This window comes from Tauraco erythrolophus, chromosome 4 (assembly GCF_009769465.1).
Source record: "Tauraco erythrolophus isolate bTauEry1 chromosome 4, bTauEry1.pri, whole genome shotgun sequence".
NCBI classification, from domain to species: domain Eukaryota; kingdom Metazoa; phylum Chordata; class Aves; order Musophagiformes; family Musophagidae; genus Tauraco; species Tauraco erythrolophus.
In genome coordinates this window covers 44195477-44337067 of record NC_141468.1, presented here as the reverse complement: position 1 = coordinate 44337067, position 141591 = coordinate 44195477, and the positions used below count along the sequence as shown (strand labels likewise).

Below are 141591 nucleotides of genomic sequence, written 5' to 3'. Positions count from 1 at the left end.
GAGAACAAAGAAGGGGTGCAGAAAATTCCTCCTCCTCAGTCTTCACTGGAACTGACCAAAACCACAAGGAAGTCATCCCTTTTAAAAGAGCTCTGAATGTTTTTAGTTTCAATACTGTGAAAAAAAACCAACCCATATTATTTTCTAACTTTTTACTTTATATATCGCTGCAATTCAAAAGCTTATAAGAGAGAACATCTCACAGAAGTGAGGGAAATGTCTGTTTGACTACTTTACACTTCATAGGAGTAAATGGGTGGGTTTTGCTGTTGCCCACGGAAACCGCTTTTCACTACTAGTACATAAATGTGAGCATGTATTTTTCTAAGGCATCTCAGTTTTTTTCATGTTGCCTCTGGTTTCTTTTAAGTAATCTGTAATTTTCCATCTGTCTCTGACCCACCCTGGTTTTGGCTAAAATCCTGGCTGGCCTGTTCAGCTCTGCCTAAGGTGGAAATGAAGCTTCAAGCTATTTCTGGAAGACATCGTGTATTAGAAGCTATCAACACTTGGTGGTATCTTTTCACATGTAAACCCATTTTTGTCTTAATTTGGAGCTAACTCCGGGTAAACAGCTCTCAAAAGCAGGTGAGAAAATGAAAAGGTTTGCTCAGCTGACTTTCAGCTCCTTAATAAGAATGAGGCTGAACAACACTTGTGTCACTCAAGCGTACTGTAGGCTAGGACAATTGTCACCATTAACATCTGAAAAACACATATTTTTATATTGCTTATATTAGCTTAGAGTCTGCGGGTTTCCAGACTTGGAAGACCCCCTGGTTCTTGGCATTGCACATAGTGTCAGAGACTGTCTTCACAATAAAGATTATAAACTTTTGGGGACTTGGACAAGCAAAGGCATTAGTATTGTCTCCTTTTCACAGATGAGAAAATGACACTTAATGATACAAGACTGTTTTAAACAGTAAGCCTGTATCACATCTGGAGGAAATCCAGTTCTCTTGAATCTCACTGTCCTAAACATTCCTCATCTCCACATGTCTACTAGACTTTACCTTGCTTGTATATGGAAATTATCATATATGTGAAATTCTATAAAATTTTCTTTTGCTTTAACAATGCTTTTGTTGTTATATGTTTTTTGTTGTTGTTGTTCTTGGGCGCTTGAGAAAAGAATATGCTGATTGTAAAATACCGCTGTTGAGACACTGGATCAGCTTTAGTTTCACAGGATGTAGAATTAGGTTGTTCTAGCCAGTAGAAGGGAATTTAGTGCCAGCTGCAGAAAAGTGATTTTAAAGATTATCTTTGTGGTTACTTCAAACTGTGAGGCAAGAAGGTCTGGTACTGAAGTAAAGTTCAAAGGGACTAGACTCAAAAGGGAAATAATTGGGCTCTACAAAAGCAAAAGCTGCAACAATTGTGTTGATTTCTCTGCAGAACAGAATTTATCTAGTCTTCCCAGTCAGTTCCCTTTAAAAGGATAACTTCAAAGATGTTCTCTGTGATGACAATGCTTCAGTGCCAAACTACAGCAGCAGAGATACAAGCAGCTCTCTATATGCAGGAGCAGCATTTGTACGAAAGCATCCCCCACTCAATGTCTAAGTTAAGTCCTTAAAAATACCCCCACCACCTTAATTGTGCTCAAATGTTAGCATCCTAATGGTGCTCTTTGTCCCTTAAAAGTTAGTAGAAGGCATAAAAGCAACAAAACTTTAAATAAGCCCATCAGTGGGAGAGAGAAATGCAGAGATGGACATTCAATGGCTCTTTGAAGTGTTCCATGAGCAAACAAACCTGGCAGCCAGCGCTAGTTAAAATTGTTGTGGTTCTCCTTCCTTTCTCTCATCCAGTTTCTTTTACTGACTTGACTGTGATTTCTTTTTCTAGGACAGACAACTGAGTGGATCCACAACTACTTGCCATATAATTCATGTTTGTGATTCTTAGCCAAGACCAACGTTACGACTTCATCCAAAATACTCCTGGGTTTCTTTAGAGCATATTAGGTTAGATTCTTTTTAACTTTCTGTTTCCGTCCAAGGAAAGCGTTTCAGGTCCGAAAATTACAAATCAACCCAAAGTTCTTCGGGACTATTCCTGCATGATTTTGAGCGATGAGTACTTTAAGTTCATTTCTCTTGGGGGTGGAGGGGGCGAAGGGGATAACTGCTGGTTCAAAGGCACAGACACTTGCCATAGTTGCATGTTTACAGCAAAAGTAGGGTTTTCCTGCCCAGGGCATGTTTCTGCCTGGAGAAGCTACCCTTGGACATACGTGCACACGGCATTTTACTGTTTCAGCAGAACAGCCGCTTTTGAAGGATCTTGTGTTTTCAGAGGGGTGACTGAGTGTAACTAATAACAGTTTCTCAATCAAAACAGGCCCGATGACCTGAACACAAACACCTCAAACTCTATTTGTTACCAGTTTTTCCTCTGGTAGCAATTCCAAGTCAGCAGTCTGCAAGGAGAGCGCTTAATTTTCCTGAGCCTGATTGATGGCCCACCATCAGTGGGATCAGAGTGTTTATATTTTGTTTGATGTTTAAGTCTTTTGAGTCACAAAGAAAAGCACGGGCTAGCTCCAAAGCCCATCATCTTATGCTTTGCTTAAGCCTATGCATATGATACTTGTGCTATCTTTCTTCTCTCTGCTGAAAGGAGGGTAGGACCGGTGTACAAGCCCATTACTATCTTAATAAAATATTTAAATTACTTTGAAGGGGATCAAGCACAATGTGTGTGATTGATCTGGTGTAGTGGAGGGTTTCCCCGCCCATGGCGGGGCATTTGGAACTAGATGATCTTTGAGGTCCCTTTCAACCCTAATCATTCTATGATTCTATGATTCTATGATCCTCTGCACTCTGAAAGGAAGAAATCACCCCACTGGATGGGCGGAAGAGACATCCCTAGCATAAGGCTGGCAGAGGATATGCCAGGATATTAGGGTGTGGGCGTGGGTCAGCTCTGCCGTGTGCACAGGTGCTTTTCTCCCTCTCTTTGGACTCCATCGTCATACAAATGGCATCAGTAAAGGGATTAAATACTCTGAAATCATGTCAGCAGTGCCTGACATCACTTCCCAACCCACAGCATCACAGTGTTCTCAGAGCACGGGACAAGGGAGAAAACATCCATGACCAGAGTATTAAAATCTCTGTTACATACTGTTGGGCTGGGTTGGTGAATGTACTGTGAAAATGGTGAGGAGAAAAGGTTCAGAAAGGAAAAGGAGGAGAGGAGAGAGAAGAAATTATGCTACAATTATTCCGTGGATTTTTTTTAGGACCCAACAGAAGAGCTGAGATGTGCTGTAGCAACTGGATCACCGCAGAAATAAATAGGATGCTGTGGAAATATATGATGAGTACGGAGAAGAGGGGAATTGGTCTCATATGTTGTAGATAAACTTGAATAATGGGGTCGCATACTGCAAGCTTTGTAGTCCAATTTCATTTCCTTCACACATCATTCGGTTGTGTAAAATCTATTCATCTCGTTATCTCCTTCTAAATTTCCTTCCACTCTGCTGCAGCCATTGATGGCTCTTATCTCATTACCATGTGCTTCTCCTGGTCAGGAACCATTCTTTGTGGGCAAGATTGCCCTGGTAACAAAACAAAAACAAATGAGAAGAAAGGAGAAAATATGTATTACTCAACATGGCTGCATCAAAGATAATACTTGATTTTTTTAATTTATTTTTTTCCCCAAGAACAATTTCCATACTCTACAGTAAAGAAGAAGGGGGCTTGCAGTTGGAATTTGTTACACGGTACGATTTCCAAACAAACGTTCCCAGAAATAAGTGGGCTTGTTTAAGTAAACGCAAGAAACAAAAGCTCGACTTTGCTGATGATTTTTCTGTTCTCTCTATGCATCTTGTTATCAAAGGAATAATCAAAAAAAAAGAGACTTTAGCACTAATTCCTGTAACTACATAAACCAGCAAGTTAAAGCCACAATCCTTTTTTTAAATTATTTTTAGGTTTTTTCTGCATCACATGTGAGTTTATTATGTTACAGTGTGAGGAATGTTTATATTGGGAGCAATTCTTCCATGAAGGAAGAATATTAATTTAATTATATCTCAGGTAATAAGTGAAATCTGAATCTGACCTATGCTTGACTAAACATCAATCACATCAAAATAAAATATCTTCAAATTTTAAAGTAGCAAGCTTTTAAAATAAAAACAGAGGAAATGTCTTTTTTTTTAAAAAAAAACACTTTTAAAAAATGTTCTTTTAAACAACCTTCAGAACTGAGAATGCCATTTCTGATAATCTGTTGAAATTCTTGTAAGCATCTGAGTGACTGGGGTGATAGTAGGCAGAGGGACAGATAACAAAAATCAATACAAGTTTTTTGTAAAGGACAATAGCAAAGGAGAAAGAATGTAAAAAACTGTAAGAACAGAGAATTTCTGAAGGTCTAGTAGTATTTCAGTTGCTTTAATCTAGCTCAACCTGCCGTTCAACTTCCCTCAATTAAGATATGGGGTGTTGAACCTCTTTCCAGCCAAGAAAAGGAGCTCAGTAGAGATAGAAGGGGAGAACGGAAGCAAGCAGCCTGCTTTCTTCTCTGTGCTTTTTTTTTTAAAGCTGAGAATAACGACTTCAAAACGCTTCCTGGCCTTTTCAGATTTTGAACGGAGGCTTATCAGGAGTGTCCGTGACCCTTTAGCACATGCAGGCCAGCAGCTAAAACCACCATACGTGTAGAGCGAAGCATTCACCTTGTGAGGGCGAAAAATAACTAGTGGCTCCCTGGCATCCTTCACACTGTCATTAACCAGGGCAGCCTGGACATTGATCTCCGAGCTTATGTCCAAGGAGGCTTGTAGCATTGCAACAGTATCACTTGAACAAGAACGAATCTGCTTTACAACGTGGTTTGGCAGCTACTTAAGAATAGGCGTTGCTTTAAGTATTCATGATTCGGCTGTCGGATTCACAGGGATGGCAGCAAAAATGATTAAAGGCAGAACTGTAGGTGCATTAAATAGAGCTGGCAAAAAGATTGGGAGAGCTTATGTACGGATTAGCTCAGCTATGTGAGGAGTATGAAGCATAAGGGATCATGCTTGAAAGTTACAAAGGGGCTCAGCTGATGGCACTGGTCTCCTCTGTCTCACCAGGCTTGTTCCTGGTAGCATGTGCTCAAGTACTCTGTTCAGTCCAGTTGTACAAAAGGGACTTCGTGCCTGCTGCACGCTGTTGCGTTCATATTTTCCTTTTTTTATTTCTTTTTTCATAAGGTGTGACACAGGCAGCTGTGAATCCTGGCTTAAACGTTGCTGCCCTTCTGTGTCACTGTATGGACACAGACCAAGCAGGACCAGAAACGTGAGGAAGATGCAGACGTCTTGGCTTCTGAAAGCCCTCATAGATCATAGAATCAGAATGGTTTGGGTTGGAAGCGACCTTAAAGATCATCTAGTTCCAAGCCCCCTGCCATGGGCAGGGACACCTTCCACTACACCAGGTTGCTCAAAGCCTCATCCGACCTGGCTTTGAACACTTCCAGGGATGGCACAGCCACAGCTTCTCTGGGCAACCTGTTCCAGTGCTTCACCACTCTCAGAGTGAAGAATTTCTTTCTTAGATCTAATAGAAATATACCCTCTTTTCAGTTTAAATCCATTGCCCCTTGTCCTATCACTACATTCCCTTGTAAAAGGTCCTTCTCCAACATGAACCTCAGCACCATCAGCTGCTGTAGCTGCAGGCTGCTGAAGCCCAGTCAAGCCCTGCTTGGGTTCAGGTGTTCATGGAGAAGATCTTAAGTTGCATTTATACCACTTCAGCCTCCTCCTCATCCTAGGATCAGCTGAAGATGACCTTAATCTCAGTGCTGCCAGTGAAACAGACCACTGGGCTGCCCGCAGTCAGCCACTGCTGCGGAGGTGCTGTGCCATGCAGTTCCCCACAGAGCAGCCCTCCGTGCTGGGATGGGACAAGACCACGGGCAGACTGTGCGTGTTGAACCCACTGCCTGGCTCCAGATAGATTTCTGTTCCTTCTTCTCTTGCCAGGTTGGAAGGATAGCCCGTCAACTGCCTCCTGCTCTACTTCCCTAGGCTGCACAGGGGCATGGCTGCTTCACTGTCACGGCTGCAGAGCTTTGGGTCCACCCCTGGAGCTTGCTCCTGTACCATGCTCAGCACGGTGCCCCAGCAGACCAGGGTTCCCTATGAGCATTGCCTCCAGGGGCTGCGCTGGGCTGGTTTCCACTGAAGCTTGAAACCAGACGTGTTTTTTTTCCCTAAGAACCAGTAGTTTAAAATCCAGTATAAAATGACATGTGAGGGTCGGGGCAGGAAGGGCGGTCTCCATGGATGTGGATTTTTTCTGCATGTGCAAAGAAGAAAAGCTTTTTGCTCCATGAGTCATCCCGTAATGAAACGTCTGGCCTCCAGAGGCATCGAGGATGTCATGATCTCATCGGAGTTGCAAGGTGGGTTTCTCCAAAGACAGTTAATAGGATCAGTTAAAGCTTTTAAACCAGCACCAGCTGGAAAAATCTTGCTGTACAGCAGCTCATCCAAGTGATGTCAGGTGCCGTGCATGTGTGCGTCCAGGGGGTAGGAAGGGTAAACCAAAGGCACCGCAGCGGCTCATGGGGATGCAATGCACCACTGCTGCCTAAATATAGGATATAAACAGCTCCTAACACTGAACAGCCCTTCTGCTGGCTGCTGGTCAGCCAAATAGCAAAGGAAATAATTGAATCTGGGCGCAGCTGCTCGGTGGGCTGGTGGAGCTGCCCTCCATATGGCTTGCAGCCAGTCTCCCCATGCAATTCCAGGTCCTGCCAGCTCACCCCTCCTACCCACACTGCTGTGGGTGTTATATCCTACCTGTGAGCACCAGGCAAGCTTTAACAGGGAACCCCTTTTGGCATGCCACACTTTTCTCATCGCTGTTACTGAGTTATTTTCCCTAACTGTACTGAGAGCTACCACCCACTGGGTTCATCCTGCTCCATGAGACTTCTTTTGTCTCCAGCTGATGGGGCAGCAAGCCATCAATCTCCAGGCATCCCAGCCTTTGGGAATCCAGCACAGGGCTCGAGTGACAGTGGCACGGCTGCTTGGTGGCATAGGGCGAGCCAGCTCTAGGTCCCAGCTGGAAGAGGTGACAGTCCCCCATGACTTCTGGCCATGCCTGCTGCACAAGCTCTGCAACAGGAGGGCTGGGCAGTGCCATGGCGGGCAATATGTCAGGTGCAGGCTGATAACCAGGTGACCGGGGGATGTCTGGTGGGATTTGGCATGTTATTGCAGTTTGGTGCCAACGTGGAGATGCTTGGCAGGTCTGCAGTGAGCTGAGCACATACAGGCATACCCAAGTGTAATTACAGCATCTAGAGGCAAATTACAGGTTTTAAACTGCTCTTTAGAGTTTGGAAAGCCAAAATTTTAAAGCTCAGAGAAGAGTGCCAGAAGGATAAGGAGTAGCTAGAAGAAAGCAATTATTAATAAGGATATACAGTCTCATTTGCTGCACTCACGCAGGGGAAACTATAAACGTACTTTTCCATGAAATGTCAGTAAATGGTCAATATCCCTTGAGGAGCAAAGCAATGCTTTAACTTCCCAGTCAGTGGTTGCTAAACATTTCTATGTGATTAAGCATGCTCATTAACCAGAGTCAATCCTTTGCAGAACTGAACATATTCTGTACATAACTTGGTGTGTTTGCTTATTACCGATGGTGATAGTATATAGTTGAGTGGCTGGTGATGGACCTGCAGTTAGACATAAGAGAAATTGAGAGAGAAAAGATCCCTGAACAAAAAGCCTGTGCTTGTGTCTGGGACAGAAATATGATCCTTTGCTTCGGAAGAATACAAAATAGGTCTCAAAGCTTTTTCATCTTCCTGAAGGTTGCAAGTAATGTACAGGTAGGAGAAATCACAAAACAGATAGGGCAGTGGCACAGAGTAGTCTGCATCACCTGATGGTCTGGTTGCTGTTAAAAAACATGCACTTAATGTAGCCAAACTCAAATCCAGACACCCAAGGAGACAGGGTGCAGAGCATCCTTCTGGGGGGAAGGGTGGTGCTTCCTCCCAGGAAACTGCCGCAGACTGGAAAAGAGCTGGAGACTGCTCTGAACATGAGCTGCAAACCCAGCACTTCTGCCAAGTGAGTAAAGGCAGGGGAATACTGAGTGGGAGTAAGTAGGATATATTACCTCCATGTTTGGCAGCAGCACACTGGCCAAATGAGTCCAATTCTGGTGTCAGCAATTCAAAAAGGATATTGAAAAATTGGAGATGGTTCAAGTAAGAACGACCAGGATGACAAAAAAAAAAAAAGGAAAACATGAGGAAGACTCAAGGAGAGGAGTCTGTTTATCTTATCAAAAACAAGGCTAGTGCAGCCCGTGAATATCTACAGAGGAAACAAAAATTTATTAGCAGCTAATTCTTCAGCATAACAGGCAAATACATAACATCATCTATCAAGAAAAGCTGAAGATTGAAACACTTCAGATCAAAAATAAGGTGCAAGTGTCTAACAGAAAGAGTAATTAACAATTAACCTCATTAATAACTACCGTAGTGTCGTGGGTTTAGGCTGATCCAGCAACTAAAACTCACACAGTCTCTCCTTCTCCAGTAAAGTAGAGAGGAGAGAAAAAAAAAAAACAAAGGGACTGAGGGTTGAGACAAGAACAGAGGGAGCACCCACCAACCATGGTCCTGGGCAAAACAGGCAGAGCTTTTCTCAAAGCAAAACAGTTTATTAATGATTACTTAGAAGGACAAAGGGAAACAAAAACCGATTACTTGAGAGGACAGAAAGAAACAAAACCAGATCTTAAAACCGACACCTTCCCCCCCCCCTTTCCTTTTCCTCCCGGCTCTACCTCCTCCCCCCAGCAGCACAGGGGACAGGGACTGGGGGAGTGCAGGTCAGTTCATTCCGTGCTGTTACTGCTGCTTCTTTCTTAAAGGAGAAGGAGTCCTTACACCCTTTTCCCCTGCTCCAATGGATCCCCTACCCACAAGGAAAAATCCACAAACTTCTCCAACGTGAGTCCAGCCCACTGGAAACAATCCTCCCCACAGATTGCTCCGGTGTGGGCTTTACCACAGTCTCGGGTACTTAGGGAGCTGTAGCCACTCGCTCCGGCGTGGGTCGTCACGCAGACTCCAGATGCCTCTCTACCTTGTCGTGCACCCCAACATGACCATCCTCAGGCTCAGGCATCTTCTCCCCACGGGCTGCGAGTGGGTCTCTGCTCCACCGAGGCCGTCCTGGTTGCAGGGGGGCCGCCTGCTATCTCACCATCAGCCGCAGGGGAAACTCGGCTCCGGCACACCTCCTCCCGCTCCATCCTCACTGACCTGCTGTCGATGCGGCTGTTTCAGATCTCAGTCCTCTCCAGGTGAACTCAGCCCAGTGGGCACCCCGGGAGTGGGGTGCCCCCGAGTTCCCCAGCTGGCTCCGCCGCCGCCATTCTCCGTGGGCGGCACCGGCCCGACGCAGGCAGCTGCCCGGCCGGGAGCCAGGGAGCGGGGGCAGTGCCCTCCTCCCTTCTCTGCTCGATCCTGGGCGAAGCACCTTTTCCGGTTCCTTTGTCCTGACTTAAATAGGGCAATTCGCAGAGGCGCCCCATTGGCTCAACCCCGAGGGGGATGGCAGTCTGATCTGGTGGCCAGAACTAAGCCTAACCCGGTTCCAAAACCGGGGAGGTCACAGGGACCAAAACCCCTCTCCTGCCACCAGAAGCACCCCCCCCTCCACATCAAACCATGACACGTAGATTGCATTTTTTTCCTATGGAAAGAGATGCCCTGGTTCCAACAGGGGTTAGCATGGAAGTCTGAGCTCCATGTTCTGCAAAATGTCAGACCAAATGATTTTGGTCATCTTCTCTAGCTCTGTCTTTGAATCTTGTAACATATTATGTACCTAATTTAATATGCGAAAATGGTTTCTTTTCAGTATCTTTAATTTCTACCAAATGCTTTTTGCATTCATTTTCCAGTGTATCTGATTTCCTGTAATGAAATTTTGGCTGATCTTTAGCTCTGTGTAGATAAACATTGCTGGCAGATAATGGTTAATGACTTGTTTCACAATGGGACTACAGTACACAAAGCTTCCTAGGAGCACTCCACAACATAGCAGGCAATTACGAAAATAAATTATTAGATTATGAATCTGCTTCTGTGTCCTGAGGGAATTTCAGCTGAAATCCTAAACTTTTTCAAAAAGAATAGTCAGGACTTTTACCAAGGGCTTGCAAAAAACAACTGATTGAGCCCTGTATAGCACCTATAACCGTATTTTATTGCAGTTGTACATTGTAGATGTGTCTTCAGGAGTTCATAATTAAAAAAAAAGCCAACAAAATCTTTCATTGCTAGTTTGTGTGAAATTTTAGTTTTTCAAAGCCTTTAACTCCCTTTCTTCCAGTAGCCACATCTTTATGGTGCTGGAATTTCAACGTAACTTTAGAAAGCTGCAGGATGAAGACCGGTACCTGGTACTGCAATGAGCCAAAAGTGAGGTGCCATCATCAGGAGAGGGAGGAGTGCAAAAGAGCAAGTGGTGATGGCAGTGACAGCAGTGTTGGATACTGGTGGGGTCACTGGAACAGCGGTCCTGCGGGCGCTGCAGGGGGTGCCCAGGGCTGTGGGAGGGCAGCAGCTCACGGAGGAGCACAATGGCACCTGGCAAAGCCTTGTGAAGTCCACGCCAGGTGGATGCTAAAAGCTGCTGAGCTACAAGATGAATATTTTACACTCATTTTCTGGAGGAGGGAAAGCAAGGTGAGTATCTGAGCCTTAAATCAGGGCTCGCTAGCTACAGTGACTCAGTTATTCTACTGCTTGCCACACCTCGACTGTGCCTTGTGTTTAAGAGAGCTAAAATTTCCTTTTTTGAGGGATTTCTGGATTACACCATTCATTGGTTTCAGTACCTCACTGTTGCTATTTTATTACAATGATATTTTAATAATTATTATTGTTGGTATTACCCAGAAAGTTTACAGGTCATGGCATGTGGACACATAATACATGGCATTTATATCATCGTTAATCTAAGAATTGACTATATGCATGTACTAAAACAATAATAAAAAAGCAGCTGTGTTTATGGAAATAATGCTGCCAAATGCTGCATGTAAAAGAATATTTTTATTAAGGTTAGTTCAAGGTGTTAGGTTGGTTTAAATGTCTGTTCAAACGATTTGTACAACTCACTTTTCCGCTCCTGACGCGGAGCAGTCAGAAGCTCTCCTAGTTTGCATTTTTAAACAGCCTGGTATGTGCAGACACAGGTTGATAACCCAGATCAGGCTGATGAACTGGGACACTGAACTCAAATGAACGTATTTTCTCCATGAATTTGGATAGGGCAGGCATACTTGTTTGATGAGCTAACTTTTTATTTTTTTCAACAAAAGTGGAGGAAGTAGAGGGGAAAATCCAATGCAAACAGCACGGATTACGGTCTGGACTTTGAGGGCACTCGCAAAAGGATTTGATATTTACAGGGGTTTAGATTCAGCATTTCAGTGTTATCAACTCCATTATTAAAGTCAAACTTTGTTTTTGGATTTACCATGCACAAACACACAGTTAATACATACCCTCTGTGTTTAAATAACAATAATTTGAGGCACCAGTAAGCACAGACAAATTCTACCGAAAAGCCTTCAGACTCTTTTTCCACGCTTGCTTTAGAAACAACCTCAAAGCCTTGCCTCCAACTTGCATTTCTGTTCCTCTGAGAATTCTAAAACCTCACATGTTTAAAACACACACACCCTAAAATCAGAATTGGAGGCAAATTTGGTCTACAGACATGTGGGAGCTGAGATTGAGTCTTCTGCCAAAAAAAAGAGAAATCAGTTTGGTTTTGTTAGGTAAGTAACCAGTCCAGTCTGGGTTTCTCAGTCAGTGGTTGGGTTGTTGCTTCTGTTTCCTTATTTTTGTTTCTTTTTTTTTTCTTCCCTCTTTGTAAAAGGTTCCTCATGTCCATAGCTGTATTTCAAAGCAACACTCCCCACTACAGGTCAGCAGTGAGAAAGAGGAAGAGCCACAGCCATCCCATGAGGAAGGCAGATAATGACTTGGAGTTTTTCATCACATGCTCTTCCTCCTGAGATGATTGACTCATTTGGAACATAAAATGAAATTACTAGAACAGGTAATTTTGTGCCCTTATGAATTCATAAGCAAGCCATTTTACTAGTAAACTTTTTCTAGGTCTAATCACTTCAATGTTTTTGAATTTTTCAGACTAAATTAATGCTAAGCTTTGGATGAGCAAGGGTACATCATAGAATTAACAAGGATAAGGGATAAAGTCAATAACTACCTGTGTTCATTCTGTAATTTACCAACTTTTAAATGCTGAGCTCCACACAAGAAGCTGCTTATATTTCTGAATATTAATCTTAGGGAGGTGTAATTTTGTTCTCAGCCTGCCTTCCAGCTGGCCTCCCTGCTTCTGGTCCTGGGCAGTCAGCAGCCCTTTCAGTGTCCCTGTTACAGCAGGCAGCTCTACTCTGACCGCTTTTATAATCCTCACAGTGCAATGATAAGACCTGCTTCTAATGTGAACGTGTATTACTCCAAACATGTATTTGGCCCCTTGCATTTGGGGGAAGAAGAAAATGTCAGGACGGCCATGCCCGTACCTGGTTTTTGTATGTTCCAGCCACTGAAATGTGGAAGCAGGAAGAATGGCAGGAGCAAACAAAAATGCCATCCCAAGAAAATCTATTCTGAGAATCCCCTACAGATAAAAAATAGGAGTATTAACGAATGTATTTTTGAGGTACGACTTTGCACAGGACTTTGTTCCACACACGTGCAAGCCACTGAAGTTGCTCTTATCGAACCTTCCTCTGGAGACGCTGTCATTTACTGCGAGGGTGCCCACGGGAGGTAGGTATTTCAGGCCCTCCCATTCAGCTGTGTCTTCCTAAGACTTGTTAATGTTTCGTTTGGAGTTAGATATAGTAGATATTGAAAGTGGGATTATTTCCTCAGGACTACCACTCACGAAAATGTCCTCTGTGAATCATGCAAAGTGCATTGAATGCTCCTTGGTGCTTCACAAATCAGTATAGGAGTACGAGAACCAAAGTAAAGACATGGTAAAGCATCTGTGTCAATAAAGACATGGCTAAGCTCTTACTAAGCTGTGAATACTTTTTTCTGTTAAAAGAATTCAGAAACATGGCTTCGCTCTGTGCTGATGTTTGTGTTGAAGGAGGCTGAGGTAATTCATAAGGTGGCTTTATTTATCCAGGAATGACTCAAGACAAAAAAATGATCTTTTAACTACACCTCAGTGACAGAAAAGTATGAAAGCACTATTCATGATACCCTGGAGACCACATGATATCCTGGTGGTAGTTGTTCTGTCCAAACAAAATCATATAAAGGAAACGACTTACATTTTGTCTAAATATGTTCCTCCAAGGATTCATATTTACAGATTTGGGAAAAATTGGTTTCATACCAGTGGAGATTATTTAAAGCAGAAACTGGACATGACAGTAATGATAAAGGATCCCAGAAAAAAGTAGGACCAGTGATCCTGTGTGCTAGGACAGAGCAATGCAGGTGCTGGGAGTCAGCCTGGGACCCTGGCTCTCAGGGGCTGGGTTTTAGCCAGTGCTGGCCCCGCTGAGGATGCATGTGGCGTAAGCAAAGGTGGCTGGATCCCAGGGAGACAAGGAGCCATGGCTACTGTCTTCGAAGGAGGACGATGCTCTTTTTTTTTGCAGTTGTTGGTTCAGTGGTGTCGCCTTACTCCTTTGTTTGAGAGAAATGAAGCCATTTTGAATGCATATACCTGAAATCCTGCTGCTCAGAATTACTGGCCTGGCTGGCAGGGAGCTGCAGCAGCCCACAGAGATGGGCATTTGTTTTGTCACGGGCAGTTTTGGTCATACACAAAGCTGGTTATCATAAGAAAGAGAGGAAAAAAATATAGGTGTTATCTTTTATGTTCCTTATTAGGTTTGCATCTTGCTCTCTGGGGGTTTTGCACCTTTTTTTGCAGGGGAGCTAGGACGGATCCCTGCTGCAGGAAGGACACTGCTCTGCAAGGAACACAGGGGTGAGCTATTTTGGTCACTTCCTATGTTCAAAATGTATAGCTTTGTCAATGTGATTTTGTTCTAAAGCCAGGGGGAGGGGGGAGAGAGAGACAACTGCAGCCTTTCAAGGAAGGAAAGCCAATGGGAATTTTTGGTGTGCTCCCAAGTCATTAATTAACATCAGCTGATGAGTCAGAGAAACGTGGCTGTCTGCTGCCTTGTAACATGTCTTAGTAACAAAACAGGTTCCTGTAGCGGCAGCTCACCATTACTAATGCATAGCCAAGCCCTCTGTCAGCCCCACATCCAAATAAAGGGCTGCCTTTTGCTTCCCGTTTGCTTGTCTGATCTCTTGGTGTGCGTCCCCACCGACCTCTGCGGGCAGCCTTATGGAAACAGTGTTTCTACAAACATGCAGCAGGCCTTAAATACATATACATTCAAACTGAATCCAAAAGGACTAGACTGTGCCACATTCGATGTATTCAATAAAATAGCATTCTGCATTTTTAAGACAGTATGACCGCCAGCATTGAAAACTGCGGGGGTTTTGCAAAGCAGTTTCAGGATGTGCTGGCGGCAAAGCCCTCGAGACTCTTGCCGAAGGCACCCCTTGCCCCCTCCCCACACGACATGCCCCCCAGCAGCCCAGCACTGGTTCTCACTGCCTGGAGAAGAAAGCAGCGGCACCGGCTGGGATGCGCCGCTGCAGGGACCCGGTTGCGTCTGCTGTGAGACAATCTGCTCCTCGGGGCGAGCTGTGAAGGAGCAGAACTAGGAAAAGGCAAAGGCAGATGGCAAACAGGCTGTTTCCACTCCAAGCGGGAGGCTGGGCTACAGCGACGACCTGCTGAGGTCTCTTCCTAACCAAATTACCCCGTCATCCTCTAACCCACACCAGGACCTCTCAGGTCACAAGCCCTCACACCCGCTTGCCTGAGTCAAGTATTTGGCTGGTTTTCAGCTGTGGCTTTGGCCACACGTTTGCATCTATAGCATCATTTTGTGACTTAAAAATCGGGCCCCCCCTCCTCTACATCTTCTGGATGCACACAAAAAGAAAAAGACAAAGAATTACAGCTTAGGGAAATTACCCAAGCCTGTGTTTTCTGGTGGATTTTGACAGCTTGAGATCCACACTTGCTATCTGCTACCAAAGATGAGCGACAGGATTGTCCTAAGAAACCTTAAGAACCAGGACAAGAGGCATTCAGGGAGCTGAGCTGGCAGTCGCTAGGGTGTTTGTCCTCTGTGCTCCTGCGTGGCACACTTTGTTGCCCAAGACACAAACCACTGTGGCTACCCTCTCCTGACCAGAATAACACTGCGGCAACGTCACTGTAAGAGGTCAGGCATGTAGGTCCTCAGGAACGCAGCAAAGCTCCTGGCCAGCCTGAGGTCCAGCATCGCACCCTTCCCTCCGCAGTGGCCGGGAAGCTGCATTGCCTGCTTTGGTAGGATCCACCGTCTGTCTGATCCAAGCTCTTACCCCCTGTCCCACAGGGTCATTCACTTGTCTTCATTCCTCTCTACGTGCTAAAAGTAACACATGCAACCAGGCAGGCAAAACTAGGAAACACTCCACACAGATGGTGCTGAAGGATCTCAGCATCGACAAAAAGGAGAGGAAAGGGGAGGTCGGCTCCTTCCCTCTCAGGGGCTGGGATCGGGGGAGCACCCATCAGGGCATCCACCTCATGTATGACTCAAATCCATCACTCGTTCTCCCATGTTCAGGTAAAACAAAGTGACAACCTCTGCTTTGGTATTGCTCCCAGGAGTCACAGTTTAAAAACACGCTAGGGTTTGTTTTTTCTAGCGAACGGGGGACCGAAAGGGGCCTGGGAGGGCGCATACAGACACATGGTTTCCTTGTAGCTTCTGGTTCACCTTCTCTGCAAGTATCAGGATAGACCTTGTTGCGTAGATGGGCTGGTGCACCTTGTGAGCCATTTCCCCAACCCCAAAGCTTGCCAGTGGCCATGCAGTGTGGAAGTCAAAAGCTCTGACCACCCTCTCCTCCTCCCTGTGGTCTCCTCGTGCCTCTCGGCTGCTGGCATGCCTGGTCCCTGGTGTGGTGCCTGCTGTAGAGAAGCAGCAGCAGAGGCTCACCAGGAACGGCCACCACGGAGCCAGGCATCCCTGCTCTCATGGCAGGACCCAGTGCTGGTGGGATCCCTGCTGTAGGAAGGGTTGGCGTCCACATCCAATGGCTACTGCACTGGGACAGGGGGTGAAAAATCTAATTTTCCCTTGCAGATGACTTTTAGACATATCAGCATCAGGCAGCGATGCTGACCTTTAAAGCCTCTTTTTGGGACAATCTCTAGAGGGCTCCTCACAGCTCCGGAAGGCAGCGGCTCTGTGGTGATCACTGGCTGCTGCAGGAAGGGCAAGGGGAAGGGGAACCACCACCTGCCACCGCCGCCTGTGCCATGGGTGGGGAGGGCTTCGGCTAGCAGCTCATCTCTCTTAATCCGACCCATTTCCTCATGGAACCGTGTTGCAAAAGGAAACCACCTCTGCCACAGTTTGCTGGGGAAAAAAAAGGCATTTCTAAATGTTTGCGCACATGGTATGACCAGTGGTCTACAACATTCATATTTCACGATGGGATTTTGAACTGCAGTGTCCCCAGACAAACCAAGGTGCTATAAATCCATTCACTCCTTCGTATAGGGTAACGACTACACGTGAATTATCTAAATTAGTTAATAGCTCTGATCAAGCACATTTATCTGTTAATGTAGTAAATAATTGCTGAGCCACAGCACCGTATAAATGATTGCTTAGCGCAGGTAGCTGGGTTCCAGGCACCCACCAGTCATTGCTAATGGTGTTTCAAGGCCTAATTGGCAAATGAATTGGTTTTTTTTATGTGAACTGCTTTTTTTTTTGCTTGTCCGATTAGTCTTATTTTCCTCCCGGTGAAGCTCTTGCTAGATAAAAAACAGTTAAGCTAAAAATCAGCTTATGAGGCTGCTCTGTTTAGCTTCACAGGTTTCTATCTTGCTTTTTTCCAGCTAGCTGCATATTTTTAATCACTCTTGTTTGACAAGCTCAAAGGTAAGGACCTAACTGCCTTTTATTCATGTTCAGCAGAAACTCAGGCATATCTCAGTTTAACCATAATCACCATAACTGGTTTTGAGGAAAAAGGCTGTTTAGAATACATACAGCATCATGATGCATGCACTGTTTCCCATAAATATAAAGTGAACTATGGGAGAGGGTAAGAGGAACACAAATATTTTGACACAAATAGACAGAAAAAGCATTTTTCCTAGCAGTTAATTTTTGAAATAGAAATCCTGTGGGATTTCAAAATAGAAATCACTTCTACGTAATTAAATCTTTTGAGAAGTTCATCTGCATGCTTGTCCCTGCTTTGGGACTAGTGTTTTGCTGTCCATAATTAGGCTCAGTTGGTCCCTCCTGCAGCTTCCCAGTGAATTGGTGGTATGGTCAGCAGCTCCCAATGTGTTCGTGGGGGACGTGGTTGCAGCTCCAAGCCACCACGTGCCTGGGAGGGGAAGGGCATTCAAGAGGACGAGCTAAAACAATGAGAGAAATTATTACATCCCTCGTCAGCCAGATTTTCTAAGATAAGCATGCAAGTCCTCTTTCCAACAGTGCTGCACGTGTTGCCAGTATTGTCCACCCAGTCTTTCAACCTGGAAATACATTATCTGAATGTAAAGAAAATGGAAACAATGAGCTATGACAGAAATTTATTCCCCTCTCTGCATGGACTCAGGGTGGGGAAGAAAAAAACGCCTGCAAACATGGGTAGTACTCTGCACTAAAAATAACAGGGTCATTTTTGAGCAGACTGTTTTCGTATGTGGGTGTCTCCTCTTCCTTTCTCTTTCTGTCTTTAGGCTCCATGGATTTCTCTGCACAGCAGAGAACAACAACCTGTTATCTTTAGGAGTGCCTCCGTGTTTAGGACCTCAGCTGCAGGTATTTTGGATATAAACTATCCCAAACACACCGTTCCTGAGCCTGCAGAAGCAATGCGAACGCCCCTGAGACGAGCAGCCAGTGTCAGGGTGACATGGGAAACCGTTTGCTCCCACAGCCAAGGTGACCGCTGGCAGGCAGCCCTCACCCCCTGCGCAGGGACGGGCAGTGGGAGCGAGACGCTTCCGGGGGGGGCTGGGTGGCAGGACCCAACACAGACAGCTTACTGAGCACCCCAGGAAACATGTGCCATGTTTGGGAGCTGGGTCAGTGCTTGCAGGGAGGCTGGGGGTAGGGGAAGCAGCCACCTTGCCCGTCACGCTCTCCTGATTGAGCCGCAGACCTGGGGTGAGCTGCTGCAGGGGAGGAGGTGGCTTTTTTATACAAAAGCACACAAAATGCTTCCTAGTGTGCCGGGCATTGGATGTATCTGGGTGGAGAAGGAGGGCCCAGATGCCACCAAAGCATCGACCTGCACAGGGCTGTGCCAGTGCTGTGGGGTGGGTGAACATCAGACAACCACGGTGTTGGAAAGCTCATGGAGGCTTTCCACTGAGGGATGCCCCGCAGCAGTCCCGGTGTCCTTCCGGGAATGCCCCCTTAGGTGCTTTTCCTCAGGGTGGCTCCGCCGAGGTGAAGCCCCGTCAGCAGCACCACGCACTGGCCTTGCCCACTGCCCTCGTGGGCAGGAAGGAGCTGCCAGGGCATCTTGCGTCGGGGCAGGGCTGATTCTCATTGGTGCCCTTTACATGCTCCGGGAGCTTAGGAGTAACAGATGGCAGCATTTATTGCCTTGCGGTGGTGTCCCCTGCCAGCTTCGCATTGATTCGAGCCCGGCAGCGCAGGACAATCCCCCTCATTCATAAAACACTGGGATTCTTATTGTTTCCTTTGCTGCCCTGAGACGCTTGGTTTTTGAATGATACTGATTTATGCTCATGAACGCCTTGTGAAAAACAACATGACGGCATGGGGTCAGGGGCAGGGAGGGTAAACCATTTTTCTTTTTTGCTCTGATTGTCTCCTAAGCTGGGTGTGAACGATGTCCTGCAGTTAATGATGAAGTGCTGAGGCTGCCCGGACATTCTGCTTACCCAACAAAAGGAACAAAGCACATCATTTAGCAAAAAGCAATATTTTTTTGTATCTGAAAGACTGATGGTGCCTGCAGAGCACTGAGGCTTTGAAGTCGGTATTTGGGGAAAGGTTAAGTGCATGCGGCAGTAAAGCTAACTGACAGCTTTAGAAGTAGGGACACCTAAAAAACCTCAAATAAAACAGCGATGCATATAAACTGTCCTGGATGAGGCTTTCATCTCTTTATGTGCTATTATTTTACTCTTGTATTTGGATTTCAAGCTTACAAGGAACAAAATGACTTTTGCTGCCATTGCTTTTTAAGCAGGAATTAAAGATTATATTAACCATGTGTACAGTGTGCAGGCTCATTTTGAGTGTTTTCTCAGAGATTCCTCGAAAGAAAAACATCCTCTTCCACAGTGCTTAGGTCCAACTCCTGCTCGTATCTGTGGTTACAGATGAGAGTAAATGACTGTCAGAATAAAATGCTGTTATAGCACGGTGTTTACACGATCCCCTATGCAGCTACAGCACAGTCACAACCTAAAGTCCTGGTGAAAGGGGACTGTAAATGTCAATACCAAAAGAGTCTTGACAGTAAAATATGACAATATAATACAATTTCTCAGTATTAAAGCTGGGAGTCCATCCTGGATTTCATAAGCATATGAATTGGTATCTTCTGGCATGGTAATTCAGAGAAACCCTAGGCCATCAGGCTTCTCAGTGGGTAGTAGTAGCCTTGGAAGCAGCTAGTACCCCCTGAAGTGCCGCGGCACCTCGCAGGGAGGGGTGCTCGCTGCCCCGAGACACCTCACATCCCCTCCAGAAGTGCCCAGCTCCCAGAGGTGGGACAACTGGGAAAGATGCTGCCTCCCACAATATGAGAAATACCCACATCCTACTCATTCCGCATCTGGCACGTGGTCCCTGCCATTACTGTAACTGCGGATCCAACCCTCTGCTAGCCAAGCCCTGTCCTCCTCCATTCCCCCAGCACGCTGAGTCACGAATTTCACTGCATGGCCTCAGGCAGATGCAGTGGAGGTACACAGCACTGTAACGCCTACCACAGAGGGATAATAAGTAAAATTAAATACCATTTATGATTTAAACAAACATGGCATATTACTTACCAAGTTTTATTAAATATAATTGTCAATTTACATATTGACAAACTCACATATTATTTTTAACTTTATTTTTTCTTTTTTTAAAATAAGTATAGATTTGAAATTTAATTCACAATCATGATGGCCTATTTTAAGGTTACCATAGGGTATTAAAATAGAATGAACTGAATAAACACTGATAGATAATATTCAAACAATATTTGTTTGCTCTCCAAGTCCTTAAGACAGTGGGAGCTCTAGAAGGAGAGTCACAGGTGACCACTTTGAACCAGAATTCTACCAAGGAGACATACTCACTTTGAGCAGCAGCAGCTTCTTCTCCAGGTACAGAAGGAATATTCACTTTGCCTTCCTTTCATTATTTAAAATCCTTGACTATGGATAAGGCTTTCAGTAATGAAAAGGTTCGTTTCCAGTGCAAAATGTAATTTGAGAAGAGCAAATGGTACATATGAAACAAATTTATCATAATCTTACATTTCTGCACTTTTATTAAATCCCACTTTCCATCCAGAAAGAGCAGGATGCAAAAACAAGCTGGCTTTTTCCATTTTCATTTTCTGTACTCTGTCATACAAAATGAAGAATGTAAGCAGGGTATGTTAAGGTGTGCAATGGCCTAAATATGTTTGCCATGTGTCCTCCCAGACAGCAAAAACAAATGCCAAATTCTGTGCAAAGTCCATATACAACTCCAAATCAACACATCTTCATGGCTAGTAATCAGTGAGGTCTACTTCTCCCTTGCTAAAGAATCAAAGAGAAGCAATGCAGAACAAGATTCAAATAAATTATTTAAAGGAAAGTGTTTTGCTGCTTTTGAATTGCAATTAAAGCCACTAGTTATAATAATTTTCGTTGAAATGAGTCTATTCATATGCCCTGACTTCTGAAGATGCCTCCTCATTGTCTCCCACAGCTAGAAGTCACAGACCTAAGTGGACAGAAACTTTGTGGAAAAACCTATTGCCCTTGAGCCCTGTGATGCAAGGGGAATGAATCTGAAGACCAAATCTGAAGCAGGACCTGCTGGCTAGGCAGGGAGGCCAAACTGGGCTTCAGGAGAGGAAATGTTCTTGTTGTAGGATTGGGCAGGCATAGCCTAGCTTTCTTCTCCTAGCCTGAAGACCAGGTTTAAAAATGTTCCCGCATCAAAATGCTGTCCCATTGCATTGTATGCCCTGACTTGACCTCTCTGAAGCAGAGATAAGAGCTATGGTCTCTCTGGAAGGGATGATTGAAAGGGTACGTTAAATGTCCTTGCTGCTCCTTCTCATGTGCTACACGAATTAATCATGAGGTGGTATTTGCTCTAAGGTTCCTCATTCCCCGTAGAGATGTCACAGCCTGTTTGTTACCAGACACAGTCTCATAAATTGTACAGAAAGAAGTTTCCTCCTGGATGGGAAGGAATAAATGATGCATCGCAGTATTCAAAACATCATAGGAGTCTTTCTAACACATCCGTGCAGAGGTTTGTCGCATCGCCCAGTGTCTGCCCTGAAACACGACACTCTCCCAGAGTTTCATCTGGTACACTGAGAGCTTTGCAAACCCATCCCAACTGTTGAATTCTTCACAAACTGAAACCCGGAGAATTTTGCCTTGGTTTGGGAAGCAGCAGGTGCTTGTGAATATTTTGGATAAGGCTGTCTGCAGAAAGCTGTGTTTCAGCCAAGCTACTGGAAGAGAACTTTTAAAATTTAATTTTCCCTTTAAAAATGACAAGATGAAATAACCGTCACTTACAATTCTTGCTGAACTGCTCCTTCCGATACTGAGGAAGCAGTAAGTGAGAAACTGCTGGGTTTTGTGAGTTTATGGGAAGTGTTGCTTGTTCGCTAATAGTGAATAAGGAGATCTTTAAGATAAGGCAAGAGCATCAGCCCTGAAGCAATACGGTACTTTTCCCTGCACTGCAATTATTTTGCTCATCCTTCATCCAGTTCTAAAGAGTATCAGATCTAAATAAACAGTTCAAACTCTTTTGCGTCTTTATCTCATTCCCACTTACTCTTTGGTATGACACATTTTACATGTTTTAAGTATTTTTTGTCAGTGACGTAGAGTTACTATTTAGCCATTCAGCTCCAGTTGTCTTTTGACCATCATCCAATCGTAGTTTGATTATTAGATTCCTGCTAGGTAGATTTTGCCAAGCATGTTTGACTCTTCTCATTTGAAAAACAATCCTCTTGGCAACATTATCTTCCTTTTTTTTCTTTTTTCTTGCTTTTTTTTTTTTTCGTGATGAAGCAGCCTGTAGTGTCAGTACAAATGCTGTGACATTTATAGCAGTTCAGCCGGGAACATGCTATCTGCCTGCTCCTTTTATACCTAATTTGCTGATGATTTCCAACAGTGTAAGTGCACAAGCGAACGCTCTGTTTGATAGTAGTGTCTGCTGGTGCTCTTTTCTTTTTTTTTTAACTCTTATCTAATTTTGGCAGGACCACAGTTCCTGCTCTTAAACCTGATAACAGGATCAGCACACAGCTCAAACCCACAGTAAAAGGCTTTGAGACCACTTAGGCAGGATGTCTCAGTCCACTACATGCTGAAAAGGGGTCATCTGACCCACGAGATTGGCAGTGTCCTTCAGACCCAACGAGCTTTCTGGGTGCCCACAGCCCTAATAATCCCAGCACTTACCACTGCTGTTGGCATGTCTTGTCTTTCTTGCTGACTCCCTTTGTTTCCACTCTCTTAGTTTGAAAATTGTCTCAAATCCTAAATAAGAAATGCTGCTTAACCACACTGATCTACAAGGATATTTTCTTCTCCATCTGTGGTTTCTACAGTGCAAGCCTTAAGGTGCAGAGCAATGTGGGGAGAGAGCTGGGAGGGTCTGAAGGCAAGAAAGGACTATTAAATGCACGATCACCTGTAAGGAACCGATCATTGAGTTTTGTTTGACTGTCCATATATTGAACTAAATAATTTGCGTTAGACTAAGGTATTCCATACAGAAAGGTATCAAATCTTCAGCTGATGCCATCAAGAAATGAAAAAAACATTTCTATCCCAACCTTTTGATAATAATCCTTCTTTTTGAAAAATACATTTGTGTAAAAACCGCATTTTTTATTACTGCTACCTAAACCTGATAATTATTATCATTGACAATTTGAGTATTATCACTGAACCCTTTATCTGAATTAATACCTTCTTAATATTTGGTATTTTGAAACCTTACAGAAGCATTCTCTACAGATTTTGACAAGCAAACGACCTTTTTCTCAGAGCTTTTTGCAATTTTGCTGTCTTCCGATTACTTGGTGGGTCTCTTCTGCAAGTTAATTTTAGACGGTAAAAAAATGTAGTCTCTAACTTGGCACAGGTTTCAAGCACCATCTCACCAATGTTGTATACAAGTATTTTTGTCACTGTATTGCTCACTATTTTCTTGTCCATAAATCCATACATCTTTTTTTTTTCCCTCCCACAGCATTGTTCTGAGCACCTCAGCTGTATTGCTTGTCCTCTTTTAATTCTCAAATGCTACATCGAGTCATTTCTGTTCAGGGTCCTGTTTCCCACTGTGTGGGTCCAGCCAGCACTATTCCTTCCTAGATGTGGGGTTTTGCATTGTCTTGTGTTAAAATTCTTCTTGTTTGGGTTACTTGAGCTGAGCATATGTCCCAGCTCACTCCACATGACTGCCATATCATACCATATTTCCTTCTCAACCCGGGCATCTTCCACACATTGGCTTTGCAGTGTTCTTGTTATTGCTTTCAGGTGCTTGACAAAAATACTGCCTTGGTCCTACACTGATTGAATCTGAGATCTGACAGTTTATTTCACGACTGTTCCTCATTGTTAATCAGCAAGGTCTTAATCCACTGGCTTTATCCCGTATTATGTAGTGGGGATTTTTTATTGATGTTCGTGTTTTGTTTTGTTTTTAAGATAACACCCAGCTAGGCTGTTACAATGAGTATGAGTTAGAAGTCTGTCATGTGTCCACAGTTGCCTTTTATCAGCCAAACTTGTAAACTGAAAAGTGAAAGATATGTTAAATAATGCCAGTTTGTTCTTATAAAACATTAGTGTCAGTGATTAAACGTACATCTTGAGCACTGAATTGCACATCAAGCTTCTCTATAGCTTCACCCAGGATGGAAACCAGTCAGCCAGACTTTAGCTTTCAACCAGTGACCTCCTACTTGTCCTGTCCAATTAGGACATCACCATCTTGCTTTAAATTCTCTCTAATTCCTCTGGTACTTCAGAAGCTACTGAAAAATCATTCCCTTCTCAGCCAGCTCTTTCGGGACACTTGGGATGCACAAGATGCACTCTGCTCCTGTAACAGAAGCCAGCATCCTGCACCTTCCAAATGCAAAGAAAAAGCTCTTAACAGAATGTTTCTGTCCTTTTTTCATCTCATTTGAAACATCCTTCTATCTCCAGCTATTGGATGTCCTCACTCACTTCCAGTTTCTGTTTTGAATATATTTACATTTAATAATTGTCCTTGACCAAACAGTAGATTCCCACAGTAAGAAGACTCTATTTATCCTGCATCTATCCTGCATTGGTCATGAGACGTACAAGAGCTGCCAGGACAGCCTGTCCTTCACTGAGTTTCTGGAAAATCCCAGCCCATCACTTCACGCAGCTATGAAGTGATGGGACTGACATTGTATTATTTTGGGGTGGGTGCAGCTGTGATGCTCTGCATGGAAAGTGGTGTAAGGTCCCCCCTTCCCTATAACCTAGCGGTTGTGCTAAAGGAAGGCTGGAGCCCAGCACCTGCTGCCTGCCCCGTGCCTGCCCACTCATTCTACTTCTCACTTTTCTCTGGAAGCTGCAACAGCAACTTTGTGCTTTACAAGTGTGAATTCATTTGAGAGATTCCCAAAGCGCCCTGCAGCTCTTCCAACCTGCTCAGACTTGGAGTCTCCTTGTATGACAGCCTTTTGAAATGGCCACAAATATGTTTTCTCACTACCCATTCATGTATTAAATACTCATCTCAATGATGAAATGCTTGCCCGGGTCTCTCTTAATGAACAAGTGTCAGATGTTTAGCACCAGTAGACTTCACTGCTCAAAGGCGCAGGCTTCTTGGAGCTCCGCTCAGCCACTTCCAGCTCTGTCTGACTGAAAGTAATGGGGAGGGGGGCGATGGAAAGGAAGAGGCTTTTCTTGTCAATGGGATTCCAGCTGGTTTGTATATAAAGTCTTTCCAGGACACCCAAAATGCCTCATTCACCATTTGGACATCATATTCTAAATAAAACCAATTATTTTGTTGACATCTACAACCCTGCTGAGGTATGTGATAATGGTGCCCCTTGTCTGCTAAGACAAACACACGCATTCTCCCCGCAGCAAGCAGCCAAGCGGCCCTCGCCAGTCTCGGCGGCGGAAGAATGCACCCCTATTCCTGCTGCTTTCTCCCTCTGCCTGCCCGCCCGGGCGAGCCAAGCCCATGAGAATACCCTGGCATGACTTCCTGGCAAGAACCATCATTTTTATGTTGCTTTTGGGCAAACTTCAATGACTCATCTTGTATTCATGCTCATCTATGGTTGGCTTTTTTTTTTCCTCTTCTAATGTTCTGATCTGCCAAGCTGCAAGCGGTTTGCTTAACAATGTGCAATGCTTGGAGAACAGATGGGCTCTTTTCTTCCTCCCAGTGGCATGCAAAAATGAAATTTTATCAATCAAACTTCAATCTGCGACATTTTCTTCAAAACAGTTGTTTTAACAGCTACTCTGCCACCCACCAACTCTGTTGTATTTCCTTCCGCATCGGTTACGGCTGTACGATAAACCCAAGGTTCAGCAGCCAGCAGTCCGCGTTGCAGTTGTATCTTGCACAAGACCATCTCAAATTGCCCTCCTGTACAAACACATACTTAAAGAAATCTCCTGCCCTTGAAAACGTACAGCTTAGGCAAGGAAAGTGGCTTGTCAAGGTTAGCAGCAGATCGAGTAATGGATACCCTTGTCCTTGAGCTCACTGTAGAGCTGACTCCACTGTCCGACTCTCTTTTGCCAGGGCTGGTGCAAACTCACTATTATTCAACCTACAAACTCTACTTAAAACCAGACAAAACCGTTGGGGGAAATAACAGTTTGCTTTTCCATATGCCATTTCATAAACAGCTGATCAAAAAGATGAGTAGCTGGAGAAGGAATGCTTCATGCTTTGCTGCTCCACTCGTTTGGAGACTGCCTTTCTAGAAGGTTGACTGCTATCATTTTTTTCAATGAAACTTTGCTTGCTACCATTAGGAAATAAACAACACATCACTCAAATGCACACTGCTCACCTCCACGAAATACTGAGGGGAACAGCTGAAATCAGACATCACAACTACTCAGAAGGTCAGATCTAGGACTGCTGCAGCGACTATGTTCCATACGCTCAGTCCAAAGTGCTCTGGAAGCCTTTACTACCATCTGTGCAAGCAGAAAGGGTCCGCTCCTTTGTCGACTGAAAGATTTATTTTCCTGTAGGTGAAAGAAAATGGATGTCACAGCTTGGACATTCCTATAGGGAGCTGGGGATCTTGGCTTCTTGAAGCTGTTGACGACTGGCACAATGCTTGCCTAGAGCAAGATCAGCTCGCGGACACGCTAGGCTTTCGCAAGCTTTAAAGATGGATTAAAGCAGAATATTCACAAAGGCTAATTAAGCGATAGCAGCTGCTCTTCCAGGTCGGTCTGCAGGCAGTGGAGGGAGGCAAGCTGTAATACACCTCCCTGTATTAAACTCTTGTTCTGAATCACCTCCTGGGACAGTCTCTGCTGCCTTCCCAGGTGCCCCTCTCCACCACTTCACATCTCCTGCCTTTCTAGCTGTGTCCCCTGGGCTCCTCTGCTGCCACTGGGGATCCCGGCCAGGGGAAATTGCGGTAAAATCTATTGTGGGTGGAAGGATAAGTATGTTGTAAATGACTTCGCAGATTCAAATCAAGTTTGATCTTTCCAATTATGAAACGCAGCTTGCTAAATTCAAGATTTTGAAACTCGCTAGTATTTTAAAGTGAAAAACAATAACCATATGGGATTTAGCAAGTCACAAGCCAGGTTATGATGAGCTGCTTGGTTTGCCAGTTCCCAGCTGCTACTTTGACAAATCACCAGGGGACTTCCTCACTGGCTGGGCTGCTGGCTATCCTGGGGTGAATACAGAGGACAAGATGTTTCATCTTAGACTTTATGGGATGAAGCCTTCAGCATGCTGAGTCCTCTCTGAGCCGCATGAATGTGAACCAAGGACAAACTGACTTCGCTGAATCCCTGCATTTACGGGGAGAGAGCACCCCGTGGGCACGAAACTGGTGGAGACACTGTTCCAGCTCTGCATTTCAGACACCAGTCCTCTGGCACAGAGAGGTAGGAGGAAGATATGTGAGAATAAAGCTCCTCTGTGCCCCATTCTCTGCCTGCTAGTTTCCTCTCAGCCTGAGTTACAGCTACAGCAGAAGCTACAGCCTTATTAAAGCTGCTCATACCGCTCCTAGGGCCAGCTGGCTGTCACCTACAGCTACACATAGGGACAAGTACTGATATATACATTTAACCAGGGCAAGAACATGGTCCCTGGCACAGAAAAGCGTGACAGTGTTTCGGGGTGAGCCAGCCGATTGCTATCGTGCCCTTCACCCAAGAGAGCCACATCAGACTTTGCCCCTCGGAGCGCCCAGTGCCATGGGCAGCAGCGAGCGAGCACAGCCCGGCCGGACTCAGCGCAAGGAGCAGCTGCGCAGTCGGCTGTACGAAGATCTGCATCTCGAAATTAATTTGTCTGTGGTTCTGCTGACACCTTCTGATTATGCTGCAATCCCAGTAAAATAAAGGGCGTGCTGAAATCAATTTCCCACCCCCTATTCCACTGCAGATAGAAGACAAAAAATATATTGCTAATTAAAATGTTCTTATCTGCTGGAAAGCAGTTTGTAGGATTGATTTGAATAAAACTGATGATGCAGCCCACTCAGATCACTGGGAAATGACCTCTCTATTATAAAGTCCCAGAATAACATAGCAAAGCAATCTTGATTTCCTCAAATCTATCAAAGGAAGAACTTCTCAGTTAGTTACAGCATATAATATGGATACTCCTGAAATGTCCTCTGCTTAATGAACAGCTGATATTGGCTAACCTCGTGGAAATAAGAGAGAATTAGTACCAGCTGCAAAATGCATTCACTGGATAGTCAAACTGGCAGTTGGTATTATGCCTGCTATAAATATTTTTAATTAAAAATTGTTTTCTGTCTCTTCAATTGGTATAATAGCGATGATGCTCACTGAGAGTTACTGAAGATGTAATAGGATTCCCCTTCGTGTACAGCAGAGCTATTTATTCTGCCATAATTTTGCTATAGTGGAAATCTGCATAATAATGCCTGATTCTAGTACAAGAGAAAAATAGACTAAAGGAGTGTTTTATCTGTGTTTCAACATAACACACATGAGCATTGTTGTGAATTTCTAAAGAAAAGTGCTTAAACTCTCAGTGCTCAGGTAAGACTTTAAAATTATTTTAACAATCTTTTTTTGGCAGTTCCAGCTTCAATCCACAGCCTGCGACACTATACGCCTTCAAGAAAGGGTCTGCTCGTTGCAGGTTTACAGGGGACAGCACAGCAGATCCCCTTCTGCTGCTTTGGCAGGGTCCTGATACCAGGACGTATCAGGGAGGATGGAGGCCTGGGGGCATTTCTCCTGCCCTGATCCACAGAGGAGCCGCCCCTTTCCCCGTGGCTCCCCAGGCACCCACTGCGGAGGAGCTGGGGGTGGTGCTCGTGGAGGGGACCCTGGGTGCTACCCCAGCACCAGGGCAGAACCCTGCCTCAGGCTGGCGAGGGACACCTCCTCCTTTGGGGAGTCGGGAGCCATTAGACCAGCTCTGCCCTGGCAGGCACAGCCCGTGTTAGGCATTACCTAAATAGGATGGATACTGAGACAGCTGGAGAAATCTCTGTTAGCCGTCCCTGCGGGACCTTTGGGAACGTGTGATTGCTCTCTGCACTATGTGGGAGACTTTCTAAAGCAGACGGGAGCGATTGCTTTCTAATCCCTGCTTGACTCTCTTCCCCTCTGAGGCTTTGGACCAATATTCCGATTTAGGCATTTCCTCCCACCACCTTCCTCAGGCTCCTGCCTTCCTCTTCCCCGGCTTCCGATACACCTACCCCTGACCGGCAATCACCTTCACCCTCCCATTTTTATTCTCCTGTGTATATCTCAGAGGTCCTGGCGCGGCTTGCCATGGAGTGGTGTTTGCTTTCTGACAACTCCCAGAGGCTCAAGTCAAGACAAAAGCCTCGTTCTGTCAGTCACTGTATGAATACATGATTAGGCACATCTCCTGCTCCAAAGACCTTTTGATCTAAACCTGCTGCTTTGATTTCATAATGATACTAAATTCCTTTCCTTGTTTGTCTCTTGTCCCTTACTTATCCCCAAATTGACAGTAATTTTATTGCAAGCAAGTCTTTCTTCTTTTATCGTCTATTTTACCCATTGGTTCTTCCTTTTTATCCTGAGTTCTTCCTTCTGCCACAAATTATCTTTGCTTTGCTTTTCCAGCTAGCCCTTTCAGATGCTTCTATGGTTTGCAGCCCTCTCATTTTCCAGCTCCATGTTCCTCTTATGGTTCAGCACGTGCTCTCCTCTGCTCTCTTTCAGAGCGAAGCCCTTTCTCTCACAAACTCAGCTACCCCTTAGCTGAGCTGAATTTATGATGGCCACTGCCCCCTTTTCTTTATCTCTTCATGCCTAACTTCACAAGTGTCTTCATGGTAGCTACATCCGAAAGCTTTGCTGTTGGATCAATGATATTCCTCTATTTCTTGCAAAATCTTCCTCTCGTCTTTCCAGCCTCAAAATATGAATACATAACTGAGGGGCTGCTCCCCTCCGAATCAGTGCTTGCTTTTTTTCCAGGTTTTAACCACACTGAGAGTGATGGTGAGTTGTTATTCATCCATCATGTCCTTGTGGTAAGGTGCAGATTTGTTATCTGGTGAAAAGATAGCTCAAAAGGATGGGGATTAGCATATGGTCCTGTGGCGATACAGTAAGTCTCTTTCTTTTGAAATTCGTGTTTTCGATTCCTGCTTAACCTGTTCTCACCCATGATGATCTCTGCCTGCCGGGGCATTTCTTCAGCTCTCCATGGAGAAGGCAGCAGCACCACTGGGGTTCTTGCCTGACTGGGTTTGCGATGGGCACCGTAACCTTCATCTGTCAGCACCTCTGCAGATCACTGAATTCGGCAGCAAAGACAAGAACAAAACAAAACCAGAAAAGTGATTTACACCACTGCCTCGGGGAGAGAAAGGGAGAGGGAGGGAGGAAAGAGAAATGAAGACCACAACCCCATCCACCTGAGGGCACAGAGGTCATGTTAGCCAGATGGGGAGTGAATCAAAAGGGACTTTTCTGGAGGTGGCTGGGCAGAGGGAGTTTCTGTTTGATTATTTCAATCTTGCTAGGCTACCTCCCAGTGTTGGGTCACTCAAAGACATAATTTTGTTCCATTAATGAAAGAACTCCATATTAACAGAAAAAGGACAACACATTTGTGATTCTTTTTTCTCCATCCAGTCCAATTAATAAGTTTTGGTGGCCAGTTTGAACTATATTTTGATCACTTTAGATGTTTTGTATGAAAAAGTTGATAATTTAAGAGCCAGTCACAGCAACAGAAGCTCCCACTTGCCCATGTGCCTGCTTCCTGCCCTGTTGTAAACTAAAAGAATTAAGACTACCCTAAGCCAAGATAAATTTGAAATACAATTCTCCAGTTATTTGAATCAAAAGGCAGTATCGATTATTTAATTACGTAGAAATGATACAGATGCTGAGCATTTACTACAGATTAATGACTGTCCCAGAGCAGTTAATGGCCCTTCTCACTGCCATCAACACAAGCTGCTTATTAATCCCTGGAAAATGGCTTGCATAACAATCATAACCTGCTGTTAAAAGTTTATAAATAGATAAAAGTGTCACATGGATTTACGAGTGCTGAGGCTGAATGGGATCTGCATGGCATTTCTAGTGCATGAATGCCATGTGCATGAGCTCATCTGATTGCTTGAATTATCACAAAATCCCAAGTTGCTCTTTTGGATTGGAAAACGGCATGCAAGAAAGTGCCAAGTGGCTGGAGTCCTATCTGCTGGCTGGGAAATAATTACTTTGCTGCATAATAAAGAGGCACCTTCATTCTAACTGCGGTGCTCTGCCCTTTTTATCACACAGCCTGAAATGCACGTAGGGGAGGCTGTGAGCTTGTGCTGTTTCGCTCCTTCACTTTGTTTTTAACAGGAAAAAATGTCTGCATGTGTACGCATGCAGACCTGGGTCCCCCCAAAGCCCAGTGAGGGGTTCAGGAGGAGGAGGGGTCTTGCTAGGCTGGGATCTGTGTTATTCAGACAAAGGTCTTCACAGGAGCCCTTTGCATCTGGGTCTCTGTCTCATACTGGGCTGTTGTAACAATTAACATGGTACATAGTGCCAGCGGAAGCTGCTTTCAGAAGATGCGTTGCCTCTTGGTGCTGGCAGAGCCGGGAGGGTGCGCAGACCCCAGGAGCTGAGGCAGTGGAGGGTAGGGAGTCGCAGTGGCGCTGTGTCCCACCGGCCGTGGGGTAGCTGTGCCCCACCACCGTGCTGGCACTTGCGCTGTCCCTTCTGCCTGGGAGCTCAGCTGCCACGCCAGCATGCAGGGGACCCTGCTCCCGCGGGGATGCAGCATCCCTGCCATGGCACAGCCCAGACGGAGTCGCCTGGGCACACCAGCCTTCAGTCCCCCGCCCCCTCGGCAGCCTCTGTCCCCCCAGCTAGCTGTTCTTACCCTCTTAACCCTGCCAGACGAGTGGTGGCTGGTTATTGCATTTGAGTGGTGACTAATAAAAATGATATAAACATGCTGTTGTCTGGAGCCTGAGAAGGCTGCCCAGAGCATCCTGTCCCTACCAGAAATTAGGGAAGTGGCTTTCCCATATCCGACCAGACCACAGATCCCGAGGTAATAGGAAAGATGAGAAATTACTGTCTCCTTCAAAGAATCAGACAGGAGGGGACATGAGAGACCTTCCTGAATCACAGCTTCCAAGACTGTTAGCACAACTGCTTCTGTTTTCTAGTATTTTTAGCAGACCTGTCTCAAATGGGGAAAGAGATGCTTCTGCGCGGCGCTGCACCAGAGAGGGTAGCCCATCCTTTGAATGAGAGAAGTTGGGAAGTTGGGTGCCACGAGGCCCCAGTCCCTTGGCCCCTTACACCATGCACCTCTCTCCTTCTCCAGCAGAGGCTTGAGATGCTTTGTGACCCCGATGCAGGAGCAGCTGGTGCAGAGGCTGGGGTGCAGGAGAGGAGCAGGCACACAAGTGGGCTGTTGCTGCCACCGCAGAGACGTGAGATGTATACCAAGAGCAGGCGTGCTGCCCAAGAGGCCTGCAGGCTGGAGAGAAGATGTATCTCACCGGAGACCTTTCCTCTGAACTTCAAGATTGCTCATAGCCAGAGAGTGCTGCCACAAAGATCATCTGCCTCCCCCACCACCTTGGCCATGCCACCTCCCCTGCACCTCTCCCTTAGGCTCCCTGTTCTCCCTTACCGCAGCCGGTAACTTGTCTTCACGCTCTTGACGCTCCATGGCCTGCACCATCTCTACCCCTCCCCTCTCATCCCGGTCAGGAAGCTGATTCCCACCGTTGAGCGCTGCCAGCACGCCCCTTCCACCGCCCGCTCCTGTGATTTTTTGGTGGATTGCATCCTACGTGTAGGATATAAACAAGTGCTGACCCTATCTACCTGTACTCTTCTGCATCCAAGGGCTGAGAGAAGCAAATTTGCCTCCCTGTGCTCGCTCCGGCGCACTGCACCTTTCTGTCACTCACATACAGCATCCAGAGCCCGGTGCCAGGTGAGGCAGGAGCAGGACCCCAGCCTCTCCACACAAGGCAGGGCTGCGCGGGCAGAGAGGGCATGTTGCCCATGGTCTCCATCTCTCCCCATCTCCCCTCTCAAGCCGAAACCACCGGGCAGATATCAGCTCCGCGTGGGGTGCTCTGCTTAGGGCAGCGGTCACTGCCATCTAGTGGGGTTGGGGGTGGGTAACCAACCACCTCAAATGGCTGGAGGCACCCTGCCTGCCTGCCCGCACCGGCTCTATTTTCACCTTTGTGCTCCCAGGGAAGGACAACCCAGTAGGAGAAGGCGTACTGTTCTGAATACAATCGGTAAAGTCACTCTCAAAGCCTTAGCAGCTCACGCTAAACAGCCTCAAGGCCCCCAGGCAGCTCAGCGCGGCCTCCGCCCGCCCCCTCTCCTCAGGGTCTCCGCCCGCCGGAACTACCGCTCCCGGCATGCACCGCGTGTCCCCTTCCGGCGGGCGGCGCTTCCGGCGCCGGGTGAGCCGTAGCGGCGCGCGGGCAGACATGGCGGATGCTCCTGAGGCGGCCGAGGCCGGGGAGAAGCAAAAAGAAAAACAAAAAAATAAAAACAAAAAGAAAGCGTTGACAGGTAGGGGCGGGGTGAGGGTTCGGGCTCTCCGGGAAGCCCTCCGTCTGAGGGCCCCCCCCGTGGCCGAGGGCCTGCTGCACCGTCCCGGCGCCGAGGGCTCCTCCGGTTTCCTAAAATAACTGGGAGCTGTGGAGCTTGGCCGCGGCTTCGTGTCGGCGGAGAGGCAGCGTGAGGGAGGCAAGCTGCTCCCGGGGCCTGCGGCGCTGGGGTGGGATGGGGCGAGGGCTGCGCCCGTCCTCACAGTGCTCTGGTTGCTCGCCTCAGCCTGGTATAGCTTATTCTAGTGTAATATCCTACCCACAACGGATATCTCAGTGGTGGAATTTTAGGGTTTTTTTAATAAATAGCTTAAGGTAGTAACTTCTTTAGGGTCAGAAGAGATGCTAAATGCATGCACCAGCGTATTAAAGAGAGTACTAAACTTTGTGTCCCAGCTTTCAGTTATTATATCTTTTGTAGTTAAACGGGGAGCAGAAGTAATAGTCGCTGATGAAAGAGGACGGAAAAATGACTTTTTTTTTTATACCTACAACAGTTGATGAATCTGAACTTCTCACGGTGCCAGATGGATGGAAAGAGCCAGCCTTTACAAGAGAAGATAATCCCAAAGGACTGCTGGAGGAAAGCAGTTTTGCAACGTTGTTCCCAAAGTATAGAGAAGCGTACGTGAAAGAGTGCTGGCCACTTGTTCAGAAAGCCTTGGGTGAACATGTATGCATACCTAATAATTGTAATACTATGTTTTATCTTTTGGGAGATACAGATGTTACTTAAGCTTCTGAATAGAGTGCAAGTTGTTTTTCTAATACTGTGTTAGTGTATACTTCTGTTGTCCTTGCTTTTGGAATTGGCAGTGTCATTTTTTTATTGTCATCAAAATCGGTGAAGGTCTGTGTAGCCACAGACTTGCAGTTCTTTACAGATGCTGTTAGCAAAGCTCTCTGCAGCAGCAAGCATCTTCTAGTCCAGACGCTGTCAGCTTTGTTGCTCCTGAACTCAAGATGAGGGAGGTGGTGGTTCGGGCCTTGTGACGCGCACGTTCAGTCTTTTTTGTGTGTATGTGCGTCAGTTTCCTCAAGCTGAAAGTCAGTTTAGGAAATTTGGAAAATGGATCTATGTTAAGTATGTAGCCTTCTGCTTGTTAACTTTTTACTGCCAAAGATGAATTCTGAGGTTCTTATTTAGAGATTGATTCACTGTTTCTTTTCAAATATTGCAGTATGTGAATGCAACGCTGGATCTCATTGAAGGAAGCATGACTGTCACTACCACTAAGAAGACTTTTGATCCATATGCAATCATCAGAGCTAGAGATTTAATAAAACTTTTGGCAAGAAGCGTTCCATTTGAACAGGTCAGTATTAAATCCTGGAAGTTTGTATTAAATTCTACTACAATATTTAGAAAATTGTGTGTTTTCAAAATGTGGGATTTTAAAGTGAGTAAAGCAAAATAAAATATGTATTTAAAGTAATTATATCTGAAAGTGAAGTGAGAAGAATAAACTGCAGTATTCTCTTGACTCTTCTGAGTAATCCATTTGTCTTCAGATGATATTGTCTGCTTCTTGTCTCTTTAGGCAGTTCGTATCCTTCAGGATGATGTGGCATGTGACATCATTAAAATAGGCTCTCTGGTGAGGAAGAGAGATACTTTTATAAAAAGAAGAGGACGACTTCTTGGGCCAAAAGGATCTACTCTGAAGGTATTTCCGAGAGGTGTAGTAACCAGAAAATTCTTAGACACAAACTTGTGTCAGGTCTTCAGTTTACACTTACTTCATTTCTTTTTTTGATGTAGGCCCTGGAACTGTTAACTAACTGCTATATTATGGTGCAAGGCAACACTGTTTCAGCTCTTGGACCCTTTAGTGGGCTAAAAGAGGTAAGAGCAGGCAGAGAAGCTGTTTGTATAGCCTACTTCTGTGTCCAGCTCGAGTGCAGATGAGAGGCAAAATCTGGCAATCTCAAGAGTATCTCACTGGCTTTTCGGCTATGTGTTAGTAAGCTACATTTACATGACTGTCCATAGTCTTAGCATCTTAGCTGCTGAATTTTGTTTAGACTCTGAAATCTTTCTGTCTTGGAAGTAAAAAAGTATTTGTGAATTACTTTTTAGCAAGAATTTTTGTACTTTTGGATTTGAGCTGTAAAGAGTGAAAATACTGCAGAGTTAGTGATACATAACCTTAAGGAACATCTAATGTCCTTAGTAACTATGTAGGAGAAGAATGCTTGTCAAAAGCAAGAGTTTCTCATGACACCATAAAATCCACGGTAAGACGAAAGTAATGTTTGTGGGATGTGGTGGAGCGTATTAGAAGTATGACAATGTTATTGATGTTTCTGAAATGCTGTGTCTTCTAGTTAGCCACTTGTGTTAGCTTTTTAAATCTACCTACTTTGGGGGGCAGTGGGGAGAGGAAGCATGATCGTATACCTGGTATTTTAATTGATTGGAATATGAAATACTTGCTGAGTTCTCTGTTGGTTTTTATTATTAAATACAGGTTAGAAAAGTTGTTCTGGACACGATGAAGAATATACATCCCATATATAACATTAAGGTTGGTGTGGTCCACTCTGCATCTTTATTTACAAGAAAATACTATTTCTTCTCAGAGAGTTGTATGCTAGTAGTTTACATGTTTCTGTGGTAATCTGTTTTTGAGAATTTCTGTAGTGTGCTGCTTCAGAAAAGAAACCTCACTTTGACATCCTCCATGTTACCAGGATATTTTGCCATAATATCATTAACAGTATCTGAGAAAACATCAAAGGAAAAATGTGTATAAACTTTCCTCTCTTCTGTTGCTTCCTTGGTACTTGCTGCTTTAAATTGAGGCACCTTGTCCAGCATGTTCTACTCCCGTTTTGAGACATGTGTCTTTCTGGTTCCACTGTTCGTAATTAAACCCCTCTGCTCTTACTGAAGTGAGAGACAGAAGGTTCGGGTGTAGCATATTCACTGTAAGAAAGTCTGGTAGAACTTGTAGTTTGGAGCTCTTGGCTACTACCATAATACTAATTTTTTAATAACTCTTTGTGACATTCTAAAACTACTGAAGACTTTGATGATCAAAAGGGAATTATCAAAAGATCCTGAACTGAGGTCACAAAGTTGGGAAAGATTTTTGCCTAAGTTCAAGCGGAAGAACTTGAAAAAACGCAAGGAGCCAAAGAAGAAAAATACTAAGAAGGAGTACACACCGTTCCCACCTCCGCAGCCAGAAAGCCAGGTCAGCTGAAACTTTACTTGGTTATGCAGGAATATAGCATGACTTGGAATCTTGCTCTTGCTAACAAGAGGCCTTTTCTGTCAAGTTCTGATTTCCTGATACTATACATCTGGGTTATAATGCATAATTATCTGAAGCTTCTCTGTACTTGTCTTACACAGATTGATAAAGAATTGGCAAGTGGTGAATATTTCTTGAAAGAAAGGCAGAAGAAGCGAAAACAAGTGCAAGAGATAAAGGTAAAGTTGTTCTAACCCACTCTTCAGTTAAGAAGCATTTGACTGCTGACTTGGATTTTTTTTTCTTGTCTCTTTTGATCTGCTTTACTGATACTTGAGCTTTTTGTTGGTAACTTTAGGCAAAGCAAGCAGAAGCAACCAAGAAAAGACAAGAAGAAAGAAATAAAGCTTTCATCCCACCAAAGGAAAAGCCAGTTGTGAAAACAAAGAAAGGTAACCATTTCTCTTTTCCTATTCTAAAACTTTTTGCTGTTGATTCCTAGACTGAGTGATTTTGCAGAGGTACAGCTGTAGGAAATAAGAACGGTCATGCAAAAAAATCCTAGTGGCTAGATCCATGCCTGGAGTTGCCAGGAACAGTAGAAAGATCATGGAGCCTGTAATTCTTTACTTACGAAATGACAGTTCTTTGTAGAATGCTTTCCTGATGGAGATACTGGGATGGCCATCTCGATGGGTTGTTTTGGCTACATCAGTTTTTTGCTTTCAGTCTTGTAGTGAAGCTGCCGTAACTTTTGCGCTCAAATGGCTTTCCTGTTAAGAAAAACAAGCCCAAAAGGAATACTTACTTGGGAACTTAGGCCACAAGTAAGTTTTAGTAAAAGTTAAAGTGAAACCACGCTATATGCAGAGTAAGAGCTTGTGTTCCCAGATGATTTGATTTTTACGCACTAGAGAAACAAGTCTTCTGTTTACTTGGATTCGTTGATTGCACTATGAATTCATTCATTGCGTTAGATGTACTGTGTATGTTTTGTATTAGCTATACTACCTACATATGATTACACTATATGTTGCACAGTTTCTTACAAAGTGAAAAGTTCATGTTTCTTGAAAAGCGTGTGTGTTCTGTGGCATTGATATAGTACTTTTTTGTGATGGCAGTAAACTTTCAATAATCCTGCTATTGACTGCACTGTATCTCCAATACTGTGCTTTCCTAGCTGCTGTGTGTTTTGACCTGAAATCCTTCAGTCTTCCAAGAATAATGACAACAGTAGTTTGTATATATAGAAGATCTGAGCTCCAAGGACAGCTGGTACCCACTGTGAGATGTCAGAATTAACTGTGTGAGATGGAAGAGTTAGATCCAAATTCATGACTCATGCCCAAAAGAGAAAGTGCCATCACGCAGATGAAACTAAAGAGTAGGTTATTCATGTTGCTCAGCATTAAGTGTTACTTAAGTCCTCTGGTGCTCCCTGTAGAAGTCTCTTATAAAGGTTTTCATACAGGAATCTGTTCAAAAATCTGTATCATATTCCCTCAGCCCACCCCATCCTGTTTCCAACAGCAGCCATTAATGGGTGGCCAGAGAAAGAGTGTAATGGTGGGACAGGTGTGTTTGAGATCTTACCACCTTAGTTACGAGCAGAAAGACAAAGTACCATGAGAGCTTCTCTGGGTGTAAGAACTCAGTAATTAATTTCTTCTCTACTTACGTAAGACCAATCAAGCCAATAGGCCTATGTCCAAGAGAGCGTGTATGTATTAATTTCGGAGGAATTTACGTCTGTAGTCTGAGGAGTGAGTGATGATAGTTTGTATGTGCACGGTGTGTGGCATCTGTATTTAAATGCAATTGCACAGAATTTTTTTATATGACTGTTCTCCTTTGAATTCTGCTGAAAGACATTTGTGGATAATACTAGTTTCAACAAAAATGATTGTTAGAATAGTTTATAAAATCATTATCAAACATAAAATGAGTCCTAACCAATGCCACAGGATGCAGTTTGCTGTGTTTACATATGAAGTCGTCTTGTAGACCGTTAAAATTGAGAAAAAATAAAATTCATGTCTGTTGTCTTTGTGGTTTTTACTGTGTAGCCTCCACTGAGAAAAAAATTGATATTGAAGCTATCAAGGAAAAGGTGAAGAACGCAAAGAAGAAGAAATTAGGAGCACTTCCTGTGGAAGAAGTCAAGTTAAAAATTGCAGCAGATGAAAAGAAAAAAAAGAAAAAGAAGTAATACACCACCCGGGATCCTCACTTTTCTCCTATGTTAATGAACATTTTCACACTTGGAAGATTTGAGGCTTCTTGCTGTCAGTATCATGTGGACAAGAAAAGACTAGGTAGAAAGAGATTCTTGTCATAAATACACTTGAATTAGTGGACCTAAAGCAGCTGTGTGGAAATGCCAAGACTGGTGAAGAAAATCTGCGCTGCTGTGTTTGAGAAAGTTGAAGAGTGTATTTGGATAATCTCCATCTGCCTAAAGGGAAGGTTTCATAATAGAAACACTTAAAAATTTGGTGCAGGATGTTAAACATTAGGGTCAGAGAACTCAGTGGGAGTTGAAGGTGATTCTTCTGTGAAAGACTGCCAGACCATACGCAGCCTCAGTTATGGTGATAACTTTTGGAAAATGGGCAAGGTTTATTACTATATTATGCTTTTGTTTCTGTAAAAGCTGATTATTTTTGCGTGTCTTGTCTTGGTGTTAATAAACTCTTTTAATACATTGTTCTTAAATCCTTTAGTTAATCTTCTGCTGCACAGGCTGCATGTTGTTTTCCAAGAAACTTGCAGCTTCTTGTGAGAATTAGACAAACTGTAATCATAACTGAATGTCATTAATAAACTGTCATTTATTAGTGTTATCCTGGAGGCTGTGAGGCAGAACATGATACAAAGCGAGAGTTTTTGCACATGGAATATGCTGCAGGGAAAGCATAAAGTCTTGTCTTTAAACATATTCTTAATTTATTTCCAGCTTGCAAGAAAGCATAAGAAATCGTGTTTCCCCCTTTTTTTTTTTGAGGCCCTTCCCCTTTTTTGAAGGAAGTTTAAAGGTTTTTAGTTTCCTGAAAATGCAAATTGTGATGAAATAAAGTTCACCGGAAGAGCCGATGTTGCTTATTTCATACATCCGAGATTAAAGAAACAAACATAATGATTAGAAGGTGGTAGAGCCACCCCAGTTTCATGACTGCTGGAGTGCTTTTGCCAGGTTTGGGAATTTTGATCCCCTGCACATGCATTGTAAATGATTTATTCTAGAACTTTGCAGCTCACTGCTCCTAGGTTAGTGACCTTTTATTTGAAACTAGTAAGTGAAAACACAGCCATTTCCTTTTTTATATATATAAAAAAGAATTTAGGATGTATGTGGTTAAAAAGCCAGTATGTTTGCATTGAGAAATAGCTAAGATGCTTGCCCTTTAGGGTAGGGAACAACATTAGCTTTAGCTTGCCTTTCAGTTATGTGATCGTTGCTTGGCACGGAATTGTTAACGGAAAAAAGCTCTCACTACTTTTAGGGACTGTGTTGCTCCTAAATGGCTGTTTGATTACTTGTGGAATCAGTCAGAAAAATACCTCTTCAGCAGGTATTTCACTGACAATATGATCAGTAAGTCACAAACGCCTGTCTCAGAAACTGCAGCGAGCTGATGGGTTTAGTGATGCCAGCACCATGAGAAGCTCTTTAGAAACACCAATTGGTGTTCAGCAGTTGACAGCGTAAAGGGGAGACCAAAGTTCCGTACCAGTTGGGTGTTCAGACCTCGCGCAGTAAAAGGACTAATTTCAACAGGAGGCACTGCAACTCTTGAGTTTAAATGGCTGGTTTTGCAATATGATCCCAGGAAAGAGTGCTTCAACGGAAGAGTTTGCCGAGCTAGAAGCCAGTAAGGAGGAGTCTGACTGCAGCCAGAAAAGGAGCGTGAGTGTTTTAGAAGAGAGAGAATCTGTGGTTTTAACCTGTGCTGGACGAGGCACCTTTCACTGCAGAGGACTGGCAAAGACGTTCCTCTGTAGTTTAAAAAGGTAAAATTAAAACCAAGTGTAGGGCTGGTTGCCCTGCACTGGACTTGCAGGCTGACGTTTCATGTCAGGAACCTGATGTAGCTGAAAGTGCTCTACAAAAAAGTGTTTTCCAGCTGCATCAGCTAACTGCCTAGTTGCCTGAGTTGCAGTGCAGGAAAACAGCTTAGCCTGGTGGCAGCGTGGCCTTAAATGATATATGCTTCTGTGGAAGTATGCTTTTTTAATTTAGGACCCACAACTAAGGCATCTATATGGCTTTTGCATCAAATCCCTACCCATAGTAAAACTCTTGGCAGGCTTCAGGGAATCTTGTCCTTCTGTTGTTACAGGGTGAAAAGACTTCACATTGTGTTTAATCTTGTTCGGTTGCTATGGTTGGCAGGTCTCGAGGATTGTTGGTTGGACATTTGTTTACTTAAACTGGAAAATCAAGAAAGCTTACTCATATTCCTGTAGGCAAGTTAAAACAAAGGATTTGTCTGGTTAGAGTCCGTATCTGAGGGGTGACTGGCTGCATGGGCACACTGTTGGTGATTTTGCACCTGTTTTCTGAGACAGTATGTCTCTAGGTTCTAACACTTGTATGAAAAGCAAAGAACAGAAAAACAAAGTGGATTTGGAAGGGTGAAAAAGTGGTTTTGGTATTTTCAGAACAGCTTGAACTATAGCAAATTATCTCCTTTAACTGATTTTAAAGCTTACATACTTGCAAAAAAGTACAGGAAGGCTGTATTTCTGTATCAGTGTTTTGCTTTTTTTATATAGAATTCATGGGCATATGCCATAAAATAAATGTGGACAACTCAAAGTGGCTTGATCATCAGGAGTTAAACATCTGGATTCTTGGATGTTCTTAAAAGGAGATGCAGTACTTGTTTAGCTTTGAGTTCTTGACTTTCAGGCTTTTTTGTTTGAAAGATACCATCTTGTAAAGTTTGGGTTATTTTTTCCCTGAGCCCCAGTGATTTAGAGGTTTTTTAATGAAGCTTTTTCCATGGTATTTCCTTAGACCTGCTGAAGCATATAGTTAAATAACAGTGCTGTGAACGTTTTGAACTTTAAGGGCTCTGTGTTCATTCCGTTTACTCTCCTGGAAGCCAAGCATAGATTAAACTAAGCAGGGGAGAATTCCTCCTGAGCTTATTTTTGCTCCCTGGGCACAGCAACGGATGCTCTTCTCTCTCCTGCATTTCTCTTTGCAGCAGTAGGATCCAACTGCACATGGCTTTGGCGGGGCGGGCTCTGTGCCGGGCTCCGTGCTGGGGTGGGAGCCCCGTGCCAGAGAGCGTACCCAGAGCACTGGATCCTGCTGCCCACGTGCCGCTCACCGTCCCGTTTTCGGATGGGACTTTGCAGTACCTGGAGCTTGAGGCTTGGGTCATGCACAAGAGTGGCAAAATGACAAGTGCGGAGGAAAATAGCTGCTCTTTTTAACAGATCAACCCACGGTCTTGATTTTGCAGTGGGATTTTTTTTCTTTTTTAAACACCCTAATCTGCCCAGTTTGGAAGACAGAACTGAGCTTGGCTCTCTCACAAGTAGGCCAGCATGGGTACTGGACCCTGGTCACTGGAGCATGGGGAAGCAACTGCTCATCTGCTGCCTGCGAGTGTGATGTCTTGGCTATGGAGGCTCTGGCGGCCAACAAACTAAATATAAAGATATATAAAGGGCAAAGTTTGGAATTTTGTCCCCAGCCATATTTGCATTTTGAAAGATGAATTAATTAGGAAATGCCATGATGGTGAGACAATTCAAGTGTAAGCAGTTAACTACCTGGAAGAATAACATGAGAAAATTTGGGTCCCAGTTCCAGTGTTTTCAGTTAAGATCCACCCCAGCAGCAGGGTCAGGAGCGGGTATGCAGGGGCAGTACCCCAGAAACGAAGCATTGAGGGGAACTTCCTGGCTTCCTTTACAGAAGTGCGTGTCTGTCCTCTGCAGAGGGGTGTGGTGCAGAGGCATCTCAACCTGTCTCTGAGTAGATACGGATCGCTGTGGTCCAGCCGTGAGCTTGTGCAGCTCTGCTCCTTCCAGCTTCTGCTCAAGCTGAGCGACTGTGGTCTGTAGAGGACGTGCCCAGCTGAATACAGCAGCTATCTCTGCTGCTTTTTGCCTGCTCCAGATGTGCAGGGTCCAGGAAACTCATCCCTTGCCAGCTACTGAACCAAAGGCACAGCAGGATTTTATCTGGAGGTTCATGCTCTTTCCCAGCATTGTGTTTCTCAGCATTGTGCAGGTTGGAGCTGAACATGGAGGTTTTTTGTGCACCAGCAGCTAAGCTTTAGATCGTGTTGCAAATACACCATTATCATACATAGGAACTAGGAAGTTATTAATGATTTATTGTTTGAAACAGCAGTCAAAAACTCTATGCTCAGAAAAAAAGAAACAGGAAAGACTGCAGCAATACATAAACATGTAAACACAGGCGAAACTCTGTCTTGGCACAAATGACGTGTGTGTAAAACCAAATTCTAAGCAAAGAAAAGTACCAATGGCCCCAGTGCACTGCAAGACTGGGAAACTCGCTGCCTGCCACAGGATCCAAATGCCAGAGCTCACATGGGTCCAAAAATTATCAGAAAAAAAATATTTAAATTAAAAACCTCTCCAGGCAACACTGCGTCTTGCTGGAGGAAAGTTCAAGGAAAGAGCACAATAGGAAGGAGAGAGGTGTGTGCTCTGTCTGCAGCCTTGGCTGGGGCCGTGGCCAGGCTCCTGGGCTGGGCACCCTCCAGCCCTTCCTAAGCAAGCATGGCAGGCAGCCTCAGTGCCTGCCCATGCCTGGGCAGCGTGCTCCCTTACCCACCGGATCCTGCTCGCACCACTCCGCTTTGAAATAATACCTAGGTAATTTAAAACCAGTCACTGGTTTCTAAGTGATGAGAAAGCTGCTTATCAGCTCTCCTAGCTGCTGCCTGCAACGAAGATGGTATTTCTGTACTTCTAGATCACCTGTGGATGCAAACAATGTCTCTACCGATCGTTGTGCTGCCGGTAACTTATGTGCAGGGAAGGGACGAGTTGACCTAAGTGCTCTTGTGGTCTTCTGCATGTGTGTCACTCGCTGGCGGGTGCTATAGACGAGTATTTTGGTAGGAGCCAGGTGGCCAGAGTTGTCAGTATAAGGAGTAACGGCCTTAAAGCAATCACGGTGATGCAGTACTCGTCACACGCAGGTTTGTCCCACTCTGGACGCCATGTGGAATCGCCTACGAACAAAACAAGTTACTTGTTTTCAAGTGTAACTGCACCAAGGGCAACAAATGCAAGCAGTGATTCTGGTGGTACTTACTAATGACTTTGTCACGCTCTGCATTTTCTGGAGAGAGAAAAGACATGACCGTAAGCAGACTTACACATTATAAACAATTTAAGTCTAAGCAAAAGGGAATGAAGTGTGAGCCTCACAATGGGCTCACAAATGCAGCTATGGGACCTGCATTTCTTTCCAGGAAGAAGCTAAGACCCGCTGACTTCAGGAGACCCCTGCAGTGACTCTCGGGGCTTTGTTGAGGGGCGCTTGATCACACCATGTTGACTTCTTCTCCCACCAGTGGCTGGCATAGAGAGGACTTGCTCCCCTAGGAGTGCTTCCCAAGATCATTTTGGCTTTTGACCAGTGCCTTACATTTAAGGTCCTCAGCCTGTAGCTAACATTAAACAGTCCCATGCATCAGGGACTCCCTCTTGTTCTTGCAGTGCTGGTGTTTTAACACCACCTTCCCACTCCTTTACTTTGCCCAGGGTCGAGTGCTAGGGAAAAGTGTGACCATATCCTCAGCTCCGCCCCGGGCAGATGTCAATGGCACAATGCCTTGTCCTTCTTATAGAAATCACAAAAGGTCTCCCCCTCTCCTGACTCCATCCAGCCATTGCAAAGCCAAGTGCAGGAGAATCAGGTGGACTGCCAGGGGCTCAGGCTGAGCACCGCGTCCCTGTGAAGGGCTCTCTTGTGTCAGCCTGGCTCTCTCCCAGTGCTTAGGAGAAAGCAGATGGCCTGGCTGATGTTCACTGGAGCGAGCAGCTTTGGCAGTGCCATGGCAGCTCTGCCCTCCCGCAGTGGCGTGGTGTGGACAAGGCAGGCTTGGACCTGCACTAGCTCAAGTGGCAGCTCATGCACCAGGTAATAACTTGGAGGACCCGGGAAAGGACATGTATCCCCTTCTGTGCCTCCCATTTCTGCAAGCAGTAACTCCTGGCAGGGATAATAACATCTTAAACTGCAGCCACCCTATCTTCTGTATCATACCCTCCACCACTCAAAGAGCAGACCCCATCCCGTCACTCCCTGGGGTAGAAAACAGGCTCCTTCTGCCCTCCTCCGCTCTCTATGTATCACTGCTCACTTGGCTTCTGACTGCAGTTTTTCAGACTATATTTAGGAACAGGAGAGCGCTGTGCCTGACTCCTGCTAGTATCTTTTGCATGGTCTTTCCCTTTCTACATGCACTTGGGTAGGAGGGCTGGTCGTCTTCTACTTACGACACAGTTGGCTGGCACACTGCTCGCCATTGCAGTCGCTGCATGCTGCTCCAGTCTTGTATGGGCGTCCTGGGTAATTCCCACTGCAAAAGAAAGTCACGCTGCTCTCAAACCACCCTTGGGAGGAGAATGTTAGTACCTACTGCTAATTAGTGTTTAACGTGGGTTTTGCTTCACTGGTGTTGACAGGGAGATGGTTTTTGGACGGTTCCTGCCTGAGTGCCCTGTGCCCGAGACACACAGCGAAGCAGAAGAGGTTGAGTGTAGTGGGGCACCCTGTTTAGTCTTAACGCTGGATAATTTGTGTGTGTGGAGACTGGGCTCTCAAAGCTGGGTCTAGGCTATGGGAGCAAAAGCAGATCAGTTTCTATGTATACACGTGTGCATTTAACCTTGAAGAGCAATCTCTGGTGCTGGAGGATCTCTCATAGGTAGTGATTTCATCCATTTGTTGGTAAATATTCTAGGAGCGATGTGTGTCTCCCCCTGCTCTCTCCCTCTGCCAGCAGCATGAGTGGCACCAGTTCCCTCTGCCCTGGCTCTTGGCTCCGTATTACCTGTCCACCTCTGAAACTGCACCGAATGCAGCTCAGTGCTTGGCTTGCCTTGGAGCATGGCCAAAGCCAGATTTACAGCGTGCCTCAAACTGCCTGTAAACACACCAAGAGGGATTTTGTATGCTTGCTAAAATTCATGGTAAAACCTCATTACTTTCAGCAAGGTGAGGCTTTCGTTGCTCGATCTAAGCCGAAGAAAATCCTTTGGAGTATATTCACTTTAGAAATTGAAATTGTGCCTGCATCTTGCTTTGACCCTTGGCAGAGGGCTGCTCTGCTGGGTGCTGTTGAGGGTGAGGGCACCCCTCTCCTTCCCCAAGCGATCCCTGCTGATGCAGGGCAAGCAATCCTGCATGATTTTGGTCCTCTGCACGATACAGATATTGGCTAAGAGGCAAAAGGAGGAAGGCTTGACTCATGTCTTTGGGAGATCCAGGCATGAAGCTCGAGGGACAGAGCGCATGTCCCAGCAGCGCTGGGGTTGTTCCCTGCGCCCAGGGTTTCTGCACCATCTAGCATGGTGGGGTGCAGAGCAAATGCTGAGAAGAGAAAGGAGAGGCTGCCCTGGGTGATAAGAGGCTTTTGTCTCAAGAATCAGCAGAGGCAATGGCCCTTTGGGTGTGGGTCTTCTGGGGAGAGCAGTTTTGTTGCTTTGGCACAGCAGCAGCCGTGTCATTTCAAGGTATCTGGTTAGGGGTATGTATTCTTCCAAGGATGAAGCACGGGCAACAGGAACGCCAAACTTGCTCGAGTTCGTGGCCTGGCCTGGCCTTGGCCCAACACAGTATGCGTGTAAAGCTTTGAGGGCTGTATTTGACTGTGGTGGCATTAAGTAACTGGAGAAGGGTGAAAACCATCCATGCTAGCTGGATATCCTACTGGCTATGTGTACGAAGCACCTCTGGATAAAATTCTGCCTTGAGCAGCCCCAGCCTCACGAGCAGCCCTCAGCTGCTAGGACTGCAGCTGCAAGCATTGCACGCTTCAATATTTATCTAAATCTAGAGGCTTCATTCTGCAGGAACACGTGGAAATATTTTCAGACTTTGGGCTTGCACCCTGGGAATTGTCTGGGGCCATCTTGGCACTTAGGAGCAAGGGATTAATTTTCAAATGATCTTTTCAGTATATTCATGTCAGCATCTTATATTTTACCCTTCCTACCAGTGCCACTGCTTTTTTGGTTACAATGCATAGCCCTTATTTAGAAAAAAAAAAAAGCCAGTTGGACAAAGGTGTACATCTTTCTCCAATTTGGGCACTGTCTCCTCCCACAAAACACATGAATAGATGGACTGATCTAATAAAGTTGCACATTGTGGGAGGGAAGGAGTAGGACCCAAACCCTGTGAAATATTTGTAATAAAAAACCTTACGCCGGCCCATAGTTGCAGATGAAGTGTGCTGCGTTGGTTACGGCGGAGTATGCCACCCGGGGACAGAAGTGGACAGCACAGCCAACCTTGTAGCTTGTAGCCCAAACAATCTGCAAAGACAGACGGGTACACCGGTAACAAAAGCTTTGCTTCAGCATCTGAAGCATTACAGAGAAGACCTGCCCTCCTCTGTTTCATGACAACAAATTGGCTGAGGAACACTCCCGGGCAGGCTTCATGGAAGCAAGCAGCCGTAACAGGTCTCAAGATCATAGTTTGTTCCGAAAAACACCTGATTGTTCTGCCCAGTTTGACAGATATTTGTTAAAATGACTCTGAAAGAAAGAATAACTGGGTGTAACCGACAGTTTTTCTTTCTTGCAAAGGAAAAGAGGAAGTTTGTCTCCTTTGCTTCAAGGTAACCAATTAGCTTTCTGTCTTCCCTGCTGTTGGAGATCAGATGAAATCTGTGCAGAAAAGGCCCTGTGATCTGCTACAGCTCCTACGAGGGCTGATTGCCCCTGTACTAAATCCAGCAGAGACGTATCAGCAAATTGCCGGAAGGCACTGGTGTTACAGGAGGAGCAGGGAGAAGGAGTGTGTCTGGGCTGTGGTCCTGCCTTTTAGCATCACAGCCATGATTAAGACAATCTAGAGGCGAGGGCATTACATCATCTAGTGATCCTCTGTCTACCAGAAGCTGTTTAGTTCAATCCAGCTTCCCATATCCAGCTCGAAGATGAGAGTGCTGCCAAATGCTGCAGTCCTGGAAAAATAAACCCTGTGAGGGAAGCAGAGGGGAGACGAGAGCACAGCAGTACCTGAGGGCGACACAGCAGCAGTGATGGCTGACAATGTGGAGATGTGGAGAGATCCTGGCTCAGTGCAGCGGCAGAGCAGAGGCTGCTCCTGATGCCAGCCATAGACAACTGCATCCCCAGGGATGGAGAAGGACCGAATCACAGGACCCTCTCCATCCCAGGTGGCCATTGCCTGAGGTGTGTGTTTGTGGTTGTGGTAACTGCATTAATTGTACCGGGGGTAAAATTCTCTTCTCCACAGCTGAGAAGGAGGGAGAGGAACCAGGGATTCCCCGAGAGTGCAGACCCAAGGATGCCTCCCAAAGCTGGCAGACATGGAGCTTCTAGCTACAGTCACTATTGCCACTGACTCCAAGTGAGAATAATCTTATTTTCTTTTTCTCCCCCATGCAACCACTTGGGCTGCTCCTCCGCACCCAACATGATACTCAGCACTGTGCCTTGGTGCCAGGTACGGTGTGTTTCACCGCAGTTTCCAGATGCTGACTCTTATCATGTCCTTGTGAACAAGGTCAAAAAGCAACACGTTGTCACTTCTCACGGCTCCTGCGTCCAAATCACACAAGTACCTGCACATATTGTTCAGACACCCACCAACTTCAGCTCATCTCTTCCAGTCCTAAACACATATGTGTGTCTCCACAGAAAATATTAAATAGCCTCAGGTCAAATCTAATCCCTAGAGCCACTGTTGCAAGCCATCCTGCTCTCCTGTAGCCGTGGCTAAGTGATTGTGGAGTTGCATGGCAGTGGCACTTCTTTCCCTCACTTTGCCCTCTTTCTTTGGGAATTGTGGTTGGGAAAAATGCACACATGATGCTTGCAGAGCTGCAGACATCTCTTGATGTGCTGGTATTTCCCCAGCCTGTGGCATGTGGAGGCTGCCTGCCAGAGCCAGGACCTCATCTCACCATGCGCTGTGGCCCACAGCCGTTGCCCTTGCCTGGTTTTTTGCTGCTGCTTGGCTAAATCTGACCGCTTGATGGCTGTCCTGTTTTCTTCCTGAAATCAGAACACAACTATATTTAAAATAATCATGCAGTGACTCTTTTCCTCCCTAACATGGGGACACGAGAACATCTTGTGCACACAGATATAAAATAAGACTACAGCACTTGGGAAACAGTTCACCGAATCTTCAACAGAAACCCAGAGTTTGGGTTTCTGCTGAAGAAAATGGCAATGCTGATTCGTGGTTTAGATGGAGAAATGCAATGCCTACCTGCGTGTAGTGGCCACAGACTCCTCTGCAGTTATTGTTGGCATAATTGTAGGCACTGACCTCGTCGTACCAAGAGGTGATGGCTCCTTGCACAGTAAAAATAGAAAGTGACCCAGTCCAGAGGTTCTCTCCAACGGGGGTAAATTTGGGGTGAGCCTGCCCCGGATCTTTGAGGTATGTATTATGTTTAAACAGGCATTTCTTTGCCCAAGCTTTTGCAGTCTTTGCCAAATCTGGATCCCAGCTCTGCAAAATAAAGACAACTAAAAATCACTCTGGTATCTTAGCAATGCAGAAATTCAGAGCAACTTTCAGGAGAAGCTAGGTCTCAGTAGCGTGTATGCTTCAGGTTCATCTGTTTTTTGCTTCTGCTGAGACTTACAGAGCTACATGGTAAATTGGCTTGTAGGTTCATTTCTGATTTCAACTGAGTTATTCATTAAACTTGAGAAAGTTTCTCGGGTGGCAGGTGATCTTGGCTGACTGGTTTGTGGGGCACCAAGAGCTGTATGTCAGTCAAATACATGTTTTTTTGGTGCAATGTGCATTTCCAGACTGTGCCAGCCATGAGAGAACGTTAATGTAATTTAAACAGTGAATTTACAGGAAATCTGGAGACTGGGGGGTATGCTTGCCATATCAATCAGACCAGAGTCTCATGCAGCCCCATGCATTAACACCACCGCCTACAGATCAGTTCATGACACTCTGGGATTTTGGGGGCAGTTTAAACTCAACCCCTCGGTTTGCATCTTTGTGTTTGGTGGCTTCAAATATGAGTTCTGAATTCATATTTGTGGAATCACTCATTCACTTACTATTCAATCCTACAGAAAGTGGTTATTTAAGCAACTGAGTTATATAGATATCTTTTGTTTGGACTGGAGGTGGTGTCTGGTTTTGCTGAGCTTTCTCATGCACACGACTCGATTGTACCTCCTGGAAAATGCAGTGCCAGGAGTGTATGCCTGTAGTTCCAGTTACACTTTGTGTCATGTAAATGAAGTTGTTCAGTGCTGCTGAACTATTTTGGATTGGACTTTTAAAAAAAAATTGAAAACTTTTTTATTTGTCATTTTCTATACAGATTAAAATATCTCAGTTGCTTCTGCAAACAATAGAATTCCTAGAGAAATTGTTTTGAACAGATCGGTAACAGTGACTAGGAAAAAGCTGGTGGTTAGATTTTATGGCTATATTTTACATAATATAACTTTTCGGTATCATAGTAAGTCTGAAACAGTGTGTATTTTTTATGCTACCAATAAATAATTAAAAATGGCAAGATCATACCAAAATATGTCTACAGAGACTTGATAATATTTTGTAAGCTATGTCTTCCATTTCTTCCTATGTCTAACATTTCAGCAGAGGCAGGTGTATTTTCCCACAAAACTAACACATAAATAATTTGCCTGGGAACTCAGTGTGTCGAATATTAAACTTGAGGCAGACAGGCCTATTTCAAGCAAGCAGCTGATATTTCCTTAGATTGTAACTTTTAAGGACAATGAACAAGATCTGGCATTGTACAGAAGTTATCTTCCAGTCCAAGCATTGCTGCAAGTTAAGACAGAGGCTGCAGTTTCAATCCGGCAATGCCCTGAGGTTGCAAGGAGAAGACCATGATGAAAGATGTATGACAGTGGTGGATGCACCTTCATGCTCCATGGTCTTGTTTTTCACATTCTGCTTTTTAAAAGTCCACACATCTCTCTTGTCCTTCATCCTATACTAGTATTACTAATAAGGTTAAAGCTCCATAAAGGTATACATAATAATAAGTTTAAAGGTAAATTAAGAAGTTTAAATATGCTTTCCCTTTTTTGTGTGAAGGCTTAAACTGGCTGACAGTTGAAAAAGCAATGTGCAGAAACTCACAGTTCAAAATGATCCTTAGTTTAACTATAGTTATACGCCTTATTTGCTTATGAAACTGCATTTATGCTAAAAGATTGGACTAAACCGCATGGGGAAAAAGATGTCCTTGCTTGCGTATCGCTATCATTGCTGTTTGAGAAAATAGTATTTTAATTTTTTTTTTCCATGAACTATTTCTCAGTTTTGGTTTTATAACTCAGATGAGTTGCTGATTTAGGGAGGGAAAATTGAACATATGTTAAGTGAAAAGTGATGCGAGGCAGCAGTAGGTCAAAAGAGACTGTTGTGAAGCCCTGATGAAACTGGTGAGACTCTTTCTGCTGGTTTCGAAGAGCCTTGGAACAGAGCTAAGCAATGCTTTGGGTGAATGGGAAAGGGGTCACATTTATCAGGTAAATAAAATTGGATCAGCATTCTCATTTTATAGTAAATATATTACAAATATAGATGGTTGGGCTTTGTTACTTGAAGTTAAACGAGCTTCTGTCTTTTATTTTCTTTTTTAAACTATTTTTTCCAGAAAGTGGAATGCTCTGAGTTCATAGTCTTCATTTTTACATATCTAGGTGGACAGTTATCTACAGCAAACGAAAGTTCCCTGTGAAATAAAGGTCATCTTCTTTTCCTCATTTTTGAAGTGCTAAAGGCCAAATATGCTAAATATGCTCTTTTCAATTCCAATACTTTTACTTTCATAATAGATTTTATCATGTATTGTATGGCTTTCTCCACATTAAATTCTTCTTGGGAGAGGTCATACTTAAGACTAGGGGTTTTGCAGTGTTTTAAAAGAAACTACCATGATTTAGTTCTTGTTTAATTTGTTATAATCTTTGTTTATTTGTTTCTTAAGCCCTTTTTTTTTCAGATTTCAGCTCTTTAATTTTTCAAAAGGAAAAGTTAGGTGCAATTTAAAAAGATGAATATTGATCTTTTAATACATCACAGCAAGATTTTGTTAGTGTAGGGCCAGTAAAGCAATCTGAAAAACAGTCTGGAGCAATATGTAATGAAAGTTCAGGATGCCCCACTGAAGAGAGCTGAAGTAAAAGATACATGTAGAAGAGAAATTAAATTATTTCCTGTCAGGCTTGCAACTCGAGCTTTCTCGCTGCTCGCTTACCCCTCCCTAATGGGCACTTCTTTTTTAGTGTTCAACAATCAGAAACGGCTTTTTTTTTCTTCCCCAACTTTAGTTGGAGTTTTGCTAATTACAGATGTGGTAATGTCCTCTGCTGGTGGTGGCCATGTGAGATAGGTAGTAAGAAAGAGGAGCAAAAGGGAAGAGATCAAATTAGGACAATCGCTATGGTCCCTCTGAGAGGTCTGTGGAGATTATCGCAAGAAGAAACACGATGTCTCAAGTATTAACCAGTCAAAGCACAAAAGGTGATGGATGCTGCAATATCAGCTCCCAAGCTACTGAAGTTGAACATCTCACACATCGGAGATGGGCTTCTCAGCCATAGCCCCAGCTCTGTGCACGCATTTACAGCTTTCTCCTTGCTGGGTTTCCTGTGTGCCAACCAGCAGTGAGACAAAAGTGTCACGAGTCATCTGAAGTGAGAGTCAGCCACTTCTGGGCATATTCTGAATCGTGACAGGCTGTCTTTTGTACGGTGGCTGCAGATATTGCCCCCTGATGTGGCCAGGGACAAGGCAGGGGGCAGAGCAGCGCGGGACCTGATGCCTCCAGCGCTCGCTCCTGCTGCACTTGTTGCTTTTTGCCTTCCCCCGCAGCCCCGGCACCCAGGAACAGCGGCTCTGTTGGCTCAGTCTGCAAAGAAAGCTTAGAGAAAGCTCTCCAATGTCGTTGGCAACGGTCTCTGCCCTTGCCGACTCAAGTATGAAAGGTTGTGCTTAGGTCTGCCCATAAATTACTCCCCAGGCTGTGGAGCTGTGGTGCCTCGGAACGGGGAGGCTTTTTACAGCACAGAATGACAGTGTCAGGTTGAGGGTTGAAATCTTGCGTTTCAAATGAGGAAATTAAGCCAAGCAAAACTAACACATACCCTATTGTATAAAGCCATCGGACAATCAGAGCCTTTTTCGCTGCTTTAAAAAGAAGTAGCTCTTACGACACCAGGAGCTTGGTGGGGTTTTTTCTTTCCTTTCTCTTTCTTTTGCATTTGATCACAAAAGAAATCTTTGAGAACCGTAAACGCCATCACAATGCTACACACTTGCATGTAAGTTGTGAAGATCCTCTTACCATGTAAAGCATGTTGCTGGCTGGTGGCTTCACTCCGGACCGGAATCTGTTATGGGCTTGCACACATTCCTCAATAAACTTTGGATCTCCAACATCAGGCAATGTCGATGGTTCATAGGAGTCAGAGGAACGACAGAAGTGCAGTAAAAGCAGCACACAAGCAGAAAATCTGCTTGTCATGATTCTCAGCCTCTGGTCTTCCAGCTTTATGAGCAGAGTGTTTCAGCTGTACAAGGTGGTTTTAGCTCCACAGGCAGCGTTTTGCTCAGAAGGCTTGGGGGCTGGACTTAGCCATGGTAATTGAGTACGGCACTGGTCACAGGAAATGATTCATATTGCAGGAGCGTTGCTATGAGAATAAGGAAATTAAGCTACAAGTTCGTATCAGAGCTGTGGCAGCTTTCTCTCTCTCTTTTCCCCTTCTTTCTTTAATTGTGATGGGCAAGCTTCTTCTCTCCTGTCCTTTGGGCTTCTTTGGCCCACATCATCCCATCCGTAGCAATCACTATGGATTGCAGTAAAGTTTTGGGTAAATTTTCTGCTTTTCATGAAAAAGCATTGCTGTTAAGGCTGTTACTCTGAGCCAAAACACTATGAGAAATAATTGAACTATGGCTTTTACTACAGTATGAACAGTCACTTTGGTTTTACATCAAGTTATTGGAGGGGTAATTTTGGCTGACAACTGCAATTTAAATATGCTGCATCTATTGACAGGCTTCTCCTGTGTTCACACGTTTGTGCTATGTGTCGCTATTAATTTCACCTCCCAAGCTTTAGCAATTCATCATTCATTCCCTGCAACTCAAGCCCCCAGCAGAGTTGGGTGCTATGAAGGTTGATGCTGTCTCATGCCAGGTGCCCAGTGCCCACAACGGGTTTCACAGGCAGAAGCTGGGAGCTGATGTCCCATGGATGTTGCCTTTTTTTTGCTGAACACAATGTTATATGATATAGAATATCCCTTTGGTTAATTCAGCTCAGCCCTCCCAGCTGTGGCCCCTCCAAACCACTTGCCCACCCCCAGCTTACTTGATCTCTCTACGTATAAAAGACAGCACCAGACAAGAACTGACAACTGTGAAATTAAATATATATCTTCTTACACGGTGACATTTTTCAGCATGTGACAAGAGACCAAACATTTGGGGCTCATTTTTATTCTGTGGGATGCCATGCTCCTTCAGAGCTGCAACATGGCTCAGAATTGGAGTTACTGTGTTCTCAAAACATTACGACTAAGACCAAGAAGGAGAAACAGCTTTAAATATTGATAGCACAGTTATGCATTGCTAATATCAGCCAGTATCTCTTAGCTTGAAAGATGGGTTTGTTTCCCTTACTAACCAATGTATATAATCACAGAATTTTAGGGATTGGAAGGGACCTCAAAGGATCATCTAGTCCAATCCCCCTGCCAGAGCAGGACCACCTAGATCAGATCACACAAGAACGCATCCAGGCGGGTTTTGAACATCTCCAGAGAAGGAGACTCCACAACCTCTCTGGGCAGCCTGTTCCAGTGTTCTGTTACCCTTACTGGGAAGAAGTTCTTCCTCATGTTTAAGCGGAACCTCCTATGTTCCAGTTTACATCCGTTTCCCCTTGTCGTATCATTGGATGCCAGTGAGAAGAGCCTGCCTCCATCCTCATGACAGTCACCCTTTACATATTTATAAACATTAATGAGGTCCCCCCTCAGTCTCCTCTTCTCCAAGCTAAAGAGACCCTGCTCCCTCAGCCTTTCCTCATAAGGAAGATGCTCCACTTCCTTAATCATCCTTATGGCCCTGCTCTGGACTCTCTCATGCAGTTCCTTGTCCTTCTTGAACTGAGGGGCCCAGAACTGGACATAATATTCCAGATGCGGCCTCACCAGGGCAGAGTAGAGGGGGAGGAGAACCTCTCTTGACCTACTAACCACAGCCCTTCTAATACACCCCAGGATGCCATTGGCCTTCTTGGCCACAAGGGCACATTGCTGGCTCACGGTCATCCTGCTGTCCACCAGGACCCCCAGGTCCCTTTCCTCTGTGCTGTTCCCCAACAGTTTAGTCCCCAACTTGTACTGGTACATGGGGTTGTTCTTACCCAGATGCAAGACTCTACACTTGCCCTTGTTGTATTTCATTAAATTTCTCCCCACCCAACTCTCCAGCCTGTCCAGGTCTCGAATGGCAGCACAGCCTTCTGGTGTGTCAGGCATTCCTCCCAGTTTAGTGTCATCAGCAAACTTGCTGACCATGCACTCTATTCCCTCATCCAAGTCATCGATGAATATGTTGAACAATACAGGTCCCAGTACCGATCCTTGAGGGACTCCACTGGATACAGGCCTCCAACTGGACTCTGTCCCATTGACCACTACTCTCTGGCTTCTATCCTTCAGTCAGTTCACAATCCACCTCACTATTCGATCATCCAGACCACACTTCCTCAGTTTAACTGTGAGGATGCTGTGGGAGACTGTGTCAAATGCTTTACTGAAGTCAAGATAGACCACATCCATTGCTCTACCATCATCCACCCACTGTGGTGATGTCCTCATAAAAGGCTATCAGGTTTGTCAAGCATGACTTCGCCTTAGTGAAGCCATGTTGACTGCCCCTAATGACCCTCTTATCCTTGATAGGGCCACTAAGATGATTCGAGGGCTGGAACACCTCTGCTATGAATACAGGCTGAGAGAGTTGGGGCTGTTCAGCCTGGAGAAGAGAAGGCTCCAGGGTGATCTTATAGCAGCTTTCCAGTACCTAAAGGGGGCCTACAGGAAAGCTGGAGAGGGACTTTTTACAAGGGCGTGTAGTGATAGGACAAGGGGCAATGGATTTAAACTGAAGGAGAGGAGATTTAGATTAGATATAAGGAAGAAATTTTTTACATTGAGGGTGGTGAGGCACTGGAACAGGTTGCCCAGAGAAGTGGTGGATGCCCCATCCCTGGAAGTGTTCAAGGCCAGGTTGGATGAGGCTTTGGGCAACCTGGTGTAGTGGAGGATTTCTCTGCCCATGGCAGGGGGATTGGAACTGAATGATCTTTAAGGTCCCTTCCAACCCTAACCATTCTATGATTCTATTCTATGATACTATGATTCTATGATATGCCTAGAGACAGCACCAAGGATAAGTTGTTCCATTATCTTTCCAGGGATGGAGGTGAGGCTGACCGATCTATAGTTACCTGGGTCTTCCTTCTTGCCCTTTTTGAAGACCGGAGTGACATTTGCTTTCCTCCAGTCCTCAGGCACCTCTCCCGTTCCTCACAGGATTTAGCAAAGGTGATGTCGAGTGGTCTGGCAGTGACATCCTCCAGCTCCCTCAGCACCCACGGGTGCATCCCATCAGGACCCATGGATTTATGGGTGGCCAGGTTGCTTAACTGGTCCCTAACCAAGTCCTCATCAACCAGGGTAGACTCCTCCTCTATCCTGACTTCCTCAGGAGCCTCAGGGTTCTGGGGCTTGTCAGGATAGCCTCCAGCAGTATAGACTGAGGCAAAGAAGGCATTCAGTAACTCTGCCTTCTTATTATCCTCTGTCACCAGGGCACCCTCCTCATTCACCAGTGGGCCTACATCGCCTCTAGTGTTAGTTTTATCTGCAATGTATTTGAAGAAGCCCTTTCTGTTGTCCTTGACCTTTCTTGCAAGGTTTAATTCCAAGGAGGCCTTAGCTTTCCTAGTTGCCTCCCTACATCCTCTGACAGCAGACCTATATTCCTCCCAAGTGGCCTGCCCCTCCTTCCATGATCTGTACACTCTCTTTTTCCACTTGAGTTTGCCCAACAGTTCCCCATTTAACCATGCAGGTCTCTTGGTACCCTTTCTTGACTTCCTACCTGTTGGGATGCACCGGTCTTGAGCTCAGAAGAAGAGGTCCTTGAAGGCTAACCAACTATCTTGGGCCCCTTTACCTTCCAGTACTCTGTCCCATGGGATTTCTCCTAGCAATTGTTTGAAAATATCAAAGTTGGCCCTACTGAAGTCCACGGTTCTAGTTCTGCTAGGTATTCTCTTCCTGACACATGAGATCCTGAACTCCACCATTTCATGGTCACTACAACCAAGGCTACCCTCGACGTTCAGCTATTCAACAAGACCCTCCTTATTAGTGAGAATAAGATCGAGCAGCGCTTCTCTCCTAGTAGGCTCATCCATCATTTGCATCAGGAAGTTATCATCAATGCACTGAAGGAACCTCTTGTACTGTGGATGGCTGGCTGAGTAGGCCTTCCAGCAGATATCAGGATAGTTGAAGTTCCCCATGACAACCAGGGCCTGCATTTGCTAGACCGCTGTCAGCTGCCTGTAGAAGGCCTCATCAACCTCCTCATCCTGATCCGGTGGTCTGTAATAGACACCAGTAACAGTATCACACATGCCAGATTGTCCTTTAATTCGCACCCACAAGCTCTCAACTTGCTCCTGATTCGCCCCTGGAGAGAACTCAATGCACCCTGGTTGCTCCCTCACGTAAAGAGCAACTCCACCACCTCGCCTTGCTGGCCTGTCTTTCCTGAAGAGGACATAGCCATCCATGACCACATTCCAGTCATGTGAGCTGCCCCACCAAGTCTCAGTGATTGCTACCAGATCATAACCCCCTGATGGAACACAGATTTCTAACTCCTCCTGTTTGTTCCCCATGCTGCGTGCATTGGCGTACAGGCATTTCAGAGAGCCAGCTGAGCACACCGATTCCACCCTAGGGGGGTGGGAGGCCTTATTCCCTGAGCCTGGTTTACTGAGCCTGGTTATATCTCCCTCCCCCTTCAAACCTAGTTTAAAGCCCTCTCGATGAGCCCCGCCAGCTCATGAGCAAGAATCCTTTTCCCCTTTGAGACAGCTGAAATCCATCAGCTGCCATCAGACCCGGTTCTGTGAAAGCCTCCCCATGATCCAAGAACCCAAATTTCTGTCGGTGGCACCAGCCTCTGAGCCATCTGTTAATCAGGTGTTTTTTCCTGTTCCTATCTGTATTCTTTCCTGCCACTAAAGGGATTGAGGAAAACACTATCTGCGCTCCTGAGCCTTCAACCGATTGCCCCAATGCCCTGCAGTCCCTTTTGATGGCTTTTGGACCTCTCTCTGCTACCTCATCAGTTCCAACCTGCATGACCAGTAACGGATAAGAATCAGAGGGCCGTATCTGACCAGGGAGTTTCCTAGTGACATCCCTGACCCGGGCCCCAGGGAGGCAGCAGACTTCCCTGTGGGTTGGGTCCGGTCGACATATTGGCCCCTCTGTTCCCCTCAGAAAGGAATCACCTATGACAATTACTCTCCTTTTTTTTTTTAACAGAGGCAGTCAGAAATCGTAGGGCAGACTGTCTCACCTTAGGCAACCCCCTGGGCGGGCCCTCATCTGTATTTCCCTCTTCATTTGCTGGATCCTCAATTTCCAGAGCCCCATACCTGTTGTGTAAGGGCAGCTGGGTAGGTGAGGGAGGCCTGGAGGGAGCTCGCCTGCCGCCACGAGCAGGGACCTGTTTCCATTCCCCTTGGTCTCTTAGGTCCCCTCCCTCAGCCTGGTAGGAAGAGGGTAGGAGGTCCTCTGCTTCTTGCGGAGTGTCCATCTGCTACCTTTGCCTCAGGGATGACACGGTGTGGCTCCACCAGTCAATCTCTCTCTCACACTCCCTGATACTCCTCAGCCTTTCCACTTCTTCTTTCAGCTCTGCCACCAGGCAGAGCAGATCATTCATCTGGTCACAGCGCACACAGTTGTCTCTGCTGCTTTCCAGTGACAGGCTCAGGCACTCTATGCAGCCAGAGACCTGGACAGCCACATGTTTGCATGGGACCTCTGTCTGAGTTGCCACACTCTTCTTCTTGTATAGAAACAATAGAGGTTGATGTCTTTAAAAACAAAATGAATCCATCAACAGTTTGGGCTTTTTTAATGAGGCTGAGATCTTCTGTTTCTGAACCAGAATCTGTCCTGGGCCCATTTCATCTCCCTCTCCTATTTTTCCTCCTTGCTTCCCACCTTCCCCTGCCTGCAAGCTCAGGATGGCTGTCGTCTACTCTGCGTTTCAGATTTTGTCACCATCTCACATCCTAAAATTAAGCTCTCCCCATTGACACTCCATCTTAATCCTCACTCTACCAACTTTCCCTGGTATTATTCTAGCTATGGAGGACAAAGCTTAACTCTGAGAGGAGAACAGAATAGTACAACTGACAACGGAGTCACTTTAGTGGACTTTTTAATGAACTTTTTCTGTTCATAAAAAATAATACGTACAGTTAAATCTCTTTATCTGAGGAAAATGATGTCTGGGATAATTGAAGGTTAATGGAGATGAGTTATTACTTCTTTTGGATACAGTGTGCCATTTCAGACATGTCTTTGTGATGCCCCATGTTTTCAGGAGGCTTGTTAGCATGTATAGTAATATGCAGTCTGCGTGGTCCCCCTAGCAATCTACTCCTGAGCCAGAGCTAAGGGACTCGTACAGACATAGAAGTGTGTTGCAGGTACTGCCAATAAATTACAATAACTCTCTGCACAGCCACTTATATCTTGCCTTGAGTGAAGAAGCAGCCTTTTCTATGCTGAATAAACACCACAAGGATAATGGAGAGATGACCAAGTGGTTTTTTAAATGTGTGCACTTCTCTGAGAGTAATATAGCGGTAGGATCGCTACTAATTGATCATTACTCATAAAAAAATGCATGTGGGAACCACTGTTGTACTAAAAGCACAGCACCAACACTCAGTACCAAAAACAGTGGCCTTAAAATTGAAACACTGACACAGTATTGGTCACAAGAAGGACGCGGAGGCTGTGGATGCTTAGCAGGCGGGATGTACGGTGGCGTGGGAGGCCGGGGGGGACGGGGACGTGGTGGCTGGGGCTGTGTATCCCAGTCTGGATACCAGTAGGCATAATCTAAAAAAAAAAGTGAAGAAACAGGTGTTAAGACCCATCAAACTTAGCCATAATCTCAGGAAAGCAATAAAGAAAAATTTGATACATACTTATCAGCTTCTCACGTTCTGTATTTTCTGTAAAGAGACCAGAAGAGGAAATAAATATAAGTATCATTTAGTGGCAGTTCTTAATGTAAAGAGGTAAGCCATTGCTGGTGCCTGGCTGATTGCACTGACAATGCCAGTCAGTGCCTAATGCATCATGCAAGGGGGAAGCAGCCCAACAAGAGCAGGTTCCCAGCTGGCGTGGGGCCTATATTTTTTATGAAATTGAAAGAGAAGTAGTAAAGAAGCAAGAGGAAGAATTTGTGTCATAGGGAGGAGGGAATAGCAAATCAAAACAAAACGTGGAATTTATTTAAATTTGATATGCAACTCAAATTTAAGTAGTTACAGACAGACAAATATAACTACTAAATTTATCACAGAAGCACACCTTTACTAAGAGTTTTGATATATTTGCAAGATTACCTACGTGCATTCTATTGGAATTGCTGATTTGTCCTATAGGACAATATGGTAAAATGAGTTGTAGGATCTAGCACTTAAGTTTGAAAAGCTCTCTTCCTTCTCTCCCTAGTCTTTGAGGGGTTTCTAGTTTTCCTGTGATGCATCAGTCTAAGACTTCAAGATGAGTAAGCCAGGACATCACAGAAGGAAACAAGAGTACCAGATGTGCAATTATTTCTCCAGCTGAAGCTATATAGAGCCTGGCTAGTAGAGACCATCACCATTCGACCTCTGTATAAAATTCATATTTGATTTAAGACATTGTTGCACATCTTTTAATCTCTGTTTATTTAAAACACTATTTCTGACTAATTTGGGACTAGGTGTAATGATATAAAAGTCCACAGCTGCAAACTGCTGTGGAGAAACAATCTCTCACTGCTGTATTTCAGAAAATTGCAGAAGTTAGAATTAAGTGTGCTTTTCAGTATAGAATACTCTTATTATTGGTTCAGAACTATAGTTGTCTGGAAAATGTGATAGGACATACTAAACAAGCAAGAAAGCAGAAGTTACATATGTAAGTTAAATATACTGTCTCTGCTAGGAAAGAAGAATCAGACAGGGAATATTTGTTGGGCTAAAGTTTTAGATTTGACTTTCTGATCAAATAAAAGGTGGAAAGTAGTGTAACTGATACTTCTCTTTACCCGAAACTCTGGCTTCTACCTCTGAGAGCTTTCAACAGCAAAGTATTTCAATTATTTCCTTCTTATCCTATTCTTACCAGGGTTTGGTACTGTTGTTTTGTGGTGGGCTACAGACTCACTCTGTATTAGTGCAAATTGACTCATTGTTGTATACCCACTGAGAATTATGCTACTTTTATTTCTATGCAATTTTCTTAGTTGATCACTTTGGTCTTACCACAGAGCTTGTCTATGCACTTCTCATTACTGCATCCGCTGCATGGTAGTCCTGCTTTGTATGGTTTTCTTGGGTAATTCCCCCTGAAAAGCAGAAGAATAGTGTTTTGTTAGCTTAGTCATTTGAAAAATAATTTAAACACATGGTTTCATCAGATTGTTAGAATAATTTATCATGAAAATCTATTATGGGGAGGAGAATCCCTTTATAAAAAAAACAATCATTGCAATTGTTAGAAATTCCTTTTAGACGAGATTAAAACTCTCACTGGCATGGGGAGCAGCTACCTGATGGCTCTTGCCACTTGAAATTAATGAGTCTTCCCAGGAATTATTGTATTATTCAGTTTAAGCATACAAGAATCTGCCTCCAGTCTCTCACTAGCCATCTGTATTTTAAAAACAAATCTGTAAAAGGTAAATCCAGAAATTGCAAGGTACGAGATAAACTAGAGGATTGTCTTCCTTTTAGTTCTTCAATTAAAATGTATTGTTTGACGTTTGGGTGGAGCCATAGAAAGATGTAATCTTTCTCAAGCAGAGAGCTTGCACCTTCCCCACTTTTCCTGCAGAGACTGAAGTCAAAACAGATTTTATTCAACCATCTTGGTTATGGTGAGTGCTCTCAGCTATGATCTGCTTGCCTGCTATTTTAGAAAGGGATGTTCTGCAGGTCCAGCTATGTCCAGCAGCTTCTGCTCTCAATGGCCGGGGAAGTTTCCCTTGGATGGGTGACGTGGATGGAGTTTCTTCTGAAATTTGTTACAACTGCTCCCATTGTTGTTGGCATCTGATATCAGGTCAGTTATAGGATATTTATAAAATTAACCCCCCCCAAATTCCATAATTAACTTACGCTGGCCCATAGTCACAAATAAAATGTGCTGCTTTGGTGAGTCCTGGAAAATTTTCAACTGTATTGCAGAAGTGAACTGCACAGCCAACTTTGTAACTCTCTGCCCAAACGACCTGAAGGGCAAAGGGACATCTGTAACACACCAGTTCAAATGCTGAAAAAGCAACAGCATTAAGGGAGGAAGGAGAAGGGAAGGATCTTGTAGAACTTTAAAACAGCTGGCACAGAAGCAACATTGATAACCCAAAGGGCAGCTGAGACAAACGACCATCTGATAGATGGGTTTGCATTTATTATTGAGCTCCCCTGGAACCATGAAATTGTCAGGGGGATAATCCCTTTCCACCACTACTGAACATAGGAGTCGGACATTCCTGGGGATCAGAATATTTATTTCCAGTCTCATGCAACAATAAACCGGGGGGTAAAAACCCTTGCTGTAATTCCCATCCCGAAGTGGTCTGTTCCAATCTTGTACTTGGATTTTCTGTGAAACTCTTACATTATAAACCATTGGGTATGTAAGACTCACCTGGGTGTAGTGGCCACACATGTCAGTACAGCTATTGGTGTTGAAATCGTAGCTGCTGACTTCATCAAACCAGGCTCTGAGAGCTGCATCCACAGAGAAGATGGTGGCTGTGCCAGTCCAGATGTTTTCTCCAACAGGAGTAAAGGTGGGGTGCACTTTCCCCGACATTTTAAGGTAGGTATTATGCTTAAACTTGCACTTCTTTGCCCACGCTTTGGCAGTCTTAGCTAAAGCAGCGTCCCAGGACTGCAGAAAAGGAAGAAAATATAATATAACCTGCACTGCAGTGACTTAGCTGAATTCAAACATTTTTAAACAGAAACTTGTAAGGATTCTTTTCCCCTTTTCTGCTTCTCATCCCTGCATTGTTTCTTTCTCTGACTTGACATTTCTACTCCTATAGCAAATGTTTTTTCTTCTCTCTCCCTTAGATATCACAGGACACATAGTATCTACACACTGTCCTGTGGTATCTGACTTGCTAAAATATTTAGAGCTGGATTGCAGTCTTTAAGCTGCTAGGACTGAGAGGAGGTAACTGGGTGAGACCCCCAGCCTTAGAGGGGCTTGAGGAACTTTATGCCTCGGAGCTGTTGGCTCTCCAGGGATTTGCACTTTGCAATTATCACTAGACCAGATAGAAATTCTGTTCTGTGGGCCAGGATGGAGAGAAGAGTCACCCGCTGCTCCCTTCCCCAGCCCCTTCTGCCTCTTTGCTCTTCTCCCTCCTCAGTGTGTGGCCAAAGCAAATAAAAGGCTCACTCATCTCTGCCAGGCTGAGGAGAAACTCTTCCTGTCCTGAGTGGCACGAGTGATGATCTGAAAAACCGATCTGGAAGATGGGCAGAAAGATTTTATGCCACTGAATGACCAGGCAGTAAAATGGCAGGTCAATTCAGTACAGAGAAATGTAAGATAAGGGATGCGTTTAAAAAAAAATCAAACAACCCACAAATAATTCTTACTTTGTGTTCATAATGACAGGTTTGGAGCTGGCTATTACCACTTGTAAATCATTATTTAGAAGTAGTCTAAAAAGCAAATAACATGTTAGAAATTCCTTGAGGAGGAATAGAGAATAAAACCAGGTATATAATTACACCACTGCAGAAATCCTGTTAAATGCTGTGTGCAGCACCCCACCTTAAGAAGGGAACACTACAACTGGAAAGGGCAGAGAGAACATGGAGAAGGATGGTCTTCTTCACGTGTGGAAGGCTTTCATAAAGCAACAGAGTGCTCTGCAGCTCTGATCAGAGACAGATGGATATCTTGTGTGAAGTAGGTAAATAAGCAACGACTACTTGCTCCTTCCAATACAAAGACTAGACACTATCAAATGAAGCTAGGAATTAACAGGTCCAAATTAAACGGAAGGAGATATCTTCACACAACTTGTGGTTAGGCTCTGCAGCTCTTTGCTACACGATGCTAGGGATGATAAAAACTTGCACGAGCTCAAGGCTTAAAAAAAGTCATACAAGGAAAATCCATCAAGAGCTTTTAAATACCATGCAACACCTTTGATTTAAGGCGTTTCTATACATTTGTCCTGCTCTTATTCCAGGCTTGCTGGATCCTTAGTCTGAGCAGCTAAGTTTGCTCTTGTGCACTAGCATTTTAAATTAAACGTTTTTTAAAATGGCAAGAAATTAAAATCACGAGTAGTCTGAATTTTACCCCTTTACTATGAACTTCCTTTCATAGAAATGATTCATAGCGTGCATGCGGTTATGTGTGCAACTTCCTTTCCAGCTATGCAGCACCGCTGGAGGGCTCAGAGTAATGACATGAACTGACTGGGGTTGCCTCCCTCAGCTATCTATCTACCTTTTTCCATATGTATTCCACCAAACAAGCCAAGACCTATCCATGGTATGTTCTGATATCCATTGTATTTATAGGAAGCTCTGCTTTCCAGTCCAGACATCAGTATCCCTACTCTTCAAACCCTGCTACAACAAATCAAGATCAGGTATATAGATGGCTGTCCTGGCAAATCCCTTCAACGTATGTTCTAGATTGGAGGAAATGAGGGAAGATGATAGATTTTCAACAAATCCTGTTGTGCAGATTGCCTATTCAGGAGCTTTTTAATACCAAACAGCTTCTCTGTATGAAACCTGCACTAACATAAACCAGATTACTCTCTCTTAGAAAAAGGTAAATGAAATTATGAGAATCAAACACTATTCTTTGCAATACAGCCCTTTGCTCTGGCTGAAGTTTAGAGTAGCAATCTATCCCTAAGCAAGGAATTCCCTTCAAATTATTAAACCTGAACAATACTGTAAAAATTAATGTCTTTTCTGTTTTCTATGAAGAACTAACATATATAGTACAGAAGTCACTGACAGAAAGGGAAAGAAAAGCACAAAGCAAATCAAGCATAAGATGCAGCACAAGCTATATTAATTTACAAACACTGTCTTACCATGCGAAACATATTGCTGGCTGGTGGATTCACTTTGGATCGAAACGTGTTGTGCCCTCTCACACAGTCTTCAATGAACTTTGCATCTTCTATGTCAGGCAAGGAATATTGTGGATAAGCATGACAGCACGCAAAAAGATCCAGTAAGAACCACGCGGAAAATAAAAATGTGATTTTCATAATTCTTTGATGCCTTCAGTATTTTTTTTTTAAGTCTTCAAAAGGAAAATGTCTTAGCTGGAGATAATACTGGTTGTCCTCTGGGAGTGGAAGCACTTGAAAGTGTCAAAGTAACAGGAAGTGAAATTGCTTCATAAGGTACAGCTCTATCTGACATCATATCTGGCTGTCAAAGGGTAAACTGTGAAAAAAGCATCTGCCATGCATATCAGCAAGGAGCAACACTCCCTGTCTTCTCTTTGAGCGTGCTCCATTCTGGTTGACTGCCAAACCATTCTGTTATTGTAGGACTTACCTGAAGAAATGCTGCAGAACAGCTTTCCTGAAACCTGCATCGACCACAAAAATCATAGCTTTGACAAAATACAAATCCACTGTTCAGCTGATTTTCCTACAGTATATCTTAAGTCATACCAGCTCAAATAAAATTATTTTGCAGGACCTTGCTTCTATTTCAGAATTATTCTAGGAATAAACAGAATTAGGGAAACTGCATAAATTGAAATTTGACCTCAACACAGGAAAAAAAAAGTTCCCAAACAGCAGCTTGCTGCAGAACAGACCTTCTGACCTGGTTTGGTGCATAACAAAAGCACAATTTGGAAATCCCAAGCCTGAGTATGTGTTGATTCTCTCCTTAGCCAATTGCCATTATCTGATAGCCTGAAATCACTGGAGGAGCTTCCTGCACTCCTGAAAAGAGAGCGGCTATAAGATTAGCACCCGTGGTGTAACATTCCAAGTCTGATCACTTCTTGGGGAGACGAGATGGGCTGTGTTGGAATTTGTATTGTCTCACCGACTGTTCTACAAGTGGCTTGATTTTTTTTTCAAACCTAAACCAAATTATGTAAACATGCAAGAGCATAAGAACAGCCATGTTTTAAGAGCTAAGGTCTTGTAACTCAGATTTAGGTAGGTTTACAGAGAAAAAAAACGTTGTAGATTGTAAACAACGTTCATGGGCCTGATTCCCTGCTCAGTTTTGCAGGTCAGGCTTTATCCTGCTAAACATTTATTGAAATTATCTTTCTGGTGTTGCCTTCTCTGTTTGCATGACGGCTTTTCCCTCTTAAATAATACCCTTGATTTGCTTCAGAGAGCATTGTAACAATCTGTACACCTGATTTAGACAGGCTGAAGGAGCTGTGGCTTTCCAGCACCATCACAGCTATACCGATCTAGGCTATTAACAGGAGACATATAATTAAATATTTCTCTCTATGCGTGTGTTTATGGATGTCCATGTATTACTACCTCTCCATGCCCTCCTCCTAGCCCTGCCATGATTTGTTGACCGATTTCATGAAGGTAGAGACAGCTGTAGGAGGTAAAATACTTGGGAGGGGGGCACTTCTGGTGTTTTGGATCTTTTGGGGAAAGAGGACCTCCATTTTTTCTTGTCGGACAGGCTGAACACAGCCCTTACCAATAAACAGCCCTCAGAGGCACAAGAGACTCGGACAGAGAGGAAGCTGAACAAGTATTGTATTTTCTTCCTATTTTCTTTTACAATAGTTTCCTGTGCTTTGAAACTCTCCCAGTAAGATCACCAATTTTTTTCTCTAACGAATTATTTGTATAAAAGAGACCAAGCTAAAGTGGTCAGTGGCAGGAGACTGGCCACTTTCTCTTTCTCCATGGGCACAGCAAGCTGGGTGCAAGACGCTTTTGGTCCTGTCATGTCCTTGGTGAAAAGATGCATGAGGCACTATCAGTCATCTCAAACTCTCACCTCCCTTGGCAAGTAGGAGGTGAAGTGCCCACCCCGACACAACGCCGGTCCAAGGTGGTAGTCACACTTGCACCCAGCCATTGGCTTTTAGCTCTAACGGCTTCACCCGTTCCTCTGTCAGTGATTGGCGGTGGCTCCATCTGCCTCCAGAAAATGTATGCGATGGTCATGACCTCACCTACATTTACTATATCCACCCTCCTGGTGTGCCTCCTGGTGTGCCACTAATAGTGCCAAGGTCCCTTGTCTAGCAGACGTAGTTTCTGTTCTCTTCTGCTGTCGTGCTCTATCCCAGAAACTGTGTATGGGTATCAGCAAAGGTGACAGGGCCCTCAGCTGTGGTGGGACATTTTGAAATGTAGGGGAGGATGGCCTCTTGCTGGCATTGGTGACTGCTGGGATGATGAAGAGGATCTTGGGAGGGAAGTTTCTTCCTGTGGGTGTCATTATCTTGTGTCCTACCCAAGGACAGAGGTTGGGTCTCTCTCTCTCAAAAGCTGCTTGCTTTTGGGCTACAAGGAAATCCTGAATGCCTGAACCCCCAAGGTACCATCCAGGTGCCACAGATAGTACGGTATGTGTGTGGAGCATCAGGTAATGGAGAGATCCTTATGTCAAATTATGACAGTTTAGATCATTATGATGAATGTCCCTCTCCTCTGCTTCTAAACCGAAGATAGAAGGCCTGTCCTCTGCTTTGTTCCTTTGAAAGTCATCTTGCCTCTTTTCTAAACCAGGGCCAACTGAGTTCTGTTTGCTGCCAGTTATTCTTTCTCTGGCTGAAGAGTACCTTGAAGCTAGAAAGTAAGTATGTTTTCTCTTTCTTTTCTAACAATGCCCGTGCAATCTGTGAGAATCTAAAGCCTTTAGTCAGCTAGACTTACTTTAAAACCATGATGATATTACAACCACATGCAATTTGCACAAAAATTACCATCACACTAAAACTGTACCATTAATTTGGCAATGCAGTGAGCTGGCGGTTATACACGCATGCAGTTGAAATTCCACACTTGAAAACTGAACTGGGATCTTTATGGAGTAGGAAATTGATACAGCCAGGTTATAAAATGCTTTCCCGCAGAAATGACTCGGGCTCCATCTAGTGATTGTCTTTGATTGAAGCAGAAGTCCAGCCTGCCCTCAAGCGTCCATAAACGACGTTTTCACAAAAAGAGTTATAATTCTTTCCAAGCATTAATCAGTGGATCTTGTAAACGAGATGAAAATTAAGCTTTGGGATTTGGATATCTCATTATATTTGTCTGGACAATACAAGCATTGCCTGTCACTGCATAGATCTGCAGTGAAATTTAGCACAATGGGCTGGATATGGGCAGGAAGCTGCACAGCCTAATGATTTTGAAAAAATCTCTGTGTTTACATCTTCCTTTCTCACTTCTCACCTGCTTTCAGTTTAAAATGGCTGGAAAAATAAGACCTAAGATTCTTAGTTTTCCCCTAATGTACGATTCAGTCAGAGAACTAAAGGCTAGTGGATTACAGACTCTTCCAGAAACCAAAGATGCCTGTGAATCTGTAAAATTACATCTGATTTTGTCCTCAAATCATCAACTTCCCCCAGAGTACTGTTATTTGTGTAGGGGAGAGAATCTGCTTGTCCTTAACTTGCTAGGTTCAGCTGAACAAAGAGGGGTGGATCTGCTGGGTTTTCTTGTTCTGGCCACAGGATTAGGCAGCTGCAAGATCACTTGGCCTTCCAGACCTGTGAATAAACTAATATTGTAACATGAGTTGCTGCTTCTATTACACAATTTCACCTCAGGGCAAAAAACAGATTAATTCAAAGGATGGTGGTGGTACTGGATTTCCACAAGGATTATTCTGTAATAACGTATTCTGTAACGGTTTGTTAAAACTAAAAAAAATCTTGCAATTATTTTGTTATAATGAGGCTGTAAACAGCCTGACAATTAACAGGGGAGGCCATCAGTATGTGGTTGGACTGTCATTTTGGTTTGGGGGAGTTTGTATAGTGCTATGTACCACAACTATACCCCTTGGCCTAACTCAGCAAAATCACAATGCATCGCTTGCTGCGTTCTCTCAGCAAAACACCAGGATGTCACATGGACCAAAGCAGAAGAGCATGGCAGGCGTTATTTCCCCTGTGGTGCCCACCTCCTGCTGGTCAAGACAGCCCTTTATCACATGTACTTTTTCCCTCAAGGACAGCCTGTTTCACTCCCTTCCCTCCAGCAAAGGATAAGGGAAGTGAGAAGCACTCCCCGAAGGCTGGCTGCTCCCGTCAGTGATAGCTCTGCTGAAGGTTGTGAAGGGAAGACGGATAGTCAGTGATAGTGCTGTGGAAGACAGCAGTCTCTTGAACCATATGAATACCTGAAGGGAGGGTGTAGAAGACAAGAGCCAGGCTCTTTTCAGTGGGGCCCAGTGACAGGGCAAGAGCCAATGGCACAATGCAGAACATGGGAGGTTCCCCCTGAACATCAGGAAACACTTTTTGACTGCAAGGCTGACCAAGCACTGGCACAGGTTGCCCACGTTTGTTGTGGAGTCTCCATCTTTGGGAAATATTCAGAAGCCATGTGGACATGGTCCTGTGCAACCAGGTCTAAGTGGCACTGCTTGAGCAGGGGTATTAGACTAGATGACCTCCAGAGCTCCCGTCCAAGCTCAACCATACTGTGATGCTGTGATTCCTTGACGGAGCCAAAGCTTCAGCAGGTTGTTCACGATGAAGAATTCAGCATCATCTCAATAACATCGATACAGGAAGCTTGTTACAGAGTACAAGCATACGCCTAGCTGGACAGGATCTCTGGTTATCTTCCTTGCCCTTCCATATGTGATTTAAATTTCTGGAATTTAAATTACTATTATTTGTCACATTTGTTTCTTCCTTTTTAAATTCTAGGCATTTGAAAAACGAGGATAGCTTTCTGCTGTCCACTGCAAGTTTCTTTTCACAGGATAACATCAGAAATGGTTGGTGCGTGGCGGCAGTATGGAATTGTGAAAGTTCAAGAATCACTACAATACTATCTTAATATTCAGGAATAATACTGAGGAATCTCCTGAAAGAAGATACAGCAAGCCATTACAGTCCATACCATGCTGTTTTTAAAAAGGGGATCTTGGAATGAACTGTCTTCTCGGCCATATACAGATGTCTTCCCTAAGACACCAAATTGGGGAACAGGGCAAACTACATGTATTTTGTGTAGACACCACAAGAACCAGCACTGAGGACAGAAACGTAGTATCACAAATTCAGGAAAGTAGAATGAAAAAATATTTTCATGGATGGAAAACTACTTCATTTGTTGAAACAGGATCTGACGGCATCATTATCTGCACATCATTCAGTGTTGCAAATTCCACACTGCTTAGGTCAGGAAAAAACCTAAAACTATGTCTCAGATGAAAGACCTACTATCAGCCTGGCATAAACATGGCCTTTAACCTTTCCTAAAGCTTTGGCAGACTGCAGAGCTCTTTCTCAGCTTCGCCTTCTCTCCAAGGTACACTCTGATTGTTACAGTCCTAACTGTAATGGAGCTACTACATGACAAGAAGGACAGTTCTTCTCAGGGATAGGGATTACTGCATTAGATATGCATTTCTTCTGGGCTATGTCACAGCTACAAGTAGGAAAGCTTACGTTTTAATAACTTAATGTAAATGAGGGGTTCTGTTTGTAAAAAAGCAGCATCCTAAAACTGTGCAATATTAACACTTCAGAACTTGAAAGAGCTTTACTGTAGTACCAAATCTTGTATTTCAGGTACTAACGAAACTTTTCCTCCTTACAGACATCTGAAATTTAGCTCTGAAGTAAGCTCTTCAACCCTAATATGGCATCGAAATAATGATTTTATATTCAGAGATGGTGAACATCAGCAACTTCAGGTAAACCAAGGAGAACAGCTGCTGCTCAGGAACTTTCATACTGCACAATTTTGAATGTAGGAGCCACCTATTTATGGTTTTAGGTATATAACATTAGGCGTCTAGATTTGAGAATGTAATCCAAGTTTTAAATAATAAAACCTGTATTTGAAAAATCTGTTCTATATTTTAGTAATTTTAGAATAGAACACTTACAGAAGAAATAGCTAGCTCATGCCTAATTTTAATCTCATCTCCAATAAAGTCTAGCTTATTTTCTTTGAAATTGTTCCTAAAGTTGAATGCATGGAAGCTTCCTTTAAGGTCAATTTGAGTTCTGACCATTAAGAAAATCGCAGAACTGACTTTGTGGGGTTTTTTTATTTGTTCATTTTACAATAATGGTGAAATATTATCGAATAATAATGAACTTTCATACAGTCACATTGGCATTCACTAGACAAGACTAAGATGCAACCAAGAAAAAATCTAGTTTGCTATACTGGTATGACAAATAGTTTCATATTTTTGTATAAATTTCATCTGTCTTTTGGAGAAAGTGAAATTAAAGCATATTAATGAAAGACTTCATGTCTTGGATATAGAAGAGTAAAATCTGTGTTGATTAAATGGACTTTAGCAAGTTTGAAGATAAAATAAAATTTATTATTAAAACTTCAGAACACTTACAAAACAGAAATTATGGTGTAAGTAATGTCCCAGCTAAAACCAGGACAACGTTAAAACAAGGAATAAAAAATAATAATCACAAGGTTTAGAGGGAGTTAGGAACAAAATACTTAATAAATCTAAAGTGTCATACTTGGAATGAAGAGCAGTACATGCATTACCTTAAAAATATCATGTTGTACTAACTTCGCAAACGACTTCTTAAGAACCATCCTTCTGTAAAATCTTACTTTATACATTTTATTCAGAACATTCTCTCACTCTAGGAAACAGGGCTGAGTACATAGTATGATGCTACCTTTCTCTGAGCATCTAAATTAAGCAAATGTGATTTCAAATATTGGCTTAGTATGAATTGTAACAGTTGTTTAACTGTCACATACTTTTCTCCTTGAATTCCAGGAATAAAGTATGTCATAGTTTTGGAAAATTTGGTATGTAAAAATAAGGCTCCAAACCTTACCATCTTTAGCTTAATATTTTCCCAATATGGGTTTTACCCACATATAATTTCACTTTTTTTGGCATATTAGCTTTCTCTAAGGAGCATAAAACAATAGCAACAAAATTGTTGTCAAAGGAAGTTGTCTTTGAAGTCATGTCAGTACGACTTTTTTTGCTTAATTCATGAACGAGTATCTTCAGAAGATAGTATGTGTTTCAAATCCAGTTAAGTGGACAGATGCATGTTTATAAAGTGGTTTTTTTTGATAAAATAAACAGCTACAAAAGCAAGAAACATCAGTGATGCTCTCAGAACTACAAGAGTGATGCAAGCCTCATTGCATACAACGCTGAACTCCCAAGGGGGGTGCCATCTTGAGTTATCTATAAATAAGGATAGAAATATGAAATTTATTGGGAGTAGATATATTTAAAGGAACTGAGGAATATGAGTAGCAGTGTAAAATTGTAATACGTACAGATAATTTTATCACATTCTGGATTTCCTGGAAAAACAGAAAAAATAAACAGTTTTACCAGACATCCATGATTTCTCTCTCCTTAAATCTTTACTAGTCAGCTAAAACAAACTAATCAGATTTACAATCAATAGAACTGAGAAAACTCTGAGAATTCCCATTGATAAACCTTACAAATAAAACAAGCTAAAATGTTTTGATTAAAACTAAAACCAATACTTCATAATACCAATGTTTCCATAAAGCTATTACTGTTTATAACAATGCCATGGATAGGTGAGAAGGACTTATTATACAGGCCCTTTATATTCAGTTTGAACCCTCTCCTTTGTCTTTCTAAAAATAATAAATACTATTTAGAATATATATGAGCTAATAAATACTATCAAATACAATTTTATGGACAAGAATGGGATATAGACTGTTTCCTAAGCAGGGCCTACCTAATCCTGAGATCAAGTATAACCTGGTACTCCTCCTATCTGTTTTTCAGAGGTGCCTGCTACCTAAAAATTAAAACCTGCAGGACTGCTGAATGTTTTTAAAGCTATACTAACATATACATCGAGCAAATATAATAATTAACTGTTAAACGGAAACCACAAGCCCTACTCCCAGTTTTGAAATTAAACTTAAAAACGTATGGCCTAACTTTAGCCACAGGAAATTTCCAGCTGGCCACTTCCCAGCAGGTGGAAGTTATCAGGTCTAGAGCCTTCTGAAGAGAGATGACCTGCCGTACCTTGATGTTTCACTCCATCAACACATGATGCATATTCAGCAATTCATGAGCCTAATTGGTTTTCTTGACAAGAACAGAGTTAAAGGAATTACCCAGTTTAAGGAATGAAGCCTATTTGCCATGGGGAAAATACTTTATAGCTAGAGAATTAAATCAGTATGCAGTTCCTTTCCCCACAGACATAATCAGGTAAGAAAGACAATGTGCATCTGTGAATAACTTCTTTTACATCTCTCGCATGAATTAATGACCCAGAATGACCTTCACACAGTTACTGTGACTGCTTACAGAGTGTATAAGCACCAGCTATACTGACGCTCAAATGTAATTTTGCTGTGGCTGTGCAAAACAGTCACGACACTCAGTAACTCCAATTTAAATATTTTAGTCTAAATACAACTGATTAGCAGCTTTGCACTTTCTGAAGGCCTATGAGACTACCCAAGAGTTGCTGCTAAATGCTACACTGAAAAGTATGTAGCTAGATGCTCATTTGTATTATTTCTGAAGTCAGCAGAATATCAGAATGCAACAGAAACAATAACACATTTAACTACAATCATTCATTACACCTGTCTATAACCAAATGGAGACTTCGTAATCATCACTGAGGCCCAGATTCAGTAAAATATGAACTACTTGTTTCCTGAATGTAAATGGCCTTAACAATAGTTTTTAAATTACTTGTGAATTGGACCTGAGAGAGTTGTTAATGCATATATGTATATGTGAAAAATAAAAAGTTGCAGGTTAAGTAATGTTTCTTTTGCGTGATCGTCTGTATATACATTCACAGCATGGCTGATTCCAAACAGTAGCCCACATGGTTATCTTAAAAAGGGTTTTAGAATCAAGAATAAGAAAGACTGAAGAACAAAGCATTGCTTCTAGAAGCTCTGGCAAGAGCATAATGCCTCGTAAGGGCATGAAAGCAGACCCACTTGGTGACTGTGCATGTTTCAATTGCAGCAACACAAAACAAAGAAGCTACAGATGTTGCCTGAGCTGCAATTCAGCAAGTCTTACTTGGTATCAAAGGCTTCCACTGTAAGAGATAATTACACTATTACTTCACACAGTTCATAATCCACTGTGAAATCCTCTTTGAGAAGACTGATAGAACTCTCAGCCACAGATCCAGAGAGATGAAAGGACTTGTCTTTTTCTCCAAGAAGCCCTATCTTGTCATTACAAATAAATAAATCTATCTATCTATACGTCTATCTAGAGATTGCTTAACACCTAGGTTGTAGAGTGCTGCCTCATTGAGAAGGTGTATGAAATGGGAAAAAAAAGGCATAAATTAACTTCTGGAGAGAGAAAAGAAAGTCACTTTCACAAGGAACTTCAGGTGGCTTCTGAAGATGATGCTATGTAAGTGAAATAAAATATAGGCAGACTATCATATGGGCTTTAATTTCACCTGTCTTGCTGGTTTAGACCACAGAAACTAAAAGGTTGTCTTCATAAAAAGTGACATTACTGTGTTTTATGTTTTGCTCTTTAAGAGTAATAATTTTTAATTAATTAAATATAAATCAATGTATTTAAAAATCTATTTAAAATTATAAATAAAATAATTTAATTTATAATTTAATTACTACTGTTTCATTTGCTTCTGACAGCTAGTGAGTATTGAGCTGACATTTTCCATGGTTTTACAGGTGACTGCCTTTCCCCCCATGTGTATCACTCCACATTTACTTACAGTGGTTTTCATTTACCACTTTATTGACTAGCCACTGAGGTCCTTTAACACTGTAACTCCCACAGCTTCTTCCAGAGAAATTGAGTCCTAAAAATGGCAGATACAGCCACCTATCGGAGACTGGATGTCACATCTTTCCAAAGAGGTGATGCAGACTTGGAAGGTCATCTTCATGGAAGGGAACAACAGCAAAAAGGTAATGAGATGTTATTTCTATTCCTAGAAGCATCACGGATTATAATTTTTTCTTACAAGAGAAGAACTGAAAGGCATCGAGTGAAGCTGGGACAAGGAGGCAGTTTTTCCACATCTGTTGAAAGCCACAGAACATCTCCTGTTCTGAGGATGCCATGATCTACCGAACAGGAAAGGAGGGATATCCTGTCCCTGCCAATATCCAGGACTTCAATGAATCCTCTTTTGATGTGAAAAGGTGAAATGACAGTATTTGGATTGACAGCACTTGAAACTCACAGAATACAAGTACTACCTGCAAGACAGACTGTCAGGAATATGAAATAAGGTATCTCGCTGTTTATAGGCATCTTACTCTTTTTAACAGTGTTGGGATAACCTCAACTATTACAAATCCTAATCTGAAACTATAAAAACAGCTGTTCAAATTCTTTAAGATCTCAATGTGTCACCATCAACTCACAACAGAAAGCAGTTATATAGTCTTTTGCTCTAAAATAAGTGGAAACTTACAGCTCCAAAACCAGGAGAGGGTTCTCCTTCTCCTAAAGTAGACTTAAGACAAAGATTCCTAAAGAGCAGTAAAATAGAAGTACGAGTAAGAGCAACAGTCTGAATTGAACTGAATAAATGTTCTCAGTGTCATCTACGGTCCTTCTATCTGTGATGATCTTTGGTATTTCCAACAACTTCGCAATACAGTCATCCAGGTAATTTTGGTATACAATTTGTAAACATGTGAGAGAAAATTGAGCATGAAGACGCAGACTTTCAGCTGGACTAACTGATTTGCATGCATAAAACTAGTTTCCCTAGAAGTCAATGTATGATTAATCACTGTCTCCTCCCGTGAAGGACAAAAGAAATTAACGAACTCTAAATATGAAAGGAAAATAATTAGAAATGGGTTTGGAATAGGAAGCAGAGCTGCCACATGCTAGTGTTTAAGAAGGCATTTTTAACCGTTTCAACAGCGACTTCCCTCATAGCATAGAGCAGAAACTATGTGGTTTCAAAATGACTCGAGTATCATAAATATGCAAATATTGATTAGTTTTGGAACAAGCTAAAACTCTCAAACAGAGGTCCTCTGGTATGTCTCCATAGGGCTGGTGAGTGCAAACTCTACCTGGTATCTTATGAACAACTCTAGCACTCAACCTGAGACTCCAGTGATTCACTGGATCCACTGAATCCAGTTCAGATTGATAGCTTGCCTTCACCCAGCAGAAGATTCCAGGAACTGTTAGATGTCAGGAATTTTCTGACATCATGTAAATAAATGTCACAGCACCCTGTATTCACATAATGCATGCAACACTTAGTAATTTGGTAGTTGCAACTGACACAGTATCTTGTAAAGGAAAAGGACTTGGGAGTGCTGGTGGATGAGAAGCTCAACATGAGCCGGCAATGTGCGCTGGCAGCCCAGAAAGCCAACCGTATCCTGGGCTCCATCAAAAGAAGTGTGGCCAGCAGGCCGAGGGAGGTGATTCTGCCCCTCTACTCAGCTCTCGTGAGACCCCACCTGGAATATTGCGTTCAGCTCTGGAGTCCCCAACCAAGAAGGACATGGAGCTGTCGGAGCGGATCCAGAGGAGGGCCACGAAGATGATCCGAGGCCTGGAACACCTCTGCTATGAAGACAGGCTGAGAGAGTTGGGGCTGTTCAGCCTGGAGAAGAGAAGGCTCCGGGCTGATCTTATTGCAGCCTTCCAGTACCTAACGGGGACCTACAGGAAAGCTGGAGAGGGACTTTTTACAAGGGCGTGTAGTGATAGGACAAGGGGCAATGGATTTAAACTGAAAGAGCTAGGCTCTTCTCAGGGGCATCCAATGATAGGACAAGGGGAAATGGATATAAGCTGGAACACAGGAGGTTCCGCTTAAACATGAAGAAGATCTTCTTCCCAGTAAGCGTAACAGAACACCAGAACAGACTGCCCAGAGAGGTTGCGGAGTTTCCTTCTCTGGAGATGTTCAAAACCCACCTGGATGCGTTCTTGTGTGATCTGATCTAGGTGGTCCTGCTCCGGCAGGGGGATTGGACTAGATGATCCTTTGAGGTCCCTTCCAATTCCTAACATTCTGTGATTCTGTAAACTGAAAGAGGGTAGATTTAGATTAGATATAAGGAAGAAAGTTTTCACTCTGAGGGTGGTGAGGCACTAGAACAGGTTGCCCAGAGAAGTTGTGGATGCCCCATCCCTGGAAGTGTTCAAGGCCAGGTTGGATGAGGCTTTGGGCAACCTGATGTAGTGGAAGGTTTCCCTGCCCTCCTGCAGGGAGATTGGAACTAGATGATCTTTGAGGTCCCTTCCAACCCTAACCATTCTATGATTCTAAAGTGATAAATCACCACAGTCTCTATCTAGTCTCCCCTTCAGGATTCACCAGGTTGTTCGCACTTCTTGCATTTAGCCATGATTATCAGAAATGAGAGCAAGATGTGAGAAAGCATTCAGTTTTTTTAGTTTGTACTTTTTGCCTATGGTGCAGAAAGTGAAGAACTAAAGTATAAAAAGAAACTATGTAAATGAAAACAACTAGGTAAAAGAAAATGACTAGTTGGGAGAGCTCTCTAGGACGGCTGAGAAGAATGTCCAGTACACTATGTGACATCCTACAAGACCCTTTCAGAGGCATTTCCAAGATTCTGCTACCCTTGTAACAGAATACTAAGGATCATATTGAGGCTCCTCTTGGAGCCAAAGGTTTCTTGAACATAAAAGATGAAGATTCACTTACCAAGAGGAAGGCAGGTAGAAGAGATGAGAAGAACAGCATGATGAACAGAGCCTGGTAGCAAGGATGTGGCAGCTAACTTTGACTATGAGAATGATGACAGGACAGGACACATTCCAAACTACTGTATGTGTTTCTTTAAACAAGGGGAAGGATACTCTGGGCATCTCAGACATGGATGGCCCCAGCAGCAGATCTTCACAAAAGGTCTATAAAAGGACTACGCTGTAAAACTGCTACACTGAATGAACTAATTTTGGCAAGGTGGTCCTTCACTTAGTGTATCCTCAACTCTGAAAAGAAACTGCCATCTTGCAGGGGAACTAAGCATTAAGGGTTGAAACCTCAAGAAGTCATGAAGGTCAAGTTGGAAAAGGCTGTTCCAGTTACCTGGAGTGTGGTGATGACTGGTGGCAAGGTTAAGGTTTACATATTTTTCCAGACAGTTAAGAAAGGAAAAAGGGTGTTAGAAGATGGTCTGTCTGCTCTAACTCCACTTGTTTCTGTGGTGACGTAGAGATCAGTGTTCTTGGTATCAGGCAGTGGACAGAAGAACAATGGCATGTTAGACCATGTCTTACACAGCTATTCAGCTTAGCTATCAGTTCTCCAGGACGTGCACAACAGCACAGCAAACCAACATGGTATGTGGTTACAGATTAGAAAAGTCTCAAGTGACAAGGCTTTACAGACCACTGTTGATGTCAACTAGTCATTACTTTGCAGTGGCAACTGGAAACATTTTAGTTCAGATTTAAAAAAGAAAACAACAATAAAGTTCCATACCCCAGCAAGTTTCAAAATAACAATTCGAGTACAAGTCCAGTTTTGTGGTAAAGAAAGAGAGATGGGCAGGGTTCAATGAATTTTTTAGTTCAGGCTAATTTAACTCCCCAATAGTGGCCCAGGTTTGCTAGAAGAAAAAGCAGTTGTCATGCACGTTCACAAGTTATGTATGTTTTAAAAATGACAAACAGATGGCATACATATGTGCTTGATTATGGACTGTGCATTATTGTGAGACAAAATATATTATTTTAAAGCTATCTGCCTCTGTGTTTTCAAACTCCTCCTGCTTTAGGAATAGCACCGGCTGGGGCCTATGACTTCAGCATATCAACTTAAATGTAAAATCACATTTTGTAATTAGCTTTTTCTTGCATTGACCATTTACTTTTTCTGATGCTTAAATAACATTTGGTATAATCACAGCTATTAAATGGGCAAGAAATGATAACGTAATTTTATTTTACTCAGTTACACAGAAAAGAAAAGCAACTGATCTAACAACTGTGCTATTATTTCTAGCATTTCTAAGGGAAAAAAAAAGAAATACAGTGTAAAAAGCTAAAGTGCAATTAAAAAAAAATTATAAAACTGCAAGAGGTAATTCCAGATCTGACAGCAGTTGCCTGCAGCAACTTACTAATTTCTTCCATTTCATACGAAAAATAAATCAATGAAGTGGAGCATGAGCTAAGTTTGGGATTTGTTTGCTTATGATTGGCATAGAATGAGATCAATAAAGTTAACAGATTAAAAAACTAAGCAAGTACACATTCTAATGGTCATGGCTGTCTTGATAACTGAATTAGACAATCATCGTTTTCTTCAACTGCATTTACAAGACTACCAATAAATAAAGAACCCAATTTACTTTTAGCTAAATGTCATTACAATTGCTTTCATTTTTTTTAAAATGTTTAAACCAGCAACTTACCCTGGTGAATAGTTGCAAACAATTTGCTGCATTTTTTATTCCTGCAACTTCCTTACATAGAGTAGCAGTATAGCCTATTTTATACGAATAGTCCCAAACGACCTAAAAAAACAAAATTAAAATAAATGAAAAACTACACTCAACAGTAACCTAGTATAATATAGAAAGTTTCCATTCTTTTCAGAGATCCTACATATTATTTTCATTTTGCAACATCTGATCTTTTTATGCATTTAAAAAAACTGGCAGTAAACAAACTTTTTAAGATGAACTTTTAAACATTCACCCCTCAAGATCAAGTGACCTATGCTGCAAGTTTCCAGAATGTTCTTCAGAACAATTTCAGTAAAAGCCACTAACTTTATGATCAAACGGTAGATTCGATGGAACAAAAGGGAAATTACTGGCAACCACTCAACAGCTCCTTTAATGAATTTCAACATCCATAATTCAGGTCTGCAAGAAGTGTTTCTGCTGCGTGCTAGAAGTGGTCTGGCTGATTACTACTGTAAACTTTAGTCTGAACCGTTTAGAACTGCACATTTTCAGACTAATAAATGTTACCCGCCATACTTGAAGAGAAGTGGTTCACTATCACTTACAGCTTGGGCATCTGCAGATTTGTCCTGTACCTTCTGTGTATGATAACCAAACCATACTGAATTCAGGTAAAAATGTTTAGCTATATACCTAGAACATCTGGATGATCATACATTCCACTTTTGGAAAACTTAAAGACATAGCGGACTATGCTCAGTATCTCCCCAGTACGAAGAGTACAGGCCTCAGAATGACAAACTAACTGAACATCCCCAAAAGTTCCATCTCTTCAATTGTAACTGCAAGAAGTGGTTATGTTCAACAGACATAACCTTTCCTTGAAAAGGATCTTAATGTTTAAGGTGGTGTTACCTGAATCCAGGATTAATGACTTAGCATTTCAGGGGCCTTTGTAATAGCTTCACATATTTTTTTGAGATTTCCACCATTTTGAGATTTCTGTGTCATTCTTCTCTTAGCAGGTCTACACAGCCTATCCATTTACAATTTGTAAATTTTACCCATTTTCAATTTTGTTTCTGAGCCTTCAAGACAATGATGGCTCCTGGATCATGCATGGTCTTTGATTATCGATTTTGACAACATACATACTTTTACATGTTCATTGGTGTTTTAACTCATGTTCTCTGCTTGTTTTTTCCTTTAGTTTCCTTTGTAATTCTGCCTGAAATACTGTCTGAAATGAGTGAACATTTTGATACGACTTAACTACGTGTAACAAGAAAGGAACAAGCAATATTAATCAGAGGAAAGAAAGCTTAGAAGCGAATGCTCCAAAAGAAATGTGCAAAAACCTCCAGAATTCTATGCAGACAAGGTTGAACAGTAAATTTTAAAATGCTAGGAACTATCTTACTAGGTAACTTTCTATAATTTACTGCGCCAGAGTAAAAATGAAAAATACTTTCCTAAGATATTGTCTAGTTCTAATCTTCTAAAGATTTACTGTCCAGTAGACAGCAAAAGATAAATCCTCCAGCCTTGCTTTTGAGTTTGTTACAGGCAGAAAACAAGGGGCAAGAAACAAGAATTAACACTTGAGGGGAAATAAGTGAGAAAAGACATGACAAGAGGTACAAAAAGACCCGAACAGAAAATGCTCTGCAAATGATTCTGGTAACTTTAAGTATTCTCATTTCACAATCCAAAGTCTACTCAAAAAGAGCCTCACGGCTACCACTGTGTCCAGTAACAGTTTCACTGTAAGGATACTGCACAGTATTTTTGTTTGTAATTTGCATAGACAGCAGTCTAAGCATCTCTGAATACTGAGATAAGAAATTAAAGAGTCACTTTCATTAGGTAAGATCTACTTGACGTTAAAATTATCATCCGTTTTAGATCTGTGAAATATTATGTGTTTGGTCATAGATGAAACATTCTACTGCAAAGCTTATTTTTTAAACACGGGAATGAATAAATCCATTTAAAATATTAAGTGTTCAAGGAAAAGCTTTACTTTCTCAGCAGAATTAAGTTTGTCAGAATCACCACAGAGAAATCGGAAATATATCATAAATTGCCTCTTTTTTCCCCCTTCCTTTTTTACAAGACTTGTAAATACAATTTACTTCAGCGGGATTTTCTCCTTCTGTTAACACTCAACTAAGGTGTACCCACACACATTCTGCAATTACTGTGATTATTTCGAACCGCATCTCCAAACTCACAGAATTCAGAACTGTGTGGCTTCCAAGCTAGAAAAGTTGGAATTATTATTTTATAAAGTTCTTGTAATACTGATACAATGAAATGAATAGTGAGGCTTTCAGTGAGGCCAATATTGTGGACAAGAAGAATAGGTTATTACACAAGACAAAGATGTGAAGCAGTGCAGGGGTAACTGGCAGTACAGCTGTTGCTCAAGATTACAAAAGACAGTAAACTGTCAGTCACTACAAACTATATGTACAACTCTGCATTATTTACAGCCCCTACTGATTCATCTAGTAGGCACAATACAGGACGTTTTACCAAAGATAACTCTTACCTGAATGTAATGACTGCAAACCTTAGTACAATCCTGCACTGCATAAATATCGAATCTGACCTCATCATACCATGATTTAATGGCATCAGCAACACAGGATGCTTGATGACTTCCAACCCAAATATTCTCTCCAATAAATGTGAAATTAGGATGGCACTGATGCTTCTTACTTAAGTATATGTTATGTTCACAGATACGTTTATTTGCCCATGCCCTTGCAGTCCTTGCCAAACCTGCATCCCACGTCTGCAAAACATGAAAGGTGAAATAGTTGTGCAATGTTAAGTTACAAACAGATCTTAATCAGATAAAAACAGTCAGGCAATAAAGTAAAGACAGATATCATATGCTGAGGTGTCATAAAGAAATACTTTCCCTTATTTGGGCAAGTACCTGTGGTTTATTTTCACTGACTTCTCCTGTTGCAGCACAGAAATATGAACTAATTTCATTAGCTGAGTCTTTTCCCCCTTCACTGTTGAAAATTAACTGTATAAGAGCACCTGCTAGCAACTGAAAAGATGTTTGAAATGCCCTTTTACCTTCAGATAAGAAATTACTGTCACATTAATTAAACATGAAACTTTTTTTTGTATTTTTTTTTTTGGTTGAACAGCTCATCAAGGATTTCTACTTGGCACACAAAAACTAATTCAAAGTAAAAATGCACAGCTACTGTAGATTCAGATGTATAAATATTGTAAGTATTTTTAAGAGAGCCTCTGGAAATAAATACTTACTCCTCCTACAGTAAAGCTTTAAATATGCATGAGAGCATTTTACAAAGACAGCTTTACAAAGTAAATATACCAATGTTTTGCCAGTAACTCATTCTGCTACCTCTTACTTCTCTGCAGTCTGCCACTGTTAACAAAACTTGTAATTCCAGAGCATAAACGATCTTTGGTATTTGTTTTTCAGTCATGACTGTTTTTTAGCAAGTTTCTTCTATTCTTCAAGTACCTAGTTTTCTGTCTTATGTACAAGACTCTGTGTTTTATTACCTAGATTTATTGGTGTTCATACATTTCAGTTCACTCTTAAGTCTCTTTGTGGATCTTAAAATAACTTCACTGGCTGCTGATACTGTTTTCTCCCTAAGGCCCTCAATTTTTTCTAACTGTATTTCCACACGCATACCTTTATTCATAATCTTTCCTGGTTTTTGTATTCCTGAGTACTAAAACTGAGTGCAGTGTCTTTCACAAGCTTTATTTCCAAGGTTATACCCCCTTATCTGCCATTCTGGCTTCAAAACCACTGAACAAACAGCATTCTTTGCCATCAGTATCCAAGCAAATGCACGCTCCGAAGCCTTTCTCAGCATACTCATTCTTTAGCTGCTCATTGCTCACAACATTGCTCCTGCAGTATAAAGTGGACTAAACATCATACGTCCACTTTTCCTGCATCTTCTTCAGCTTTGTTTAACCCCTTCCAGCAAAAATTTTCAAGTGCAATTTGTTTTGGTTATGACAAGCAAAGATTCTTCCTTGCCACCAGAAATCCCCTTCAGCCCCAGTACTGCAGTTCATATCCTTGCTTTTGATAAAGAGACTAAGGCTTCCGGATCAGTCCTGCTGCTGGACCATTGCTTCTTTCGAAGGAGAAATTTCTTGAGGCGAGATGTGAACACCTTCAGCTGGCCACGGCATCCTCGTCCTGCAAGCCTGTTGTTTCCAGACTCACCTGGCTAGAAGTGACTCAACTCACTACAGTATTTCCTATGAAATAAACATGATATTTGAGCACAAACCAGGGATGCCATCCCGGTCACCTCACCCAGGGACGAACAAAAGACCCCAGGCCCACTGCACCATCCCTCCAGCGAGGCTCTGGAGGCACCCACGCACCCCAGGCCAGTCCCTACCACGTACCGTGGGTTGCTGGTGGCCGGCTGGACTCTGGAGCGGAGGTCGCCATGCGCCCGCACGCAGCCCTCCGTGAAGGCCTCACTCGCGATGCTCGGTAGGGCGAGTGACCGCCCAGCGGCAGCTCTCAGCACCGGCCAACAAGGCCAGGGCCGCCGCCCACGGCCCCAGCTGCCGAGGCCCCGCCGTGAGGGACCCCCGCCCGCCCCGGCCTCTTCCAGAACCTTCTCCGCCAGGGAACGGCCCTCCGCGTCCCGGAGCGGCGCGGCGGCTGGCGCCCGCCGGGGGGCGCTGTGCCGCGGGGAGGGGAGGGGGAGGGGAGCGGCAGCCGAGCGGGCGCCTCTCCGTGGCGCCGGGCGGCGGCTCGTTGGCCGGCGGCCGCCATGGTGCTGTCGGCGCTGCAGCAGGTGGTGGTGTCGGTGGTGCTGGTGCTCTGCGTCTTCGTCTTCATGCCCAGGATGTTCGGCGGAGGAGGAGGCGGCGGGCGGGCCGGCCGGTCTCCGCGGGGCGTCAAGGCCACCCCCGGCCATTACGATCCCCGTCAGCACCGCAGAGGTAGGAGCCGTGGCGGTGCCCGAGGCCGCGCTGCCGGTGGGGTTCCGTCCCGGAGCTGCTCGGAGCCGGCCCTGTGACGGGCGGGGTCGAAGGGAGCCCCCGGGGACGGGGAAGGCTGGGCCGTTCGTCTGGCGGCCGGCGCTGCGGGTTTCACAGGGCCCGCGAAGGGGGGGGCCTTGTCAAGCGGCTCCGAGCTGCGCTCTCGCCTCCTCGCTTTGGTCTTCCGCCCTCACCCCCACGTTACGTTCTGCTTTCCTAGTTCGTTGCTGTTCAGATTTTTGCCTGTGTTGTCTTAAGAAATTTAATTTTAGATGCAGGTAACGCCCTGTTATTGGAAAGCGTATCTTATTGGGGCAGTTTAACGAATAATGCCTGCAGGGGCACAGTTGGTTCCTTCAGCAGATGAGTAGCGGTGAAGTGTCAGAGCAAAAAATTCACTGCACGTGTTAGAATGACAATGAGGAAGCCAGGTGTTACTGTTAGTAAACGTTAGCATAGAATCGTATGAGACTTGTCAGGTAGTGTATTGCAAAGAGTCTAAGGTGCTTGTTTAGAAAAGAGATCGCTGAATGGGCTAAAGGGCTTACTCCTTGCCAAAGCCCGAGTGGTATGGATGTGTGTTAAAATATGTCAGTGTGTGTCAGGTGAGGATTTAGCTCAAGGTCCAAAGATCTACTTTCATTTTGGAAAATAACAAAAAGCCTGCTTTCCTGAGGTAGCTTTGTGATTCATTGATGATGTCTTCCAAGGCATTGTAAACCAAGAGACAGATAGCTGCTGTAATCCTCCAAATTATGTGTCTGTGCTTTTCACCAGGAGGTAGAAGAAGTGAGGCTTGAGCTGCTGCTATGTTCTTCCCAGCTGATGTCGAACTTACTGTGCTTCATAAGCTCTAGCCTGGCCTGTTTTGCTTGATTACTTTTAATTTATGTGGTAACCGTCATCTCTTACTGATCAAATTCTTTTAAAACCAAACCTTAAAAAAAGCAACTCTTCACATGCCTGTGATTCTACTGGTGTATTGGCCCAGCACTGCATAAAATAAAAATCAGGCAGATCTGCTGTTCTCACCTGTCTGAGTTCTTCTTAACTCCTGTTTGGCCTATAACTCATTCTGCTGTTTCTTCTATGGGATAAAGTTGATGGAGGACACTGGACTCTGTTAGGATTCAGCATTGCTCCTCTGTGCCAGGAAGATGTTGTTTTCCTTCACCACATTCTTATTTTTATGGCCCGCGGAAATTTTTTCATCTGTGCTATTAGGTAGTTTAGTAAATCTCCTCATTTACATTAAAACCAAATAGAACTGAAAAGAAGGAAAAAAGAGTGCAAACTTAAAACTAGTGATCAATGAGAAACATTCTGAAAGGGGGAAAACTATATGTAAAATAAAACGTGATTTCCAGACTAGTTAGTGCAGTCTTAGTAAGTCTAAACCTGCTTGTGTTGAGAATGTCTGCCTGAACTTGTATTAAATGATTAAGGTAGCTTGAGTTCTGCCTGTGTCAGCTAGGGCATTTAATGTTCTGTGTAACTGTCCAGTTCTGTTTCTTGTTCCAGTGAGCAAACATACAGATAAACGGTCTACTCCAAAGGCACATGTTGCAAACTGATCAATAACCTGTGGAAGAACTCGCAGCAATGCCTGGCATGACTTGACTGCAGAGCTGATAGTAAACGTCGCTTCAGTCAGGGTTGTCCCTGGAAGTCTGAAAAACTTTTCTGGTTAACTCATTTTAGATGATTGCAAAACACTGTTTGAGATCTCAAAAGTACCAGCTTAGGTTAGCAGAATTAGATTCCTTTTCCTCTTGTATTTGGAAGAAGCTGTAGACAAACAGTTGTTTCACTGGGAGTTGTAACTTCAGTTAATTTTTTTCTCTAACTGATTGTGGCTGTCTCTTGCACACTAAAGTCTAAATTATTACTCTAAATTCTTGAAATGCCACTGGTTCGATATTAATTGACAAGGAGTGATTTGCATCATGGTCTTTTGTTTGGGAGTTTTTAAAGAATGTGAATCTTGTTTTAGCCATGCTCTGTTCTGATACATTAAATTATGACAAACTAAATGTTCAAAGGGATTTGAAAGTATAAGTCTAGGAATTCAGCTGAGACATCAGTGTAAAACTTGACACACACCCAGTCACCTGCTGTCGGTCTCTTGCAAGCATCTGCATTCTTTCCCTAGTAGCACTGTTTCTCGTGCTCGTGTCGCATGAACCCCAGATTTAACTACCAAACAGCCAAGTCGAGCAATGGCACTGGCTGCCCTTTTGTCTGCTCTCTGTTCTGGCAGGCAAATTACATGCAAAAATACTTCAGACTGGTTTCCAGTGTTGCATCTCTTTGCTATTATGTAATCTTTTCCTGCTAAATATTTGATTAGCAGAGGTACAGCTCTTCTAAGCCTGTGGGAATATCCACATGACACTGAATTCACTGATAAAATAACAAAAGCAGCAACACAGCATGTGTGTTTCAACAAAACGTTTTTATTAGCTATCTCCCCCCCCCCCCCACCCCGCACTCTCCCGAGACTAGGCAGTTCGCTTTCTACTTACCTCTCTCTGTTACAGAGGAAAAATATTAATTTGTAACTGTTCTTGGCATTATCAGTAATTTCTCTGAGTGTGCTTTACTTTCAAGGTTTAAATTGTTTCTAGTTACATCTACCTTTTTGTAGTTTGCTGTGGATTTGCCAATGTTACTGCGAAGGAAGAAACTTAAAGCTTGTATCTTAAAGAAACAGAAATTTAGTTTGAGAGTCTTTGCTATGTAGATTTAACTTTGCATTCTATACATCAAAGAGTGAGTTTTAATAATTTTTTTTAAACTTTATTTGAACGGAGGGCTGACCACACCATCTTAGAAGATGAACAAAGATGGTTACACAATAAGAACAGTTGTGAAACTAATTGGACTCTTAATTTCCTTTCTAACTTTGTCTTCTTTCTCTCAATTTAATTTTTTAAGGTAATCCTCAGACAGTTCATCAAGTTCACCTGAATCCTGGAAATTCTGACAGTAATACTTATCAAAGTATTAAGCAGATGAGAAAAGCAATGGAAAAAGAAATAAAGAGTGAGAGAACAAGAGGAAATGGTAGAGAGTTAGCATTCACCCTCATGCCGTTGTATGCTCTTGGAGTGGGAGTGTTTGCAGCATACAAATTTCTTAAGGTAAGCCATAAGAAAAGCATTGAATTATTGGAATTAGAAGGAAAGGTAACTGTTTTTTTGTTTGTTTGTTTTTCCCAATTATGAGCCCGTGTATATGATTGTCCAAAAGCCATTTCTTGCTCGGTTCGACTTGGAATGTGAGCTCCAAAGTTAAAATTATGGTATATCTGATTCTTCCTCATGAAGGCTCCTGACTTTTAGATAATCAAAGAAGTGAGAGTCTTACCTCGCTAACCTCAAATAAGAATCTGAGAACCTAAAGAGTGCTGTTACCTGAGGCAGTAACTTAAGCCTCATCAGTATTTCGCTTCCTTTTCATTCTTCAGAATGAGGTTGGGTGTGGGAAGGAGATGGATGACTCCTGCAGAGTAGTGGTCTTAGATTAGCAATGAGATAGAATAGCAAGTAGTCCAGAGCTTTTATTTCAACGTCTCATTTGATCATGCAGCTGCAACATAGACTTATATCCATGAAATGTGATACCTCTTCTACCATTAGCAAATTAAGAAAGGAGAACACATAATCCGTTTGGGTGGGGTTTTTTTGTTTGGTTGGTTGGTTTTTAGATGTCAGTGTTTATATGTGTTATTTGTAGTAAGAGATATTAATAGCACTTGCTGAGAGTGCACCTGGAACATTGTTGCTTGCCTTCAGGGAAGAAAGCCTTAAATCCGAACAGGACTGGATTTCTTCATTTCCATAGTCAGTTTCATACTATCTCGTATGTGAGAAAAATGCAACAGTTTATCAAGGTGAACACAGAGGCTGACCAGTTTGGTTTTACAAATAAATTTAATTAGGTTGTAAATAAGATTTAAACATCATAAAAACAATATTTTGAGTGTTACAACTCTTTACACTTGTGGGATTGAAACATAAATATTTTTATAATAGCATCTTTATTATTGTAAGAAAGATGTTTTACCTCCTGTTTGATGATTAGAGACTGGATCCAGTAACTTAGAAGGTTCCTTCTGTTCATTTTTGAAAACTGGAGTTAAAATAGCAACTTCTTTCTTTTGCAAGTTTTATTAGTCATGTTGTCGTTGCTTAAAATGGAAAGTGTTAGTTTAAGATAGCAAGAAGGCATGGCAGAAGAAAACTTTCATTACTGGAGCACGTTTTGGTTGTTCCTATTTAATTTCAATGAATTTTTAAATGCGTTTTTTTATTTTTAATATACAAATAATGATGAGGTCTTTTAACACAATTGTATTTATTAAAGATGAAGTCACATGAAGAAAGTCTCTCCAAAAAGGAAAAAAGCACAGAAGACAAGGCAAAGGAGACAGGTAAGATAGCCATTCAGAATGCATACGTTCACCAAAAATCCATATTTTGTGCTGGAACAAATCTACATATTTTCATTGATGCAGTCTACCTAAACAAGAACAATCTCTTAAGTTACTTACCTGCAGTTAGGAACCTACAAAGAATCACTTTGTTGTTCCATATATTTGAAACATTTGTTAGAGGTTTGTTTGGAAACTCCAGATGGTAATAATCTTTAAAACAGGTATAGTGTTATAGTATGGTTCTCTGCCTTTTCATGTCTGATGTTTTTGTCACTTAAGACTGGTTCCATTTTCTCCAGTAGAATAGGATGTTTAAATAGGGTATAATACTCTTTAGAATGAACAGAGTATTTAAAAAGGATGTAATGATCTGCTTTAGAATTGAATTATATTGATAGTGGAACAGTATGGATAAACAATTATAGAAACCATTGAATTTCTGGGCCAAATTAGAGACCTGTCAAAAACATTAAATGTTTCTAGAAGAAACAGAATAAATGATACAATCTTTTTCTTCATGATACAGAGTACTCTTGACTGTCTGATTTGCTCTATTCTGCATATGCCGAGAAGTGGGCTTTCCTTTTGAGAAGAAGTTATGGCACATCAAAGCTGAGCAGTTTTCATGCTGGTTTTGCCCCTTGTACAGACACATTTACAGTTAATTAAACAACTAGCAGCCTTTTAGTGTCCCTGTACACCAGATCTGTAATCGGGTTCAGCAATTGCTTGCTACACTGCCTACTTACCATCCGTGCATGTTGCATTCTTCTTTCTTCGAAGTTTAGTAGTATTTTAGGAGAAGTTACTCCTCTCAACTGTAGTGCATTAAGTATTGAATATTTTTGTGAGGTGTGAGTGGGCAAATTCATGACAGTATATTAAGTATAAATACACTACTTATACCTCAGAAGGTCTTGGAACTGCATAGTTTTTGAGGCTGGGAAGGTGAGTGCCACATTCTCGCTCAGTTTCTACCAAGATGTCCTCTGGGCACTATTGGAGACAAGTTATTGGATGAGAAGGACTTGTGATCACACATAGTAAGGCTTCAGTTCTTGCCTTCACCACTCCCTTTTCATATTCTAGAGTTTTGTAGGGAAACAAGCTTCCTGTTTTTGAATCTGTTTCACCAAAAATGTAAATTAATATCCTTTTGGTATTGTAAATACGTTTCTTAAAATGTTCTCTCTCTCCTGCGCCCCCCTTCCTCTCCCTCTCCTCCTCCTTCTGCCTCCTTCTTTTTTTTTTTTTCTTTTACATTTTGTTAGAGCATCAGCTTTTAGAACTGGAGCAACATCTAGCACAGACAGAGAAAATGTTAAATTCTTTATTGACTCAGTTGGATCCACTGTCAAACTGGTGAGTGTTTCTGAAACATCTCAGTTAGTATTGTTTCCTGTAAATTGAAATTCTCCAAAATGTTAACAGAGAGTTCTTAAAATGTTCCTTATATATGAGCAGAGAACAATGTTCAGGAACCTTCTTTAATTACTTATTGTTTCTGTAGCCTTTTTCAGGTAATATCTCTTCTGCAATTTGTTATCTTTTCCACAGACACCTTCTGTGTCTTGTTCACGAAATGTAAATGCAAAAGCTCAGACTTCTGATTACGTTACTGTGGCTTAACAAGTTAAACTTTAAGATTGACTGAGGAGACTAATACTGGAAAAATACTTCAGTTCAGTAGCATTTGAAAGCCCTGTGGGAATTCAATTTCTGGGAGTGGAAAGAGTTTCTACCTTTGATATAATTGGAAGACAAAACTAGTTATCAAACTATAGCTACTTCTTTTTGAGTTTTGAAAGGAATCTGTTAAGTGATTGTGTGTGTTTCAGGGAAATAAAACTTCTCTGTTGTAGTGTAAGAAGGGAATAAATATTATAACCTCCTTATAGTTTTAGAGATGTTGTTTCCATAAGAATCTAGGGCCTTACTCATATACTGGAAGTAAAAATATCCATGCAGTTCATTTTGTGTAGACTGACATCCTTGATGAAGCCTACTTTAAAACGTGCAGAATTTCATGATTGTTCCTTTAGTGTACTTCCGAACTTAGTATGTGCTGAAACTATTAAGCAGCAAATTCGCTGACCAATTTGCCTAATAAATTTCTGGTAGTGATGTGGGGGAGACAGAGTAAACAAAATCTGAAATTACAGTCTAGAGGCTTTTCTCATTTAAGTTCTGTATTAGGCGTTGTTGTACTAAAAATAGAATTACTTTGGAGAATTGTTTCTTTCAGTAGTCGTTACGCAACCTTGGCCATTGGGACTCCAGTGTTAGAATTCAGTGGCTAGATTATTCAGTAGGTGTTTGTGGTGGGCTCCCTACTTCTCATGAGGCAGTTCTCAAAGAAAAGCTTGACCTGAAAGTATTGCTAAATTAACTGTAGTATTGATCCACAGAAGGAAATATTTCATAGATTTCATAGATTTCTAGGTTGGAAAAGACCTTAGAGATCATCGAGTCCAACCATCCCTAATCCCCATTAAACCATATCCTCAAGTAGCTCATCCACCCTATTCTTAAACACATCCAGGGATGGGGACTCAACCACTTCCCTGGGCAGCTTATTCCAATGGCTGACAACCCTTTCAGAGAAGAAATAGTTCCTAACATCCAACCTGAATCTCCCCTGACTAAGCTTATGCCCATTTCCTCTTGTTCTATCTCCCATCACTAATGTAAAGAGCCCTTCCCCTACCTCCCCACCATCTTTTCTCAAGTATTTATAGGCCGTAATCAGGTCTCCCCTCAGCCTCCTCTTCTCCAGGCTAAACAGCCCCAACTCCCTCAGCCGCTCCTCATAAGTTTTATTTTCCAGCCCCTTGACCAGTTTAGTTGCCCTTCTTTGGACTCGCTCCAGGAGCTCAATATCTCTCTTAAAGCGAGGGGCCCAAAACTGGACACAATATTCCAGGTGCGGCCTCACCAGTGCCGAGTACAGGGGCAGGATCACTTCCCTGCTCCTGCTGGTCACACTATTCTTGATACATGCCAGTATCCCATTGGCCTTTTTGGCCACCTGGGCACACTGCTGGCTCATATCAAGCCGGTAGTCAACCAACACCCCCAGGTCCTTTTCCGCCAGGCAGCTCTCCAGCCACTCCTCCCCAAGCCTATAGCGATGCTTGGGGTTTTTATACCCCAAGTGAAGGACTCTGCACTTGGCCTTATTAAAGCTCATGCCATTGGCCTCAGCCCAACGATCCAGTCTGTTCAAATCCCTCTGAAGGGCCTCCCTACCCTCGAGCAGATCGACACAGCCTCCCAGCTTGGTGTCGTCCGCAAATTTACTGAGGGTACATTCAATCCCCTCATCCAGGTCATTGATAAAGATGTTAAACAGAACTGGACCCAGCACTGAGCCCTGGGGAACCCCACTGGTGACCGGCCTCCAGCCGGATTTAGCCCCATTTACCACCACTCTTTGGGCCCGGCCATCCAGCCAGTTTTTAACCCAAAGGAGGGTGTGCCTATCCAGGCCAGCAGTTACCAGTTTCTCCACCAGAACACTATGAGAAACTGTATCAAAGGCTTTACTGAGGTCCAGGAAAACTACATCCACAGCCCTTCCCTCGTCAACCAGGCGGGTCACCCTGTCATAGAAGGTGATCAGGTTTGATTGGCAAGACCTGCCTTTCATAAACCCATGTTGACTGGGCCTGATCACCCGGTTAACCTGTATGTGCTCATTAATAGCACTCAAGATAACCTGTTCCATGACTTTGCCCGTCACCGAGGTCAGACTGACAGGCCTGTAGTTCCCCGGATCCTCCTTCCGCCCTTTTTTGTAAATGGGGGTAACATCCGCCAGCCTCCAGTCCAGCGGAACTTCCCCAGTGAGCCAAGACTGCCCAAAGATAATGGACAGGGGTTTGGCAATGACATCCGCCAGCTCTCTCAGGACTCTCGGGTGGATACCATCAGGCCCCATAGACTTGTGGGCATCCAGCCGAAGGAGCAGATCCTTGACCCGTTCCTCTTGGATCACAGGAGCTTCAATCTGCTCTCCCTCCCTGCACTCAGACACCGAAAGCCAGCTCACCTGGGAACTGCTGACCTTATTATTAAAGACTGAGGCAAAGAAGGCATTAAGGACCTCAGCCTTGTCTTCATCCCTAGTGACTAACGTACCCCCTGAGTCCAGTAGGGGCTGGAGGTGATCTTTAGCCCTCCTTTTGTTATTAATGTATTTATAGAAAGACTTTTTGTTGTCCCTTACGGAGCAGGCTAGTCTAAGTTCCAATTGGGCTTTTGCCTCCCTGATTATCTCCCTACATGCCCTAACTTCCTCCCTGTATTGATTCCTGGATGCCTGCCCATTCTTCCAAGACTTGTAGACATCCCTTTTTCTTTTGAGATGTTCCCAAATCTCCTTTGTCATCCAAGCTGGTTTTCTACCCCGGCGGCTCGACTTCCGGCACACAGGGACAGCTCGCTCCTGTGCCTCCAGAATTTCCTTTTTGAATAGTAACCATCCCTCCTGCGCCCCCTTACCCTTGAGAGCTGTCTCCCATTGGACTTTGTTAACCAGACTTCTAAACAGCCCAAAGTCAGCTCGCCCAAAGTCCAGCTTGGCCGTTTTAGTGTTCCCTCTCCTAACTTCCCCTAGAATTGAGAATTCTATTATCTCGTGGTCACTAAGCCCCAGGCGTCCTCCAACCTTCACATCTCCCACAAGACCTTCTCTGTTCACAAACAGCAGGTCTAGGGGAGCTCCTTCTCTAGTCGGTTCACTGACCAGTTGTGAGAGGAAGTTGTCCTCCACACTCTGCAGGAACCGCCTAGACTGTTTCCTGACTGCCATGTTATACTTCCAACAGACATCAGGCAGGTTAAAGTCACCCATAAGGACAAGGGCTAGTGAGCGCGAGACTTCCCCCAGTTGTTTAAAGAATAGCTCATCAGTCTCACTGTCCTGATAGGGTGGCCTGTAGCAGATACCCACTACAATATCCGCCTTCATAGGCCCCTCTTTGATTTTCACCCATAGACATTCTACTAGGTCATCCCCAACATTTAACTCTAAACAGTTTAGATCTTCCCTTACATACAGGGCAACCCCGCCACCCCTTCTACCTCTCCTATCCCTCCTGAAGAGTTTGTAGCCATCCATGGTAGCACTCCAGTTATACGAGTCATCCCACCATGTTTCAGTGATGGCAACTATGTCGTAGTTTCCCCGGATAGCAAGAGCTTCCAGTTCCTCTTGTTTATTGCCCATACTGCGTGCGTTCGTATAGAAGCACGTAAGTTGGGCTTTCGACCCCACGGCACCCCTAGGGGGGGAAGTTTTATTACCTGAGCTGTTATTTTTGGGATTCTCTTTAACCTCTAGGCAACTTGTGTGTTGCTCTTGACTACACATATCACCCCCTAGTATCACTGAGGCAGCAGGCCGAAGGCACCTGCCTACACTCCCTTCATCAGACAATGGAGGGCCGTCCTCGGCTGTTAATCCTCTAAGTCTGATAATACCCCCCACCCCCTTCACATCTAGTTTAAAGCCCTGTTGATGATCCTTGATTGTTGATATTGCAATCTTGTGCATTGTTATCCAGCACTCACTTCCAAGGTAATCTTTCAGCTTTTGACATCTGTCTTTTCTTCTAGTGTTAATGCTTTAGCTTGTGAGCAGAAAGATGAAATAATGACACAGCTCCAATCAATTAGACGACTGATGAAAGAAAGTGGATTGGATAAATCAGAAAACAAGATGAAAGGTACTTTGATTTCCAGCAGGATAGATAACTAAGCAGTTTGTATTTTAAAAGAATAAACAGATCGTACTAAAATAATGTTCAGCTCCTGCATCTTAGGTACTGTGTGTGGAATTAATGTTATTCTGGAGAAGTACTGTTCTTCCTGTTTGAGGTGTATCTAATTTCAAATTTTCGATACTACGTGATTTTTTTTTTCTTAAGAATAGGTGCTAAAAGACATTGAATTAGGATAGACCATGCAGTCACGTTCCACTTTGTTAAAGCGAGCTTCTTGAATGTGAGTTCCTGAGCAGTCTGTTAGTATTGGACCAACTTTAGTCTGAGAATTCCCAGACAGGGACCTCTGAGGCTGTGGGTGATGCTTGTATAATACACTAATCAGCAGATTGTATATTAGTTTCAACTGGAGACTTCCAAGAGGTGCTTAGTAGTCCAAGAGAAATCTTAAATGTTAAGAATCGTTCACTAGAAATTTGGGGAATTTTTGCATTAGTTGAGTCTTAGTAAAAGAGAGAAAACAAATTAAAGAAAATTCTACTTAAACTGACTCTGAAATTTAGAGCCTTTCACCTTTATATTAATATAAACTTTCATTTTAATATTTTTTTAATTTATAAGATGTCAGCCATATTTGTAATGAGAAACTTGAAGATCTCATTCAGTCATTTGCTGAACATTCTCAAGAAAAAGAAATGGATGACAGAGAAGATGACAGTAATGAAGATTCGTTTGAGGATGTTGATAATGGTTACGAAATAGAAGAGCATGAATTATATGATGAATGTGAAGTACATCAGTTTGATCCAGATGTGGTAGAAGACCAAGAAATGATAAACAAAGATGCCATTGAATCAGAAGAGATGGGATTGAGGAGACGTAATAGATATGAATGAAATCTGCATATGTAAAACTTTCAAAAGCTTATGAATTATTTTTTTTATAATATTGTATGCACTTTAAACTGTTTTGAATGAAGTTATGTGCACTGCTATATGCTTTAAAAAGAGAAGTGAAATACTGCCTGTGCTTGTATCTATGACAGTTCTGTATCTGACTTTAGTGGCAGCAGAATTTCACTCAGTATGTTTACATATTTTTTTCTATTTATTTTTCCTATAAAAATATTTCTGTACTCTGTATATAATGCACTGTAATTATATCTCATGTTTCACTGAAATATTAGAATATCTTGTAATTAAGACTATAAAGAATAGATGTTTCATAAATGTTTTGTAACTAGTAAGTGCGGTGCCACTTGAACTGTGGCTTGAGTTCATTAAAGAGCATGCACTGAGGAATTTAGCTCTTTGTGGAAAACGTTAGGAGGGGAATGAAAAGCAGTATGTGTTAAGTCTTAGAGATGCATTCATAGTCAAGTTTCTTCATGTGGAGAGAGAAATTTAGCCTCAAACACTATCTTAAAATAATTATGTCTGAGTTTGTTGTCTCCTCAGGAATGATGTATAGTTTCATATGTCAATTTAAACCTTAATGCATTATACTGAATCACTTAATTTCTTCCCCACCTGTCGCTGGTTAAACTCAGCAGCTGCCTAGTCATTGATTGATACCCCTTAGTACTGTAACCTGTTTCATATTTATTTTAACACAATAGAATCTGGCCTTTTGATTCATTTTAATACACTTTTTCTTATGTCAATATGAACAGATGTATTGCTCTGTATCATTCAAGAACTGTGGAGCTTGAAGGTTTCTTTTTTCAATACACTATGCCAATCCAGTAGTGGCTTTTTTAGGTCAGTGTTAAGAAAAGCATTTTTTTCTTTTGCTAGGATAATTTTTGTCCGTACCTTTATTTTCTACTAATGTTTTGTTCACTTAACGCACATACCTATGGAACTGCCACCCTTTAATGACAGGAATTACATTAGAGGTAGGTCTGACAGTACAATGCTGTTAAATTTTCTGTTTTATAATTGCATATCTTTTAAGTAGGCCAGTTATAATGCCTGAACTCTTTTGCCATCTTCATTCTTACAGGAAAATAACACATGGATTTGTTTTTATGGAGGAAATGTACTGTAGTTAAAAGGCACCAAAACGATCACTGTGTCACTAACTGAAACGGAATGAATTGTTCATTCTTGTGTAGAAATGTTTTATGTCTTTGGTTCTACAAACGGGTCGCACAGGCTTGGAAGTAGCAGAATCCAGAAATAACATCCTTAGCATCAGTGTGTTAGTATTTTTTTGCAGGAAGTGAGGTTTTGCCTAACTTTAGAAAACTGATTGACCAAAAAGCCAAGGTTTCTCAAGAGGGGTCATGTTTTTCCACAGGACAGAACAGATGATTCGGAGCTGGGATACAATTTGATTTTTAAAAATAACTGCTATAGGTCTGGTCGTTCAGGACAACTGGAGCTGTTTAAAAAAAATCGTAATTGCGTAGAGGCTATCCTCTGAGATGACTAATAAGGCTAATTAATGTGAACTGAAACTTCAAACTGAAGTTTCAAAGCCTCTGATCAGAGAGGATGGAGGAGTGGGAACCAAGCGTGCCACACTGCCATGGCGTTTGCTGTTTGTAGCTCCATCGCTCGCTCTTCTGGGAGAGCTGGTGTGGATTGATACTGTAAAAGTCGGCAGAGAAAAACCCTGTAAGTCTCGTTTTGAAGTTTTAGAAGGTAGGCAATCTTCATGGCAGCGCTGGAGACACGGGGGATAATTCCTCCAAACATGCCTGCCGCAGGTCATGACAAAGTTTATAGTAACAGGATGCAGGTCAGTATCGCTGCCTTCCAGGCGCTGCCACTGCTGCTGGTGACCTTCTCACCCGCAGGGTTTCACTGCCTTGGGCAGCGTTTGAATCATCAGTGCCGTGTCGCTGGTCTTCGGACGCTGCTGCCGCTGCTCCTGGAAGCCTTTGTCCATAAGGCTTTGAGCTGGTTTGGGGTAATTGCTGTATGTCTGACCAGGGGCTACGAACATTCGCCGTGAGCCCTTTTGCTGCTGTTTCGAAGTCTCTGATTTCAGCTGCATGGGTTAGTGAGGGCACAAACCTGTGCAACGCGTCAGTGCCCAGGACTGCTCTGGGCTGTCAGGGCCGGGCGGCAGCCGCCCTGGGGAGCAGCCCTGTCCCGTCTGGGGACGGACCTGCAGGTGAGCGCGGGGAGCGGTGTTCAGGCACGCAGCCGTACCCTGAGGGGGGCACTTCCTCAGAGGGAACAGGGAACTCGCCTTCCCCGCCCAGCTGAGGCGGTGCCTCGCGGAGCTGCCCTGCGAAGCCCGCCTCAGATTGGCCCCTCCGCGCCGCTGTACCAGGCAGGGCCCCGCGGCCGGCGGAGGCAGGGGCGGTGCCGCGGGGCGCAGGCAGCCGCGGCGGGCAGGTAGGGCGCGGGCGGGAGCCCCTCCTGCCCCTCTGGCGGCGGCCGGACGGGCCTCCTGCAGCCGTGAGGAACGGGGGCCGCGGGGAAGGGCGCTGGGCGGTGCGCGGTTACCATGGAGACGCGTGGGGGGCGGCCCCGTCCGTCAGCCGCGCCCGGCCCGTCGCGCCCCGCCGGTGGGACCCCTCCGGTGAGCCCCCTTCGGTGAGACCCCTCCGGGTCCCAGCCGGGAGCCGCCCCGGGCCGCTCCTGGGCTCTGCCCAAGTGCGCTCCCGGCAACATACATCGTTTCCGTGGAGCTGTCTGAGCCCGTAATGTTTATTTCTCCCCTTATAGCGTTGTTGTTTGTGATAAAGTTATTTTGGCCTGCTAACGGTTAAACGCAACACCGCTCTCTAAGCCCTGTACCTTCAGCTGGGCGGATACTGCATTTCAGTCAGGCCTGAGGTCGTGTGAGGAGAGCGGCTCTTTGTTTTAAGTGCCCGGAGAAGGGGGTACGGCAGGAAGGGCCCTGTCCCCGAGTAGGGCCTTCAGCCGTTCTGCCTGGGAAAGGAGGGGATACTTGGGCGTTAAAGCCTGCTTGGTACGTAGAAACAGGGTCACCTTTTGTGGATGGTGAGTTGAAAACTGACCATCTGATTTCTGGGAAATAAATGGTAGTTTTTTTGTTCAAAACTGGCTGGGTGGGAGGAGAAACCGGCGGCGCAGGAGATAGATAGCGTACTGATAAAACGTCGCTCTGGAGCTCTCGGAGGCCAGCTGCGTGCCGGCAGGGCCCTTAACGTTTTCCTAAAAATACCAGGTGCAGTTGAGAGCCAGGCAGCAGCTGTAAGTGAAGCGTAAAAAAGGTTTGATGTTTTCAAGGGGTAGCAAATTAGTAATGCTGGTATGAGAAGGTATCAAGAGAAGTGTAAGGGAAAAAGGGAGTTAAACTTGGGGCAAAGATGTAAATTTGAACAGCAATCTGGTAAAGCATTAGTAAGGAAAGACTGAAATTAAGAGGTGATGAAAAAGGGAAGCCAGCAACATTTCATAGCTTGCTGAAAACAATACTCAAATTATTGGTGATAGACAGGTTTTTTCTAATACAATATTTTTTTTGCAAAATTACTTATAAAAAATTACATTGTTTCTCAATACCCTTTTCTGTTCTTTAGTTTATTCTAAAGGCTGTTGTTGAATTTGCATGGATTTGGAAGTTAAAGGAGTTGCTGCATCCCCTCAGAGGCAAGCTCAGCTGTCATCGAGGGGGAAGAAGTGTCAGGTATGTTAATGGAAGGCTGGTGGTTGTTTTCCTTACTTTGACATTTTTAACAAATATTTTAATCATATTTCAGAAGGTTCTTAGTTCGAGGTTATATTGTGTTCTTTAGAGAAGAAAACTTTTAAATAAATTATTTTTGTCAGAAAGTCATAGTTTAGTATGACAGCTTCTTAAAAGAAGGTGAGAATTTCCAATAAAAACAGCTATCTTAAAAGATCTGATATTCTAGGTGCTTAACTGGGATGTGGAGAACTTGGGGACGAAATAGTGCTGGAAGTTAAGAGCAACAGAGGCTTGAACCTGTACTATGGGCTGTCTCAGGCTGTTGGTGAAACTTAACAGGTGTGCCTCTGTTTTTGTTTTTCAAAACAGCAATAAAGTAAAGTAACCTCCAAAACATAGTTTCAAAAGGCATGATTTGGGATTGATGTGTGAAATAAATCTCAATGCTCTGCATTCATTATGAAGGGGAGTTTTGTTTTCCAGGTGTTCCTGATAGTCTACATTTTGAGGTAAGTTAGGTGTGCAAGCCTCACAAGATCACCGTTGCAGAAACTTTCAGGCTAACTTTTGAAAGCCTGATTAGTACGATAAGATCTTGGATTCTGAGGGCCATTCTTTTTATTATAGCTAAGGTAAATATTAATATTTTTGATAGCAGTTGATTTTTCTCACAGATACTGTGGGCTTTATGCTTCTGAAGTAAAGTTAATTGGTAATTTTTCCTCAGCCTCCAAGCACCCATTTAACTTCCTCATTTTTGGATGACTGCATTAAGAATTCTTGCAATTTGACTGCCAAGTCATTGTTTTTCCTTTTTGTTTGATTTGGAATGAAAAAGGACCTTTTGTGAAAGACATCACATCGATTTTATAATGTTACCTTTTAACCAATCTTTTGAGAATGAAATACCTGTATATAACGAGCATTTGAGGGATTTAGTGTAGGTTGTAAAAGAAAAAAAGATCCATTTTTCTCTAATCTCTCAGCCCTTTTTTTTCCTTCTCTTTCTCGTGCCCCTCAGTTTCCAAATTTAGACTCCACAGTCTGATTCTTGGTGGCTTACAAAAATAAATCATAGATTAAAATTAGGTTGAAGCTATGGGCTTCACGACAGTCTTCAGGATGATTTTTGTTTGCTTTCTTCCTTATTCGATGACTTCCAGAAAAGGAATTACGTTAAGGCTTTAACATCTAGCATGTGGTATGTTCTTTGTCTTATCACAGTTGAAACGGTACAGAAAAATTATGTACTTATGATTTAATGCATTGCATTTAGTCTTAAGAATAGAAGACTAAATTGTGTTAGATCTCTTAACGGTTGTTTACATATTTGACCACGAGGTGGTGGTGTTTATTATGTGCGACCTTCCTGGAGAGAAACTGCCTTCTGGTTTTTCAAACCTGAATACCCTTTTTTGAAGGTATTAGAGGGTAGTGTTGCTGAACTGTGAACTTCTTTTTCAGGAGCAGGCTACAAGGGTGTGTGGCAGGAAAGGAGTTACAGTTTTGTGACTGCTCTCAAATCGTGACAGGTGTTAGGCCGCCACTGGAGATAGGATAACTGCTTAGCTCGGACTGTGATGCTGAGATCTCTGAGCTGAAGAGTGTAAAAACAAAGATGCCGGCCCTGGTTCAGAACATCCCTGAACCACGTTTTTTTCAGACTGGGAGGCCAGTTGGGGGAATTGTTACTATGTGCTTGCCCCAGTCATACAGTCTTCCCTAGGGATTTGCTGCTGGCTGTTTTCAGAGAGTGGTAGTGGGATAGGTAGAGCTTTGGCTTGAGTCTTTTCTTCTTGCTATGTTCTTGCTCAGTTGAGTTTGGAGATCTGTGTGGGACACAGCCATGCAAAATAAACAGTGTGAGTACACAAGCTGCCTAGTCGTCATCATGTGCTGCTATAATAAAGCTGAGATGATACAACTATACCAAATATCAGGGCTTCTTCGGGGTCTAGCTTCATGTGAACCAGCTGGCTGTCAGTATTGTGATTTTGGTTTAAGGACTGTCTGAGAGTTGGTTCCCAACCAAGAAGGACGATGTGACCTAAAACCTTGTGAGCAGTGATTGTACAAAGTCTTAGGAACATGGGTTATTTTTAATGCATTATTTATAGCTGATGTGGATACTATCTGGATTCTTAATGGCTGGAAATCTTTCTGTCGTTATGAATATTCAGTCTTTTAGTCTCATGATCTGTAAGAGTCAACTTTCAAGGAAAAGTTTTTGGTTTGTCCTTTTGTTAGTAGCATCTCAGTCAAATATGTCAGACAGATACTTTGAGGCATTGATTTTAAATATTCCAGGGGAAGTTGAAAGAGAGAACTATGTGTTTTAATCCTAATCCGTGCAAGTATGTAATAATGTGTCATTCTTTTAGGGCTGGAGAGCAGATACATGGGCTACTCGTGGTCCTCGCCCACCAGAGTAAGTCCGCTTCTATTTCTGATCAGTTTGCATAATTGTGCATTATTAACACAATGCATTTGCGTTTGTGTTGGTATGCAACTTGGTGTTCCATGAAATTTGTCATCATATGTTTGTTTTCTATGACTTATATTTAGAGTAGAATATTTGATGCATTATTTACATTGGAATTAAGTTGATTTACATTTGGTTAAGCTTAACGGTAGAGTTGTACTCAGAGCTTTCATATTTATACTTAGTCTTTCTTGAATATTTTTAATATAATAGTTTGCAAGAAGAGAAAAACAGTTTTCAACTGTTGGCCTTCTTTGCAAGTCTTCAAGTGAAAATTACAGAGAAACTGTTGTGAAGGGTTTTTACAAGCAATGGGAAATTTTGTACCGTGCTTGTAAAATTTAAAACCTTGTAATGACTTCAGCAGATAAGCAACATCTGCTATTCCAAGAAGCATGTTTGATAATTTAGGGCTTTTTGTTTACTGGCCTTACAGCCAATTTCTTCTTTCTACACTATTTTACATGTATGTGTGATCACAAACTTGAATTATTCATACTGAAGTCAGAGAACTTCAATTTCTGTGTACCATCAGTAATTCTCCGGTGAAAAAAGACTGGAAATTAAGGAGCCTTCTTATTCCAAGAAGTAATCTTGTTATAATGGGGTTGTTTGGAAATATGGGTGGTAAAATATTAAAAATATGTATTCGTGGTGCTCTGGAGTATACCTGGAGTAAAGGCAGAAGGCACAAAAATGCTTTGATGAATTGGAGATGTTTTCATTTCTTTAAACAGAATAAAATACTGGAGCATAGTTGGCTTCCACTGTGTTAATCTCTTCCAAAAAGCTTGGAAGGTTTACATCCCAAGGAGCTATTGCTTCCCTGTTGCCTCTCCGGTGACTGATTATAGAGGGATGCTGACACAGGCTTGCTGTAGAAGACAGGAATAAGGAATCCCTGAATTATGATCCTGTTGCAGCAGCTCCTGTTGGGGAGCGCAGAGAAGCCAGGATGGCCGTGCTGGAAGCGAAGAGGGGCCGTGCGGGGGCCCTTTGCGGCTGCCAGGGTGCTCTGCACCTGGGGAAGGGAAAAAGCTCGCTGGCCAGTTCCTGAGCTGAAGCAAGAGGGGCTAGTGGGGATTTGCCACGTAGGCCATCTCCAGTTGTAGTGAGATGTAGTTTCCCTGTTCATAGCAGGGAAAATCTTGTGAAGGAGTTAATAACTAATAGGCCGTTGGCTTTTACTGTAATTGAAAAATAAGAGAATGTGTTGCTATTAAAATAATTCTAACTTCTTGCAGGGTGCCGTGCCTAGACCTACGGAGGCTGGGAGATTCTGATGAAGAGGTAATTATAAATTAATTTCATCTTGAATAGTTTTTAGAATTCATGTGTTGCAAGAGTTTATAAAAATATCACTCTGAACGTAAAACAGTTACTGTTACTCGTCCTTTTTTTTTTTTTTGGTAATTTTAGGATGGGGACTCTTACATACCATACAGTGGAAATAATCCTCATACGTGCCCTCTAAATTCATCCTCAGATTGGAGAACATCGTTACAAACGCCGTATGCACAGCATCATCAGGCTCAACAGGTCAGTCTGTTGCTACAAATATCTTTAAAATATGTGCCGTTAGCAGCAATTTTGAAAAGCATACTTAGCTTTATTATACAGGTTCTCTTTTTTTTTCTTTTGGTTAAACTCATATCTCCAAGTGCTATTGGTCAAAAATGTTTTTGGCAAAGTACTTTTTACTGAGAAGCCTCTAGAATATTTCAGAAATCCTGTTTTCTTGTATACCTTAGCTCTTCTTTGTTGGTTGATACACCTTTTATTGTACACGTTTTTGAAGAGATATATTAATAGCTAGCTTTATTAACAATTTGTCAAAGCAACTGAAAAATGTCATACTTTTGAGGTAACTTTGGTTTATCTTTCTAAACAAAGTGGAACTTACAGAAATAATAAAGATGAGGTCAATAGTAGTAAGTGTATGATTGAAGACAAAACCCAAGTTTACAAACAGTTAAGTATTATTTCTCTGGAAAAATAGTTACTTTTCGTGAAAAGGAAACTTCTGGAGTCACGTGCAGCCATTTCATTGGGTTTTTCTTAAGTCTCTTGTCTTTAAAACAGAACTGTGATGTTAACTCTGGAATTATGTACAATTTGTCACAGCACTTTTATTGTTAAAATTTCCTGACCGCATATCATCATTTTTTTCCCCTGGATGACTAAGAAACTTAATCACCACTGATCTTAGGTGCTTTGTAAGGAAAATCAGTAGTCCAGGTGCTAACATTCTTATTTGTAGTACAGTACAGCACTGTTCACGATCAATATCCACTATAACAATTTTAAGAATTAATTCAATTACTCAGTTATTACAGTTGCCTGAATGCAGGAAAAATTTTCCCTTGAACTTTTGCATCTGAATTAAATTTGAACAAATGAATGTGACAATGTTTTATTAGTTCATGATACATATTTAATTTCTCTTTTCCTTTAGTTTAAACAGGTGTCTAGAAAATCTTGTCAGAATAAAACAGAGGTAAATTAGCTGAAAAAATATACACTGGTAAAATAACATTAACAATTCAGTAGTAGAGTACTATAGCATATGGTCTGAAAATGTAATGTGTTTTCACTTCTTTTGTGTGACAAGAACGAGCTTATTGGAGAGACTATTTTTAATCTGCTGTCAATCCATCAGTATTTTGAGTGTTTCAAATGTGATAATTAAAGGGAAAATGCTGAAGTACTGCAAACAGTAGCCTTCTGTTTGTAGTCCCTATATATTTGAAAAATTAGGTATTAGCTTTAAACTAATTCAAGAAGAATGCCACCTACATGACTATTTTCTGTCATAATTGTTCACCATAGGTAATCATGGTAAAAATCTTATTAATTGTAGTATGTTTTTATTTGGTTAGAGTGCAGGAAATATCCTAACTTATCAATGCTATCTCATTTTGGATAAGTTGGAAAATATACTGTTTAAAAATCCATTACTTCAAAAATATTTAATGTACATACACCTAAGAAATACTCTAATGAGTGTGTTTAAAACAGAAGTGTACCTAGAGGGAAAAGCAATTATTAATTAATTTGTACATAACCTGTGCCCCTTGAAATGAATAATATAGTGACTTGTACGGCAGGGCTCCAAATTGGCTGGAGCTCAAGATGAATCTGCCAAGATCATAATTTCATATGTTTCCCTATATAACCAAATGGTTTCTCAACTTGGAAAAAAAAAGCTGCATTTAAATAAAAACTGAAATAGTGCAGTGGTTTGTTTTTTTTTTTTAAATAATGAACTAAGAACGTACTACTTCTCAGAATATCTGTGTGCCCAACATAGGTATTTATGCATACCATAAGATGTAACTGCAAACACGTAACTACGAATAGGTTATTTTCCTCTGTACTGCGTTGTAAGTGTGCAGCGCAAACATGCTTGAGTTGCTATACTCTTTTTAAATCTGGATGCCTGTAATTTCACCACACTAAATTTTTAAAAAAGTATAGAGTTCATACGTATAATTTTGTCTAGCTGCAGGAAGGCTAACAGAAGGTTGGTATGGCTTTGTCTGTTTCTCAGGGTCTTTCTCCCTTTCTTTTCGGCTTCCCTTTATCTCTTGTTGCTTCCTTTCTGCCTTCATTATGTCTTAAATACCAAAGTGCTGAATGTGCAGGAATATATCTTCTGTTCACTTACCCTCTTTTGCTCTCCCTCTCTCTCTCTTTTTGCCTGACTTTTTTTTTTCCCCCTTCTCCTCTCTTCTTTTTTGTGGAGAAGTTTTTTCAAGCAGTTCTAAAATATATTAATGTCTTCTTCTGAACGGCCTTTATTTCTGGATTGCTTGCTTCTGGGGCCCTGACTGAGCATTCTTTTAGCAAGATACATTCCAGCTTCTTCAATAACAGACTGTGTAAGTAAATCTTTGCAAAATAGGTCACTTTTGGAAGAATAATTTAAATCTAGTCTTATCGTTCAGGAATTAGCCAGTGGAGGGATGTGGATCCTCTTTTGAAAGAGAAAGCTGCCCTTTCAAGAACATAAATCTCCTAGGGTTTTGAGAAATATTTTCTAGAACAGGACTGTTACACTCGTGTCACAGGATGGGATGTGTCAAGTAGAGATGCCAGATAAGACTATATTAGTTTTGTTAGGATTGAAGGAGTATCACCTAAACATTGAAGGTGTTATTTATTCAGGGAGAGAAAGAAGGACGGAGTCTTGGCCTTCTGTCGTTGCTGCTGTTTCTACTGATCCAGCCTCCCTTGTGTAGACCACTGAAATGGACATGAATTTAGGAGGGTACTTAGCTGGCTTCACAGCCTTTTTGGCTCATGTTGTCCTAGGGAAGGAAGTCCAAGCACTAATACTCATCTGCCATCCAAGAATATTAGAACTTCTGATTGAAAAAAATCTGTAAAACTGTTTTCAACCATCTAAAAGCAAATGTCAGGGCTCCCGTTTTAGTGATGGGACATCACTAAAATCTGTAACATTATCTTAAAGGACAGAATCTCTGAATCTTGACTTTTCTCTTTAAAAGTGATGTAAAACCATTTGCCTGTGTACTTTTTAGGTTAAAAAATGGCAGAATATGAAGAACTCAATGAAAATTAAGCCTGAATATGCAGTCATATTTGCATTTTTTCTTACTGTGAAACATAGTGTCAAGAAGTTTCAGAAGTTACACTGGAAGGGAATTATAATAATGCTGTTCCCGTTCAATAGATCAACTAGAGGCTTTTATATTGATTACTCTTTGCTTTATCATTCTGTTTTGGAGCAGAAGACAATACCAGAAAATCTGCCATTCCCAACAGACAGATATAAACTGAAGTATCGTCAGTATGAAGCAGATATGAAGGAAGAATATAAGCAGTATTCTCAGAGAATTGCAGAAAAGAAAAAAGACCACCTCCAGTGTCCGAAAGCTTCAATAAAGGTAGCTGGCAAAGAATTAATTTCATTTTTAAATAGCAAATGTATGCTGGTATTTCATTACAGTGTTTGGAGAGGTTTGCATGTGTGTTTAATTAATTTCTTCCACGTTTTTATCGTAAAAAAAATGCATGTGTAGTTTCAGCATCTAATATTGAGTAGGAAATAAAATATACGAAGCTTGTTTCAGTTGTTTCAGAGTAAGAAGTGGAGGTGCTCTGAGAATCTAAGTATGCTTTTATTCTTTGGTAAGAAATGCAGCATTTGCCCTCATAGTGCACCTCTAGCCTGAGCACGAAGATTAGCATGATTGGTAGGGAAGAGTTTGCAGCCTAAGATTAGAGACAGCGGGAAGATCTTGGTAAAACTTTATTTCCAAATATAGAAATGCGTTTGAAATGCGTTTTTATTTTTTAAATATAGAAGTATATGAATTATTATTCTGTTCAATTATGACAGTATATAGGACTTAAAAAAAGTGAAAGATGTAATCTGTACCTTAAGAGAACTATTAACACTTAAAATGGAAGGGAATATGGGGTTAAAATAATGAAAGATGCTGACTGTATGTTTTACTTTGACACTGTATACGACCCAGTACAGTTGGACTGCAGAGTTGGGCTGCAAGCTGTATTAATTCCGCCAGGTTTCTTCTGCGTTTTTAAATTAAAACTCAGATGCAAACAAGGGGACATCAATAGAGAGAAACTGGAACACAGAGAGGTGAAAAGAAACAACTTCCTCTTGTTGTGGAACAGACAGTGGAAAAGGGTGGTTGTACAGAGCAAGATACATAATTTTTGGTGTAAGGGAACAGGAAATGAAAGTAAGCAACAGCTGTGAGGACTGGTCAAATGCTAAGCTGTGCTGAGGGTAGGTGACCATTGAAGAATCTTAATGAGAAGTTAAATATGCAGACGTTGGGGGAACATATTGTGCTCATTGCTTTTCAGAGAAAAAGTTTGTGATGAATAACAATGAGTTTACTGATTTCACTTGCTTTGTGTTCAGTAGAATGAAAAGTGAAGATCTTACATAAGACAAAGTTTGTGTTTCACGTTTTTTTTTATTGTTTTACACATAGTGTTGATAGTTTTAAAGAGGCTTTCTCCTCTTACAGTCATGCTTCTAGTGTTCAGGTAAAACTCGGAGAACCTGCAAATACCCATAAGTAAACATTCTGTGAGTAAGACTTGAGTGAAAAAAACCAATTCTGTTATTTTGTTTAGTTTTATGTTTGGTGGCAGTTAAGATTGTCAGCTCTGGGGATTTGGTGTGGTATTACTTTTTTTTTTTTTTTTTTAACAATTCCACTCTTAGTACCAGTCTGACACCATCATGTCATCTGTTTTCCAAGGATTGACACCTTTAAATGCTGTACTACAAGCCTATCAAAAGGGTGTTTACAGGAGCAGCCAGGTTAATCCAAAACGGAAGAAATAGGTGACGAGTGTATACTGGGAGAGAAGAAGCAAGACTGGCTTATTTCTGGTTCCAGAAAGATACTTACTAGGTGATAGAAGCCATGTGTGTCAGTTCTTATGACTGATTTTAATATAATGTCTAGCAGAACAGTTTTCTGTGTTAGATATTGTCACTACCTGATTAAATTAATAAATCAAAACCTGTTTAGATTTAAAAATACTTACTATTTTGTCGGATTAGTGGAACTTGTAGTAATTTTTCTTCTCTGAAAAGAAGCTGCTCCTAAAGAAGCATAGGTAGCAAAACCTACTCCTTCGATTTTTTTTTTTTTTTTTTTCCCATGTTCCCTCCTTCCACACTTCTGTAAACACAGTCTCCTTTGTCAATTTTCTTCATATCGCCCATGTGGGAGATATTTCCGTAATACCCTCAGACTGATTTATAAGTCTGTTAGACCCAGTTCAGCAGTATACTTTGGGTTTTCTCTGTGTAGACTGTATTTAACTTTTTTGCTGGTCAAAAACCAGCATCTTTGCAATGGTGAACTTTGAGCTGTATGTATAATGGCAAATCTGCTGCTTTCTCTTGGCTGTGCTTGAGCAGAACAGAGAAAGAATGAGCTCGTCTTCTTCAGAGACATACTAACAATCTGCCTTCTCTGACTTGCTGCTGCTATTTGACCAAACTTGTAAGAACACAGTATTTTTGAGATTTTTTCTTTATTTCAGTATGATCGAAAGCTAGTAAGTATTCAAAAGCTGTAAGAAAAGACTAGAGAGCAAGATTTGTCAGTTCAGTTTCTGTAGAAAGTGCGGCTTAAAAAAAATCCTTTAGTTTTTCTAATTAGCATGAAGTGGAAGAAGTAGACACTTTAAAAAATAAAGAAGAAAAAAATACTTTCAAATAAATTGTTGAGGAAAATATGTTGTGTGGGGAGTCTTTTGTTTTTCTTACAATTAATTAAATTTGATTTCTGAAAATAATGTGGTTTTGTATAGGGTACACAGTTTGAAGATGGACATCATGATCATCTTACAGCTCTTGATGAGAAAGCTCTCCTGCAACAATGCTACACAAGCAAGCCCTACAATATGTGGCACAGTATAAGGAAATCAGAAGCTGTAAGTATTTTGGCTGATGCTATGCAGTTAACTGTCTAGACCTGTAGAATAACTTCGCAGATGATTCTGGTATGTAATTGCACCCATTGAAGTCACGGGAGTTTAAACATTTGTTTCAAGGAGAGCTGAACTGAGCAATCCAGTGAGTATTTTTTTAATGTTATCTGCAATGCTTCTATTTTATGCAGTAATGTGTACAAATGAGAAAGCAAATTATGAGTAATACAAATATATGCATACAACTAAGATTAACTGAATAACTTGTATGAACCTGAGTATAGCATTGCATTTCCTCTGGTCTGTATCTTGTTCCTGAGTCTGTATTCCATGATCCATGGATTCCATGATTCCATCAACTCTTACTCTGACTTGTTTCTAGAGTAAAGAGACTGTTTTCCCTCGTTAAGTCCTAAAAGGGAGTATGTTGTGAGAACTGGCTTTGTAAGCTGTGTGGGCTCTGCTGCGAGTATTAGATCAGGTCAGCTGTGGCTTTGGCTGAGTCTTCAAGCTCCAAGGATGGAGCTTCTTCAGCATCTCTAGTCAGAGTCTTCCTATGATACACCGCTATCCTTGCGAAGAAGTTTTTCCTATTATCCATACCAAGCCTCCCAGGGTTCAGTTTGTAACCTTAGTCTCCTGTTACACTGTCGACCACTGTCAAAAAAAGTTTGGTTCTGTCTTTTTTTCCCATGATGAGTGGCATTCCTGACATTAACCTAGTGATGAGTGGTGTTCTTCAGGGGTTGGTATTGGGGCCGATGCTGTTTAACATCTTTGTCGGTCACATAGATGGTGGGATTGAGTGCACCCTCAACGAGGTTCCTGACAACACCAACCTGTGTGATGTGGCTGACATGCTGGAGGGAAGGGATGCCATCCAGATGGACCTTGACAGGCTGGAGAGGTGGGCCTGTGTGAACCTTGTACAGTTCAACAAGGCCAAGTGCAAGGTCCTGCACATGGGTCGGGGCAATCCCAAGCACAAGTACTGCCTGGACAAAGAATGAATTGAGAGAAGCCCTGCTGAGAAGGACTTGGGGTGTTGATTGCTGAGAAGCTCAACATGAGCCGGCAATGTGCGCTTGCAGCCCAGAAAGCCAACTGCATCCTCGGCTGCATCCAAAGAAGTGTGGGCAGCAGGTCAAGGGAGGTGATTCTGCCCCTCTACTCTGCTCTTGTGGTGAAACTCTGGAACAGGTTGCCCGGAGAAGTTGTGGATGCTCCATCCCTGGAAGTGTTCAGGGCCAGGTTGGATGAGGCTTTGAGCAACCTGGTGTAGTGGAAGGTATCCCTGCCCATGACAGAGAGCTTGGAACTAGATGATCTTTGAGGTCCCTTCCCACCCTAACCATTCTATGATTCTTTGTGACTTCCCTTTGGTTGTAGGGGTTTTTCAGCATGCTTCATAGCTGCTGTTTCTGCAAACTAAACAAACCCAAGCTGCTTTAGCCTTTCCTTTCAGTTGCTTTGGCTCTGATCTTTTGTTAGATCTTTTGCAGATTCCTCTCATCCCTATTAATCTTGAGAAGGAGAGAGCCCCAAAACCTGGAAATAAGTATGGCCTCACTAGCATGCATAGAGAGAATTGAAACTTTTCTTATATGGATGTACCCAATTTCTTACATAGACATGATTTTTACTCTTTTTAGGGCACAACAACAGGAGTCTTGCCCATCTAAGGCTAAGCCTTAAATTTAGGATTATTTACAGTGATGATGAACCTTGAGATTTGATATTTCATTATTCAGTATTTGCAGATGCAGAGGGTTGGCTTTCAAAACTGGTTTTTGAGTGTATTGTTGAACAGAGTTAGCATTTTAACTTTCTCATGGAATACTAAGCCATGAGAAATTTTATGAGATTGTGAAAGTAAATAATAATTTAAATTTATTTTGTTTTCTTATGACTATGCACTGAATTTTGCATCATTGCAAACATTTATTTGGTTTCTAGTCTTGTCAAAGTGAATATGGACATTGCACTACTGAGATCACTATACATTTTCGTGATAAGAAAACCTTTTCTAAAAGTACTTTTATGAAGAACTTGAAGAACTTCCTGTTTGTTGTTTTTAGAATAAATTTAAAAAATCTATACTGTAAGATAAAGATAATGGAAAAAAGTTTTGAAGTATCATCAGAAATGCTAAATCAAAGAAGCTGAAAACACTGAGAAAGGGAGCAGTGCAGGACCACAAAATAACAGGTGCACTGCAGCTGGTATGCTTTAAATAAAAGCCAGAAGGCATCTGAGAAAGGTGTCTTGGGACCTTTAGAAACACTTTTGTTATTGATTAGCACTTGTGGTTGCACAGGCTGGCTATCTCTTCATAGGAGTATCTCTTAGGTTCTCTCAGGTTCAAGCTTCTGGTAGGAATAATGGAAAAAATTGCAAGCAGTAACTGCATATGGATTAATTCCGTTGGATATATACATTGCATCAATTGTAGGCATTTGATTTTAAGGTGTGTTAAAAATTTGCTTGAGAATACACAATGTGAAAATTTCCTTTTACTATAGTCGTTACCGAAAACTCTAATGTTAAGGTAGAATTTCTCTTAATTTTTCTGTAGTTTGGGATGAAAATTCCCTACTCAAGACAGATTATAGTACACGTGTGATTGCCAACAGATGCTATCTATAATAAAATTAAGGTTTTTTGGGAGAAGGGTAGTTTTCTCTGAATAATTGTATTTTGTGAATAAGAGTTACTGCTTTTTGAACAGTGAGAACTGCTGCAAGTTCAATGTTTGCCTCAACAGTTTTGTAAATTCACAGCAGACCTTTTGTTGAGAGCTGAATGGAAGGTGTTCCATGGAACATTTAGTGACCTAGTATTCAATTGAAATTCAAGGTGTAAAGTTTCTTTTTTTAAAAAATTAGGTTCTTTCAGCATGCAAGTTGGTTTGGCTGTGTAAGCCAGGGTCCATGGAATAGGTTGTGTTTTAACAAACACTGCTCTGTGTTATCACTGTGTCCTCCTTTACATCACGCATTTTAATACGTCTGTTGCGACAGTTAATGGGCAAAGATTCCGTAACTTGGAATAAAGCACCTGTAGTTCTGATAGGTGCAAAAATGAAATATGAAAGCAAATGAAAAAGCACTCTATCTCCTCAAATTCAGGAATCTGTAAGGCTTAAATCAGTTTAAAATGTTACATGATTTATTTGGGTTTTTTGGTTGCGTGGTTTGGTTGTGGATTTTTTTTTGCCACTGCCAATTAGTATTTACTTGAAGGCTGTGAATTATACCTATAACATCTCTGGAATTAGGAATTATCCCTCACAGTTACTGGGGGTGTGAGAACCCACTTTTCATTTCTTCTTCAGCCACGGGAAGGCTTGGTCTATCTGGAATTTGGTTTGCCTACCAGAATTGTGTGGAAAAAATAAACAATCGGAAAAGCATCTTAATTCCTCAGTTTCAGAATACTTACAGAGTTTCAAAAACGTTGCATAAACCCCCTCAGTGACAATAATCTCATATATATACACGTTTGTGTTTTTTTTGTTTTTTTTTTTTTTTCTAAAAAGGCAAATTTAAGTGCCATGAAAAAGTTCAGAAGTCTGGAAGAGAAAACCAAGAGAGATGCTGGGGCCTGGTTGTTGCTGGTGGCCTCCATGCTGTCCTGGGGCATCCTCTTGTGCTTCGATTTCTCTATGAAACAAATGATAATCAATGCCTGAGCACTTTGCAGCGAATGGCAAAGGGTTATGGTTCAGTTTTATTTCTAATAAAAATAAGAATAAGATCATGTTAATCCCCTTCCCCCTTAGGATGATCGTTCCTGAAAGGTTTTTCAGATTGGCCTGTCTCAGCAGAAAATTATTGTGGCATGCAGGAAATAAAAATTGTGTGTTGAGACTAAGTCTTAAAAGAATTTTTTTTGACTAAATATTGCTGGAGGTAACGTTTCATTTTTTGAGTTGGAATCTGTGTCAACCATGAAACCTGGAATACTGTGAGTTTCCTCAGGCTCTATTGTACTTACAGAATTGCAAACAATACAGAGATAAGGATGCTGTCTGTCAACAGAAATACTAGAATTCTCATATTTATTGACAACTAATATGCATAGACAATTTGAGTGTGTAACAGAGAATATTGTTTCTCTATTTGTTATGCAAATACAAGTGTATTCAGAAGGATGGGAAAAAAAAAGGATTAATTATGTCATTGGTAAGATTGTGACCTCTGCATGCTATCTTAAAGGGTAATTTATTATTTGAATTGTCTGATGTTATGTATTTCATTTGTTCCCAGTCAGTTTTTCATTGCAGGAAGATGTTGCTGCAGAGAGGCAAAAACAGGCTGTAGTAGAACAAGTGATGGTGGATCAGTTGTCTAGGTAAGTGAATTTATACTGTAAAATTTCAGTTTTCCCTACAGAAGAATTTAGATTTATGAGTGTGTGGCTTTCTTGCCTAGGAGGTGTTTTGATCATCTCATTCCAAGTCTTATGCAGTCTTATGTAGTGTTATTATTTGCAAAAATTCTTTAAATGAAAAGTCTTTTTAATTAAAATTAAAAGATCAGTTTAAAGTGCTATGTAAGATCATTTTTTTCTGAGAATAATTTTTAATTTTATACTTGAACCTAATTTAAGGGCTTTACAGTAGCACTAGTTCTCAAAAGTAAGTCTCTTGCACCTCAGCAAAATACATGGATGCCTGCTGTTACAAGTTACACTTTTTAAGTATTTATTTTCTTTTCTAAGAATCTTAGTTTTGTTAATATTCCTTTGTTAATATTCCTTTATTAATATTGACACACTATCCCTCTGGAGTAAAGGAGTATTATACCAATGTTGGGCAGGTAGGAAAAAAAGGTACAGTGATGAATCAAGTCTATCAAGGTTGTAGAGGAAGGCACTCCTTACTTTATTGCTATCCTTTTAGCTCCAAGAAAGCATTGCTTCTATATGGGAAGAACCTTTTATATGTTAAGGGAAAAAAAAAGTGACTTACAGGTAAAGATGAGTATAGTAAAATCATCTTTCCTTATCATTATTCCCATAACTCTTTTCTCATTATTAGGCATGCTTTATTAATTCAAGGCTTTATCCAAGTTGTCTGGTTATGGCAATATAGGATGGTACAAGCTAGTTTAATATAGTTTCATGTTACCTTGCACCTGCTAAAAATTATCTGTGGGTAGCTCTAAAGTATGTTACATTCCATGCTTGGTTTACAATCTCTGTAGTCACCTGTACTGATATTATAGCCCATCAGATCTTAAGACTTTGAGGTTGAAACATTGCACTTCACCTTATTGTTTTTTCTTGGTTTCTGTTCCAACTGCAGTTTAAATGACCTATGTTGTTTAAAAGTCTGTTAATGCTTTTGCACTGTTTAAAAGCTGAGATATCAAGAAGGCTGCGTGAAGGAAACAAGATTGTACTTAAACACAGTGTTAAATTCCAAGTGTCTTTGTAGCTGGATTAAAAATACGGAAGTGTTCCATGCAGAAATCCCAGATTTCCAATGAAATACTTGTCCTGTATCATATCTCTACAAAGATGTAGGTAAAGCAGGTGATTACAATGGTTATCTTAAAAATGCACCAGTTGTGTTGAAGTATTTCAATCCTACTGATGTTGGATTAAACATACAGGTTTGTGCGTCTTGGATCACGGATGTTTGTTCTGTGCTTAACCTCCTTCAGCTGCTTTGCCTTGTTTTTTCCGTGTATTCTGTCTCCTACTCTGAATCTTTCTGTTGACAATGTCAAAACAATATTCAGTAGTGCTGTAGCTGCATCAGGATGAACTTTTAATTTAAAAAATCTCTCTGTTTATGTCCAAATATAACTGCCAGTTATATTGGTATCAGAGAACAGGATGTTTATTGAGGAAGATTAGTTAAAAACTGTTGCTTAAAAAAAAAAATCTATTAAAGGAAACACAAAGGTGTTTTGATTTTTTTTTTTTTTTTTAAGTAGAGCCAATCTTGCAGTAAATCAGTGTAACTGATGTGTACAAAAATGTACAAAGATGGATCTGCACAGGTCAAAGAGCAAGTTTATAAAACTATATTAGCTGTACAAAATTGTTTTTTCCTTTTTATTATGAACCATTTCAATAACATAAAAAGAATCTGATGTATTTTTAAAGGGTCTCTTGTTTACTTGTTAAACTGATACAGAGAATATCAAAATGTTCAGAAACTAGTGCATCTATTTCTTGTCTGCTTGATGGGAATTTGAGGTCCTATGGACTGTGTAGTCAGTGCTTTGGGAGGGGAAGTGCCAATGTTTTTGTTGGATGATGTTACTGGCCAGTACTAGTAACGGCTGTCCCTGATTTTGGAGAGAGCCATGGATAAAGAATATCACTGATGGAGTATTTACAGAAATAGTGGAAATGAGAAAAAAAAAACCCACCATTGTATTTCTAAGATTTATTTTAAATATACACACATATATACATACATATATATATGCATATATAAAATATACTTTAAGTAGTACATATATACAGGTAAAGTTACTACATAGTAGTGCACTTCCGACTTCCGAATTTGTAAAAACGAAAAAAAATAAGCCCACAAATTTATACAAGCTTAATGGACACCTCCAAGATTTTATTGATGTGTTATTCTTGGGTGTTTTCTTTCCTGAGTAGGAATGTGTAAGATCTGAAATTCACACTTGCTAATAGTCAGAGGGCTTCTCCCTGCTTTTTCTGGTCAGAGCTGTTATAAGTGACCCAGAGCAATCCACACGTGCCGATGTTTACAAGGAAGCTTATGGACTGCCGGGACTTGGGACAGCACCAATGCGTTTTAGAAAAAGAACACTGCATGAAACAAAGTAAGTTTTCTCTAGGGATCTTTTTTTTTTTTTTTTTTTTTCCTTAGAAATACGTTTTCTGCTGTATTTTTATTATTTTGGGCTCTGCAAAGTCTGTTTGCCTTTCCAGGAGTTTTATTTCTGGCTTGGATCCACCAACTTCATGTGAGAGCTTTTTTGTAGCCTCCCCGTGCTTAAAATTGCCTAGTGGGACCTTTTTATTTGGATTCTCTGTGTGTAATGATTGATTCATAGAATTTATAAAACCTAGGAGAATATTCTTAAGCTTATATTTGTATTGTTCATCACAGGGTTTTGCCAGACTTTTCTGAGCTGTTGAATTCTTGCAATCTTGTCATATCCTGTTAGAGATTCCTATGCTGAGGTGCATAAAATTGCATAAATATGCATCCATAAACACTAATGTAGATCTTCACAATATAATCATACTTTTCTTTCACGTTTTGATTGCTGCTGCAGTAGTTAACCATATTGGCATTTAAATGTCATTCCTGGCCTATGAGCATTAAAATAGTAACTCCAAGGGCTTAAGAAAACCTGAGAAAACACTGTGATCCGTAAAATGAAATGAAACTGTAGGTCTGAGTTTCATTCTGTTAATCTTTCTCAACATGCAGGCAAGCATCTCTGCTTTGAGCATTTTAGCATCCTGCTCTAAAGTCTGTCTCAACAAATTTCATTTTTGTAGTCTTAAAAAAAAAAAAAAAAAGACACCATAAACAGTCATGGACAAATCCCCATTTCAAGAACTAGTAATAGGGCAAATATAAAATATCTAGGTGGATAAAGAAGCCCCAGCCTGGATATTTTTGCAAGAAAACACATCGATTGGTGGAAGTGTGGTGAGTGGTAGGGGTTTAATTCTTGATACAAGTGTATGTAAACAAAATATCCCATTCATATCTATGCTTTCTGTGAATGTACTCTCATATAATTACAGAACACCTTCCACATTACAACTCTGAGTTGCTTTCTAATTCAACTACAAGGGATCATCTCCTCAGCCAGTTGCCAAGGATACCACATTTCACATTTTTTTACTGTTTTGAAACAGTTGAGTTTTATGTAACATTTCTCTGTGAACATATAAGTATCATTAACATGCTGCATTATTTTCACAGAATAAGGACCAAATCAGGATTAACTGAAAACATGCTCTCTAACAAGCTACGCTTTGATAGTAGGATTTTATCGAGGTAATCACAAGTTCTGTGAAGCTTTTCAATTCTATGAATTTATTAGTTGTGATCTTGACCCTCTTGAAATAATTGCACTAAATGTTTCTGTTCCATGTTTAGACAAAAAGTATGTGCTGTGTGGGTATATATGTGCATACATGTATAATGCAAATTTTGACATGGCTGATGGATTGTGGCTTTACAGTCCCATTGTACAGTCTTAAGATGCATAAGTAATGTTACGTTACTGTCATACCTATAGCTCTGTTCAGGACAGTTAGCACAGGGGCTGTGAAAAACAGCGCTCTTAGCTGTTGCACCTCAGTTGATTAAAAATTGTTTTAGCCTTGTCTTAGTGTGTGCCAACTACTGTGGATGGAAAGGATGGCTTTGTGTCTTGTTCGTAGCTTCTTACGTATTAAACATGCAGGTGCCGGGCATCTTCAAACTGTTCTGAATTGAGTAGCGATGACATAAACATATTCTTCAGCTCTGAAGGTGGTGCTTTTCTGAAGCAGTGAGCTGTATACTTGTTAGACATAGCTGAGGATTCAGCCCCATAGCTTCACATACCATAGCTTCATATATCATAATGAATTCAGTACTCCTGGTGTAAGTAATCCTGTAGTTAATGAGTGAAAATTACATTGGTATAGTAAAATATGAAGCCCTGAAAGGTGTGTTTAACATTATGGAGAACGGAATATTGCGTTAAAATATGTGTACAAATCCAGAAGCTGAATTCTACGGCGGTTTAGAGAAAATAGTCAGATACATCTTTGAAAGGAAAAGGAAACAACATTTATTTCCATAAATAGAAATGTTATTTATGTTTCAGTTGAATTAGATTTATATAGATGCAAAAACATAAAGGTTCTTTTCAATTTTTCCTTCTAGAAATGGTCGTGATGCTTGTAGAGAGTTGATTGGATTTTTTTTCGCATGTGACAGATCTCTAACTGTGTACGAATTTCGACAGTTTGGAAAGAACAGGTAGGATAAATTACTTTTTAAAAAAGGATTTAGAAAACATCTTCTGCTGTATCTAATAAACGTCAATAAATTTAATTGGTTTGCTATCAGTTTTTAATTATTTCACAGAAAAAACGCCTTGCCTTTCATTCAGAAGGGAGTTTATCAACATCAACGTGGACAAAAGAAAGGAAAAGCTTACGATCTTGGTGACTTCTATATTGTAAGTATTTTTCTGTTGAATATAAGTCAATTTTTTTGTGACTTGGAATTAATATTTAGATATTGTGATCTAGCTTTCAGGGAAGACCAAAAGCCTTTGCTTTGATTTTCAGGAGTCTGGATTATTTTGCTGTCCCACGTTTTAACAGATTCTATTTTTGACTTCAGATTAAAGTGTCGTTTGTAATTTTCCCACTAGAGGGCACAGGTCTGCAGACAGCGTTTGTATGCAAAATGAACAACTCGGGAAGGGGAGTCCTGAAGATGAAGTACGCCAAAGTACTTGTTAAAAATTCACAATCTTTGCAAGATCTGCTGGCATTTTTGACACGAGGCAATGACTAAGTATTTTTTAAAACATGAGGAAATTGCAGTTTAATTGGCTTTAACCTAAAGTATGAAAATATTTACCACCAGCTATTTAGAGAGAGCTTTTGAAACAGTGGTAAACTTCATCTCCCAGCTAATCTGATGACTGACTACAAATCGTATTGCATCTTCTGCACTTCTGTACTGGGTTAAGTGTTCCTGGTTTATAAATACTTGAGCAATTTTTCAAGTAGAGGGTGTTTTCACTGAGTCCTTCACATCTTCCTGCAAATCTTAAGTTTAGAGCAACCACGGTGTTTGAGTGAAGTATTGAAACTAAAAGAAGACAACATTAGTTTTCAGAATGTTTTGTCTAATCACCTGCCTAATCCTAGCTGTTTGTATGTGGCTACAATATAAGAGTTTCCAAGATGATATAGATGAGTTTATGGTAAGGAGGTTGAAGCCATTTTTTAGAGGGTTTTTTTTTTATTATTATTATGTGTATCTTTGCAACCTGCAGATGGAAATGTGTTCTGAATAAAGATGCATCTTAAAGCCCTCCAGAAAATGTACTGCTACCGAGTTCGATAGCTCTTTGGAACGCTGTCGTATCTTGAATCTCTGTGTCTGCAAACTGGGTTTATGGGCTGACATTAAGATACATAAATCTCTCACAAAGTCCAAAGGGTTGGGACACTTATACAATAACAGTGGCTTGGTCTCCTTCCTAATTTATGAGTTTTGAAGGCTTTATAACCCAGGCCTGCATGGATATTACAGTTAGAACTAGTGCTTTTTTTTTTGATTCTTCTCAGCATTCTTTGCTTTTAGTTTGCTGCTTTTCTTTCTCCTCTTTTCCCTCCTCTCTCAAACCGAAAAGCATCTTTAATTTTGCAGAACGCATGAGGCATGTCCTCTGTCCCCAACTTGGAAGGATGGAGAATTTGTAATAGTCAGAAAAGACTATACTGTGTAATAGAGCTCTGTACTACTAATAACATGTTTTCATGCAATATTCATTAATGAAATCTAGCAATTTTAATGAATAACTTCATAGTTAAACATTGCAGGAATGATTTGAACATTGGGAAGGCTACTTTTTGGTTACTTGTTTATCTCAAGTCTGACTTTAGGTTATTGAAAATAACTGGAGGATTTTCTCTAATCTGAGGGAACTCTGTTCTCATGGAATCAATGTGGCACCTTCAGTGACTCTCTTCTGTGGTCAGTGAGTTTTGGACCCCATAAGAATGAAGAGAGAAGAAAAATTGAAAAGTAGAGTCTGGCTACAGTCTGTAGTCTCATCTTTCTTGGCTGTCAATTAGGCAACAGTAGGCCCTCTCGCTAGACAAACCTCTATGTAGAGGATAATGTGTTGTCTCAGAACCTGCAGCTGTTTTTATTTAGTACTAGAAAGGTTCTGTTAACAAGGTTAACTGACCTTAGCTAGACCTTTTCATCAGTTCATACCAAGACTTTTAGCAATCATACTTCGTGAAAGTCTTTCAGAACGTATTTTACGAAATACACAACCCATTTGTGAATCATTGTGTGCTTTACCATCAGGGAGCTAACTTGACTTTCCGAAGCGTTGATCATAACCTTCCAGAAAGTATTAAGCAGAACCCAATTTTCACTCTTCGTGTGATAAGTATTGATGAAGCAGCTATGGATTTTCTAAAGTAAGTGCAGCTAACTGTTTTTCAAATTACCTTTCCTTGCTTAAGCAAAAAAGATTTTTTTAATAAGAGCTTCTAACATCTTATTACTTAGGCTGCTAAAAAAAAATGTGTAGTTAGGCTGTTGTTAGTTGAAATTAGTAATAATAGTTACTGGATGTTCTGTAATTCAGTAACTTTCTAAAATGATGAGGAGTAATTTTAAAATAAGAATGAATTCAATTATGAAACTGTCTTATTTGCTTTCTTTGAAGCCAGATGTTTTTATATAAAAATCATCTACTGAAAATTTTCATGTGTGATGAACTAAAATACTACATTTGGGGAAAAACGCTTTTTTTGATGATCAACATTGTTATTGAATCTTTTGTGAAGCTGATGTTAAAAGCTTGTATCACTCATGATAATGTAAGTGTTTGAACACAGGCAAGGGAAGGATTGGAGGTTTATCCCTCTGTTGGTTTTTTTTTTTCTTTCTCTGTCCTATTCCTATTCCTTCATTCTTCCTTCTCCCAGATATTGCCACATGTTGAAGACTTCAGGCACTGGGACAGGATTTCTGCACTTATTCTTTCAAAATAGGTTTTAGTAAATTATGTTGTTCTATAGTCTGAAAGGTGGGAATTTCTTAGAATTTTTTCGGATTATTAGGTGGATGGTAAATCTTTGAGTATGCATTATTTTTGAAGGTAATATTCTCGTATTAAGAAGTAAGCTGTCTAGGGAATTAAGCATCTTTCTGTGGGATTTCTCGCTTTTATTGTGAGCAAACTGATTCTTAGGACAACTAAAATCTTGGTATAAAATTTATTGCACTGCTGTGTTGCCTGAACATGAAAATTACTTAACAGTGTTAGTAATATAGTCAGAGTTTGATTATTCAAATTTTGGTGAGGAGTGTTAGCCGATAGCAGATGTTACAAGATACAGATTTTCATAAAATCCTGGAATCATAGAAAGAGACCTCAAGAGGGTCTCTAGTCCATCCTCTGTGCTCAGAGCAGGGTTTACTGCAGCAGGTTGGTCAGGGCTGCATCCAGTTGGGTTTTTTTGATATCTCCAAGGATGGAGACTCTACAACATCTGTGGGCAACCTATTCCGGTGTTTGATCGCCTTCACACTGCAAAAGCATTTCCTGGTGTTTGGAGGGAACCTTCTGTGTTTCAGTTTGTGCCCATTGCCTTTTGTCCTGTCACTGGGCTCCACGGAGCAGAGGCTGGCTCAGTCTTCTGTATTTCCTCCTGTCAGGTATTTATACACACTGATAAGATCCCTCGAGCCTTCTCTTCTCCAGCCTATGCAGTTCCAGCTGTCCCAGCCTCTCCTCATATATCAGATACCTCAATCTCTTCTTGACTAGAAACAGCAATAAAAGAATCTCAATTAAAACACATCCACTATCTAAGACTACTTTTGTTAGCACAGCTTAACTGGCTGTTATTTTTATTTCTGCAAGTGTTTAGACACATAAAGCTTGTTCTCAGTCACAGTAATATTCGCTTTAAGGTCCCTTTACGCTGAAAGCTTTGCAAAGGAGCCATAGTGAGCTAACAATACATAAAACAGTAAATTCAAATGAAACTGGTTATGGAAATATATAGTTGTATGATGCTTAGTGCTAATTGTTCCCTCTCTGCAAGGTTTCTGTGAAATAAAACAATACAGTTTAATTTCAGATAGTTTATGTAAGACATTTTAAATCTATCCTATCTAGCCTATCATTCTGGTAAACAGCTTTTTCCTTCATTTGTTGGTGATCTTATACCAGTGACATTTGGAGTTGATCCATTGTTATCTCTGAAGGCTCCAAAATAAAGACCTGCTCACTGGATTATAATTTTGGATTTTCTGCTATCTCTGGTAGAACAGGTGGTTTCTTTTTTATACTCTCTCTGTGTTCTTTCCACTAGTAACTGAAGTTCAGATTGTGAAGTCTGTCTTTTTCTTCCAAATGAGGGCGTTACTTAACTCAGCATTCTCTGGTGCAAAATTCTTGAATTGAGTGCTCTTACCCCATTACTGTACTCACAGAGAATCCTGCTCAGGTACAGTCCAAAAGGTCTGTTGTAGGTTTTCAGGAGCAGCTATGCCCTGCTGTTACAAGCCATGAATCTCGTGTTTTACATGTGTTTTAGAGAGTGTACGCTGTCCTCTGTAGGTGGTTGTTGACTTTCCAGTTTAAGTGGTTTGATACAGATAAGCTTTTAGGGACTTCATAATGGAGGTTACCCAAAGGGGAGATGAAAAGTCTTAACAGACAGCAGAGAGGTAAGTCTTCAGCCTCAGAAAGCAGGAGTACTTCTCCATGGCAAATCAGTGGTGAGCAAGCAGCTCAAATACTTTTGCATTTGCCTTCCCATTCTGATTAAAATAGTTATTTGATTTTTTTTTTTCTATTCCAATAGGGTTTTCCACAGTATTTCTTTTATTAACTTGTATAATAATTTCTGATGGGGGTTTCTGGGAAGCCCTTCTCAGAAAGGAACCACTTGCGAGACAAAACACAAGTTTAACCATAATTCCTAGATCTTATCCAAGATACGTTGATCCAGCTTTTGGTCTACACCCATGCTATTTCTTCTCTAAGGAGAGATTTGTAGCTACTTCATGTTATTTTCCCACTAGTAACTAAATGTAGTTGCTTTAGCAAATTTTCCCAGTGGCCTAAGCTGAAGATTTGGACTGTCTTGAAATAAAGTTCTGGAGATTTTATACACAGGAGGAATTATCCATGATTAATAAATTAGTAGAGGAGCTGCTAATGGAATATTGTCAGAAAGGAATTTCTGCATATCTGCAGCTGTTTAGCAAGGACTTTGATGTGTACCATCTCAAACTCAAGCGATTGGATACTAAGCTTATAAAGGTAGTATAAGAATTAAATACAAAGTTCAGTATGATTTTTACTACAGCTATTTTGAATTCAGTAATATTACTTGTAATTTCACCAATCAAGATTAATTTTGATTATTCTAGAGCTTCTTCTATGGAATTCAAACAAGAGTGTTCCAAGCAATTGATTGATGACGGCAAAGTTTTCAAGAAGATTCAAGGTTTGTGTCTACCAGAACCCATTTAATTTTAATTTCTATATCTCTTTACAGTTCAATCCAAAAGAACAATTGTAATATTATAAATATTTTATTTGTATAAATGCAAATAAACAGAAGTTAGATGTTTATCAGAATATTATCAGAATCTGATACCAGAATAAATCAATCATAAGAATACTTTATCCTCTCTCTTTCTTTAAATAAACAGTCTAGCTAAAGATCATGGAGACTATACAGAATAATTGTGAATGCCATCAATAAAATGTTAATCTCTGTGTCAACATAATCTATGAAAAAAATGCTGAAGCATAACACTGATCCTATGTTCAACTGGCATTAAATTTAAAAAGATACTGGCAAAGTGTACAAACACAATCTCATGTCTTTAGTTAATTTTTTGCTAGATCCTTCTTTGGGCCATTATTTCTATACAGTGATAAGTTGTTTTTTTGATAGTCTTCAATATTATGTTATTAAAATATGTGAATATAATTGAGTTGTATATTCTGGAATATGTAATTAAATTTTACGGGATTCCTACCTACAGTTTTTAGGACAAAGGCATGGCTTTATGTTTAAAATTATGGGAAGATGTTTATCCAGTGCTGCGTATTAACTTTGTAACCTGTGGTCGACAAAAACTGACTGAAGCTGACTGTTGGACTGAACAGCTTCAAGCTCGTTTTACAGTCATTAGCTAAACCTGGTTTAAGTAGGCGCTCTTTGGTCACTAAAATCTGCTTGGGCCTTTACGTTTAGAAAACTTGTTGGAATAATAAATAATAGGGATATAATAAATAAAGGGATATTTTTTAATCTTCTAGTTATTCCATGTTTTCGCTAACATAATAGACACAAATTGATTTCTTAGTTGACTGACTACATCTCAGGTTTGCTGGTGGAGCTTAAAAGAAGGTTATGTGTGTATACTTCAAGGCATCTTTTATCATACATCTGAATTTGAACTCTACTGGAAAAAGCTTTTTTCTTTCACTTTCCCCTCTATTTTGCTTTAGAATTGTAGATACAAGTAATCTAAAAATATGATATGGTAATAGCAGATGACTTCTGTTAACAGTATGCTGAGAAACTCAGACATCCCTAAAGTAAACCTGCTACACAGAAATTTTGACAAGGTTGTCATTTTTATTATAGAAATAGTTCTGTCTAGATTGTTTTGGAATGATTTTGCAAAACTACCTATATTTGTTCTTGTTTCCATGTGTCTTTAACATGTTTGTACAATGAAGGAGCAACTGTGTCCCCCATATGGAATGTTTGTATTACCAAAGTAGTGTTGCTAAATTGCTTTGTATGTTGAATCATGGTATGTAATCAGTTCTAGCAGAAGTAAGCAGTTTTATAATCTGAGTACGTAAAGAGCAATATCCATTCTTCCTTTCCTTCTGTTATGTCTTTAAATGTGTTGTTAGATGTTGCTGCTGCTTTTCGTGATTTTTACTAAAATTTTAAGTAACTGATAATTTTATTTTGAACATTCTCTCATCAAAGATAAGGGAGTCTGTATGCATGCATGTGTAATTTTAACAGCAGTATCATAAGTAGTTGTTAGTTTCATTACTTTTATATCAGCTCGATAGCATGTGACCAACTTCAGGTAAACAGTTTGTCCTTTATTTCTCTAAATACTCAGGTATACTCAGAAATGCACTAAGTAAAAGAGGAGTTCGGGTTGTAATGGGCTTAGGAAAGTATTTCCGACACATAGACAAGAACAGAAATGGTTTTCTCTCTCAGGCAGACTTTAAAGAAGCTCTAAAAGTATTCCATTTGGAAATACCTGAAGAGGTAAGTCTAGCTGAAACTGTAGTCATGGGTATTATCTTACTTTGATTTATGGAATCGCTGCCTTTCTTTCCTTAAATCTATAGTTTAATAGCTATTTTTTGCAAAGTCTTTTTTTCCTTTGCCTCTATTGGCATTTCTGCATTCAGTCCTATTCTTAAAAATAAATAATAATAAATTTAAGAATGTGAAATCTTTTTACATCATGAAAAAGCAAGTGCGATTGCAATCCATTTTTTCTTTTTTGGCTTTTAAAAATAATGTATATGATGCTATTTACTTATCTTTTATCTTGATTTCATAAATTTTGTTTTAAAAACAGCATACAGCTATTAAAACTGCAAATATCAGTGGCAGATGATGACTTGCATCATTTTGATGAATCTTTGAGTCAGTTTTGATTTGGAAGTTGTTTTTTTTTGTGAGAATATTCTAATTTCCTATTATAGCAATTGTTTCATTCTAGGACATGGTGAAGAACTTCAGTAAAATATTTTTAAATTGCAGGACTTTGAATCCTTATGGCTTGTTCTTGATGATAGCAAGAGTGATAAGGTCGACTATGGAGAATTTACTCGTGCCATATTTGGAGAAATGAATGAATATCGGAAAGCGTTTGTAAGAAAAGTAAGTTTTGTTGCAGATATTCTATGTGCAGGTATTTTTCAGTCTAAATTTGAAGTTGGTATTCATAGAATCATAGAATCATTTAAGTTGGAAAAGACCTTTAAGATCATCAAGTCCAATCATTAACCTAGTACTGCCAAGTCCACCACTAAACCATGTCCCTAAGCACCACATCTACAAGTCTTTTAAATACCTCCAGGGATGATGACTTGACCACTTCTCTGGGAAGGCTGTTCCAATGCTTGACAGCCCTTTCAGTGAAGAAATTTTTCTATTATATCCAATCTAAACCTCCCCTAGTGCACGTCCCCTGGTGCAACTTGAGGCCATTTCCTCTTGTCTTATTGCTAGTTACCTGGGAGAAGAGACTGACACCCACCTTGCTACAACCTCCTTTCAGATAGTTGTAGAAAGCAATAAGATCTCCCCTCAGCCTCCTTTTCTCCAGGTTAAACAACCCCAGTTCTCTCAGCTGTTCCTCATAAGACTTGTGCTCCAGACCCTTCATCAGCTTTGTTGCTCTTCTTTGGAACATTCATCATGTTCTGGTGGTTGGTTTTGTTGTTGTTCATTTTCTTGAATTGTGGTAATTTACTTCTTTAACTTTCGGATCAGTTTATTAAAATATACATAAATTAGAATTCATGCTGTTCCATTGTTGAATTAGTTAATTTTGAACTCTAGAAGTGATTCCTTTATTATTTTGAGTTTATGCACATGTGTGCTATTCTTACAACTCAGGCCAGGGCATAGAGCACCTGACACCCTGAAAGTATCTCCTCCAGAAGAAGACTGTTTCCTTATTTTGGCAGATCACTGTATCTGTGTGCAGACTTTTTTTCCTCAATATCTGAAAGAGAGACAATAATATTTGCCTCCTTTGAGTCCTACAAATAGAGTTGTTATATTTGTGAGACTTCTTATATTTGAAATTGTTTGTTATATGTCTGTAATGTAATATGGAGCTGTTTGCAGTATGAAATACTGATTATAAACTAGCCAATAGAGTAGCCAGTGGATATCAAGATCAAGAAAAATGACACATACTTTTACTCTTGGGGGATCTGATTCTCCTAGCCTTATGTATCGAGCATGAGTATTTGAGTAAACTTAAATGAAAATGAAGCTGCCATTAGCAATGATGAAGAGGCTGTGTTGAAGCCTGTCAGAATGATGCAAGAATCTTAGTAATTGCATGGATGCAGACGGAAGCAGCTTAACTTCTGATTGTAAGGATGAGCTAGAAATTTTGGAGAGAAGACAAATTTTTATTGAGTTGGTAAGGGGACCACATTTGATGTGAAAGCTGTTGAGATAAAATAATCATGAAATTCCCTAATCTAGAATAATTTTCTGATATCTGGTACTTTACATAAAATAGGTAAATTGACATAATCCGTGGCACAAGATCTGAAAATATGTGCTAGGTAGTTCAGTATATTTGATCTTTGCATCTTTCTACTTTTTTTTTTCCTTATATGCTTATGATTTTTTTTTTCCTCCTTTATAGGCTTATATGAAACTAGATTTCAACAAAACTGGGAGTGTGCCTGTGGTAGATATTACAAAATGTTACTGTGCAAAGAAACATCCTCTAGTATTGGCAGGTAATTCACATGAAGGAAAAAAAAATTAAAAGCTATAACTGCTGAAGTCGTCTTGTTAGCAGAGATAACCAAATTCAGAAACTAGTTGCAATACAAACTGTTTTCATATTGGCTTAGACCTGAGCTGCTAAGGAGAACTTTTTTTCCTCTGATGACCTGCAATGTGTCTATCTGGAATATGACTATAAATAGTAATGGAGTTTATATATGGAATATTACTACTTGCTTTTTATCAAGCTGCAAATACTGCATATATGCAGAGCAGTTCCTTTCTCTGCCTGTATAGGACTATGTTTAAGCAGCTATTTCTCAGCTTTGGTGTGCAAGTTATCAGTGACGCAAATGATATTAGTAATTTTCACTTAGGAGAATATGCTCATTTTCATATTACTGTTTTCCATCAAAATATGCAAATTTTCCAACTGACACTGAATGGACGCAGCAATTGAAGTTCCTTCTGAATAAATTATTCATTTATTTCTGGGACAGGATTGTCATCCCTTACAGAGAAAATATTGGTATCTTCCATTATTTTTTCAGGATTCTCAAGATTGTTTAAACTCTGCTGTTAAAAAAAATAGGAGTTGAAATATTTGTATGTCAGTTTCTAAAATAACATCTTATGTACCAAACTAGTCATTGTGAAAGCCTCCTTAGTGTCCCGACTCTGTGTTTTACCTGTAGAGGAGAGGATGTTTTTTGTATTGCCAGTGATTTTAATGGTGACACGTGAAGAAAAATGGTGGTAAAGGGATGTTACACATGCAAATTTTTCCAATGCTATAATGCTGTATTTTTTTTTCCCATTTTTTTCCTCAATGCTATGAAATCATCTTGAGTATAGTCTTTATTAAGCTACTAAAACACACACGTGTCAATTGCAGAACACTTTTCAAATGCAAACTTGCATCTTAAGGTTTTCCTAGAGCTTCAAAATTATATTACATTCCACATGTACTTTATTGCAAGATGACTTATGAATTACCAAAATTTTAGTTTACAAATACATTACTTAGGTTTTGCAGTCATTTGGAGACAAAAATCTTCCTGATCTCATAACACATTGAAATTGGTTGTGGCCTCATGCTTCTGTTGGTATTTAATGCTGTGATGTGCTATTAAAGTAAGACAATTTCTGCAGCTGGTATTAAGTAAGCCAATGACTTAATTCTGAAATCAGAATATTGAATTTGTTCAAGAAAAAATAATTGCAAGCTAAAATTTGAGAATTTCTTGCCTGAAATATATTAAATGCTGGATATTCACTGCTCTTGAAAATGTATTTAATGGAAAAAATATACTTTCACAGGCAAAGCTACAGAAGAAGAAATTAAATCATCATTTCTAGAAACATTAGGAGAGTCCTGCAGCAATCCCAATGAAGTGTCTTATTCCGAGTTTGAAGATTATTATGAAGGATTAAGTATTGGAATTACGGATGATGATGATTTTGTTAATACCTTAAGGAATCCTTGGGGAATTTAGAGTGGAAGACGACAAAAATGAAGAAGAGACGTTTTCTAAACAAGGAGTGAGCTAAATAAGGGAGGATTTAGTCTTGATGTGCGTTACTTTATAATTAGTGTCTTAAACTAATCTCAGGGACTAAAAATTTTAGATGCTTTCAGAGTAATACATGGCAAAGTTCTTAGAGTGTCTGTTGAGCTGTGCTAACCACATTTTTAATATAAATGTTGTTCATTCCTTTTCATTGGAAGTAATAAAGGCTGTTCCTGATACCAAAAGGCGTCCTTTACTTGATATTAGTATAAAGTGGCCTATTTTAAAATAAGAGGGAATTAGAATACTAAAATGCATGAAGGAGTATATGCAAGACAAAATTTATTTTTATGATGCATTGTGAAAAGCTTTAGTTTTGACTGTATAAATATCGGTTGTAGCTTCTATTCAAAGTCGTCTTCTTCTAAAAATAATATGTTTATTCTTATAACAGCCTTTGTCTCGTTTCTTGTTGGTTCTCCTGGTACATAGCCTGAAACAGAGCGGGTAATCCTTTTCCGCTTTTGAGGATGCCAGCAGTACTGAAAGTGCAGAGATAATCACACCAATTAGCCTGTGAACTAGTGCGCAGACCATCTTGACTGATCTTACTTTTTCATCTTGGTCAGGCATCTGAACCTAAGCATTGAATCCCAAAGGTTTTAATAAGCACACATATATTTTGTAATGCACTTCCTCCTTTCCTGTATTTTGCTCAGTGGTTTTCAAAATAAGTGCTTTATATTTAAATATCTGGTTTCTGTACATTCTGTTGTTGTGATTTTTTTTTAACTAAAACTTAGCAATGATATCCTTTGTCAAACTGATATATATCATTTCCTACCTACTCTGAAAGTATAAAACCGGAAAAGTGTAAAAGAAAACCACCAAAATTCAACCACCTCTGTCACAACAAAAATTAAACCGTGAATTAAAATACTCCTTGCTACTTCAAATATTCAGCCAAATATGCTTTTCAATGTAATACATCTTGTTAATTCTGTAAAATTCTTTGTGTTAAGAAATAAAAAATCTATTGTTAATTAGAGAGAGAGAAAGAGAAAGCACCTTTGGTTTCAGTATACCTGTCACCAAAATTAACTGGATGTTGAACTGCATTTCTTAAGCCTATGCAATTAAAATATATTAGTTTCCTCTGTGCTTGTCTGCCTGGTTTTGAATTTATAGTCAGTGGTTGACAGAACCTTCCTCTGAGACAGAATTTGTGTTTCATAGGAATTAAAGGGCAGTGAAATGAATGCTGAAATGAGGGACTTTGGTCCTTCTGTGGCTGACTGGTTCATTCTACATACAGCACCGTCTTGTTCTGACATCTTGTGCATTGTTATGTTTTGATTGTTTGTACCCTCTCCTCAACCGTAGCTAGAATTTCTGCTCTAAATCCTCAAATGAGGGGTTTTGAGGAGGTTCTTTGGGCTGCGAAAGTCTGTATGTATTGGTTTACAGAGAAAGGGAAATTCTGTCAATTCTTATTCTAAGCAAGAATTCTGATGTGGCTCATTACGATTTTCTTGCTCCCCATTCCTACTGGAATTTCTCTTGCAAGAAAGATTTTGTTAATTAGTGTTCTTGGAATTGGTGATTCTGAGAGGGCAACTTCAGCTAGTTTTACAGAGATCTAGTTAATGTGTCTGTTCAAGTAACTGAAAAATACTGAGTGGCATTTTTATTAGTTTTTTTCAAAGAATCACCTGCTCTGTTTAGACTTGTTCACTTAGGAGAGTTGCACCAGTGGATAAAATTGTAGCTGAATTTAATAAATGTGAAAGTGATTGTGAAATGAGGTATTGACGTATTTCTTTTTGCAATGCTTATTTTTTTTGCGATGCTTTTAGGAAGTTTATTCCACGTTATCCTACAGAATGGAAAAATTAATGACAAGGGGATGTATCCTTAGTGGGCCTGCTTATCAGCAGAGGCTGTATAGGTCACATCTGCCACAAATTAAGCGTTCTTTATTTTGCTCTTATCACTAAAATGAGATGCTGTTATAGGAACATTATTTCCATAGCTTTGGTAGTCATGCTTTTTTTTTTTTTTTTAACCTGAAGACAGATCCTTAACAAGGGTAATCTACAATAAATTCTAAAAGTCAGAAATGTCTTGAAAATACAAGTAGATACTCTGGTAATTGTGTAAAACATGCTAGGTGTATAATTTCTATTAACTACAGGGTCACTTATGGATCAGTGTCTGCCTCAAAACATCAGGTATGATGTCTATAGTGAATTTTTAATGGAGTTCACAAATGTAGTTTTCGTTTTCCATCTGCCTGCTGTTTTTCATTGTCTAAACTTAAGATAGTAAAGAGTTCAAAGCAATTTCTACCCAAGGCTGGCCCAAACTGCTTGCAGTTAGTAGGAAAACACAGAAACTGTATTCAAACAAGGATCTGTCATGTCTGACTTCAGTAGTCTCAATGTTCTAATTGCATTCTGATTTGCTCTTACTTACTTGTAAACATTTGATGAACCTAATCCTCTTCTTTGATCAATGCTTTGTAGTTTTAAAACTTTCTGGAGGTGTCTGCTGGGGTTTACTGCCTTTAAATGTATTACAAACAAAACTTTTTGTGTATTTGCTACCTTGCTAAGAATTGCCTGTGTTTTCTGAATTAGGATGTATTCTTAGTTAGAAGTGGTGTTCTCAGAGAAGCTGGCTGGCTTCTGTCCTGAACCTCATTGCTTATTAAGGCTACTTGTCTTCATGCCACCCTGATTTACATTTCTCCTAAAAAAGTCTTAGCAACCTGCCGTAGTTGAGAATATCAGAAGTGCATTATGCTACAAACGTATTTTGTCCTGTTAGATGCGCGCGTACTCCCAGAAAAGAAGTGGAAATTAATGAAGTGATATAACTCCTCATTCTCGAGGACTGCGCCCGCTTCATCAAATGAATATGCGCTGGCAATGTTAGCTGGAATGTTTAGGAGCGTTTTTAAAACGCAAAACACAGGCACACGTGCAAACCTTCAGTAGGGTCACTTTGTCAGCTAATGGAAATACGGCATCCTCACCTGGGACAGCTTTGTTGCTGAGAGGAGGTATTACTGATTCACACCCACACACTCATTTATTTCTGTAAGAGTCACTGCCAGCTCATGAAATTCTGTGAATTTTTGGGGCCAGAAAAACAAAAAGATTAAAAATGTATCTACCATTGCATGTTTGTATGGAGGTGCTGTTCAGTTTTGGAGTTTCGGGGGGTTGTTTGGGATTTTTTGGTCTTGCGGGTTTTTTGGATTTGGTTATTTGGTTTGTTGGCTGAGTTGGTTTGGGGTTTTATTGAGCATGCTGTCTCTAGATACTAAAAGAGAAAGCCTAGAACTGATTTCTTACTTGATGGTCTGTTAAGTCCACAGAAAAACAAAGCAGGTAAATTTCTGTGGCAGAAAAAGGCAAGGTAGAAAATCACATTTGTTTTTTTTCTGGATATTACTCTGACACCTAATAATTTATTCTTCCTCTCCTTTATATTCATGAATTTAGAGACTGAGATAATTATGTACTTGCTTTTCATGTTGTTAACCATCTCGTCTTTGAGACACTGTCAGGAGGACTCTCTGGTAATCATGAGGCATCTCCAGTGATGAAAGAGACAAGTAGTATTTCCTTCCAGACCTATTTAGGCTATTTTTTCCACTGAGAACTTTTCAAAACATTACCTGAAACAGAAGGTACTTAGGAAAGAAATATGGTAAGACGGTACCTACATGATGATCCTATGAAATATTTTGTTTCGTTATATATTTTGTTCTTATGCTTTTGTTGCACCCCTTCTTGATTGTGAGGCTTAAAGTTACTAGAGAGAAAGTACCCTTCAGAAAAAAAAAAAAATCTATTACAGGTTTCTTAATGTTTATTATAGTATTTGTTGTGCTTACCTGGAATTTCTAGTATTTGAGTACCTGTTTTCTGTCTTTTTTCTCCTCACCGATGTGTGATAGTTTGGATGGAATTAATTGGATTTGTGCATGGAAACTTCTGTGTTTGTTGCTACCAGCAGAATTTTGTGTGTCGAGCATCCCCAGAGAAGCAGCTTCAAAACAAGAAAAGTAACAGCCATTTCTTTGTGGTCTGATTTTTGCAGGCTGCATTCTCATGAATGATGTTTAATATTTTTAGGATCTTTTCCTGGCTTGTGTATTTTTTTAGCTCGTGTCTTCTGACCTTTTGCTGCCATTTCCCCTCCCAGTTTTAGGAGAAAAGAGGAACCTGAGAGACTCTGGAAAAGGTAGGGAAAATGTTATTTAGAATATGTGCTGCCAAGGTGTTTTGCTAATGAGTATTCTCCCTGTAGAAACTCGACACTGATTTCGAACTGCCCTTTTGAGTAGTTTGAAAGAATCTCTTTGGCACGTTCCTTCCAAGGACCAGAAATAATTATTTTAACAGTTTTGGCCAAGGCCCTCACAAAATTCAAAATTCAGCTTTGCTGATGTATCTTAAAGCTGCATTCCCTTTTATTACCACTTCTGTCAAGTAAGCGAATACTTAATGACTCCTATGACTAATTCTAGGATCCTATGATTTCTCGACATGAATTAAATCCTGCACTCACACTGGTAAATTTATTGCCCTGAAGTAATTTCCTTTGACAATAGCATTTGCCTTGCAGATACTCGTGATTAACCGCAGGTTTCAGTTGTGAATTCTGCAGGTTTTTTCATCCACTAGACATTCTTGAATTCCGCTCCTTTCTCAGTGTTTCGTGACCAAAGGGAACAGCAACAGAGGTCAAACCAATGCTACAACTTTTTTTTTTTTTCCCCTTTAAAACCAGCATTTTGGAAGTGCCTGATATAGCAACACAGTTTAAACCAAGTTACAACAGTCTGCTTTTTATGGGTTGAATGCGCTTTTGATAAATATCTCTTCTAGATGTTATTGTTGCATAGATTCAAGTAATCAAGGCGAAATAAACACCCAGAAAAGTGTGTGTGTTTGTTTATTAAAACCAAGACAGTGAGAGGGAATCAGTTATCAGTGCCAGATAACTAACTTTCCATATCCCTTGTGCTGCTTTTCTAATACTCCTTTTTTTCAGACTGTGATTTCTAAGTTCTCTTTCCAATTTTATCTTATATGCCTCCAAACTCTCTTCTCTCGGGTGCATCCTTCTTGGAAATGAGCTTCTCCAGTAACAGCCATAACCCTAAAGACTTTTCTGAAATAAATCAAAATATGAAGTAACTTCCAGCAACAAAAATCCCTGGGGGAGAGGACAGGAGACTGGGCAGATAAAAGCAAAAAGTAGCTGTGATGACATCACTACTCATTAATATTTTTCATTCGTTCATATCTTTTGACTCTTCCCTGTGGAACGCCAGCTGTGAAGAAAATCCTACCCAGTAGTTAGGTCAGTGAAAATACTATTCCTTCGCATACAGTCAGAAGAAATTAGCCTGGAAGAGATTTCATGAGGTTGCCTACTCCTTTATCCTGTATTATCTGGAAAAAATAGTGTGTCTGCCCTCTTCTCATCTGTGATGGAGACTCCACCATACTCCCAGGTAATGTGCTCTATTGCTTCACTGCACTTCATGTTGGAAAATTCCCTACTGATTAACCTAAATCTTTCTTGCTACAGTTTAAGCTGATTACTGTTCCCACTATCCCATCCTTTCCTTATGCAACAGCTTTCCCCTTTGATCTGAAGTCTGGTAAATATGACTACTTGGGAAAATTACATTAACTGGACATGTTTAGTCCATTCTTATTATTCTCCCTTAAGTGCCAGTTGGTGCCTTTCTTGCGCTGAATGTGATGCCCTAAACTAGGCACAAGGAACTGAACCGGAATGAACTACTTAAGGATATGGTTTAATGGGAGATTAGGGACGGTTGGACTGGATGATCTCTAAGGTCTTTTCCAACCTAGAAATCTATGAAATCTATGAAATGTAAGGTGTTTAACAGCAGCTCTTCTCAGGCACTGTATGTAAACAATTAATAAATGGCACGTAATATAACAATGTATGCAGGTATTTATTAGAATTGGTCTCATCATTGTTTATTTTTGATGAAGAATCTGTTGTCTTAGCTGAAACATATCTTTATTAGATTTTGACATGGGTACTAATCCCTGCTCCTGTCTCATGCACAGATGTGCAGGTAGACCACCTGCAGGCTACAAACCCTTTACTGTAATGGCCAAGCCAAACCTCGCTTCACTTGAATAATGTTCAAGATGTAGGACTTTTATTATTTCCTACTGCTCTATTTTTCTCCTTTTACTTAAATTAGGCTCTCTCTATCCTGGTGAACAGAAAGGTTTTGCTCAGTAAATACAGTGAACGAGCACTGTCACCAGGTGAGATTTTTCTTCAGCCCCCCTGGTTAACTTACTACTGTAGTAATTTCTGCAGTGCCTTCCCCCTCCTCCCCAGTGAATTAACTACCATGAGTAATACATTAAATTATGAACTGCCTTTCACCCTGAAAGAGCAGACCACAAGGTTGCTTTAGACACTAGTGAGGATTACGTCAAGATTACTGACTTGTTAGTATTCTTTTTGGCTTAACTGCATTTTTCTCTCACTAAAATGAAAGCAGTAGTAAAAACAGTAGCTGTATTAGTTCCAAATAATCACAGACTTCAAAGTGTTACTTTGCACTTTTACTTCAAAGACAGTCTTTTCAATAACATGTTAGATTGACTTGTGCTCTTGGGCTGTAGAGAGTATTTGATGGCAGTAGTTAATGTAGACTGTGCATTCATAACTCATATCTATGAGCAGTTTGAAGGTGGAAAAAGATGTTCTGACTCTTGAAAAAAAACCCTAGAATGATAACAACACAACAATGCTTAGTTTAGACTGAGATTCAATTTCCAGTTCCTGATATCTAGCCTGATAGAAAATGTTCAGAAGCATCGAACAAAAATCGGCATGGTAGTTGTCAATTTAGTAATCTAATAAAATATAAGCGGAGGCTAGTGACATGTCTTTGTGCTACTGGAAGTGCATTGTGTCGATTCTGTACTGCGAAGCTGAAAGTCCTGTTGCTGAGACAGGACATGGTAATGCTCTTCCCTTGGGAGAGGCGATGGCCTTTTTGCCCATCCATATTCTTGAACGTGTTTTGCTCCAGAGAAGGGCTGGGTGGCTGTAGGATGGGAGCTGACACATGGAAGCTCCTAAGCAGTTTTCAAAATTAATATTAAAAACCTAAGCCAAGGAGTTATTAAAAAATGTAAATGAACCTGATAAGTAGTGGTCTTTTTTTCCAGGATTAGTGCAATATTCACAGTAATTATGATACTGCTAGATTTTAAAATAGAGCTTCCTTTTCTGGAGGAGGAGTAGCAATCTTTCAGTCATGGTAGTGGGAGAAGCATAAAAGTACACTTAAGACGGAAGCTCTGCTGTACGCTAAGGTAGAGCTTTAGATAGGTAGGGGTTTAGAATATTATGAGAACTTTCTTTGTTTAGGTAGCTCCCAAACAGAAGATCTTAAGAATCTATTCTTTTTTAGAAAGGTGCTTTGAATCTCCCGTGTGATACTTCTTGGCTGCTTAAAGTTTTATAAAAAAATAATTATTACATGATATGGGAATGCTTCTTCCATTTTGACAGTCAACATTTCCGAAAAAATAGATAAGATTTTGTTGGTGTTGGTTTTGATTTTATGTGTGTATTGCTGTTGATAACCTCCATCTTGAGAAAAAGCCGATGAGAACCCAAGTGGAACGAAGCGGCAGTAAGGGACATCTTCGTGCATGGCTTGCCAGTAGCTGTCTTGCATGCTTAAATGGCATTCCTCACTACAGCGGTGGCAGATTGACTTCTGTCTCTCTGCCAGTCCTGCTAACAGCCGAATTGCAAGCTAAGTAGAAGGGTGAAGGTTACAGGACTGACACTCTGAATTCCCACTGGAGGCTGGCGGTAAGCTCGTGCCCACGCTGCGGCACTCGCGCTATGATCTTGAAGTGACGATACCTTCTTAAGAAGGGTATAAAATTCTCAGGCCGTTTTAGCCTGTGTGCTTTCAAGGTGTAGGGGGTTGAAGAAGGTGTTAGAGCAACCCAACCTCAAGAACGAGAGCCGCGGGTGGTTGCGGCAAGGTCGGGGTTAGTCACTGGCAGGAGTGCGCTGCTTTAACTTTAGGCAGCTGCTTTAGGCACCTCTGTTGTGCTGTTGCAGTCTTCAGGCTGTCTGCTTATTCTGCAGAAAAAGCAGAGTCTTCCAGACCTTGAGAGGCATGTGTCTTTCTGTTGTTGAACGTGAAAAAGCTTAGGGAAATGACCATAGCTAAACTGACTAGCAAAAGTTAGGAGGGTATTCACTTTTCTTATGGGATACAGATGTTAAAAATCGATCTCTGCTGTAGTTATTGTGGTTTGGCAGATTCGATCAGTCCAGGACCTAACAACGGTCGCTGTTCTGAGTTCCTGCTGCAAGAGGTAGGCAAGGTCTTAGACAAGACTGCTGATGCCCCGATGGCCCCGTTTCCCCCGGTGCAGACACATCTCTCCACAGCTCCGTTCACACCCGATGCGCACAGGACAGGTACGTGGCCAGGGGCTGGTGTCCTGCTGGCTGTGTTGTACCTGCCTTCCCTGACCCGGCTGGTGTGCCCAGCGGGAGTCCCCTGCAGCAGCACCTGCAGCAGGAGCAGCCCCTGAGCCCACACCTTGCCCCAGCTGCTCTGAGCTAGCCCTAGCTGTTTTTTTTACCTTTAAGGAAGGAATAGAGCGACTAGAGCACTGCAGTTGAAAACAAATGGGGAAAACCTCTGAAGGGTATCACACATTGCTGAAATGTTTACAAGATTAGCATGGACACGGCGTGTTCTTTGACAACCAAGTATGATGGTCAATGTGACCAATGTGATTCTACTCTGCGCTTAAGATATAAGCTGGCTTGTTCAAAGACTTGCAGAGACACAAGAAAACAACTTGCAGTTTTACAACCTTATTTTATTTTCCTTCTATTGAGACGGGCTGCTAACTGAGAGTTAGCTAGGCTGTTTCTGCCAAGACTTCTCTACCTGAGCATGACCTTGCACAACTCTTTAAAGCTCACTGGCACCTTGCCTCCGAGGAGGAAATGCTGATGGTGCTACCCACGATGGATCTGGTATTTCCCAGCTGGCTCTCCCCTGCCAGGTAGGGTAATGGTCCAGTTTACAGGTTACAGCAGAAATCTGTGCCAGCACCTCTAATTTTCGTGAGCAAGACTGAAGCACAAGCAGAGGAGATGCAGTGTTTATCTCTTGAGAATACTGTTCTGTTTCCATGGCAGTAGACAGCTCAGTCCAGATTTGGGCAATCTTGTCTGCAAAGTAGCATGAAAAAAAATTAGGAGAGAAAAACTTGACTGCAGCTGAATGGAGGCAGTCAAAATTAATCAAGCTTGCATACACTGAGATTGGGTCTGCTATACAAGACTGCAAAAGCTATCAAGAAACCTCTTCCTTCCTGCATAGCAAAGGCATCTGATTTAAAATCTGCCTGCCTCCGTCGGTGAGACTCTGCGTGAGACTTCTGCCGCTTGCACTCTAGGAGTTTTCCTTCCGACGAGTAAACTATAACTACTCACAGTGGGCAGACAAAACTACTGCAAAATACAATTATTAAACTTTGAATCAATAGTAGAGAATGAATTATTGTTATAAAATCTCTTCTGTACACCAATAGAATGGTCAATTAAATGGCCATTGTGTCAGGGATGCCTTGAAGATCACCAGTGCAAACATCTTCAGAAGATGACCTATTAAAGCAGATCCCTTGCCTTCGTGGGGTAGATATATTATGGCCTTTTACTAAAAATTAATGAAAATAACAGAGTTTGTTAGCCACAGAAAGGAGGAAAATGATAGACGAGGTAGGTTTCCAGTTAAACTTTGGTGGAGTGCAGAAACTAGGTGAAACAATGCCAGAGTCATCTGAAAACCCTTGCTTTCAATAAAATAAAATAAAAACAAAAGTTCTTTTAGTGTGTTTTCATTGCTTTTGCTGGCACGCGAGGGAGGGTTTGCTGACTTCCCCAAACAAGTTACCATCGTATGTGGTTCATATATCAGATTTGAAGTGATTTTAGAAGAAGATCAGTAAGAGCTAGCATTAAGTGAAACATAAAACTGCTCCCAGAAAATTTTAGTAAGCGGACCTTTTCTTTTAAAAATGTAGACTAGCAGTTCAATAACAGCTTGAATATTGATTGAGGTAGTGGATAGTGTGTGTGCTGGATGATAGATAATCTAATTTACCAAAATAAAAATGTAAAGGTCTCTTTTTTTCCTTTTCTTAGGTGTCAAATTATGTCTAACTCAATTTGATAACTTCAGAGACTTAGAAACTAAAGATTGCTTTAAGTTTCTTTTTAAGTTAGTTTAGTGGTACTTGTACAGTGCCTCTATAAACTGGCTGTTTCTTAATACAGTCTTTGCCAATTAAATGAAAATGACAGATGTTTCGGAGAAAAATATGTTACAGAGCTGGTTTTTTTTTGTGGAGTTTTTTTCTTTTTCTTTTCTGAAGAGAGTGCTAAAATAGATAATGAGGCACCTCTTTCATTTAGACAAATGTAGTTGTTTCAGGGCATGTTCTTCTGTAGCTGAGGAAAACAAATTGTCCTGTATCTTCTAGGTGACTGTTGATTATTTATATTACAGGAGTGCTTAAGACTTTCAACAAGATGAGGCTCTCATTATGCTGACACAAAGTTTTATTATTGATGTATTGTCAAAAACTTCAATCAAAAGGAATGAAATGGATAAAGAATAAAAAATTGTGGAAATGTTGTGAGCAGCATTCCCCAAAATTTTCATGAACCTTGTGTTCCTGTGCCAGGAAGCAGAAGCAAGGTTAGTGGAGGTCAGCTCGTCTCTGCTGGCTCAGATAGCCATGCTGTAAGAGAAGATACATAGCTTGGGTATTTCCCCGTTTCTCCATCTCTCTGCACTTTCTGATTACAAATGGAAAGATTTACCCCTTTTGATTCGGTCAAAGCCCTGGTCCTCATGGGGGACTTCAACCACCCTGACATCTGTTGGAGAGACAATACGGCAGGGCACAGGCAGTCCAGGAGGTTCCTGGAATGCGTGGATGACAACTTCCTCCTGCAGGTGATAGAGGAGCCGACAAGGAGGGGTGCCATGCTTGACCTTGTGCTCACCAACAGGGAGGGACTGGTGGGTGATGTGAAACTTAAGGATAGCCTTGGCTGCAGTGACCACGACACAGTGGAGTTCAAGATCCATGGGGCAGCAAGGAAACCATTCAGCAAGCTCTGTACCCTAGACTTCAAGAAGGCGGACTTCGGCCTCTTGAAGCACCTGATGGGCAAAGTGCCGTGGGAGGTGGCCCTGGAGGGACAAGGGGCCCAGGAAAGTTGGTCCACATTCAAGGAGCACCTTCTCCAAGCTCAGCAGAGGTGCATCCCGACGAAGAACAAGTCGGGCAAAAAGACCAGGAGGCCGGCGTGGATGAGCAAGGAGCTCCTGGACCAACTGAAAATAAAGAGGTTAGCCTACAGAGGGTGGAAGCGGAGACAGATAGCCTGGGAGGAATACAGAGAAGCTGTACGAGTGACCAGGGATCAGGTGAGGAAGGCTAAAGCCCTGAAGGAATTGAATTTGGCAAGGGATATAAAAAGCAACAAGAAATGCTTCTATAGGTATGTAGGGGACAAAAGGAAGTCCAAAGAGAATGTAGGCCCCCTCCGGAAGGATACTGGTGCTCTGGTTACCCGGGACATAGAGAAGGCTGAGGTACTCAATGAATTTTTTGCCTCAGTCTTCAATGGTAAAGCCTCTTGTCTTACCACCCAAGCTGTGGAAAGAACTAGCAGGGACTGTGAGGATGAACCACCGCCCACTGTACTTGAAGACCAGGTTCGAGAACATCTGAGGAACTTGAAGGTGCACAAGTCCATGGGACCTGATGAGAT

General features: G+C 41.6%; 6 protein-coding genes across 12 annotated transcripts; 3 read left to right on the top strand and 3 right to left on the bottom strand.

The window, feature by feature from the left end:
• Nucleotides 1-33628: 33628 nt before the first annotated feature.
• KRR1 (KRR1 small subunit processome component) lies at nucleotides 33629-39853 on the top strand. 2 transcript variants are annotated; one of them, XM_086609963.1, is made up of 10 exons: nucleotides 33629-33722; nucleotides 34266-34441; nucleotides 34950-35084; nucleotides 35310-35435; nucleotides 35531-35614; nucleotides 36240-36296; nucleotides 36798-36968; nucleotides 37130-37207; nucleotides 37327-37420; nucleotides 39038-39853. In XM_086609963.1, the coding sequence occupies exons 1-10, from the start codon at nucleotides 33653-33655 to the stop codon at nucleotides 39178-39180; spliced, it is 1134 nt and encodes a 377-aa protein (XP_086466089.1). In that variant the 5' UTR covers nucleotides 33629-33652; the 3' UTR covers nucleotides 39181-39853. The 2 variants fall into 2 exon arrangements, with proteins under 2 accessions (XP_086466089.1, XP_009979240.1); XM_009980938.2 differs by having other exon boundaries at nucleotides 33629-33730.
• Nucleotides 39854-43797: 3944 nt separating this feature from the next.
• Nucleotides 43798-53802, bottom strand: LOC104374757 (glioma pathogenesis-related protein 1). The gene is made up of 6 exons (XM_009980937.2): nucleotides 53540-53802; nucleotides 49447-49692; nucleotides 47404-47513; nucleotides 45471-45553; nucleotides 44281-44307; nucleotides 43798-44197 (listed from the first exon to the last, which is right to left on the bottom strand). The coding sequence occupies exons 1-6, from the start codon at nucleotides 53717-53719 to the stop codon at nucleotides 44046-44048; spliced, it is 798 nt and encodes a 265-aa protein (XP_009979239.1). The 5' UTR covers nucleotides 53720-53802; the 3' UTR covers nucleotides 43798-44045.
• A 6379-nt stretch (nucleotides 53803-60181) lies between these two features.
• On the bottom strand, nucleotides 60182-65853 carry LOC104372314 (glioma pathogenesis-related protein 1). The gene is made up of 6 exons (XM_009977969.2): nucleotides 65674-65853; nucleotides 63240-63485; nucleotides 62708-62820; nucleotides 61853-61935; nucleotides 60524-60550; nucleotides 60182-60434 (listed from the first exon to the last, which is right to left on the bottom strand). The coding sequence occupies exons 1-6, from the start codon at nucleotides 65851-65853 to the stop codon at nucleotides 60199-60201; spliced, it is 885 nt and encodes a 294-aa protein (XP_009976271.1). The 3' UTR covers nucleotides 60182-60198.
• Nucleotides 65854-72781: 6928 nt separating this feature from the next.
• LOC147528844 (GLIPR1-like protein 2) lies at nucleotides 72782-84988 on the bottom strand. Its single transcript, XM_086610724.1, has 7 exons — nucleotides 84930-84988; nucleotides 84603-84894; nucleotides 82733-82978; nucleotides 80182-80283; nucleotides 78465-78546; nucleotides 73072-73098; nucleotides 72782-72976 (listed from the first exon to the last, which is right to left on the bottom strand). The coding sequence occupies exons 1-7, from the start codon at nucleotides 84986-84988 to the stop codon at nucleotides 72819-72821; spliced, it is 966 nt and encodes a 321-aa protein (XP_086466850.1). The 3' UTR covers nucleotides 72782-72818.
• On the top strand, nucleotides 84987-97426 carry CCDC107 (coiled-coil domain containing 107). The gene is made up of 6 exons (XM_086610881.1): nucleotides 84987-85158; nucleotides 88135-88340; nucleotides 89566-89632; nucleotides 90907-90997; nucleotides 95255-95364; nucleotides 95983-97426. The coding sequence occupies exons 1-6, from the start codon at nucleotides 84987-84989 to the stop codon at nucleotides 96255-96257; spliced, it is 921 nt and encodes a 306-aa protein (XP_086467007.1). The 3' UTR covers nucleotides 96258-97426.
• Nucleotides 97427-99000: 1574 nt separating this feature from the next.
• Nucleotides 99001-130835, top strand: CAPS2 (calcyphosine 2). Of its 6 annotated transcripts, none has more exons than XM_086610877.1 (18): nucleotides 99001-99019; nucleotides 99866-99972; nucleotides 102357-102403; nucleotides 103702-103747; nucleotides 103877-103996; nucleotides 107212-107367; nucleotides 109787-109909; nucleotides 114192-114259; nucleotides 116602-116721; nucleotides 117843-117917; nucleotides 118797-118892; nucleotides 119001-119094; nucleotides 120972-121087; nucleotides 124062-124138; nucleotides 125793-125947; nucleotides 126452-126571; nucleotides 128082-128178; nucleotides 129488-130835. In XM_086610877.1, the coding sequence occupies exons 2-18, from the start codon at nucleotides 99895-99897 to the stop codon at nucleotides 129661-129663; spliced, it is 1764 nt and encodes a 587-aa protein (XP_086467003.1). In that variant the 5' UTR covers nucleotides 99001-99019; nucleotides 99866-99894; the 3' UTR covers nucleotides 129664-130835. The 6 variants fall into 6 exon arrangements, with proteins under 6 accessions (XP_086467003.1, XP_086467002.1, XP_086467001.1 ...); XM_086610876.1 differs by lacking the exon at nucleotides 99001-99019 and adding an exon at nucleotides 99213-99291; XM_086610875.1 differs by lacking the exon at nucleotides 99001-99019 and adding an exon at nucleotides 99454-99536.
• The last annotated feature ends 10756 nt before the right edge of the window (nucleotides 130836-141591 follow it).

What these genes read in the sequence shown, in the direction of transcription:
- KRR1 (XM_009980938.2), top strand. Translation starts at nt 33,646, where the DNA reads ATGGCGGATGCTCCTGAGGCGGCCGAGGCCGGGGAGAAGCAAAAAGAA. An exon ending in AGAAAGCCTTGGGTGAACAT is followed by an intron (nt 34,442 to 34,949) that starts GTATGCATACCT and finishes CAAATATTGCAG; the next exon opens with TATGTGAATGCAACGCTGGA. An exon ending in AACAAGTGCAAGAGATAAAG is followed by an intron (nt 37,208 to 37,326) that starts GTAAAGTTGTTC and finishes TGGTAACTTTAG; the next exon opens with GCAAAGCAAGCAGAAGCAAC.
- LOC104374757 (XM_009980937.2), bottom strand. Translation starts at nt 53,719, where the DNA reads ATGACAAGCAGATTTTCTGCTTGTGTGCTGCTTTTACTGCACTTCTGT. An exon ending in TCTGTGGCCACTACACGCAG is followed by an intron (nt 47,514 to 49,446) that starts GTAGGCATTGCA and finishes CTGTCTTTGCAG; the next exon opens with ATTGTTTGGGCTACAAGCTA. An exon ending in ATCTGCAACTATGGGCCGGC is followed by an intron (nt 45,554 to 47,403) that starts GTAAGGTTTTTT and finishes TTTCTTTTGCAG; the next exon opens with TGGGAATTACCCAGGACGCC.
- LOC104372314 (XM_009977969.2), bottom strand. Translation starts at nt 65,853, where the DNA reads ATGAAAATCACATTTTTATTTTCCGCGTGGTTCTTACTGGATCTTTTT. An exon ending in GTGCATAGACAAGCTCTGTG is followed by an intron (nt 60,551 to 61,852) that starts GTAAGACCAAAG and finishes GTCTCTTTACAG; the next exon opens with AAAATACAGAACGTGAGAAG. An exon ending in AGAACGTGAGAAGCTGATAA is followed by an intron (nt 60,435 to 60,523) that starts GTATGTATCAAA and finishes TTTTTTTTTTAG; the next exon opens with ATTATGCCTACTGGTATCCA.
- CCDC107 (XM_086610881.1), top strand. Translation starts at nt 84,987, where the DNA reads ATGGTGCTGTCGGCGCTGCAGCAGGTGGTGGTGTCGGTGGTGCTGGTG. An exon ending in TTGGATCCACTGTCAAACTG is followed by an intron (nt 90,998 to 95,254) that starts GTGAGTGTTTCT and finishes CTTTTCTTCTAG; the next exon opens with TGTTAATGCTTTAGCTTGTG. An exon ending in ATCAGAAAACAAGATGAAAG is followed by an intron (nt 95,365 to 95,982) that starts GTACTTTGATTT and finishes TTAATTTATAAG; the next exon opens with ATGTCAGCCATATTTGTAAT.
- LOC147528844 (XM_086610724.1), bottom strand. Translation starts at nt 84,988, where the DNA reads ATGGCGGCCGCCGGCCAACGAGCCGCCGCCCGGCGCCACGGAGAGGCG. An exon ending in CCAGCAACCCACGGTACGTG is followed by an intron (nt 82,979 to 84,602) that starts GTAGGGACTGGC and finishes CATGTTTTGCAG; the next exon opens with ACGTGGGATGCAGGTTTGGC. An exon ending in TTTGCAGTCATTACATTCAG is followed by an intron (nt 80,284 to 82,732) that starts GTAAGAGTTATC and finishes TTGTTTTTTTAG; the next exon opens with GTCGTTTGGGACTATTCGTA.
- CAPS2 (XM_086610877.1), top strand. Translation starts at nt 99,895, where the DNA reads ATGGATTTGGAAGTTAAAGGAGTTGCTGCATCCCCTCAGAGGCAAGCT. An exon ending in GTATAAGGAAATCAGAAGCT is followed by an intron (nt 109,910 to 114,191) that starts GTAAGTATTTTG and finishes TTTTCATTGCAG; the next exon opens with GAAGATGTTGCTGCAGAGAG. An exon ending in GATAGTAGGATTTTATCGAG is followed by an intron (nt 117,918 to 118,796) that starts GTAATCACAAGT and finishes TTTTCCTTCTAG; the next exon opens with AAATGGTCGTGATGCTTGTA.